Genomic DNA, 104,877 nt, shown 5'->3' on the forward strand with positions numbered 1-104,877 from the left:
TCACAGATGAGGAAACTAAAGCTGGGTCCAAATGACCTGCCCAACGTCGTCATAGTGAGCAAATAGGTGTAGGCGGGATTGGAACTCAGGACTTGAACTCTAGTGCCCACATCCTGGAACCCCCTGAGGATGTTCCTCATTTTATCCCTAGCATGGGGGAAAGAACGAATGAATGAACGTCTCAGGCAAAGCTCCCAGCAAACGGAGGAGCTCGGACAAGCCCACTGCGCCACGCGGGGGTGCGCTCCCGTCCCGCGCATGCGCGGCCCCTACGCACGGCCAGGCTCACTGCGTCTACCCACACATGGTACGGCCTCCCTCCGTGTGGTACGGCCCGCTTTCCCCCACGCCCGGGCCGGGATGGTACGCGCTGCCTCCGCTCGCCGCCCCTCCCCATCGGTTTCCGCGCGAAAAGCCAGGGCTGCCTGTGCTGCCGCCGCCTCTGCTGCACCTTCCAAGATGCCTGCCCGTACCGCCCCAGCCCGGGTGCCCGCGCTGGCCTCCCGGGCCTTCTCACTGCCCGACGATGTCCGCAGGCGGTAGGTGCTGTGGGGGACTGCGAACCTGGGGTGGGTTGCACGGCGTTGGGGGTGGGGGTGGGGGTCGTTTCCCCTCCGGGTAGCCCGTGGCCGCCGCTGACAGGCGGGCGCGCATGCGTGGGATGGCGCGGCGCGCGGCGGCAGTTGGCGCGGGCAGGGTGGCACTTCCGGTCGCGCGCGCCCCTGGCCGTTTGGCGCCAAAATGGACCGAGGCCCTCTCACAGCTCCCTGGTGACTGGAAACTTGGGGGTCTCTTCTGACCTCAAAGTAGAGCAAGCCTTGGGTTCGCCTTGGGGATCCCCTTCCTGGAGCAGCCTCAGGCCCAGCCCCTGCCGCCAGCCTGGTCGCGCAGGAAGTGGGCAGCCCGCGGCCTCAGAATACCCCTCGGCCCGGGCACTAAGGCCTCCACTTCCGGTGCCCGGTCCTCTCGAGGGGGTCGGGCCGGCCTGGTCCCCGGGGGTATTTTGGGGGTCCCCTCGGTGCCCCCACGCTACGCATCCCGATGGCAGCCTCCAGAGACAGATGTCGCCGGTCGGGGGACGGGCGCGGCCGGCTCAGGTTTGCGAGCCCCGTCTTCCTCTGGGGGCTCCCTCCATCACTTCATACGGCTAGGGTAGGCGCATTCTGTAAGGAACTCTTCACATACCGTGAGGGCTACGGCTCGGACGCCGTGAAAGCTGAGTGGTTTCTTCCAGTAAGTCGGTGCCTGTGAGCCGTGGGCATCAAGGAAGCCTTGCTAGGGAGAACTGGCTGCAGTTTCCTCCGTCTGTGTGTGTGTGTGTAGAGGGAGTGAGGGGGCAGCAGCTAATATGGGAGACTTAGCCAGTCTTAGCTAATCTGTGCACAGGGCTCGGCGGCAAGACCGTTGGGCCCAGGCTTGTTCCTGAAGGGCATCAGTTTCACTCCTGGAAACTTGCAGACCTCACTTGGAGCACTAGGCACGGGAGCCTCGACCAGCCCTGAACGCTTGCGGCCAGATTTGTGAACCTGATTTTGCCATTTCCCTATTTCCCTGTGCTTGGTTCCTAAAGTTGTGCCAAGTCCAGTTCTGATTTGGGCTTTCGGGGGTGGAGAGTAGGTGTTGGAGGTATTTGGGTCTCCCTCCCAGGCGTCAGACCACCTCTTAACCACAGTTAGAGGGTGCCGTGCCTTGGCTGAAGAATCCCTATACGTCCCCCCAAGACATAACATGACTTAAAAATGGAAATGGAATTATGGAAGCATCTGGCTTCACTTTAGACCCAGGACAGGGATGTTTGGGCCCAGCCTTCTTTAACTTGATGGTGAGAACGCTACCTCCAGTGGCTCATCTAACCTTGGGCAAGTTTCATAAACAAGTTACATCTGTGGACTAGGACAGTTAACGTGGGCTTTAAACTGGTATTGGATTAAATGAGAATATGCCTGGCACATAAAGGCCCCCCCCCCCCCCATGTTAGCCTTATTGACTAATCTAGCTTGCTTTTTTTCCATTCTGCTAATTGTATAAGACACTTTACGTTGTCTCATGTAATCCTCAAGTGTTCTCAAGAGTGGTTGCCACAGGAGTTAACAGCAGGGAAGCAAAGATTCCTGCGGAAGTCTGCTTCTTGCCAAAACCTTTCCCTTCAGCTAGGGCTTTTATTGGGCCAGAGCAAGTGTTTTGTTTGGCTGAATTTGAATGTTCTTAGGTGAGTGTTACAATCCACCATTCACCCTAGGTTCCATATTACGTTGAACGAGAATTGCTTACTGTGGGTATAGTCTTGGGTTTCTGCCTCAGACCATTGACGTTGTCAGCTTATGTGACCCTCTCAACAGCTTTTCTTAAATTTTGAATTTCAGCGTGTAAAATACACACATAAACATGGCATTCAATACATCTTTTAAAATACTCCCTTATACCTCCTTGTAAACGGAGGTATAACTTTTTGATTCATGAAAATTAGGTACCTCGTATTATGGCTTATACTACTAAGTTCAGTAGAATGCTCTAGGAGCAAAATTTAGGCCTAGTCTTCACTCAGGCATTTCTGTCACTTATCCTAACTTGTGTTTACATGGCAGCTTCTTTTAAAACTCATACAGTTACATCAGCTATGTAACGATACTAGAAAGTATTCTTAACTTTTGGGTTTTTAAGTTTAACTTTTTTTGAAGTATTTTATGTCCTAAGTCTTCTAAAAATAATGCCTTTCAGGACAAGCCACATTTTTCCACTTGAATTTTCTTACTCTGTCCAAGCCACCATCTTTTGTATAGAAAAAGCAATAGTCTTCCTACTCGTCTTTCTGTTGCCACTCAGGTCTGCTTTCTGTAAGTGGAAACTGTGATCCTTTTTCAATATAAGTTGGAAACAGAGGTTTTCCTGCCCCTTACACTGCCTGATGCACTTGGCCTCAAGTCCGGGATCCCCGTCCATCTGCCTGACTCATCTTGTGCTCTTTTCCTCACAAACCACACAGGCTTCCTTTTAGGTTCTCAGGGCCTGAGACCATGCACAGCAACCAGTGTGAGGCTGGGTTCCACCTACCCCTTCACCATGCTGGCTATTGTCTGTTCATCCGTAAGACTGCCCAGAAAGACAGTCCCCTTTCCCTGTGATGAGGTGTTGAATTCTGTCAGCGCATCCCACATGCTGCCTTTGCAGCTTGGGAGTTGATGATGACTTGTTGTCTGAGCATGTTTGCCTCATTCATTGTACATGCAGCTCGGGTGTCCACTAGACTTGAATGCTTACATGCCAGACTTTCCCCTTCACCGAGGCCTGGATTTACATATTGATTCTAGCAACCTCCTTGCATAACTCATTTAGCCTTTGTAATTATGACAGCTTTCTTATCTGCTAGCCACTCTGATTAGATTAGTTGGGTCATGAAGTTCTTAACTAGTTCCATGGCTCCTGAGTGGGTATGGAGGGCAAAACTGAGTTACCTTTTCTAGTTCTCCCCTGCACTAGGATTCTAGAGGTGCAGACTACTGGAGTTCAGATTCCACCCCACCACTTGTCAGCTGTATGACCACGTCGTCTAATCTCCTGGTGCTTTATCTGTAAAATGGGATGGAGGTGCCTGCTCCACTGGGGCATCGTGAAGGCTGAGCTGATAGGTGTAAACGTGGTAGAACAGCACCTGCACAGAAACCTCCTTCACTGCTTATCACGTGGCAGCTGTATGTTTCACTTCTATTATTGGGGTGGGGGTGGTGCATAACTTAAAGTACCAACATGCAGGCCTGATACTAAGGCAGATACTAATATAGCAGTGTATGTCTGCTTATCATTCCAACCTTCCTGTTTGCCTGGTTTCTTGTATTATCTTCTGGACTTGCTCTTTTTAATTTTATTTATTTATTTTTGGCCGTGTCGGGTCTTTGTTGCTGCGTTAGGGCTTTTTCTAGTTGCAGCGCGCGGGGGCTACTGTTCGTGGCAGTGCGCGGACTTCTCATTGTGGTGGTGGAGCACGGGCTCTAGGCGTGCGGGCTTCAGTAGTGTGGCTCTCGGCTCTCGAGCGCAGGCTCAGTAGTCGTGGCGCATGGGCTTAGTTGCTCCGCGGCATGTGGGATCTTCCCGGACCAGGGCTCGAACCCGTGTCCCCTGCATTGGCAGGCGGATTCTTAACCACTGCGCCACCAGGGAAGTCCCTGGTCTTTCTCTTTTTGCTGCCACCTTAGCTTAGCTTTTGTGCCAGATGTCCAGGTGTTCTTCATTTAAGGTGGTTTTCTATCCTTAATTCTTTGTATCCTTGGCTTTTGTGATGCTGTTTGCTACCAGGGGACCTCTTCCCTGATTTCTGCCATATTTCTTTTCAATTCCTGGACCCTTATTAAGATTTCCGCTTTCAGCAGTTAGGGGTGCCAGCTGGAGAGGCCTCTTTGGAGAGCCCGTTCTAATTTCTAGCTGCCAAATGGCCATCTAGATAGCTATTCATTGAAATGTCACTCCTAAAATTCATGGTCTGCTTACTTTCTCCCACCGAAAAGTTCAGAATTTCTGGTACTGTATTAGTTTTCAATTGCTGCTGTAACAAACTGCTTCAGTCTTAGTAGCTTAAATAAAACAAATTTGCTATCTTTTTTTTTTCGGTACGCGGGCCTCTCACTGTTGTGGCCTCCCCCGTTGCAGAGCACAGGCTCCGGAAGCACAGGCTCAGCGGCCATGGCTCATGGGCCCAGCCGCTCCGCGGCACGTGGGATCTTCCCGGACCGGGGCACGAACCTGTGTCCCCTGCATTGGCAGGCGGACTCTCAACCACTGCGCCACCAGGGAAGCCCTTGCTATCTTCTGATTCTGTAGGTCAGAAATGTGGTGTGGGTCTCACTGGATTAAAATTAAAGTGTCAGCAGGCTACATTCCTTTCTGGAGGCTCTAGGGGAGGACCTGTTTCTTACTCTTTCAGGTTGTTGGCAGAATTCGGTCCCTTGTGGTTATAAGACTGAGGTCCCCCTTCTCTTGCTGGCTGTAAGGCGAGAGCCATTCCCAGCTACTGGAGGTGATGACATCTGTTGGCTTGTGGTCCCCTTCCTCCATCTTTAAAGCCAGCAAAGCCAGTTCTCACATCACATCTTTTTGACCCTTCTGTAGTCACATCACTTGAAATGCAACTGGGAAGTTTCTCTGCTCCTAGAATTTAAGTGACTCGATTGGGCCCACCTGGATAATCCAAGAAAACCTCCCCATCTCAAGGACTGTAACCTTAATCACATCTGCAAAGTCCCTTTTGCCATGTAAGGTAATATAGTCACAGGTTCTGGGGAATTAGGGCATGGACATCTTTGCGGGGGGTGGTCCGTTATCTTTCCTACCACGAATATTATCTCTGGTAGCCCTATACCAACCGCCATGCAGTCAATTACAAAAGGCAGAGTAAACGGAGCTTTGTAACTTCTCTAGTATGTTCTCAGCTCCTGCTGCTAAACCATATTACAGACCAGCATTTCTAGCTTAGGATGTTAGAGTGATTTAACATCTTATCTCTTCCTGTCTAATATATTGTTTATTTCTGCCAGATTGACTTTATTTTTTCCTACTTAAAGATGACTGATACCTTGGGTTCTACCACCCCCATGACTCTTCAGTGGTTTGTTAACTATGGAGCAAAGTCAATGGTTTTTAGCCTGACATTGCTGACCTCCCTCAGACTGGCACTCACCTCCTCTCTCTGGACTTGCCTTTCTTCCCTTGTGTCAGCCCGACTTGTGTGGGTTTCTTGGATGAGCTCTGAGCCAGCGCCCCTGCTGTGCTGCCCCTGTTTCGGATAGCGCCCTCTGCCCAGTGCCCACTGAGCTCTCAGTGTCTCTGGATCCCTCCTTCCTGATGCTGTTTATACCCTTTTTCTACAGAAGCCTCAGATTTGAACTCTGTCCGCACAGTGGTTTATGTATATCTTTTTCTCCTTTAAAGAACTGCTCTGAGGGAAGCAACTGGGAATGAATTGTGGGATCTTAGACTGGAAGAGAGCTCCGTTTTTCTTTTATAAGGTGGTTGCTGTTCTCTGTGACTCCTCTACCTGGTCCTTCATGTCTGCTTCTAATCCTCCTGGCTATGAACGTAAAGCAGATGTGAGGTAGTGTCACCAGTTTTACTGGGAAGGGGATGGACTCTCCAGTGAAAGCCTGGGTGTCAGGAGCGGTGCACTGGCCAGCCTTCTTCCTGCCACACCTCTGGCTCCTTGGTGCCTGCCCTGGGCTCCAGCCTTCCACTCTGGGGCCAAGCAGGTCAAATCCAATCTTCACAGGGCAAGACACTTCAGATATTCTGAAGGTTTGTTTCTCCCTGCCAGCCTAAATATCCCACTTCATAGGAAAGCTTCAAAGAATTCAGACCCACAGATCTGTCTCCTGGCCAGATGTAGGAGTTGTCAGCATTGTGGAAAGGGCCTTTTGATGGGCTTCAGTCTAAGTGTTACCCTTGACACCTGAGGTAACCTGGTCGAGGTAGGAGCTGTGTCTTGCCAGGGTTTTGTGAGGAGAATGACTGAAGACAGGTAGGTGTGATGCTCCTGCAGCAGCATGTGAGTACAGAGTTATGCAGTTGTCCTCATCTAAGGCTCTCCCAGGACCTGAGTTGCTTTGAGGGTAGAATGACTTTTGCCTGGAAGGGGCTTCACATGCTTCTGGAAAGTTTGACTCTGAATCTTGAGTCCAAGTTACACAACATATGTGACATACAGTATATTACCACTGTATCTGGAGGCTGCTAAGTCTTCTTTTGTTTTTTTTGGCCGTACCGTGTGGCATATGGGATCTTCGTTCCCCAACCAGGGATTGAACCGGCGCCCCCTGCCTTGGAAGCATGGAGTCTTAACCACTGGACGGACAGGGAAGTCCCTGCTAAGTCTTTTCTATAGAAAGGCCTTTCCTGACCGTCCAGCAAGTCATGAGGTCCCTGCCTGGTAGTGCTTACATCCCATCACTCAGCTTGTTGCCTGGAACAGGGCCTGGTGTAGAGTAGGCACCCACAGATGGGAGTGGTGGTTGAAGCTAGAAGCAGGATCCACGTGCACTCGGAGTAGCCACTGTATGTCATTAGTCCAGCAAAGCCTGTGGCTCAATTCCTGGCTGTGCTGCTTACACTTGCCCTCTGGGAAGGCCAGTCTGGCAGAGCTCTGTTCCTGCCCTTTGGGCTGCTGGTAACCGAGTACCTAGCCTGGGTACTGGAGGGGAGGATCCATAGATGGTGGAGGCCCAGTCCCTGCCCAGCGTGCTCCCCGTCTGCTGACGGACGCTTGCCCAGCTGGTTAGACCTGTTCTCACCCGACTGCCCACAGTCAGCACCCAGGCTAGGAACAGCAGCCTCCCCATTTCCTCGGTGTCTTCTAGTTTTGTTCCTTTATTCTTTTTGCTTCCTTCCTCCCCGAAGAGGCAAGATACTAATCTTCAATAATCAAATCAGACCATGATTTTCCAGCTAAACTCATGACAGTTCTGCACTTCTGAATGACTAGGTACAAACATTTGCAAGGATGAGCTCTTGGGTGAGGCGCCAGCCAACTTTTCTAGCTTCATCTGTCTTCCTTGTGTGTGGGCAACCCCCTGCTGCCTCAGATGCCTTGACTCCTCCATTTTCCTATATTCCTCATCAGAATGCTGCCACCACCCCATACTGGCCTTTGGGAATGTTAGCTGGCTGTTCCCCACAGCATCCTGTCACCCTGGTCCACTCTTTCTAACCTGTATATGCCCTTCTATGAAATCTTGTCAGGTCCAACTGGAGGAAGACCACCTATAGGTCAGTTAACTTGGGAAGGACCCCAGCTGTGTGACCTGCTTCCCCTTTCCCAGTGTCTTTAAAATAACGTTAAAAAAAAAAAAAAAGAAAGAATGTTGTTCTAGAGCTCCTATATCATCTCTTACCACCATCAGAAAACCACCCCCCAAAAGGGGGACCTCATTCATATTGAAAATAACTTTTTTTTAAAAAAGTAATTAATTAATTTTATTTTTGGCCGTGTTGGGTCTTCGTTTCTGTATGAGGGCCTTCTCTAGTTGCAGCGAGCGGGGGCCACTCTTCATCGCGGTGCGCGGGCCTCTCGCTATCGCGGCCTCTCTTGTTGTGGAGCACAGACTCCAGACGTGCAGGCTCAGTAGTTGTGGCTCACGGGCTCAGTTGCTCCGCGGCATGTGGGATCTTCCCACACCAGGGCTCGAACCCGTGTCCCCTGCATCGGCAGGCAGATTCTCAACCACTGCGCCACCAGGGGAGCCCCAAAATAACTTCTTAACGTGTAGGCATTACAGTAGGGCATTCTAGACACTGGGGGAGGGAAAAACCATTGTATTTTTTTCTAACATTCATATTAAACTTATTTCCAAAGTTCTTTAAACTGTGGTATTCTTACAGGTAGAAAATGTTGCTTAACAAGTGTTTGTTTCTTCCCTTTTTCTTCCCCCAGGCTCAAAGATTTGGAAAGAGATAGTTTAACAGAAAAGGTAAGGTAATCTCCACCTTAACAAAATTTATGTTCAAATGTGACCATTTGACAGATACTGTGTAGTTCATAAAAACAAATTTAAGTGGGATTGGCTCTCTTTTCCCTAAAGTTTAGGATACCTTGGATGTTTTTGTCTAATGTGCTATACTAATAGGCTATTATTGGTTGGCTTTTGGTAACTCATTGAGTTTCCCAGTCTGGATTCTGTAGGCTCAAGTCTGGATTATAACTTGTCCTGGTCACACTGTTTTTCAAAATCAGTTTTGTTCTAGTACACTATTATGTGTCTGTTTCACCTCTAATCTTTCCATTTTTCACCACTCTGGAGATGATGTGATATGATCTTAGTGGAAACATCACAAACATGTCGTGTGAATATTTAGTTTTCTTTTTAGCTGACTCAGCATTGCTTGCCATTCAGTCATTGTTATGTGGCCAGGCAGTGTAACTATTTGTGTATTAGTCCATTAATTCATAGCTTGGGAGTGCGGAGACTTCTAAACCTATATCCTTTCCTTAGGAATGCGTGAAGGAGAAATTGAATCTCTTGCATGAATTTCTGCAGACAGAAATAAAGAATCAGTTATGTGACTTGGAAACCAAATTACATAAAGAAGAATTATCAGAGGTAAGTCCTCAACATCCCGGTGGCTAGAAAACGTTTCCTCCCATGTAACTTGTCTGTGACCAGGGAGGCAGAATAATCCCATCTCTCCCTGTTACCTGATAGTTACAAAGGAAGCGCATGTGTTTCCTTATTCTCTCATTGCCACTTGTTTACATTCACTGCTACTTAAATTATCCTTTCCTGCTGTAGGAGGGCTACCTGGCTAAAGTCAAATCCCTTTTAAATAAAGATTTGTCCTTGGAGAACGGAGCTCATGCTTTCAGTCGGGAAGTGAATGGCTGTCTAGAAAACGGGAGCCAGACAAGTGGTGAGGAGCGCAGAGTGGAAATAGCAGAGAAAAAGAAGTCCCCCAAACCTGTTTCCAAACTTTGCATGCCCAGGAGAAGCAAGTCCGATGCAGAAACAAAATGTAAGAGCACTTGACTCGTTTGACCTCGTTGGAGTCTGGTACCACCTAAGGGGAGGACAGACTTGGTGCCATAGGGTCTGTCTGTTCCCCCCCCACACAACCCCTCCACCGGCAGTACTTGTTTTTTGTGTATCTTTTGTTTTTGTTTCTTTTTTGGGGGGTGGGGGTGGCTGTGTTGCTCGGCTTGTACAATCTTAGTTCTCCAACCAGGGATCGAACCCGGGCTCTCAGCAGTGAGAGTGCCGAGTCTTAAGCACTGGACCGCCATGGAATTCCCTCTTGTGTATACTTCTAACTAGCTTAGATATATACTTGCAATTTTTGTCTTCAACCAAGTTATAGAGCATTAGATCCCCAAATGTGGTTGAATTTATGAGGTATAAGATAACAGGAGCTACTGATGTTTATTACGTCTAAGTTACATGCCTGTTTAAGCTAAACATTTATTCTTAGACTCCTTTCCCGCTTGTAGTCAGAGTAACTCTTCTGGAATTTTAAAAAATAAGAGCATGGGACTTGAGCTCAGGTCAGGTGCTTGGCCACTTCATCTTCTGATGAAATAAGCGGAGGTTCTGTTTCCTTGTCTGTCTCAGGGTTGGGCCCCTCATACAAGAGCTTGTGTTAAAATGGCCCAGCAAACTGGCAGGTGCTAATTTGATGACTTTATCAAGATGGTGGTTGCTTAGAATAAGAAGAGAAGGATACGTAATCCTCAGAACCTGGTCTCTGCCCAGCTTGGTAATGCTGAAGAACTGTGCCTTCGCTGTGAACTCTTTATTCATAGTGGCTTTTTTGTTTCTTTTTCTTTAAGCAGCTGAAGTCTCATCTAGCCCCAGGATTACAAGGCAAACTACCAGGCAGACCACCATCACATCTCATTTCACAAGGGGGTCAGTATATAATGAATGGACAGCCCCCATTTTAGGGGCCAACTGTTTTTGGTAAAACACGTGTAGAATTAGTAGGATGTAACTTAGTAATTCTGACTTCCACATTGCTTAGGTTTTCCTTTTGATATTCTGTAATTAGACATTCATGAACAGCATTTCTGAAGACCTCATCCATTTTTACTCTTAACATAGGAAACTTCAAATGTACATACACAAAATTACCAAGGATAGTAAAATGAACCCCTGTGTACCTATCACCCAGTGTCAACAACAGTTAACAGCTCCTGGCTGTTGTTTCATCTATACCCCCATATGCTCCAAGTGATTTATTCCAAATGGATTACAACTGCATATACACCCATGTCTCCCCAGTTGGATTACTTAGGAACAAATCGGACATGTCATCTTATCCACAAATACGATATTTCTAGATGACAATGTCTCTTTCTCTGACAAGTTTTTTATTCATATTTTGCTATAATTGCTAACATCTAGCAAACAGTCTTTTGAAGAAGACAAAACATGCCTTATGAAGTATAACAGTTCCTTACTAACAAATATATAGCAGTGTTCATACTTCCCCTTGTGTAGCAGAGTTTGGTTGATTTGCTCCTTAAGCCTTTCAAGTTATAGATTCCTTAATTTCTTGCCATTTATTTAAAGAAAATAGGTCTTTTGTCTAATAGCGTCTAGGTCTGGCTGACTGCATCGTTTTGGTGGTTAATGTGCTCCATTGTCTCCAGTTTTCTGTAAACCGGTAGTTAGGTCTAGAGTCTTGATCAGATTCCAGCTTTATTTTGTGAGACTTCATTGACGGCATGGGGCTGTCCATCAGAGGCATGTAATGTCTCTTCAGTGATTCTAGCAGCCGTTGATCAAAGTCTAGATCCATTATTTCTTAAGGTTTGCAAAATGGTGGTATTCTAAACCTGTCATCCAAAGAAACATTAAGCTCGAAACTTCTTTTAATGTCCTGGCAGATAGGGCTTCTCCTTGGAGGGAAGAGAGTGTCCATGCCCTGAATCTTTCCAAACAGAGGGTACTCTTGGTAGGGAGGAATATAAGTTGTTTCGTGCCCACTGGAGGACTAGGGTCTGGCTGAGCTAACAGTTGGCTTTACTGTGTGTGACAGCCCTGCCAAACGGAAACCTGAGGAAGACGCTGAAAAAGCAAAATCAGATGATTCTGTCGATGAAGAAGAAAAAGACCAGGTAGGGCTCGTGTTTAAGCTTTTTTTTTTTTTAATTTTATTTATTTATTTTTGGCTGCATTGGGTCTTTGTCGCTGCGCTCTGGCTTTCTCTGGTTGCAGCGAGTGGGGGCTACTCTTCATTGTGGTGTGTGGGCTTCTCATGGCGGTGGCTTCTCTTGTTGTGGAGCACAGGCTCTAGGCACACAGGCTTCAGTAGTTGTGGCACGCAGGCTCTAGAGCGCAGGCTCAGTAGTTGTGGCACACGGGCTTAGTTGCTCTGCGGCATGGCTCTAGAGCGCAGGCTCAGTAGTTGCGGCACACGGGCTTAGTTGCTCCGCGGCATGTGGGATCTTCCCGGACCAGGGCTTGAACCCGTGTCCCCTGCATTGGCAGGCGGATTCTTAACCACTGCACCACCAGGGAAGCCCGTGTTTAAATTTCTTAACTCTGCCTTATTTTGGTACACTTGCTGGTAACTGTGAATTTATACTTGGTCTGTCTATGGACCGGAAGTGACTGAGAGGGTGTTAGAACATATCCCTGGACCAGGGCAGTATGAAGTGTGTTATGGTTAGACCTGAGGACTCAGCAGGCCCGTAACTTTGGTCTGTTCTCTCCTGTCTACCTTCCTACCTCTCTAGCTGTCAAGATTTGACAGTCAAACCAGCAGATGTGATGCATTTAAAGCATTTGCTTCTGATGTCAGATAAGCTCCTTTCCCACATCTAATTTCTCTATAAAAGCAAAATTGTCATATTATTATGTGTATTGTAATAATGCTGCTTAGACTTTTTAGGTTAGAAAACTGGCGGCTTGCCAAAGGCCTCCAATGTAGAAAATGTCAGTCTCTAGCACTGTCCCATGTGACTTGAGGGGCAAACCTAGATAATACCAGATGGTCACATGCTATCTATTTCAGTCCTGCCACAGGATTAGCTGTGTAAGTCGGGAAGTCTGTAGGTTTACAGGTGGGTAGTAAATGCCCTGTTACCTGCTAAAGATGAGTATCCGTAGTTTGCTCTAAGGCAGGGTTTCTCAACCAAGGCATTGACTTTTGGGGCCAGATAAACCTTTGCTGTGGGGGTGAGTCCTGTGCATCGTAGAGTGTTTAGCAAGGTCCCGACCTCTACTCCCTAGATGCCCGTAACATTCCCTCTCTCTCCTCCCAGTTGTGACAACCAAAATCACCTTCAGACTTTCCCAGATGTCCCCTGAGGGGCACAATTGCACTGAGCAAGAAGCACTGGACTCAAGGCTACAAATATCATTGAGGTGGACTTGATGTCCTGTTGTAAAAGACATACTCATTCTCCTGTTTTTATTGTTGGAAATTAGATGCCACTGTTCATGATCCTTATTCAGATGTCTGTAACTAAGTTTAGTCAGACTACCCACTCAAAGATGGGAAACTGAGACAGAGGGAAACAGCTTGTCCTAGTCACATGGTCACATCCCTTGCCTCCTAAGAAAACGTGTCAAGTGAGCAAGGTGAAAGCAAGCTGGCTCTTGTAATATTGGCAATCTTTTTTTTTTTTTTAACAAGTGTGCCAGTTTTAGAGTTGTTCCTTGCCCTCTAACCTTTTGGAGGGCTTACACAGCCTTCTAGCTTCTAAAGAAATGAACTGGGGCACTCTATCCCAAGCAGGAAGAAGTTTCACTGGCAGTGTGTGTGAGACCTTGGAGACTTGGAGGATGAACACTTGTCGAAACAGGGTTTATCCCGATATGCTAGAGTAAGGCTCAGTGCACCACACCAGTGTTCAGGTGGTGGTGGTCAAATAAGTAGTACTACAGAGAGAATCTTACTTTAGTCAATTTAAAGTTTTGAGATCTCACTATGTTTTTTAAAACAGGTATTAAATACATGAATTTGGTAAAACAGTACAAAAGGTTGTTTGGTACATAGGGGTGGTACTCCCCCCTCTCCGTCCTGTCCTTCCTTTGAGAGGCGGGCGTTCATCATTTTCTTCTATATTGTTGCAGATTATATGTATGTATATATTACTGTAGTATGTTAGTATAAAATCTATCTTAGGGTTCTTCAGAGAAACAGACCCAGTGATGTCTGTATATATGAGATTAATTTAAGCAACTGAGCCACACGATTTCAGGCTGGCAAGTCTGAAATGTGCAGGACAGGCCAACAAGCTGCAGATCCAGGGAAGAGTTGATGTTGTAGCTCAAGTCTAAAGGCAGTCTGGAGGCAGAATTTTATATATACACATACAGATTAATTCCGTATAATATAGTACAGGGCTTCTGTGTAGTTTACCCAACTTTCTCCAATGGTGACGTCTCACATAACTAATAGCAAAACCAGAACGTGGACATTGGCGTAATCTAGACTATTCACTATGCATGTATACTCACGTGTACACATGCATGCATTCTTGTAACCTCCACCTCAAACAAGACATAGATTGGTTTCATCACCACAATATTTTTATCCCTCTTAAATACATAAATACAGGTATCCTGGAGATGGCAAGCGCTGTGAACGTAGGGGAGTAGTGTGTCCTAAGGTATCATCAGAGAAGAGCTGGCGTCCAGTTTAGGTTGTCATCATCACTTCCTGATGTGAATCCCAAATTACTACTTCGGTTTTTTTCTAGTATTAGCAAATTCCTGACATGAGGTGGATCTTTGACTTTACGTAGCGTCACTAGATGACCTCTAGTGCCCAGATGTGTGCCGGGCCAGCTCCTGGGCCTCTCTTTGTTTTGAGGGTGGTGGGACATCAACACCAGGCTGAAGGTTACCCAGATCTCCCCCAAACCGAGATTACCCCCCAACCCCTGTTTTTAACCACATCAAATGTATTTATTTAATATTTTGACTCATGCTTTTGGTTTTGATATTCTTTTGAAATATTGTTTTTCTCTTTTTCCCTTCTCTCCACATAGGAGGAAAAGAGACGTAGAGTTACATCCAGAGAACGGTAAGAATAAGAAACCTTTTCTGTGCAATATGTAATCTTGATGACTGAAATTACTTTTCTGAAATCTTCTAAAAAGAAGAACTTTATAGTGAGTTGCCAGGGTGACCATAGATAGCTTAAGGATGCTGAGTTTGCAGTCAGATTATTAACCTTGTGATTCAGGTAGAATTCTCTTGCAAAGAGTGAATTGGGGACAACTGGCTGTTATCAGAACTAGATCTCTAAAGGTTGTATTAAATATTAAATGTTGAGGTAATATGTACCTTTCAGGGCTCCTGAGATGAAGATTGATTTTGGGGGGTGATGGGTAGGAAGGAAGACCTTTTGAAAATCGCTTCCATGGGAGGAGTCTGTGAAAGTCATCTTTAGGGTGTGTGATTTTGCTTGACAGAGTTGCTGGACCGCTACCTGCAGAAGAACCGGGAAGAGTAAGACCAGGAACACACGTGGAAGAAGAAGAAAGAGATGATAAAGTAAAGCCTGGTCACCTCCAGGTTTGTCACCTTCCACCTTAATCTCAGAACCCATTTGGTTCTAGGAAGGGGGGTCAGGGTGTGGGGAACGTGTAGGAACAGAATGACTTTCACTAACGATCAAAATGACCTTGAATTTAGCTAAAATGCTCTTCAAACATTTTTCTGCTGGTTCTCTATGTGGAAGGTGTGTTATGTGGCTCTGGTGATAGTAAATCAGCAGTAGGCCTGGAAGTCAGCTGGACCTCTGCTACTTGATCAGTCAGTCACAGAGCTTCAGTCTGTCCCCTCGCCTGCCTGCCTCTCCTGCCCATGAAGTCCTTGTGAAGGTCTCATTTTCAAACACATGAGGTGCTAAAGTGCTATAGTATCGTCCAGGTATAAAGTTGCATTCTTAACTGAGATCAGACGAGTTCTTTCCCCAGACCTTTGTAAAATCAGAGTTTAAGGTTCTGTGAAATACAGATGTACCCACTGAACCTCATGGGAGGGGGTAGGAGAAGGAACTGGGGGTCTGATACTGGAAGCTTTACCATTAGATAGCACTGCCCCATATGACAAAGGGCTGACATTGGTCAGTCACATGGTAGAACAATATCAGGTCCCTTTTGGTTTTATTAAGACATTGATTAGAAGTTTCTTAGAAATTCAAATGGGTGGTGTGTGCCCTTATTGAGAGCCTGTTAAAGGATGGGTGTCTGTTATTTTGTCCTAATGGGGAATCAACTAAGATGTATAATTCTTGAATCACTTGGTACTTGAAACTAGTCTTTAACTGATCACTTCCCTACCCTGATCCTAGTTAAAGTTAGCAGCAGTTACAGTTGGGACACATGTTGAATTGTTTGAGAAGAAGCGGTTCTAGTGGGCTGGCTTGACCACCGCCCTCCAAAGAAGGATTTTAGAGCAAGATTGAAATCCCTTCATCTGTGACCAGACTCCCAGGATCTCTTCTTCCAGTAGGAAGGTCTAAAATGTGTTTCTTCTGTTAACATCACCAACCTTGTGATCTCCTTACAAAGTGTGTGGGGTTCCTGAGGCTGAATTCTGCTCTTTGGAGAGGAGTGTTTAGCTCTCTAAATTCAGGCTCAAAACAATTTGTTGTCCATGTTTGAGATGGAGCTCTTTTCCAGATTGGGTCATTCTACTTCATTTCTTTATTAGATTCCTAGTTTTGATAAAGTTTTCTATAAGACTGTCAACACTTAATAGTGACAAGTGATAGTATTTTGCCCCCAAATCCCTCTTAAACATCAGGATCTAAGAGTTCTTTAACTTCCTGCCTACCTACCCCACCAAAAAAAGTGCCTTTTTAAAAAAAAAAAAAATATTTTGGCATTCGGGATCTTCAGTTGTGGCATGCAGGCTCTTAGTTGTGGCATGTGGATCCAGTTCCCCGACCGGGGATCGAACCTGGGCCCCTAGCATTGGGAACACGGAGTCTTAGCCACTGCACCACCAGGAAAGTCCCAAAAATGTGCCGTCTTGAAAGAAGAGAATCTTTATTCCAACTAGACTGTAGGATCAGTTTAGGTATTTTATTTCCGTAAAACTCTTTAGTAGAAAGATTCAAATCAAATGGAAGAATTAACTAGTCTTTTATTTATTTATTTTTTTGGTCTCCCCCTCCCCTCCACTTAGGAAGAAAAGAGACTCAGAAGTCAAACCAAAGAACTGTAAGTATAGTTAACATGATCTGTACTTTTTGACGCTTACTTGCTACAATAAGCGTTCTGGTAAAAATAATGGATTGCACAGAGCATTAAGTGCACTGATCATACATGTAATGTGTGGGTGACTTCTGCTCCTGGAAGGTCAGACCACCACAGTGAAGGCTGAGGTCAGCTGAGATTTAGCTGACCTTGACCCCAGGCCTGTTCTTAGTGGTGCTCATACAGCAAGCAGGTAGTCAGGTGGTGGTTAAAGGGCACTGAGCAGCTCTGTCTCTTCCCCACAGCTGTGAAGACGCTGTATGACAAACTGCCCCAAAGCTCAGTGGCTTATGAGAGTAAGCACGTTTTGAGCTTACATGTTTGCGGCTCAGTGGCCGCTCAGCCCCAAGACTTGGCCAGCCTGGGTGTGCTCTCATGGCAGTGGCAGCACCTGAGGGCAGAAGTGGAAAGCAGCCTCTGACAGACAGTGGGCTGAAGCAAATGTTGAGATTGGGCCTGAGTCTGGGGTGGGCAGAACACCTGAACTGAGTGGCCGGGCCCTGGTGGAAGGAGAGGTGAGGACTTTCCGGATGGCACCTCAGGCCAGCTAGCAAACCTGCACCGGCATCCACCACAGGCAGCATTCCCATCGGGTTACCAGAGATCAGTGAAGCCCTGTTGTCTCTTGTTTTTAAACTACTGTGTGTCTCAGCAACACTCACGTGAAGCGTTGATGGCACTTCCGAGATCATACCTTCTGAAGTAATAAACGCCTTTTGGGTTTCTTGCTCTGAAAACTTGCCCTTCAGATAAGAAGTACAATCCATGCTCTAACTTAGGGGAGGAGACCATGTAAACCCCTCACTGGGGCTGCTTGAGAGGGCAGTGGGCACCCTGAGCTGACTGTGTGTTTCGTTCTGCGGCAGAACACCTAAACAGAAATCTAAGGAGGAGCCAGACAGAGATGCGAGGCCCGGAGGAGCTCAGGCTGAAATGAACGAAGGAGAAGACAAAGTAAAGACTGACTCTGTCACTTACCTCTACCTGACCCTTTCGTTCCCAGCTGGTGGGGAGAAATGGTGTGGGGTAGGGCTCTGTGTGCACATCCAGCCCTGCCTGCCCGTGGGGTGGCGCTGGGCAGGTCACTTGCTCTCCTTCCTGGGGGTGGGTGGCTGTCACTTCATGTCAGCGCCTGATACATAGTGAGTGTGCAGGTGTCTGTGTAGCATAACGGTGGGGAGGGCCTCTGTGTGCCTGGACTTAGGCGTGTGTGGAGCCAGCTTCTCTTCAGAGCTTCTGCCCTGAGAAGGCTTGACGTGTCACCCCAGTTACATGGTGTCATCACGCTTGTGCTGCTTTACCAACCAGTCAGTCTCCTGAGTTCTTCTGAGTCTAGCTCCTCCCTTCCCTGCCAGCTTCCCCAGGGCAGCTAAGTGATCACATTTAAACTCTAAAACACTACAGTGATCCAGGGGTGGACCTGTGTAAATGTCGTGGGCAGCAAGGTTATTCACAGGGCTGTGAACTCCAGGGGAGGGGGATATACCTGCTGGGGGTCACAGCACAGGACTCTAAGCTCCTTAGCAGTTTGGTCCCTGTCTAAGAAGCCAAACTAGGGAGGTCCCAGGATTGTCTCTGGTTTTCTGTCTGAGATCTAGAGAGCAGAGCCAAAGGTCGGACTTGCTGGGTCGTGAGCATTCTTGCTTCCCCGGGCACCCCTTCTTGTTCTATGGCAGATGATCCTTCCGGTGTTTCCTCCAGCTTGTTCTATCTAACATCTTATTGTCTCTCATCTTTTCTGTCTGGATATTCATTACCTTACTGCCAGCACTTGCCTGGCATCCCTTCAGATCTAGAGAGATCTTAGCGGTGGTGTCAAACCACCCATTTTCCTCAGACGGCAACTGGCAGGAGCTTTAGACCACACAGCCAGCACTTTTGCCTCACGGCAGAAAAGAACAAAAGGATCAAACATTTGACTTTGTCTAATATTGTTGACTTTTCTTCTGTTTTAATCTATGTGTACATTTCTTGCTTTGTAGAGGTGAGTTGCATATCAGGTATTTTTTGTATGGAGGCTCAGCTTTTTTTAATGAGTTGGTGACCGAGTCAGGAATTCCTACTTCGGCTGCTTTCCCATACGAGATTCCGAAGTTTAGTGTTGTCACCCCCTGCCCCATTCCCACTGTCCCGATGCCTGTCTATATGACATCTTCACCCCTGACCAAACGACAGATGGAGCTATAGGCATTTTGGCCGACATAAGCAAAATGGCTATAATATTCCCTTTTACTTTGAGTTATCCTAGGACAGGGGTTGGTAAACTATGATCCACAGGCCAAATCTGGCCCTCTGCCTGTTTTCATAAAGTTTTATTGGAACACAGTCATACCATTTCACTTATGTATTGTTTCTGGCTGCTTTTGTGCTACAGTGGCAGAGTTGAATAGCTGTGACACAGGTCTGTGGCTTGTAAATCTAAAAATGTCTGTTTTTTTGCCCTTTACAGGAAGTTTGCCAACTACCGGTCAACTCTTGTTTGTAGGCGTTAGGGAACTGAGTGAACATTTTTGAAGCCTCATCTCCACGCTGTAGACCTGCCCAGATTTTCCTGTTCTCTCATCCCACAGTGCTGCAATCGTTAACTGATTCTTTGGGGTTTTGTCTCGCTCTTGCTCAGAAACTAATTTCCCCCCTTTATTTCTCCACCCACACTTTCCCCTCTCAGGATGAAAAGAGGCACAGAAGTCAACCCAAAGATCTGTAAGTGGTTAAAATACTTGTGCTGTGCTTTGTGTAATTTAAATTAGTGAAATAACTGTTGGAGATCTGTGATGTAGAGGTTTACAGGGAATTAATTGCTGGTGCTATTGGAAGATTGGATCAGTTTGGGTGGGGCTGGATAAGAAATCAAACTCTGGGCCCCATCTTACCTGATACCCTCTGCCATGTGGGTAGCGCTCCCGTCACTGCACTGTCACGTGTCTCTTAGTTTCCAGCACCTCTCATCAGGCCTCACGTCTGAGGGTCACATGGGGCCTCTGAAGGCCTTTCAGGATCACGAGTTAGTGACACACCTTTGGGGCTACTGCGACAAGGGGACTTTCTTTTTTGGATGGGAAGAAAGTGTCTGTTCGCCAGATCTATTCGGAATAGTTTGCTTTTCTGTAGGAAGGCATTAGTTTGTCATTTTTTATGTGAATTGGCAATATAGTTTTTTTTTTTTTTTTAAGCTAACATCTGACTTATTTGTTTATCCAATAGAGCTAGCAAACGGAGACCAGAAGAAAAAGAACCTGAAAGAGTAAAACCACAAGTTTCTGATGAGAAAGATGAGGATGAAAAGGTAAGGCCTAGTTTTTTCAATTCTACTGTGTTTCATAATATCCCATTGGCTGGAACATGTTTAAGTGATTTTTAAACAATTTTTCTTATGGAAACATTCAAACATACCCCAAGGTAGGCAGAAAAGGTTAGCAAACCCTCACATTCTCATCAGCCTTCAACAGTTATCACCCCATGGTTAGTCATGTTTTACCCAAGCCTTACTCATTCTCCTTACCCTCCCTCACTCTGAAGATAAACAGATCCCAGATGTGTTGCTGAAATATCTATAGAAGTGCTTCTAAAAGGAGAGGAGTCTCTTCTTAAACATCACCACTGGGCTTCCCTGGTGGCGCAGTGGTTAAGAATCCACCTGCCAATGCAGGGGACACAGGTTCGAGCCCTGGTCCGAGAAGAACACACATGCCGCAGAGCAGCTAAGCCTGTGTGTCACAACTACTGAGCCTGCACTCTAGAGCCAGCAAGCCACAACTACTGAGCCTGCGTGCCACAACTAATGAAGCCTGCACGCGTAGAGCCCGTGCTCCGCAACAAGAGAAGCCATCTGCGCACTGCAACGAAGAGCAGCCCCCACTCTGTGCAACTAGAGAAAAGCCCGTGTGCAGTAACAAAGACCCAGCTCAGCCAAAAATTTAAAATATTAAAAAATTTATTTAAAAAAATCACCACTATACCATTATCATAGTACAGTAATATAAAAACCTAATCTCCGTTCAGATTTCCCTGATGGTCTCCATTGTATGTTTTACAGTTGGATTCAGGACCAAAACAAAGCCTATATAATATACTTGGTTCCTGTTTGTCCTCAATGTGTCATCTGCAGTTTCACCCTGTCCTCTTACTTGCACTTGGTGGAACTAGCCAGCTTACCTGTAGCCTCTGTGGGTTCTCAGGCTTGACATATCCCTCCAGTCCTGTCCACCTGCAGACCGGTAGTTAGGTCCAGAGGCTTGACCAGAGGCAGGTCCCTTGTTTCCCAGAGTACTTCTGAGGTGATGCTGTGTACTTCCTGTTACATCATACCATAAGGCATGATTATCTTTTTAAGGTGTTAGGATTGATCATTGAGCTCAGGTGCCATCTGCCTGATCCATCCATTATAAAGCATTATAAAGTTCCCCTCAGCTTTTCACCTAATGTGGTTTTTTTTTTTTTTTTTTGCGGTACACGGGCCTCTCACTGTTGTGGCCTCTCCCGTTGCGGAGCACAGGCTCCAGATGCACAGACTCAGCGGCCATGGCTCACGGGCCCAGCCGCTCCGCGGCATGTGGGATCTTCCCGGACCGGGGCACAAACCTGTGTCCCCTGCATCGGCAGGCGGACTCTCAACTACTACGCCACCAGGGATGCCCTCACCTAATGTTTTTAACAGTCATTGCTTAAATCCATTATTTCACTGGGAGTTACAGATTGTGATAGTTGTGTTCTATCATTCCTTCATTTACCCAAAATAATTCTAGAAATAAATTTTCTCTTATATTAGTCAGCAGGGAGTGCCATAACAAAATATGACAGTGTGGGTGACTTAACCAATAGACATTTATTTTCTTACAGTTTGGAGACAGGAAGTGAAAGTTCAAAGTGCCAGCAGGGTTAATTTCTGGAGAAATCTTTCTTCCTGGCTTGTGGATGGCTGTCTTCTTGCCGGGTCCTTACATGGCCTTTCCCTGTGCAAGCAAGCACATAGGGAGAAAGAGAGCTTTGGTGTCCCTTCCTCTTTATAAGGTCCCCAGTCCTATTGGATTAGGTCCACAACCTTGTGACCTCATTTAACCATAGTCACTTCCTTAAAAGCCTCATCTCCAAATACAGTCACATTTGGTGTTAGGGCTTCAACGTAGGAATTGGGTGGGGGACCAGGGACACAACTCAGTCCATAGTATCCCTCTTCAATTATATACTTACTCTGAGGTACCACTTATACAGTAAAGCTGTTTCTTTTTGTTTGTTTGTTTGTTTAAAGTGGTCTTATGAGTCTTTAAAGGAAGTCTGGTTATAAGAATTTTGTTTAGGGGCTTCCCTGGTGGCGCAGTGGTTAAGAATATGCCTGCAAATGCAGGGGACACAGGTTCGAGCCCTGGTCTGGGAAGATCCCACATGCCACGGAGCAGTTAAGCCTATGTGCCACAACTACTGATCCTGCACTCTAGAGCCTGCAAGCCACAACTACTGAGCCCACATGCCACAACTACTGCCTGCCTAGAGCCTGTGCTCTGCAACGAGAGAAGCCACCGCCATGAGAAGCCCGCGCACCGCAATGAAGAGTAGCCCCCGCTCGCTGCAACTAGAGAAAAACCCGTGCGCGGCAACAAGGACCCAACACAACCAAAAATAAATACAATAAAATAAATAAATTTATTTTTTTAAAAAAGGAATTTTGCTTATAAGACTAGACACTGGAGATGGCTTGGGTCTCACTGGTTCTCTGACTGCCTTCCTGCCTCTGACTTTTGTGATAACCGTGTACATTAAATTCTTACCTGTGAAGCATTATCCAGATGGAAAATACTTTTTTACCCTTCACTCTTTTGTTTTCTCCGTTTAGGAGGAGAAGAGACGCAGAACTACATGCAAAGAACCGTAAGAACTTATTTTTGTCTTTATACAAAGCAGATCATAATATTAAAAGGGTTGTCCTAGAAAGAAAGATAAAGGGGCTTTTAGTGAATTCTGGAGCAGCCTTAGCTTTGTATGTGATGGAGTGTGAGCACAGGACCGAGACGTTCCAATTCTGCCGTGTGAGGCAGATCCCCTCCGCGTGGTAAAGACGCTTATGGCCTCATACCTTGCCCCTTACGCAGCAGCTGCTGCTCATCTGTGTCTGGTGGATCAGGTATAACTTTGATGGCAAATTCTGATATGTTGTGAAATGACTAAAAAAAATTCTTCTGCTTGGTTCCCAGAACTGAGAAGAAAATGGCTCGAACCAAAATGGCAGTAGTGTCCTCCAAGGTAAACATATATCTGGGAGTAAAACTAGTTGTGCACCACTAATGCGATTGTTTGGGGCTGGCTCTCTGAGCGCCGTTTGTGTTCGTGCCTCCACAGACCGATCCTCTGAAGTGCATTGAGTGCGGACAGTACCTGGATGACCCCGAGCTGAGATATGAACAGCATCCCCCTGACGCAGTAAGTTCCAGCTGTGGTTTTAGCCTTATATTGATAGTTTCCCGTCTCTTGTGTCTCTAGTTAATGGTCAGTGTCTCTCAGGTGGAAGAGATACAGTTGTTGACAAATGAGAGACTGTCCATCTTTGATGCCAATGAATCTGGCTTTGAGAGTTACGAGGATTTTCCCCAACACAAACTGACCTGCTTCAGGTAACTGATACGCCTCTACTTTATCGTAATGGGGCATTTTCCTAAAGACACCTAAGTTCTTAATATCCTAGTGAAGTTTTTAACACCTACTAACCTGCAACATTTCTTAAGCTGCTAACACGAGATAAGGGCCAGAAAGCTGGTAGACGTCTGGTAGACGTTTGCTGGTGGTGATGGGGTGGGTGGGCGGGTGGTTACACCTCTCCCTGTTAGCTCTTGAGCAGGTGAGCATCCTGAAGCTCATTCAGGTGAGGGCCAGCTATGTGCCAGGTCCTGCACGAGGTGTTACAGATGCAGCACCTCAGCTCCTGGTCTCATGGACGCAGAACAAAAGTTAGGCCTGTCAGGTAGTAACACTGTGACAGATGTGAAAAGCATGGGGAGCAGAGGGTGGGTGGGGGAAGGTGTTTAGAATGCAGGAAGGCACTGGAGCAAAGACCTCGGTGGCTTAAGAACAAGCTGAGGGGATAGTGAGGGAAAGACATCCAGGAGAAGGGATCAGCAAGTGGAGGCTGGGAGGGGGGCACGTTGGCTGGGAAGACTAGGTGAGAGGCTGTGTGGCTGGAGTAGAGGGACTGGGGGTGAGTGGTAGGGGAACAGGGGCCCGGGGAGGGGCCTGGATCCCTCAGGGCTTTGCAGGCCGTGGCAGTGATGCCAGGGTCTTGGGTGTAGAGGTCCGTGGCATCTGGGCTGTACCTTTGGAAGGGCTCAGACGAGCCTGTGAGTGAGCAGAGTCCCCGTGCTCTCCAGCCCACTTGGTTACGTTTGGTCCCCCTCACTGGAGGTGCGTCACTTTGCTTCTTGTGGGAAATGGCTTGGCTCCAGGACCAGCCCATGTCTCCTTTCAGGCCTTGGCACGAGCTTCTCCGCTCCCTGGACCAGAGAATAGTAGGGGTGGGTGGATTGCCTTTTGTAACCTCAGGTGGAATCATTTCTGGGCAGCCTTTCCGACACTCCTGCCCCACAGTGGGTTGGGGGGCTCTGGGCCCAGGGAAACCCCAGTATGTTTCTCCTGTAGTACTCTGTACACTCTCTGTGGTTGGTGGTGTCTCCCACGCTCCACGATCGGGATCCTGATCTGTAGTGGGATGCTGGCCATCTACCAGCGATCCCCTGGCTCAACCTCTGCCTGACAGCACAGGTGAAACGTGCTGTTGGCATTGCTGATGTTCATGGCCTCATGCTTCCCTGTGGCGTTCCTGGGGCAGACGTTCAGGAGAACCAGGGGCTGGGGCTGCTGTAGTCAGGAATGTCAGGGCTTGGGGTCTCTTGGCCACTCCTCAAGAATAGGAGGTTGGGAAGGTGGTAGTAAGAACACACTTCCTAGGAATGACATGCCTTTGTAGCATCAGGCCATTGGAGCCAGACCACCTGGGTTAATTAGGAACTCTGTTTACCTCTGGTACTTGGGCTGAAAGTGGCAGGTGGAAACAAGCCCTTCCTGTGAACCAGTGGGTCCTGCCCCTGCCTGGGACTTGGCACTTCTCCCTGGTGTCACCTCTACTGAGGGAGCGTGTGGACAGCCCGTCAGGCTGGGCGCTGGATCCTCTTCTGTGCGTCCACGGTGTCCTGCCCTCCCTTGGTCCATCTTTCCCACATCTTCAGGTCCTGATGGCAAGGCTGTGACCCGTGTCTGCCTACCATGCCTGGTAGGGGAACTCCACTCAAAGTGGTCATGTTTTAATTTTTTAAAATTGTGTGAGAGTCCAAGATGTGGATTTTTGGCTTCCAGGGGCCTAGGTGGTGGGAGTGTGGTGGTGCTCTCAGACCTGCACGGATTCCACGTGACCTGCTTGGACTCTGAGGGGTAGCACGGCACCTGTGGCCTCGAGGCCAGCACGAGCAGGTTCATAAACAGAGCCCACCCCAACCCCATGATTTCCTCAAGTTTGGCATCCTGCTTAATGATGCACATTCTCTCAAATGTCAAGGAGCATCTCTAGGCAGTAGATGCCCTTAAACTTGAGGCTGAACCCCCAGAGGGAGGTGGAAGTCCCTCCTTCCAATGTCCTTGATGTACCTCACCTTTTATGCTGTTGTATAATGTGCTTCATTTTAATTTTGTTTAATGAGGTGAAAGTCACATAGCACAAAATTAACCATATATGATATGTTATGAAGCAGTAAATCCACAGGAACAAAGCAGATTAGTAGTTGCCAGGGGTGGGGAGGGGATAGGGAGTGACAGCTCAGTGGGTGTGAGGTTTCATTTTCAGCAACAAGAACATTTTGGAGCTAGAGGGGATGGTTGTATAGCTCTGGGTAGGATGTGTTTGAGAAGCCATTGTTTCTCAACTAGCAACTCACCGAGGGAGGGTGTAGCAGGTGGTGCCCTTGTGAGATTTCCCGCCATCCCACTGTCAGTCTCGCTGACCTCTCCACATTGCCTTTTCAGACACTTATACTCTTGATACCCAGGTAGGCGAATCAGGTAGAAGCTGTTTGGGTGAAAGATCAGTGTCCTGAGCCAGTGTTCTGGCAGCCAAGGAGACAACTGAGTCTAGGGACTGCACGTAGTCTACCTTGTGTCTGAGCTTGACTCTGTACTTCAGCCTGCCTTTGGTCAGCTGGTAAATCCACTCTGTCGCCTGTCTAGCGTGTACTGTAAACGAGGTCACCTGTGCCCGATTGACACCGGCCTCATTGAGAAGGATGTTGAGCTCCTCTTTTCTGGTTCAGCAAAGCCAATATATGAGGATGACCCGTCTCCCGAAGGTAAGTGGCAGGTTCCAGGTTGTTTGGGACAGTTTACAAACAAAACTGAGATGAGAGCAATATTCAACTGGAACTGTTGCCTCTTAAAGTTAGGGCTGGAGACTGGGCTGTGAGCAGCTACGAGCAGACTCTCTCTGATGGCTCCAGTAAGGACTGCCCGGCTTGGCTGATAAGAGGTGTCAGCTCAGGTGGGCACTCAGTGCCACTTAACCCTCCTGAGTTTCTCAATTTTTTTTTTTTTTTTTTTTTTTTTGGCGGTACGCGGACCTCTCACTGCTGTGGCCTCTCCCATTGCGGAGCACAGGCTCTGGACGCGTAGGCTCAGCAGCCATGGCTCACGGGCCTGGCCGCTCCGTGGCATGTGGGATCTTCCCGGACCATGGCACCAACCTGTGTCCCCTGCATCGGCAGGTGGACTCCCAACCACTGTGCCACGGGAAGCCCCCCTCCTGAGTTTTTGAGAGGCATACTCTTAGTCTACTTTACTTTCAGGAAACTTTTTCCCCCCTTTTAGGTGGTGTTAATGGCAAAAATCTTGGTCCAATAAATGAATGGTGGATTGCTGGCTTTGATGGAGGTGAAAAGGCTCTCCTTGGCTTTAGCACCTGTAAGTATGTGACCAATCGTGGACTCTTCTGGGAGCTGAAAGGGGCCTTCGCTCCTGTCTTTCATGGGGCTTGGTTGGGTTCTGGGAAGTATCAGGCTCTGGGAAGTGTCAGGCTTACATGACCATGTGGAAAGCATGTCAGGTTTGAGTGGAATGGTCTCTTTTTTTTTTTTTTTTTTAAGATTTATCATTTACTTATTTTTGGCTGCATTGGGTCTTTGTTGAGGCATGTGGGCTCTTCGTTGTGATGCGTGGGCTTCTATCTAGCTGTGGTGTGCGGGTTTTTTCTTCTTTAGTTGTGGCATGCGGGCTCCAGGGCACGTGGGGTCTGTAGTTGTGGCGTGGGTTCCAGAACGCGTGGGCTCTGTAGTTTGCAGCATGTGGGCTCTAGTTGAGGCGCGTGAGCTCAGTAGTTGTGGCATGTGGGCTTAGTTGCTCCGTGGCATGTGGGATCTTTGTTCCCTGACCAGGGATCAAACCCGCATCCCCTCCATTGTAAGGCGGATTCTTAACCACTGCACCACCAGGGAAGTCCCTGGAATGGCCTCTTATGTTAGCTACAACTGGCCCTGGAACTGACCCTCCGGTATAAAAGCAGGTCATGTTCTTGAAGCTGAAACCCAGACTGAATTCCAAAAACCAGAATCGAGCCAAAGGAAAGCCGCTTGGCCAGTCTCCGTCCTCTAGCTGGCTCAGACAGGCCCCTTCTGAATGAGCTAACTCTGGACTGTACTTCATGGTTTTTGACATTTGGGTACAGAATGACTCTTAGCCTCTTCTGTAAGCCTCGTAGCCTCATCCCTGCCCTTTGGCCACCGTAGCTGCCATCAGGTTCAAACTGCTCTCTTAAACATCTGTTCACTGCAGCATTTGCCGAATACATTTTGATGGATCCCAGCCCAGAGTATGCACCACTGTTCAGCGTGATGCAAGAGAAGATCTACATAAGTAAGATAGTAGTTGAGTTTCTGCAGAACAACCCTGACTCAACATATGAAGACCTGATCAATAAGATTGAGGTAAGAGGTTTAGGTTATTCACAATATGGGATTCACACCTATTTATATGAGATGTGCTAGAAAACATGTTCAGAGTCAGCAGAAATTGTTTGTTTGATTTAGACCAGTTTTGCTTAAGCCTAAGGGAAACTTCTGATTTTTTTTTTTTTTTTTTTTTTTCCTGAAAGACCACTGTTCCTCCTTCTATGCTCAACCTGAATCGATTCACAGAGGATTCTCTCCTTCGACACGCCCAGTTTGTGGTGGAACAAGTAGAGAGTTATGATCGGGCTGGGGACAGTGACGAGCAACCCATCTTTCTGACCCCCTGCATGAGAGACCTGATCAAGTTGGCCGGGGTCACCTTGGGAAAAAGGTAAGGATGCAGCAGGAATGAGACTGAAGACGTGAGACAGAAGGCAGAGCATCCTGTGTGCTCTTCCCAGCCTGCTAACACCATGGAAACTCTCTCCCAGGCGAGCTGAAAGGCGGCAGACCATCCGGCATCCTGCCAAGGAGAAGGACAGAGGCCCCACCAAAGCCACCACTACGAAGCTGGTCTACCAGATCTTTGACACTTTCTTTGCGGAGCAAATTGAAAAGGATGACAAAGAAGACAAGGAGAATGCCTTTAAACGCCGGCGGTGTGGCGTCTGTGAGGTAACCTTGCCTGCTCCCCTTGTAATCTCTGAGGAACTCACTTCTGTCTCTTTCTGGCTTGAGATTCTCACTGCTCAAATGTGACCCCTAAAACAGAAGCTAGAAGAAAGAGTTAGTGATCTGGGGGGACTTGCATGTCTTCTGGGATGGCTGTCAAAAGAGGCGTGCTCTGGCACTTTGCCATCAGCACCACTGTTGTTGCAGAGGAACCTGGCCTTCTGGGTGCCTTTGCTCTGGCTGCGATCCACTGTGTCCTCAGGCTCTGGTGTGAGAGCAGAGGGGGTGACTGCCCCACAGACCGAGGAGCCTGCCTTGTTGCGTGGCATCCATTCCCTGGGAAAGTGGGGACTTTGTCCAGCCTAGCTCTGAGGCCTGAGAAGACCTCTCTTACTGAATTTTTTAATATATATTTACTTCACTCTAGAGGAATTAATCCCCCTAAATCTATGACCAAGGGATCGGGTCTGTTGGGTAGGCCATAAAGTTCGTTTGGGTTTTTCCATCCAATCTTACGGAAAAACCCGAACGAACTTTTTGGCCAACCCAGTATCTTGGTATCTGTTTGACTTAATTTGGATGAAAACTTAAACACAAAAATACAGCAGCTGCCTTCAGAACTGCCCTGCATTCACACTGGCCACTGACTTCAGAGTGTCTCCTTTGTCTTCAGTGGCTGCCCTTAAATAGGGATTTGCATGTCCTCGCCATTCGTGTTGTGGTTTTACTTTATTTCATCTAGCACATATGTATCCAAGCTTTAAAAACGTAAACCGGAATCTTTCACAGCTGTTATTATGTGTGTTTGTTTCTTTTTCAAATTGTATTCTTGCACATTTTTAATTGAATTCTCATAATACCCCAGTAGGCGAGTCAGATGTCTCCCAGAGACAATGTTAACATGACATATTAAAAGACATCCAGAAGCCAGGAGTAGAAGTGAGCTGGAACGCTCCTTACTGTGGTGCCCCCAATTCTGTGACTAATCTTTGTCTGCCACATGACCTTCAGTATCTCCGTGGGAGCTGTTTGGAGGTCACACTAGTTAACACTTTATTCCATAATATTTCATTGTGACTCTTCCAGCTTATCCCTCAGTGATGGGCAACTTGATATTCTAACGAGGCTTCCTGTGACTCTTCTTTCCTTAGAAGCAGAATTGCTGGGGTGTAGGTCATGTACTTAACTTTGATCTAGAACAGTGTTCTCCAGAGTGGGGTCACCAAATTATCCTTTGAGCAGTGCGAGTTCTCGTTTCCCCACACCTGTCCCAGCACCATGTGTCAGGCTTAACCTATGCAAACCTCGTATCTTGTTCCTAACTCTTACTTCCCTTACTTCTAATGAGGTTGAATTTACAGTTTTTAAATTCACCAAAAACTGGTTACCAGCTGTTACTAATGACTGTTTGATTACTTTTTAAATGTGTTTTAGATTTGTCAACAGCCTGAGTGTGGAAAGTGTAAAGCCTGTAAGGATATGGTTAAATTTGGTGGTAGCGGAAGGAGCAAACAGGCTTGCCAAAAGAGGAGGTAGGTTTGGCCAACGCTTGTTCTTGAAATGGAGGAAAATGCCAGCTGATGGCAAATAGGCTTTGTGTGGGACAGCTGGGTTGACAGGTACAGAGCAGGCAGGGTCCCTTTGTCTAGCACTGTCACCAGGCCTGTCCCTGTTTTCTAAGTAAAACACCTTCAGTTGGTTTTACCTTTTTTTTTTTTTTTTTCTGCCTGGGCCGAGAGGGTTGTGGGATCTTAGTTCCCCGACCAGGGATTGAACCCGGGCCCCAGCAGTGAGAGCACAGAGTCCTAACCAGTGGACCGCCAGGGAATTCCCAATTGGTTTTACTTTTAAAGAGGACCTTGCTTATAATAACTGACTTTGTAGGTGTCCCAACATGGCCATGAAGGAGGCAGATGATGATGAAGAAGTGGATGACAATATTCCAGAGATGCCATCACCCAAAAAGATGCATCAGGGGAAGAAAAAGAAGCAGAACAAGGATCGGATCTTTTGGGTTGGAGAAGCTGTCAAGGTAATCCAGGAGCAGGCTCTCAGTCGTTTTAGCGCTGCCCTTCTGAGAAGCCAGTTGTCTCGTGGTATCTCGCTGCCAGAGGTCTTAAGCAGCCTGAGCCCTGCAGCTGAGAAACCTGCCCATTTGTCCCGTGAGCGGAGCAGAGCTGGCTGAGAGGCCGAGGCCTGTGGTCAAGCACCTGAGATGCATTTTTTTGCTTGTACACCCAAGGACTCAGTTTTCCTCACACTCCAAAATGGGCTTTTAAAAATAGATATATCTATTTGTTTTATTTATTTATTTTTGGCTGCGTTGGGTCTTCATTTCTTTGCACGGGCTTTCTCTAGTTGTGGCAAGTGGGGGCTACTCTTCGTTGTGGTGCACAGGCTTCTCATTGTGGTGGCTTCTCTTTGTTGGGGAGCACGGGCTCTAGGCACACAGGCTTCAGTAGTTGTGGCACGCAGGCTCAGTAGTTGTGGTGCACGGGCTTAGTTGCTCCATGGCATGTGGGATATTCCCGGACCAGGGCTCGAACCCGTGTCCCCTGCTTTGGTAGGCAGATTCTCAACCAGCACGCCACCAGGGAAGTCCTCAAAATGGGCATTTGATACAGTTCTTGGGGTGTCAGGCTGGTTCCCCTTCCAAGCTTGTTTTGAAGAGAGCCTTCACAGTCCTCTCTGGCCTAGGAGTAGGTGTTTGGAGGCACTAGCAGACGGCCTCCCGGGGGTTCTGTGGTTACCTGCCTGTCTAAGGGTCAAATCTTCTACCAGAGCTGGAGAGTGAATGTCATCTCAGTGTTGTTCCCTCGATGTCCATAAGCCAAAGATGGTCAGTTCCCTCAACAAGTGTGAGGCCTACCCTGCTGGATGCTGCTCTAGGCCTAGGCATAACTAAGCCCCTGCCTGTGACACATGTACTGTCAGGAGGGCGGGGGGCAGGAAGGGTGCTGGGGCCACAGAGGCTTCTTGGTGGGGCAACATCTGAGCTGAGACCCAAAGGTTGAAGAGTAGCCAGTGCATGGAGGTCTGGGGAGGAACCAGAGCACAGGCGCTGAGGTGGGACCAGCTTTCCTTGTGGGGGAGAAGGAAGGAGGTCCGTGTGGCTAGAGGTGTGGGGAGTGGGGTATGGTGCTCTTACAGTTGAATGCTAGGATCCCATTTGCTGGTGACACAAGAGGGCAGAGGTGGTGATAGAGGGATGTGAGTGGCCTTTGCTGCAGGCTTCCAGCCAAAGAAGTTGGATGTTCTCTATAGTAGCCAGGGGGGTAGAGCTCACGGCTTCTTGGAGAAATTGTTATGAGTGATACTTTCCTATAAAGTAACAGGAACACGCAGGTCAAGCCTAGCACGGACCTTCAAATCCATCCTCACCTGAAATTAAGCTCTTGTTTTCAGACTGATGGGAAGAAGAGTTACTATAAGAAGGTATGCATCGACTCGGAAACCCTGGAAGTGGGGGACTGTGTTTCTGTTATTCCAGATGATTCTTCAAAACCACTGTATTTAGCCAGGTTTGTGTTCTTCCCTCTGCTTGACTTCAGCCCACACTTTCTGTTGAGTAAGTAGGAGGTGCCTATTTTGTAAGAATAGCAGCAGCTCTTAACCCTATACTAAAACCGAAAAATACATGTCCCCCAAGGAGACTCGGTCCAGATCTGCCGGTCAAGTTAGAACTTTCTTCCCGCCCCCTCTTCTGGCTCCAGGGTCACGGCACTGTGGGAGGACAGCAGCAACGGGCAGATGTTTCATGCCCACTGGTTCTGTGCTGGGACGGACACGGTCCTCGGGGCCACATCGGACCCCCTGGAGCTGTTCCTGGTAGACGAATGTGAGGACATGCAGCTTTCATACATTCACAGCAAAGTGCAGGTCGTCTATAAAGCCCCGTCGGAAAACTGGGCCTTGGAGGTGAGTGTCTGGTGCCCCTTGTGTGCCCCTCCTCAATGCGTGGGGTCATCATGGCTGACGGCAGCCTCGTTCGTCCCTAGGGAGGCGTGGACCCTGAGGCCCTGATATCGGAGGATGACGGAAAGACCTACTTCTACCAGCTTTGGTATGACCAAGACTACGCAAGATTTGAGTCCCCTCCAAAAATTCAGCCCATGGAGGACAACAAGTACAAGTGAGTGCTGCGACTGGGCTCCTCGGGCCACTCCGTTGGTGCTCGAGGACGCCATGCGTCTGCACGAACCCCTCGAGCTTTTCCTGTGCTTCTCTCTGCTGGGCTTGCTTTCCCCACGTCTTCTGACCGTCTTCCTCACCAACCAAAGACCAGCCTGACTTGGTTGCAGTGGCTGTGAGTGTGCGGACAGCCTGGTGGGGAGTGACCCTCATGAGAAGCTGTCCCATCCAGGGACAGGATGTGTCTTTCTGGGTTCCTCATTGTCTGTACCATGGATCTTGTGTCTTTTCTCATAAGTGAGATCTTTGATTCCATTTTATTCGAACTGGTGGGTGAGTGCTTTTAGGGAGGCTTGCTTCTTAAAAAATGTTTAGTGCTCCATGTCTTCCTTTCTAACCTTGGTACGTCACTTGTTTTAACTAAAAGTGGCAGCCGGCACCTCCAGAGCGAGCAGTGTGTGACAGTAAGGCTGACAGGGCCGAGGCTAGGAGGGCTCGCTGCGATGCCTCTGGTGTTTCTCCAGTCAACCTGGGGCTGCCTTTTGGCTTGATCTGTTTTTAAGGCAATCTGTAACTCTCCTTTGAAGGGTTTATTCATCAGAAATAATGTTGAATTTTACCAAATACCTCTTCAGCCTTTAGAGATAAGAGCGTGAGCCTCCTCTGACGTTTTGAGTTCCTGTCTTTACCACTGTCTGCGTTATCGCTCGTGGTGGATTCTTGACCGTATTCTAGATGGTTTGTTAATGTCTTAGGATCGACAACTTAAAGTGGGGTTGGCTTGTCATTTTCCTATTTTGTGTATCTCTGGGCTTTGGTCCCAAATAAGTGCTTTTAAAGTGTGAGCATAAAAGTGCAGGAAAGCCAGTTCCCCCTAACATATGTAAATCCTTCCTCTTGGTCACCAGAGTCTGGATTAAGCCAGTGGCAGCTGCTTGTAGTCACTACCAGCCACTTAAGGGCCTTTGGTTTCTGTCCATCACTCCTTCAGGTTCTGTGCAAGCTGCGCACGTCTGGCTGAAATGAGGCAGAAAGAAATTCCCAGGGTCATGGAGCAGCTTGAGGACCTGGATGGCCGGGTCCTCTACAGCTTAGCCACCAAGAACGGCATCCAGTATCGATTGGGCGATGGCGTGTACCTCACCCCCGAGGCCTTCACCTTCAAGTGAGTGCCCCTTGCTGCAGTCAGGGCCAGGAGCTCTGGGCCAGTACAGAGCTGGCTCCACAATGTCCCCCACCCCGCAGCCCAGTACCTGCTGCTGCCAAGCTGTCACAGTGTCATCTGTGGTGAGCAGACATTATCCAGCCTTCCAGTGCAGAGCGTCTGTGATTCTGTGGCAGTGAAGCTGTCTGTGAAAGAAGTCAGACAGAGAGCCTGCTGGCTAAGGAAGAGAGCACTAGGGTCAGTGGTGGGTTCCTGCCCAGCTGGTCATGGCAGAGACCCCCTCCCAGTTCCCATCTATCAAGTGGGGAGAGGAGTACCTTGCCTGCCAGGCCCCTAAGGAATAAGTGAGTTAAAAGAAAGTGGCTTATTACTTCTTGGTAAATGGGAATTGCATCAAAAGACTTCTGAGACTTCCCTGGTGGCACAGTGGTTAAGAATCCACCTGCCAGGGCTTCCCTGGTGGCGCAGTGGTTGAGAATCCGCCTGCGGATGCAGGGGACACAGGTTCGTGCCCCGGTCTGGGAGGATCCCACATGCCGCGGAGCGGCTGGGCCTGTGCGTCCGGAGCCTGTGCTCTGCAACAGGAGAGGCCACAGCAGTGAGAGGCCCGCATACCACCAAAAAAAAAAAAAAAAAAAGAATCCACCTGCCAATGCAGGGGACACGGGTTCGATCCCTGGTCCGGGAAGATCCCACATGCTGCAGAGCAACCAAGCCCACACGCCACAACTACTGAGCCTGCGCTCTAGAGCCTGTGCTCCGCAGCAAGAGAAGCCACCACAATGAGAAGCCCGCACACTGCAACGAAGAGTAGTCCCCGCTCGCCACAACTAGAGAAAGCCCACACAGCAACAAAGACCCAACGCAGCCAAAAATAAATAAAATTTAAAAAAGACTTCCACATCAGAGGATCGATGCTCTTCAGGGAAAAATCAAAGCCACAGATATTGTCCACACTTGATCCATTCCTTGTTCTTTCTAAGAACTAGTGCGTGGTTGGATTTACAGCCAACATTTTCTGAGCTTAGTCAGCTCAGTTTCCCGACTTGCAATTCCATTTTCCTCGAGTCCTAATTGGAGTCCAGTCCCCAGCCTCCATTCAGTCACCGTAAATTACAAAACATCGGTCCTTCCAGACCTGCACAGTGAGTGTGCATCACGCCCTTTAGCTCCAGCGTTTGGCCTCGAAGGGGAGGACTCCCTGTAATGCTGTCTACCAGGTGCTCCTGGCGCAGCTGAAGTGAGAGCACAGGGGTTCAGAGACACCTTTGGAGCCTGTCAGACTTCAGGGGGTCTGACGGGAAAGCACAGCAGCTGCCTTCCTGAACTGCAGTCTTCAAAGTATGCAGCCCTGCGGTCTTGGCAGCTTGGCATCTGATTTGATGGCCTGAGTTAGCCGGTACGTGGTCAGGCCAAATTCGGCTTGCCTAGACCACGCGTCTTCTCCCCACGCCTCTCCCGATTGCCTCTGGGTCGATGTCTCAGTCAGAGTGTAGGATATGCCATGGTAACAACCCTAAAATCACAGAAGTTTACTTCTTGCCTGTACTGTGTGTCCATTGTGGTTCAGGGGGCTCGGACTGTTGTGTCGCTCAGGGACCTGGGCTGACAGAGCCTCTGCCTTCTCAGGAGTTGCCAGTCTGAGGCAAGGGGAAGCGCGCGGAGGCTGTCTTGGCAGTTCAGTGCTCCTGCTCCAAGTACTTGTGCGCCACTGCTGCCCGTACTTGTGGAGCTGAACGAATCACGTGCCAGGAAGTACGGTCCTGCCCTGAGCCTGGGAGCGGGGAATACCTGAACAGCCTTAGCAACTATACCCAGAGCACAGATGGAGAATACCCATTTTAAAGTGTGGGTGAGATTTAATCTCTAAATCTGTTCTAAGGGTACTTAGCTGCATTAGTTTAAGGTGTTTGAAGTTAAGTGGTTGTTGTCACTGCTCAGTCATGCTGAGGCTACTTTTTAAGGCTTCATGTTCAGTCACTCATAACGGTTGCTTCTCTGCAGCATTAAGCTGTCTAGTCCTGTGAAACGCCCACGGAAGGAGCCTGTGGATGAAGCTCTGTATCCAGAGCACTACCGGAAGTACTCTGACTACATCAAAGGCAGCAACCTAGATGCCCCTGAGCCGTACCGTATCGGCCGCATAAAAGAGGTCTTCTGCATCAAGAAGAGCAACGGCAGGCCCAACGAGACCGATATCAAGATCAGAGTCAACAAGTTTTACAGGTCGGTGAAGCCTCTGCCCTTCAGGGGGCTCTGCCTGAGGCGGGGTGGTGACAGCACACACACAGTGGCGGTCTAAGAGTTGGGTGGAGGTATCTGTTCTTCCAAGTGTTTCTGATTACCTGGAGGGTACTGAGGATGACTACAGCTACATCTCACAGCCCTCGCTTTCTCTCTTAAAGCTGCAGAGCTTTGTCCAAAAGAAATCTGTGAGCAGAAGTCCAGAGTGTGACAAAGACAGGCATGGGATGTCCTGGGCTCTGCCTGAGGCGCCCTCAGAACCCTGAGTTCTGTCCGTGTGTTCTGTCTCAGAACACTGTCCGTGTTCCGCCCCCGCCCCATTCCCCATCCCTCTGTCCTTAGGCCCTCTTCCCTGTTCTGGGGTTTCTCTCTGTCCAAGGTCTTGGCTCCACTCAGTCTTTTTCTGGGATCCTAATAATGGTTAGGAGATAACTTGAAACTAATCCATACAGATAGGTCTAAAGTTGCTCCATGTCTCAGGTAATGTACGTGGAAGATTTTTTGAAGTCTTTGCAATAATCAGTTGAGTAATGAGAAAGAACAAGGAATCTGGCTGTTATAGGCGAATGAAGGCAGCTCTAGACATGCTTTTTAACAGACCAGCAGCTGGTCTTAACACAGGACAAGTTGTCTTTTGGGGCTACACTGGGGGCGTGAAGAGCAAGCAAACCATTAGTTGAGTTCATGGCAACGAATCCCACTTAGTCTGCGGTTAGTGCCAACTAAGGGGGTTAGTAATCAAGGTGACTTGCCGGGGTGGGGAATGGTCTTTACCCACCGATCATCTGAGCACTTTCAGGAACGTGCCATTTACTTGCCTGTCAGCTCGAGGCAAAAGAGCTAACAAAGACCCTTGCCCTCACAGGCCGGAGAACACGCACAAGTCCACCCCGGCGAGTTACCACGCAGACATCAACCTGCTTTATTGGAGTGACGAGGAGGCTGTGGTGGACTTCAAGGCCGTGCAGGGCCGCTGCACCGTGGAGTATGGGGAGGACCTGCCCGAGTGCCTCCAGGACTTCTCCGCCGGCGGCCCCGACCGCTTCTACTTCCTTGAGGTGGGGCCCTGGGCTCACTGGAGGGAGCACCTTGGGGTCAGACACAGCCCCCGAGAAAGCGGTTTATCCAGAGTACGAATCTGTGACATTCAGGTTGTTCTGGAATTTAACACTTTGGGCTTAAAACAAAACAATGTCACATTTGCGTGTCCTAAGGCAACAGCAGTTTTTGAAGACTGTTAAGTGGCCTCTGCTGGCCTGGCCAGTGCCCTTGAGTTAGGGAAAGGTTCCTCTAGCCCTGGGAGATGCAGCCCTGCCCCCAGTGCCTTCAGCCAGGGATCCGTATCCAGGCCGGGGCCATACAGCTGAGCCTGTGGCCTGGTTTTTGGGAGTAGAGCCAGCAGTTTGTTGATTAAGCTAATCACTCTTAAATTGTTTGAGCATGGCTTTTCTGTGATAGGCATGTGTCGTTTTAAGATGACCCATGTTTCCCCCAGGTTCCAGTATGTACAGTCTAATTGTAACATTTGCCTATTTTTAGAATGAGTAGTACAGGTACTTCAAATAGCAGGAATTTCATTGTTGGCCACATAAAATGTGTGTATTAGTAGAATTTTCCCCTCATCTCTAATGTAATAAAAATCAAAGCACTTTTTGCTTATGGCCATATTTAGGGAGAAATTAAGTAGATCTTATCAAATTAACTTCAACCGTATTTGTTAGAGAGGGGACTGGTGTTTAACTTCCAGACTGTTGTGGTTCTTTCCTTCCCAGGCCTATAATGCCAAGAGCAAAAGCTTTGAAGATCCTCCAAACCATGCCCGTAGCCCTGGAAATAAAGGGAAAGGGAAGGGAAAAGGTATGTCGTTACTCCACGGGCTTCTTTTCAAGTCCGTCTCCTATAACTCGATTCTCGTGAATCAGTCAGTATAAAAGAGCAGCCTCTGACCTTACCTCACTGTGCTGCCGCCAACTCAAAACGAGGCCATCTCTGAATCACCAGGGTGTATGAAGAGAGCACGTTAGGGCCCTGATCTGACTTGAGGCCTGTCTCCCGCAGGGAAAAGCAGGACAAAGTCGCAAAGCTGTGAGCCGAGTGAACTGGAGACGGAAATCAAGCTGCCAAAGCTGCGGACCCTAGATGTGTTTTCTGGCTGTGGGGGTTTGTCGGAAGGGTTCCACCAAGCAGGTAGGCTCCGGGTTTCTCTCCGCACAGCTGCTAAAACCGGACCGGGCATGTTCTGCCTGGAAGACCTTTCTGGCTCTGGTCACAGTTCTGACTAAAGAGTCTCATGCTACAGGGGGTTCACAGCTCATCTTTGTCCTTGTGTCCCCCAGGCATCTCGGAAACGCTGTGGGCCATCGAGATGTGGGACCCCGCGGCCCAGGCGTTCCGGCTGAACAATCCCGGGTCCACAGTGTTCACGGAGGACTGCAACGTCCTGCTGAAGCTGGTCATGGCCGGGGAGGTGACCAACTCCCGCGGCCAGAAGCTGCCGCAGAAGGGAGACGTGGAGATGCTGTGCGGCGGGCCGCCTTGCCAAGGCTTTAGCGGCATGAACCGCTTCAACTCTCGAACCTACTCGAAGTTCAAGAACTCCCTGGTGGTCTCCTTCCTCAGGTAAACAGGCTAGAATTCCCTCTGCGTTCGCTGCTGCCCCAGGGCGACTAGATGGCCGGTCCTGGGGCTGCGCCACAGGCGTGCCAGGGCCGAGCAGTAACTGCTTTAGCCTTCGCACCTGCCGAAGGCGGTGTGCTGAGTGAGACGCCGGTCTTTGCCTTCAGGAAGTTCACGGCTGCCCCTCCGCTAGGGAGAGACCTTGCGAGTTGGCAGGTGCGTCTTGACAAACGTCAAGCATTTGAGAGTGGCTTCTGGCAGAGTAGGTCTCCTCCTCTCTCGTCTCTCCCGCCTCCACAGCTACTGCGACTACTACCGGCCCAGGTACTTCCTCCTGGAGAACGTCAGGAACTTCGTCTCCTTCAAGCGCTCCATGGTCCTGAAGCTCACGCTCCGCTGCCTGGTCCGCATGGGCTACCAGTGCACCTTCGGCGTGTTGCAGGTGGGCCCCCCGGGCAGGGGCAGAGTGGGCAGACGCGTGTGGCCGGAGAAGGGGCCGAGCAGTCCCTGGACAGCAGCAAGCTGTCTCAAACGGAAAATAGAGCTCAAAGGGACAGGCCACAGTGTGGTAACCTGCAGTGCGGGTGAGGGTTGGGGAGACAGCTGCCGGGCCCCCCCTCCCATTCAGCTTCCATAGCGTCTCGGCCTCACTGATCAACCTTGTTGGCAGCCGTGTTCTTTCCCTTGGGACGTGGGCTGCCAGGCAGGTGGCACGGCTCCTGGTGTCTCCTCTGGCCGCTCTTCTCCCCAAGTGCTCCTTCATGTGCTGTTTAAAGAGCTGGCTGGGATCGCCAGCAGCGTTCACTCCCATCTTCTCCGGGGGCTATCGGCCACCTCCTGGGATCTTTCGTGCTCTTCTCCGGTCCCACCTCCCGTTAGGCATGAGCCCGTGGGTTAACTAGGGGCTCTCCGGGTGAGTTCCACACCAGCCAGACGCCCCAGAAAGTCAGGTGCTGCGGACCCCGGCCATCGGCCCAGCTGATTGGAGGCGCCCACTGAGCGTGTGTGTGTCTGGCCCTCCCCTGCGCAGGCTGGTCAGTACGGCGTGGCCCAGACGCGGAGGCGGGCCATCATCCTGGCCGCGGCCCCCGGAGAGCAGCTCCCTCTGTTCCCAGAGCCGCTGCACGTGTTCGCGCCCCGGGCCTGCCAGCTGAGCGTCGTAGTCGACGACAAGAAGTTTGTCAGCAACATCACCAGGTAGGAGCACCCCCGGCCAGCCTGCTGTCCTGGTGCTTGTGAGCCTTCCCCAGCGAGGCCTGGTGCGGGTGGACCTCTGTGAAGAGGCCCGATCCGAGGAGAAAGTGTTAGCGAGGAGCAGACAGTGCTGCGTCTGGCCTGCCCTGCGAATGCTCTGCCACCTCTGGTCTCGTCCTGACCCCGAGTGCCCCGTGTCCAGGGCAGTGGCCAGAAGCCTGGCCGCAGTCAGGGGCAGAGCCCACACTATAGCCTGTCCCCTTTTCAGACGGGGTCTGAGAAGAATGCTGCCCCTGTGACCTCGGGCGGCCCTTTGACCCCGAGCCGGGTTGCCTTCTCTGGCGAAGACGGTGCCAGCAGTCGGGGGACAGCAATTGTGACTCACACACACGGTAGCTGTGTGCGTCCCCAGAGGTGCCACCATCTGTGCTCTGTTGCAGGTTGAGCTCGGGTCCGTTCCGAACCATCACCGTGCGGGACACGATGTCCGACCTTCCCGAGATCCGGAACGGAGCTTCGGCGCAGGAGATCTCGTACAACGGGGAGCCTCAGTCCTGGTTCCAGAGGCAGCTCCGGGGCTCGCAGTACCAGCCCATCCTCAGGGACCACATCTGTAAGGTAACGTCACCTCCATAAAGCGGGGCCTCCTCCCAGCGGCCTCCCAGGAGCAGCTCTGTGGTTGGAGCCCAGCCAGGGCTTGCGGGGGAAGTGGGATCTGATCTCGGCCCCCTTCTAGCTCCTCCTGCTCTTGGCCCCTCACCCAAACTCCACTACCTCTGCCGGCCCAGCCTCACACCTCACCGCCTCCTGCTTCTCCTCCTGCACCCCACCCCCGCCCCACTACATGGTCCTGGAAAGTGTCGATCAGAGCTTATACTCTGCCTAGAATCGGGCTAGAGTGGTGTGTCCGGCCATCGTCTCCTATGACTGGTCTTGTCTCTCAGCACTGCTGTTCTCTGGGTATCTCCCAAACGCACCAAACCCCAGCTCTCCCCGCCGCCGGCTCCTCCTGTCCCGCAGGGCTCAGCTGCGACGTCACCTCCTCAGAAGCCCCGTGCTTGCCCGAAGCTGTCCCTTCACCCGTTCCCCCGTCGTTCCACATCCCTGCTCTGGTGTCTTCATGGCACGTGTGTAACCCCCAGGTTGTCGATTGGGGTCACTGCTTGTCTCCCACGGTGGGATACAAGCCCCTTGGGGGTCCTGGTCACCGTGGTCTGCCCAGTGCCCAGTACTATGGCGCCCAGCCCACTGCGCGTGGTCAGGTGCTCCCCGAGCTCAGCGACAGCTGGGCCTGCTGTGCTCTTCCAGGACATGAGTGCCTTGGTGGCCGCTCGCATGCGACACATCCCTCTGGCCCCGGGCTCAGACTGGCGTGACCTGCCAAACATCGAGGTGCGGCTCTCTGACGGCACCTTGGCCAGGAAGCTGCGGTACAACTACCACGACAAGAAGAACGGCTGCAGCAGCGCCGGGGCTCTCCGCGGGGTCTGCTCCTGTGTGGAAGGTGGGACCCCTGCTTGTGCCCTGGCCTCAGTGTGGCTTCCTCAAGTTTGGTGTGAGAGCCCCCTTAGGCTCTGCAGCGGGGCGGTGGGCTCAGGGCAAGGAGCACGGTCTCCGGGGTTTCTCAGCAGGAGATGCTGGGGCTGCCACACAGGAACCCAGCGGCCCTGGGTGTCCCTGCTGCACACGGCTGCTGAGAACAGGGTCCGTGATAAAGCTCTGCCTGGCAAACGGGGACTGTCAGTGGCTCCATCCTCCCCTTCTGTCGGCACAGCCCCATCGCAGCCCTGTCTTCCAACAGGCAAAGCCTGTGACCCTGCGGCCAGACAGTTCAACACCCTCATTCCCTGGTGCTTGCCCCACACCGGGAACAGGCACAACCACTGGGCCGGCCTCTACGGACGGCTCGAGTGGGACGGCTTCTTCAGCACAACCGTCACCAACCCCGAGCCCATGGGCAAGCAGGTAGGTCTGAGGGCCACTCGGGCCTGGGCAGGGACGGAGGCACGGGCTTTGTGGGTGGGCCGGCCCTCCTTGCCGCCTCCTGCCTCTGTGCCCCGGCCCGGGGTGGGCTTCCCGTTGCCCCGTCTCACTCCCACCCCCGTCGCGCCTCTTGCCCCCAGGGCCGCGTGCTCCACCCAGAGCAGCACCGCGTCGTGAGTGTGCGGGAGTGCGCCCGCTCTCAGGGCTTCCCCGACACCTACCGGCTGTTCGGCAACATCCTGGACAAGCACCGGCAGGTCAGTGGAGCGCAGTCGGCCCGGGTCTCCTCCCCGCTGAGGAGGGGCCCACCGGCACCGTGCACGAAGCGGCCCTGGCGGGAGGGAGACCAGGAGGGAGTTAGTTGGTCGGTGGGGAGCTTGACTCGCAGTCACTTCCGAGCGGACGCGGAGCCCCCAGGGCTGGGGGCTGACCGGCCTCAGCCCTCCCACGAGGGGGTGCTCAGGAAGGAGGGACCCTGTCCCTGGGGCCCAGGGCGCTCCCAGGTCAGGCGGAGTCACCACGTGTGTCGGTCGGGTGCCGTGGACAGCTGAGGCACGTTTAGCCCAAAGGAAAGTTCCAGTGCATCGCAGAGAGCAGATGAAATACACTGTGGTGAAAAGTCCCTGTTGCTAAGGGTTGAAACGAACCAATAATTCCTCCCGTTTCTCAGGGTGTTCCATTTGGCTGTGAATGAAATATATTTCCAAGGAATGCAGGCATGTGGCTGAAAAGGCCAGCGGTGCCTGGGGGTCACAGCGAGACCCTCCCATCTCACCCCCCTCAGCCATCCTGTGCTCTGGGAGCAACAGCTCTCAGCCAGAAGTGAAACACAGTAGCTTCCATATCCGGATTCTAAGATTTTCTAAAGCCCTTTAAAGGCCCCCTTCTCTGAGTGGTGCTTGACCTGCTGGTGTTTGGGGCGGGAGGGTGGGCTGGGTGGAGGGTCTGAGCGCCATCCTGAGGGAAGGGCTTTGGAGGCCTGTGTGAGGCTGAGACCGGGGGCCCAGTGCCCGTATCTTGAGTGGAGGCTAGCGCTGACTCCAGCCGTGCCAAGCCAGACGTTGCCCTCCTTCCTTCCTGCAGGTGGGTAACGCTGTGCCACCACCACTGGCCAAAGCCATCGGCTTGGAGATCAAGCGCTGTATGTTGGCCAGAGCGCGAGAGAGCACCTCAGGTATGGTAGGGAGCGGTGGGGACAGCAGGGGTATGGCTTTAGGCTCTGAGACTGGGGCGAGTCACCCACCCTCCCTGGTGGCCTCACGTCTCTCAGGGTTGCTCTGAGATGAGTGAGCGTGTGGGTAAGCGCAGAGCGCTGGGGCCCAGCACGCAGTGGACAAGTGGTCAGATCTCGGGGCGCTTGCCTCTGTCCTGCTAAGTGAGTCTGGGTCGGCTGTGCCCGCCTCAGACGCTAGCCCATAACCCAGGTGGTCTGGAAACCTTTAGTGAGCACCTGAGCAGTGTTCAGTCTCTGAATGCTGATGCAGAGCTGCTGCAGGTTCTTACGAGGTGGTCCTTTAACGTCAACGCCTGGGCATTAATGTAGCTCCTGGTTCATGTACCTGATGTGCTTGCCTGTTGCTTCGTGTCACATTACATACGTTCCCTGCAATGACTCTCCCTTTTATTTCTCTTCAGTTAAAATCAAGGAGGAGACTGCTAAGGACTAGTTCTGCCCTCCAGTTGCCCTTGTTTCTGGCACCAGAGATCCCCAACGTGCACTGATATTGTTGTATTTTTAACATGTCAATCTGTCAGTTCAGATGTGTTGTACACGGTGTTTGTGGCCTTGGCTGACATGAAGCTCTTCTGTGAGATTTGCTTATCAACTAATTTGACTTAGTGATGAAACTGTGCAGTACTTTGTCCGTTCTGGATTTTAAAAGTTTTTTATTATGCATTATATCAAATTTACCACTGTATGAGTGGAAATTAAGACTTTATGTAGTTTTTATATGTTGTAATATTTCTTCAAATAAATCTCTCCTATAAATCACCCTGGGTGATGACTCCTGATTTACCAGGGATGTCTGGCCGCCTCTCAGCTGAGGCTGGATGAGAGCGGGCTCCTCAGTGTTGCAGGTGACCCTGCGGAGGCCTCATCTGAAGTTAGACGGTCCATGCCTGTTTGGGGTGGGGGTGGGAGTGGAACTTGCTGATGCGGTTTCCTGGAACGCCCTTTAAAGGAAGAGTCTTGGACTTCCCGTGGCCTTGTAGCCCTTTGGTCTGGAGCGGGCTGTGATTCCTGGCAAGGCAGCAACTGTCCTGTGACCATGAGGCCAGAGCCCCATGCAATGGATGGTGGAGCAAAAAGAGTCACTCGTAGCCCTGGCCTGCCAGCCCCACGCAGAGCCCTTATTTGCCTAAGCATCTGGGAGGTGGGACTTTCCATACTTTCACCCTGACTCAGTCCTACTGAATTCTGAGATGAACAACCCTTTTCTCCGGTTTGTCTTTGGGAAAAGACCTGCTATAAAATGACGACAAAGCAGAAGCAGACAAAGACATGTGAGTCACCAGCACACACAACCCAAAGGGCCACTGTTAGGATGTCAAGTAACACCTGCCCCACCACCTCTACGTGTGCTTTTAGGAAAGCACTTGGAGGCACCTCAACTGTATCTGTCCATGTAAGTCACGGGTGCTTTAATCATAAAGGACTAGGATTTCCCTGGTGGCGCAGTGGTTAAGAATCCACCTGCCAGTGCAGGGGACACGGGTTTGATCCCTGGTCCGGGAAGATCTCACATGCCTCAGAGCAACTAAGCCCGTGCGCCACAACTACTGAGCCTGCGCTCTAGAGCCCGAAAGCCACAACCACTGAGCCCTCGAGCCGCAACTACTGAAGCCCGCGAATCTAGAGCCTGTGCTCCGTAACAACAGAAGCCACTGCGATGAGAAACCCATGCAAGCCACGTGCAGCAACAAAGACCCAACGCAGCCAAATCAATCAATCTTAAAAAAAGATGAAGGGACTAGAGATAATTCAAATGTAAAATTTAAGCTCCTTCATGGTAATTAAGCTGTTCCCTCTTGTCTTGTAAACGACACTGCACTGAACATCCTTGTATGGAATCTTCCATTGTATCCTTCAGGGAGATATGTAGAGAGCTTCCTGGATCACTGAGTATAAATGTTTTCATATTTCTCTTTCAGGTCATGTGGCTGACCTACCCCCCTGGAGAGGTTTTAATGCTTCTCCCACCAACAGTGCCACCTGGACTTTACCCTACCCTGGCTTCTGCCTCTTCAATTCTGTCAATGGAATAGTGAGTCTTGTTAGCATTTTTTTTTTTTTTTTTTTTTTTTTTGGCCACGTGCATGGCTTGCAGAATTAATTCCCCGATCAGGGATTGAACCCTGGCCCTCTGCTTGAACCCTGGCCCTCACCAGTGAAAGCGCGTGGGGTCCTAACCACTGGAACACCAGGGAATTCCCTTGTTAGCATTTTTTAGGAGTGATTCAACGCTCCCAAGTGTCTGGTGGCCACTGTAATTTGTTCCTTATCTCTGTGGTGACATATGCTGTCGCCTTTGTCCTTTCTGGGGGCTGTCCCCTTCTTGTGTTACTTTCATTTTGAGTCATCCTATCTTTGCTGTAAAGATTTTTTAGATTTATATTTGTCTGCTCTTCTATTTTTTTAGAGCCTATTTAGAAAGGCCTTCCCTACCCCTAAATCAAACTAGTGTTTTCTTCCATATTTCTATGACATCTTAACATGTGAATCATTTTTATGTGGCAAGAAATTGACATCTCAACTTATTTTTTTCAACAGGTAACAAACGCACATGGTAAACACAACAGCTCGACAAGGTAAAGTTCCCCCGTCAGATTTTGTATTTTAGCTATACGTTCCGCTGGGTTTTTTTTAAAGCTAAAAACGCATTAAAAAGTATATCGTGGGGCTTCCCTGGTGGCGCAGTGGTTGAGAATCTGCCTGCCGATGCAGGGGACGCGGGTTCGTGCCCCGGTCCGGGAAGATCCCACGTGCCGTGGAGCGGCTGGGCCCGTGAGCCATGGCCGCTGAGCCTGCGCGTCCGGAGCCTGTGCTCCGCAACGGGAGAGGCCACAACAGTGAGAGGCCCGCATACCGCAAAAAAAAAAAAAAAAAAAGTATATCGTGAGTACAGTGAAAAGTATGCTAAGTCTTCATTCTCAGGACCCCTGACCAAGACATCAAATCCTTGTCTTTCCAAAGTCCTTCTGTGCCCGAGTGCAGGTGTGTGTGTCTCTCTTTGCTACAAATAAATGGTGGCATCGATTATAAGCGCTTCGCACTTTGTAGGTTGTTCTACCTAGGAGCGTCTCACTGGATTCCCATTGTAAACTGAGGTCTAATATGAAAGGCTCAAGTCCTGGGTGTGCAGCAGTTTATTCCGGTAAATGAATCAGCCTGAGGACCGACATCCTTATCAAACTATAGAATGTTTCCATCACCCCAGAAGTCCCCTGTGTCCCTTCCCAGTTCAGTATCCCCCCCTTGCCACCACCAACAGGCAACCTCTGGTCCACGTCCATCTTCATGGATGACTTTCATCTGTTGGTGCAGTGTGGACTTCTCTGTCTGGCTGCTTTCACTCAGCCTAATGGTTTTGAGATTCACCCATGTTGCCAATGTATAATCGGTAGTTGGTCCCTCTTTCTCACTATGCAGAAGGAATGTTCTTATTTTAAACCTCATCATTCTGTGTTTTAAAGTTTTCATATAGACATTACAAGTTTCTTAACTCGATTTCTAGGTATTTAATCCTTTTATTACTAATGTATGCAGGACGTTATTTTCCGAACAGTGGTCCTTTGCCTACAGAAAGATTATTGACTTTGTATTTTGTATTTATATATATATATATTTTTTAACTTAGCCAACTTACTGAATTCCATCATTTTTATGATACTTTTCCAGTTGAGGTCTTCGTTTCAGGTATTCAATGTGCTACCAGGAAAAATCTGAGGATCACGTTAGCATAAGGAGTGGAAACAGCGTTCTGTGGCTCAGCCCTTGGGTCTCAGCTGGGTGGTGGGCTTTCCCTCAGGGGTGCAGTTCCAGGGCTGGCCCAGGGTATACCTGCCTGTGACGTATACCCACCTCCATGCACACCGAGCTCTCTGGCCTGAGCCAGGCTTGTGGACCTAGGGGGTGCTGCTGTGCTTGGGCGGGCCAGAGTGAGGGGACACTGCTGCCAGAAGCTAGCTCCTGCCACCCTGGCCGACTGGCAGGGAAATTGTTCCTTCCATCAGGGTGGAAGTTAAGCCTTTTCTGGGGAGAAGAGTGATTGTAGTAGATTGGCATACATGTACTCTATTTTTTTTTTTTTTTTTTTTTTTTTTTTTGCGGTACGCGGGCCTCTCACTGTTGGGGCCTCTCCCGTTGCGGAGCACAGGCTCCAGACGCGAAGGCCCAGCGGCCACGGCTCACGGGCCCAGCCGCTCCGCGCGGCATGTGGGATCTTCCCGGACCGGGGCACGAACCCGTGTCCCCTGCATCGGCAGGCGGATTCTCAACCAGTGCGCCACCAGGGAAGCCCCATGTACTCTATTTTTGTAAATTGAAGTATAGCTGATTTACAATGTTGTGTTAATTACTGCTGTACAGCAAAGTGACTCAGTTATACGTTTATATACGTTCTTTTTTATATATATTCTTTTTCCTTATGGTTTATCAAAGGATATTGAATATAGTTCTCTGTGCCATACAGTAGGACCTTGTTGTTCACCCAATCTATATACAAAAGCTTCCATCTGCTAACCCCAGCTTCCCACTCCATCCCTCCCCCAAGCCCCTCCTCTTGGAGACCACAAGTCTGTTCTCTATGTCTGTGAGTCTGTTTCTGTTTCATAGATAGCTTCATTTGTGTCATATTTTAGATTCCACATGTAAGTGATATCATATGGTATTTGTCTTTCTCTTTCTGATTTATTTCACTTAGTATGGTAATCTCTAGTTGCATCCATGTTGCTGCAGATGGCATTATTTTGTTCTTACTCATAGCTGAGTAGTATTCCATTGTATATATGTACCACATCTTCTTTATCCATTCATCTGTCGATGGACATTTAGGTTGTTTCCATGTCTTGGCTATTGTGAATAGTGCTGCTATGAACATAGGGGTGGATGTATCTTTTTGAATTAGAGTTTTGTCCAGATATATACCCAGGATTGCTGGGATATAGGATAATTTTTTAAAAGATTTTTTTGATGTGGACCATTTTAAAAGTCTTTACTGAATTTGTTACAATACTGTTTTTGTTTTATGTTTTGTTTTTTTGGCCACAGAGCATGTGGGATCTTAGTTCCCTGACCAGGGAACGAACCCACACCCCCTGCATTGGAAGGTGAAGTCTTAACTACTGGACCTCCAGGGAAGTCCCAAATTGTAAGTAACCCCCTAGATAATTCTATGTTTAGTTTTCTGAGGAACCTCCATACTGTTTTCCACAGTGGCTGCAGATTGGCATACATTTAATCAATGGAGATCCACTGGTGCTCAAAACCTCATTACCGGACTTCCCTGGTGGTACAGTTGTTAAGAATCCGCCTGCCGGTGCAGGGCACACGTGTTTGACCCTGGTCTGGGAAGATCGCACATGCTGCAGAGCAACTAAGCCCGTGCACCACAACTACTGAGCCTGCACTCTAGAGCCCACAAGCCACAACTAGTGAGCCCACGTGCCACAACTACTGAAGCCCGTGCACCTAGAGCCTGTGCTCTGCAACAAGAGAAGCCACGCAATGAGAAGCACGTGCACCTCAACGAAGAGTAGCCCCCGCTCGCCGCAACTAGAGAAAGCCCGTGCGCAGCAATGAAGACCCAGTGCAGCCAAAAATAAATAAATAAAATTAACAAACACACACACAAAAAACCTCATTACCATTTGAGGTGACTATTCACAAATGCCCCCTTTTTTTTTTCGACCGCACAGCACGGCTTGTGGGATCTTAGTTCCCTGACCAGGGATCAGACCCGGGCCCCGGCAGTGAAAGCGCTGAGTCCTAATCACTGGACCACCAGGGAATTCCTACAAATGCCACATTTTAAAATCATTGAAGCCTTTTCTCTCTTTCCAGCAGTGACTGTGTGTCATGATAACCAGATCGTGCCTGCTGATCCGAAGAAAGCTCTATTTCCAATAGAATGGCAATTAATAAATGTAGGTGAAAGAATAGACCGAGGTAATCATTTTGTAACCCTGAATGACCTAATTTATTCAGTCAAAAATAATACAAAAATAATAATACAAAAATACAATTTTATTAACTATAATCACTATGCTGTACTTTATCTTTTTTTTATTTTTATTTTTTTTGCGGTACGCGGGCCTCTCACTGTTGTGGCCTCTCCCGTTGCGGAGCACAGGCTCCGGACGCGCAGGCTCAGCGGCCACGGCTCACGGGCCCAGCCGCTCCGCGGCACGCGGGATCCTCCTGGACCGGGGCACTAACCCGCGTCCCCTGCATCGGCAGGCGGACTCTCAACCACTGCGCCACCAGGGAAGCCCTGAAATAGTTTTAAAAATTATTTTTAAAATAAATTTGTTTATTTTTGGCTGCGTTGGGTCTTCATTGCTGTGCGTGGGCTTCCTCTAGTTGCGGTGAGCCGGGGCTGCTCTTCATTGCGGTGCGCGGGCTTCTCACTGCGGTGGCTTCTCTTGTTGCGGAGCACAGGCTCTAGGCGCACGGGCTTCAGTAGTTGTGGCTGTGGGTTCTAGAGCGCAGGCTCAGCAGTTGTGGTGCCTGGGCTTAGTTGCTCTGTGGCATGTGGAATCTTCCCGGACCAGAGCCTGAACCTGTGTCCCCTGAACTGGCAGCCGGATTCTTAATCACTGCATCACCAGGGAAGTCCCTCGTTTTTAAAACTGAATAGTATTCCATTGTATGGATGGACCACCTTTTGTTCATTCATCCATTGATGGACTCTGTGGTTGCTTCCACCTTTCGGCTAGTGTGAATGATGCTGCTATGAATGTGGATGTACAAATATCTGTTTGAGACACCCCCCCCCCTTTTTAAAAAAATCTTTTGGCCATGCCGCATGGCACGTGGGATCTTAGTTCCCCGACCAGGGATCGAACCCGTGCCACCTGCAATGGAAGCGTGGAGTCTTAACCACTGGACTGCCAGGGAAGTCCCGAGACCACACTTTCAATTCCCAGTAGAATTGTTGGGTCATATTTCTATTCTACAGTAATTCTATTTTTAATTTTTTGTGGACCTGTCCTACTGCTTTCCACACCAGAAGGGGGGTTTTTTTGGTCTTTTTAAAAATGAAATAAATATCGAAGGCACAGCGGAAGCCCATTTGTGTGCCTCTTGGATCCCCATCTGCTACTTCCCCAGACAAAACCACTATGAAAGCGTTGGTCTGTCTCCTTCCTGTCCAGGTTTTCCCACAGTTAGCACATGTCCCTAAACTCAGTTATTCTCTGTGTGTTTAGAAACGTTAGGTTAATCTATTCTACGACACATATCTATCTGCAACCTGCTTTTCTCCCTCAAGCGTGTTTGCAGTTTGTAAAAAGCAAGCTATAGAACAAAAGACACTGAATGCCACGACGGCCAAAACGAATGGTCAGCACTTGTTTCCTCTTTCTGTGTCATGAGGAAGCCATTCTAACACCTCATCATCATCACGGTGACCGTGATCACGCACATGTGTAATGTGCCCGTCAGCTTTGGCCACACTGACACGCAATCGTTTGCAACTGCTAATCAAAGACTCACGCAGACATCGTCACACAACCACCGATCCACCGCTGACTGTTCCAGTCCTGGTTCCGGGGCTGGGCATGCACGTAGCAATAAGACAGACCACTGCCCCCCCCTGCCTGTCTCAAGAACAAGACAGGCAGGCAAACTCCACAAAGAACAAGGGGATTTGAAAGAGCGAGAACCGCTACAATCAAGATAAAGCAGAGAATTGGGATGGAGTGATTCTGACCTTTGCTTTGTTCCTGTCCAGATTTTATTATTAAAATGCACTGATCTTACATGTGCAGCTGGAGTTTTTTAAAGGAGCTGACCCTTTTTTTTTTTAAGGGTAGCCGGTTTTTTTATGTGTGTGTTTGTGTCATCAACCGCCCAGATCAAGATGCAGAAAATTCCCATCACCTGCCTGGCACCCCTCGCAAGTGGGCCCCATCCCCATTAAGAGATGGTCACAGTTCTGATTTCTGTTACTATGCATTAGTTTCGCCTGTTTGAGAATTTCACACCAATGGAATCATATGGTATCTATTCTTTTGTGTCTGTGACATGCATCCATGTCACCGTACATCAGTGTCATTTGCCCCTTTATTGCTAGTGGTACTCCATTGTAGAGATGGAACACAGTTTCTTGTCCATCCGTGTTATGACCTGAACTGTGTCCCCCTGAAATTCATATGCTGAAGCCCTAAACCCCCAGTACCTCCGAATGTGAGTGTATTTGGAGACAGAGTCTTTAAAGAAGTGATTGAATTAAAATGAGGTCATTAGGATTTGCAGCTGCATGGCTGGACCTAGAGATTATCATACTAAGTGAAGAAAGAGAAAGAGAAATACCATAAGATATCACTTACATGTGGAATCCAAACTGTGATACAAATGAACTTACGAAACAAAAACAGATTCACAGATATAGAACACAAATTTATGGTTACCAAAGGGGAAAAGGGGGTGGGGGGGGATAAATTAGGAGTTTGGGATTAGCAGATACAAAGTACTATATATAAAATAGATACAACAGGGTCCTATTGTATAGCACAGGGAACTATATTCAATATCCTATAATAAACAATATTATAGGATATAATAAAACCTCCCTCCCTCCCTCCCTCCCTCTCCCTCTCTCCCTCCCTGTCTCTCCCTCTCTGGGAGGGAGGGAGGGAGGGAGAGGGGGAGAGACAGGGAGGGAGAGGGAGGAGAGGAAGCAGGGAGAAATCAGAGAAAGAGCACACTATCTACACTTCTGTAAAATGACACCGGGGATCCTGACACAACCGGGAGAAAATAACACAGAGAGGCTCTTGCTCAGCCGGAACCGGAACTGCAGACGGGGCCAAACACCACCAGGCGGGCCACACATGTCCAGCCGCTGCCCCAGCCCCGTGAGACCGGTCACCGGTCACCGGGGCTGGAGTTCACCCTGTCGCCCGGGAGGCCAGATGAAGACAGCAGGGCCCCGGGCTGGACACACAGGGGGAAAAGCAGCCCCACAGGACAGCTTGTGCGAGCAGATTCAGCTGCCAGGTTGCAGAGGCCCGGGATCAACCTGTGGTCCGTGAACCCCAGGAGCCACGTGGGGTCTTGCTGCCCGGGACAGGGGCTTGGGGAGCAGAAGTTAGGGCAGCAGAGGTTGGCGTGATGGACCTGAAGCATCTTCCTGGGTCAGCGTGCATCCGTGGCTGTCCCCGAAATCTAGCCATCCAGAGGCAAACGAGGTGTCACTCCTTACGCAGCAGCCTGTTACACAGAACCGGTGAGGACGCTCGGCCCCGTCTGAACCCCGGGCAGAGCTCACAGGCCGCTGCCCACCTGGCCTGCAGTTTGCAAAACCGTCCACAGGGGCAAGACGGAAGCAAGGTTGTAAAAGGCTGAGGAAGCGATCAACTGGGAAGGAGCCTGGAGAGACAGGAACCAAACGCGACGCCTGAGGCCTGGCTCGAGCCAGATGGGGCCAGAAATGTAAAGGCTGCCATGGCGAGGTGGAGGGGGGACTTCCCTGGTGGCGCAGGGGTTAAGAATCCGCCTGCCAGGCCATCTCGTGGACGACGGGTGTGAGAGAGCATCTGCGCGTGCCAGGCAGGAGGGAACCAGGAAGACCCAGCCAAGGGTGTGTGGGTTTGAGCCTCCGCATTTCTAACCCGAGATCTCGAAATGCATCGTGATTCCTGTCCATTGGAGTGTAAAGTTTATGTAGGGAATCTTGGAAACGATGGTAACAAGACTGAATTGGAACGAGCTTTTGGCTATTATGGACCACTCGGAAGTGTGTGGGTTGCTAGAAACCCTACCAACTTCGCCTTAGTTGAATTTGAAGATCGCCCAGATGCAGCCGATGGTGTCCGAGAACTAGATGGGAGAACATTATGTAGCTGCCTATTAAGAGTGGACCTGTCGAATGGGGAAAAGAGAAGTCGAAATCGTGGCCGCCTCCTTCTTGCGGTGGTCGCCCTCGACCTCGCCGCAGATCTCCAAGACGGAGAAGCTTCTCCCGCAGCCAGAGCAGGTCCCTTTCTAGAGATAGGAGAAGAGAGAGATCACTGTCTCGGGAGAGAAATCACCAGCCGTTCCGATCTTTTTCTAGGTCTCGTAGCTGATCCAGGTCAAATGAAAGGAAATAGAAGACCACCACTTTGCAGGAAATAACTTCATTTGACAGGAGTATGTACAGAAAATGCAGGTTTTGTTTGAGACTTCCGAAGCTTGGTGCATTTTTAAAATGTTTTAGCTGTTCACGTTTGTTTGTCTCTTGCAACAGTGACACATAAAGGTGTCATTCTCTACTGTTTGAAATGGATCATATGAGGCCTGTAATATGAAGAATTGTTACTTTACAATGTTCCCTTAAGCAAAATTGAATTTGCTTTGAATTTTTAGTCCTGCCTAGACTGATAATAAAACTCTAACTCCTGCCTAGCTAAAGTGTGATGTTTAATATGATGGAAACAAAACTGGCAACTGTTGAAAAGACTTTCTGTAGCTGGGATATGGTATGCAGCTGTAGTTAAGCAAGCAGTCTTTAAAAGCTGCTGTGAACCCAAGCCAGCAGGTAAAAATGAAAGCTGCATCTTTACCCTAGATTAGAGGTTTAAAAATTCCACTGGTCTTCACACCGGACAAGAGGTTGTCCAGCGGGTTGGGAATCTAAGAATTTTCAAGAAAGTTAGTTTACCTTTGCTTTAGGTCAGAAGTTCCTTCTGTGATTGCTGTATATGAATACATAACTCTTTGTAATATTATTTGGAAATTTGAGACTATTCAAGAGACCAATGTCCTGCCCGTTTAAGGGTCCATTGTAGAGCTGAACTTTGAGTTACTGTGCAAGATGTTTTTTTCATGCTGTCATTTGTAATATGTTGTATGAGAATCCTTGGGATTAATGTTTTGGTTACAAAAAACAAACAAACAAAAGAATCCTCCTGCCAATGCAGGGGACAGGGGTTCAAGCCCTGGTCTGGGAAGATCCCACGTGCTGCAGAGCAACTAAGCCCATGAGCCACAACTACTGAACCTGTGGTCTAGATCCTGGAAGTCACAACTACTGAGCCCACGTGCCACAACTACTGAAGCCCGGAGGCCTAGAGCCCGTGCTCCGAAACAAAAGAAGCCACCGCAATGAGAAGCATGTGCCCGCAATGAAGAGGAGCCCCCGCTCGCTGCAACTAGAGAAAGCCCGCGTGCAGCAATGAAGACCCAACGCAGCCCAAAATAAATAAATAAATTAATTAATTTAAAAGACCGCCATCTGGACCTCTGGGGGACAGCTCCACACTCTGCTTCCCAAGGGGGGCCTGCACCCGGGGACTCAGGAGGCGCCCTTGCTCCTGGCGATGTGTCCAGAGGCCCTGGCGCGGGCACAGCACACATGGCATCCACGCAGGGAGGCCGGGCCCGGGGAGCACACGGGGTCTCCCTGGTCCTATTCTTGCCACTTCCCTACCGGTGTGCAGTTTTCAAAATAAAGCATTCAGGGAAGAGGGCAGAAGCTGAAAAAGCCACCCAGGCCCCAGCCCTTCAAGACCCCACGCTGGGTCAGGTGGGGGAGGACCCTGTGAGATTAAAGAAACATCCCAGAGAGCAGGGAGGCGGGGTCTCGAGGAACAACTCCCTTCCGGGCAGAATCTCGGTAGACAGACCGCCACCTTCCACTAGGAAGGATCCAGAACCTTGGGACCCAAACACTCCGAGCGCCTCAGGAGAGGAAGGTCCTCCCGGGGGTCAGGGAAACACGGACGCCTCTCCACCACCCCGCGGGGCCCGCAGGCGCCCAGCTCCTCGCGCGTGGATGGCAGGAAGGTCGTGTCCTCGTTCAGGTTCTTGTTGAAGTCGATGCACAGGAGACTCAGCCTCTTTTTGATGCTCTTGATTTTCTGAAGGACGAAGACGGCTGTGAAATCGGGGGGCGGGGCCCCGGAGGGGAGTTCAGGGAGAAGAGGCGGGTGAGAGGAGGAAGATGGGAGAGAAAGGGCCTCGGAGTTACCCCAAGGTGACAGCCTAAGCTTCAGCCATTTCAACGGAGCTAAGTTCCTGTCCCTTCAGGATCTATCTGGTTTGTAGAAATGGACCAGCCTGGGGGAGGGAGCGACGTGGGGCGCAGAGGAAGGCACCGGTTCGCCGGGGCCCCTGCCGGGCCAGCAGCAGGCGGGGCGCCTCGAGGACCTGCCCAGGCTGCGCCCCCGGCCCAGCCCAGGACTCAGCGCGCCCGGCCCCGCCCCCCGGGCTGAGCAGAAGTGCCTGTCGGAGGACAGGAGGGGCGCTGGGGGATGGCGCCCGCTGGCTCTGCCAGGGGGAGGGGCTCGTCGGGCACGCCTGGCTCAGAAGCAGCCCGAGGGACGCCGGGCCTCTGCGGGCAGCAGGCGCCGTGCCGGGCACTGGCCTCTCTGCAGCCTCACGGCTCCAGCGGCCACGACTGGGCAGGAGCACAGGGCGCGCTGGGAGGGCGGGGCGGCACTCAGGACCCTGGCCCGCGCCAGCAGGCCGCCTCTCCCGGGCGCCCCCCTCCCCGGGCGTCCCCGTGGTCCCTCGGGCCAGTGCTTCTCAGGCGTCAAGGCAGTCTGCGCAGCCCCACGGTGCGCACCCTCACCTCCCCCCGCCTCGAAGCTCCACGTGGCTGCCGCCCCGGAGGACTTCGGGGTCCCCGCGCCCGGGCCCCACACTGGATGCCAGAGTCCCACAGTCCTCCGAGTCCCATTTCCTCCACCACAAGGCACAGCACCGGCCGAGGCGGGACAGCGTTTGTGTTGAGTAACAAGAACTATCGCCGAGCCCTGGGTGGGGCCTGGTACCCGCGTTAAGCGCGTCTGTCACTTTCTGACGCAAACCAGCCAGCGCAGGGCTGCGCCCCAGCCCCTTCTGTACGGGGCTCCCACACTCGGGGCCACCGTCCCCCTGCCCTCATCACCCCGGAGAAGCCCGGAGCCCCGTTCATTCTAGCCGATCCTGAGCCTGCTCCCTCCCGGGGACCCACACTTTAGGCTCCAGTCCCCAGCCACCCCTCCCCCCCTTCCTCCCCAACCCTCGCGCTCCCGGGAGGCCGTAGGTGACGAGGCGGGCCCCTGCACAGCAGCATGAGTGACAAGCTCTTTCCTCATCAGCTGGCCTCACTGTTCTCTGTCCTCCACACAAACTGACTCGGTCAGGCCTCCCGACCACCTGTGAGGGGGTCCTCGGGTCACGCACGTTGCAGAGGGTGAACAGCGACAATGGGGTCCAGTGACCGGCCTCCGGGCACCCAGCCAGTTGGTGGCAGAGCTGGGTCTGATCCTGGCCATCAGGATACGTGTAGCTGCGGCGCCCACGCCCCCCACCGGGGTGACGCGCTCGACCATGGGTGGCTCGCCGTGCCCGCCCCCCTCCCCACCCCACGAGGCTGCCTCCGGGGAGGGGCCGGGCTGCCCATCTCCCGCCAGGGCACCACAGCGACCCCATCCGGCTGGACCAGGACTGGGAAGAGCTGAGGGCTCTGGGGTCCACGATGGGGGCAGAGGGGTGTCAGGCGGCTGGGAGGACCTGAAAGGACGGGCCCCGGGGGGCTGGGCCCACTGGGAACCCGCGGGGCCGCAGGGCTCAGCCCAGAGAGGAGGGAGGTGGTGAAGGCGGACGCCACGCTCGCTCATCAGCCTCCGTGCAGGAGGAAGGAGACGGGCCGGGCGCTGGCTCTGTGTCCAGGCCTCGCTTTCCAGCCAGGTGGTCCGGGAGCCCCCTTCCCTTCCCTCGGCCCGGCCGCACCTGGGTTGGCCTGCCGGGACTTGATGAGCTTGTCCAGCAGCTCCTGGGGGACGGTGCTGCCCGTGCGGTAGTGCTGGGACATCCTGAGCAGCGGCTCCACCTCGCACACCCAGTTCTCCAGCATCTGCGAAGGTGCCTCCACGAAGTCCCGCTCCACGTGTGTCCCGCTGAACGTGGCGAACTCGGCCTGCAAGGCGGGCTGTGGAGCTGCAGGAGGTCCCCACCCTGGACCCCAGATCTGCCCGGACACAGTGAGGCAGAGAGACAGCCATCCTGTGGGTCACCTCGCCCCCTCCTCACCCACGGAGCCAACACTCTCCAGCCAAAGCCCCTCGCCCAGGAGGCAAAGGCGCGGACACGGCGCATCCAGATGGCGGCCGTTGGCAGGCACTCTTTGCTCCTCTTTCGTGCCTGAAATTCTTCCTGAATACACGCGCCTGACGCAGTGCGGTTGGAACCCAGGCCCGGCAGGTGTGGGTCCACACGAGCCCAGTGACCCCGGCATGTCCTTCCCAGGCCCCAGGGAGCAGGGCAGACTCCGCCTCCTCACTCCTGGGTCACTCGACCCCAACTTCCGGTTCCAGCCCCAACTGCAAACAAGCATCCTTCTCACGGTCTGCTGAATGCCCCGATGTGTGCATTTTTGTGTTTTCCGGGTGATTTCTCTGCTCAACACGGCTCCGAGCATAGAGCTGAAGTGTTGGCCGGTGACCCAAGTGCAGGAGGGCGGTGACGTGCTCACGGGGACAGTGTGTGTGTTAGATGAGCTTCCTTTAGGCGAGGGTTACAGCCCCGCAGTGAGTGAATCAACAACTGCTATCAGACCAGGTGCCTCTAAGCAGAAACTCACATCACATGTGGCCACGTGGGGATCGGCGGCGACAACGTGGTGACAGAGGGTGACCCCCAGCCTCACACCACAGAAAACACTCCACCACAGTGGACAACAACAAAATGGACAGCTTGACTACAAAACTTCCAGGCAGAAAATTTAGAAGAAACTCTTAGTGCCTTGGGTTAGAGAAGGATTTCTTCCATAGGACACAAAAGGTGCAAGAAAACAGTTAATAGACTGAACTTCAAAGTCAAAACCTTCTGTTCATAAACACACTAGTAATAAGAGGTCCCTCCACACACGGGGACGTCCCTCAGCCACACAGAGGGGTGAAGCCCTGACACTCGCTACCACGTGGACGGGCCCTGAGAACACGATGCTCAGCGAGAGAAGCCAGACACAGAAGGACCCACAGGGTGTGACTCCACTGATGGGAAACGTCCGGAACAGGTAGATCCACAGAGTCAGAGAGTGGGTTCCTGGTTGTCAGGGGCTGGCGAGGGGACGGCGTGATAGCTAAGGGCGCGAGGGACATTTTTGGGGTGATGGAAATGTTCCAAATCATGGCAGTAGTGACGGCTGCCCAGCTCAGTAAACTGTCCCCACGCGCTCCGGTGCAGCCTGTGAGAGCATCGCTCTCGGGACGAAGGGCTGACGGCAGGAAGACTGAAAGAGCAGTGGGTCCTGGGCCCAGGCGCTCAGCTGGGGCCCCCCCACCTGTGGGGAAGTCACTGGGACTTGCTGAGCCTCCACCGAGACTGGGAGCAGCCCCAGGGCCTCCTCACAGGGCGCGGCGTTCCCTCTGGTTCTCATCAAAGGCTGTCAGCAGACTTGCAGGCCACTTCCTTTCTTTTGTCTTTTTTAAAGGCAACTCTTGAGTACATGTATTTAACTGTGTAGGGAACCAGCCCTGACACCTTGATCTGGGTCTTCCAGCCTCCAGAGCCTCGAGGACATCCATTTCCATTGTTTAAGCACGGAGTGTGTGGAGTTTGATGATGGAAGCTGACCCTGAGGGCGTTGCCACCTGCGGGGTGACATCAGCAGAAGAATCCCATGGCGAGGGCCTGCCTGAGGACCACGCACGCCCGCCCCCGCCCCCTGCCTGCAGCCCCCGGGCCCGCACCCACCTGGGAGCAGAGCTGGTGCATCACGTGCCGGAACTCGTGGAAGTAGGTCTCCAGCTCATCGTGCTGCAGCAGGAAGGACGGGTCGGGCACGGGCTTGGTGAAGTTGGCCACCGTGGCCGCGATGGCGATCTGGGGGCTCCCATCCTGGTGCAGGCAGCCCGGCTGCAGGCTGAAGCAGGCCGTCTGCTGAGACACAAGAGGAGTTTGTGGATGATTTTCGAGTTGGGGAGCGAGTTTGGGTGAATGGGAATAAGCCTGGATTTATCCACTTCCTGGGAGAAACCCAGTTTGCACCAGGCCAACGGGCCGGGATCGTTTTAGATGAACCCATAGGCAAGGACGATGGTTCAGTGGCAGGAATTTGGTATTTCCAGTGTGAGCCTTTAAACGGCACATTCACCCGACCTTCAAAGTTGATGAGGAAGATACAGGCAGAAGACGAAGCCGACGGCCTGCAGACAACTCATGCTTCCAGAGCGACTTCGCCTCCGTCCACTTCGACAGCCAGCATGGTATCCTCTTCCCCAGCACCCCCCCCCTCGAATATTCCCCATAAATCACCCCAGCCAACCGCGAAAGAACCTTCAGCTACGCCTCAGATCAGCAACCTTACAGAAACCACCGGTGAATCTATTTCCAGCCTTTCGGAGGCTGGCTCAATCAAGAAAGGAGAAAGAGAGCTCAACATTGGAGACCGAGTATTGGAGACGCGGGTTTGATCCCTGGTCCGGGAACTGAGATCCCGCATGCCGAGGGGCGACCAAGTCCGTGCGCTCTGGAGCCTGCGCGCCACAACTAGAGAGAAGACTGCGCGCCGCAACTAAGACCCGATGCAGCCAAATAAATAAATATTAAACGAAAAATACAAACAATACAAACTCGGACTCCCCTTCCCTGGGGAGGGATGCGGGGTGAGGCCCCGCTTCCCCAGAGGAGCCCCGGCCCACGGCCGACAGGTTCCCCCACGCACGCACCAGAGGTAGAGGTCCAGGTAGAACTTGCCGATGGAGGACCTTGCCCGAGGCTCCGTCCCGGACCATGTCGAGCGTCACATCTTCGTGACACACGTTGGTGCCCTCCTGCAGGTCGAAGGTCAGCCCCAGCAGCTCCTGGGAGATGCCCAGCAGCCCGCGCGTGACCACCTACCTGCGTGGGGAAGGACTCCTTGGGTAGGTACTGGTCCACGCGGTAGCGCGTCTCCTCCTCCTGGTTCAGGTAGCAGCGCAGGTCCCAGGCGTTGATGGGGCCGGCAAAGTGCAGGCCCCGCCTCTGGCACTCGGCCTTCTTTAGCTCCAGGATCACGGCCGCCCCTGCTCCCCGAAGGGCTTCAGCTTCTGGGCCAGCTCATCCGCGGGCGGAGGGGAGAGGCTCAGCTATGTCCCTGGGGCGGCCCCCCAGCCGCCCCCCCACCCCGCGTCCCTCGAGGCAGAATGAAGGGTGGGACTCAGGGGGAGGCGGGGTTACCTAGGAAAGCGGGCGCCACGTGGCTGGTCTCGGCCTTGTTCGTCTCCAGAACGGAGTCGGCACGCGTGCTGAACCCCAGCAGGAGGGACTGCTGGGCCTGCAGCCTCACCAGCTCCCCGCGGATCGCGCAGTTCTCCTGGAACCCAGAGACGGAAGGCGCTGGGGACCGTGGGGCACGCCCTCCCCGTGGGGCCCCGGGCCAGGTCTCGGCGGGCGGGCAGGGCTCTCAGGCCGCTGGCGGGCACAGCCAATCCCCATCTCTCCTCCTCCTGGCCCGGATTTCTAGACACTTTGGTGCTGTCCTAACACGTGGTCTTTATAAACACAGGTCCTTTTGGAACCAGAAACGGCATGAACCGTGATGGGCTCTAAGGCCAAAGGCAGGAAGCAATGCGGCAGGCTCTCGGGGGTGTGTGTGTGGGGGGGTGGAGTCACCAAGGGGCCTCCCCGGGCTCAACAATACAAACTCGCTGCCGTGCAGACAGCAGCTCATCCCCACGGCGCCCGAACACACCCAGCTCCTGGAAGGTGAGACACCTGTTGCTGCAGGTGGCCCGTGGCTCGCTGGTGAGGCCCGGCCCCAGGTGTACGCCACCTTCTCTGGGGCCACCTCTCCGGTCCTGCGGAGGGGTTCTCCTGGGAGCCCCCAGTCACCACAGGACCAGCATGGCCTGCGTGCAGCCCAAGAAGGTGGGGACCCAGGACTGTCCCCCGTGCCCCGCGCACCCCCCGCGAGGCCCGGCAAGCACCAGCGGTGTCTGCGGGGGAGATGAAGGGCTCATGCACAGCCCCCATCTACTGAAGATGGGAAATAGGAGAAGCACAGACTGCAGCCACACGCGGTATGGACCAAACACAAGTGTCCATGCAGGACCCGATGTCTGAATGTCAAGGCCGTGCCCGGGCCACAGTGAGAAGACCCAGACCCCACGCAAAGCACAGAGAGGGGATGGGGGGGCATCTGCCCATCTGACCTCATCGGGCATCACCCCAGTGCGGCCAAGGCTGAAAACCACTGCATTCTGGGAGATGGGTCCTCGTGGAAAAGTTAAATAGTAGTTCATGGCATTATCGACACATATTAAAAAGGCTCAAATTCTTGGGGAGTCAGGGAGGGGAGCTGGCGGCTGCCTCATAAAGGAGGAGAGATTGGGCGTCAGAGGAGGTGCAGCCCAACGCCCAGGGCCCCGCAGACGTCATCTCTCAGCGGTGGTCCCGGGCTGGAAGTCAGCGGGGACGTCAGGCCGTCCAGGCATCCACGTTGACTTCAGGGCTGATCTAAAAGGCGCCTGGTGGTTGTTGAAGCAGAAAGAAGAGAAAGCAGTGGGGAGGGGATGGGAGGGGGAGGGAGCCCCCCTCCTCTGTCCCTCTCCCTCCCTCCCTCCCTCCCTCCCTCCCTCTCTCTTTGCTGTACACCTGAAATTAGCACAATACTGTAAATCAACTATACTTAACTATATTTTTAAAAATAGATAAGTAAAATGAGCTCATTAGGGTGGGCCCACACCAATATCACCGGTGTCCTTACAAGGATGATGTGAAGACACAGGGAGTAAATAGCCATCCACAAGCCAGGGAGAGAGGCCTCCGAACGACATTTTGATCTCAGACCCCCAGCCTCCAGAACTGTGAGAAAAGAAAATTCTGTTGTTTATCAGCCATTCAGTCTGTGGTATTTTGTTACGGCAGAAACTAATTCAAATTGTTCCCAGTTTTGGCCATTGTGAATAAATCTGCTATGTACATACTCTAATGCGTGGCCTCTTGTGGACGTGTATCTGTGGCTCTTATGAAGAATACCGAGAAGTGGAATTCCACGTGTGACATCCAGTGAATCCCCGATGCTGCTGCTGAATTTCCAAGGGATAGCACACCCTGCACGTCCACACTCTCCTCCTTATGCCTTTTGCAGGGGTTGCTTCTGCCCTTGTCTTGGCTGCTGTCCTGTGGAGATTCTGGATGTGGAAAGAACGTTCGTGCCATGAAAAGGACCAAAAGAAGGGCTCGGGGACATTTTTCCATTCAGCCTTGGACTCAGGCTTCTCCCCACTGCCCTATGCTTCCCTGGGCCCCCTTTTATTATTCCTTGGAAAATTCCTGATTTTTAGAAAAAAAATAATACACACTTGATGTTTAAGAAAAAGTGTTCCAGGGACTTCCCTGGTGGTCCAGTGGTTAAGACTCCACGCTTCCACTGTAGGGGGCACGGGCTCGATCCTTGGTCGGGGAACTAAGATCCCACATGCCGCGTGGTGCAGCCAAAAAGAAAAAAAAAAGAAAGAGAAAAGAAAAAGTATTCCATACAGAAAGAATACTGAAAAAGAAGTACATGCATACCTCAGAGATATTGCACATTTGGTTGTGAACCACTTCAGTAAAGCAAATATCAAAATCAATCAGTGGATCAATAAATAAAGAGAATATCATGAGTCGCCAATTTGTCTCTGGTTTTCCAGTACATATAAAAGTCACAGTTACACTGTACTGTAGTTTATTAAGTGCACGATAGCATTATGTCTAAAAAGAAAATAAATCTTAGGGACTTCCCTGGTGGTCTAGTGGTTAGGAATCTGCCTTCCCATACAAGGGATGCAGGTTCGATCCCTGGTTGGGGAACTAATATCCCATATGCTATGGGACAGTTAAGCCCTGGCACCACAACTACTGAGCCCATGTGCTCTAGAGCCCTTGTGCCACAACTAGAGAGAAGCCCGCGCACCTCAGCGAGGAAGATCCCGCGTGCTGCAGCGAGGAAGATCCCGCTTGACCACCAGGGAAGTCCCTCAGATATATTTTTTAACATGACCACAAAGGGATCTCCTTCCTTAAAGACTGCATAGCATTTAATAGATTACAGCATAGCATGTCTTAATCTATTTAACCAGTCCCATGAACGGACAGATAGGCATTGCTAGTTTTTGTCATCATAAACAATACTGCCCAGATAGCTTATTCTCACATCTTTGCATACATTTACAAGTTTTTCTCACTGGTTGAATTATTAGCTAGTTCAAAGGAAAATACATATGTGCATTTAAGTTTTAGCAGATGTTGTCAATATTCCATCCAAAGAGTTTGCATAATTTCATGTAATAACAAAGTGTGGGAGTGTCTTTTTCTCTACATCTTTGCTACCATTGGGTAAGATAAATTTTTTACAGTTTTGCCCATCTGCTACATCGTTTGGATTTTGCATTCCTTGGAGTAAACTTGAGTGAGTTTGCACAAATATTTATAGGCTCTCTGTACCAACTTTATAATAGTTTCTTCTCTGTGGACACTCTCTTTCTGTCTGTCTGTTTTTGTTTTTTTTTTTTTGGTGGCGCTGCATGGCTTGCGGGATCTTAGTTCTCCAACTAGGGATCGAACCTGTGACCTCTTCAATGGAAGCTTGAAGTCCTAACCACTGCATGCCAGGGAATTCCCAACCATCCTCTTTATTTACTTACTTTCCCAGCCTCCTTCCTGGACTCCTGCTAATTTATTCCTTTCCACTCTATCCTCTACAGGCTTCCAGAATAACCTTTCTCACAAGAAAATCTGGTCACATTGGGTCACCACTCAAAACATGTCAGTGACCTCACCTACACCCCGCAGCCTGCAGGATAAAGAGCCTATGCTCTTTAGTCTAGTTTAAAAAGTCCTTTATAATATGGTTCCTAGCCCATCCCAAATGCCCTTTAATTGAGCACTAAGTTCAGACCCCCTCTGGGTGCTGGGGACCCAGAGATGAATGAAGCAGGCAAATGTCTGCTTTCTACGGCAGTTTTTACTATTTTTTTCATGATTGCCTCTCTATAGGAGAAAAATGGAATTATCTTTAATTTAAATCAGTTTTAATCTAATTACATTTAATTTCTCCCTAACAACAGAAATTAAATGTTTAGGAATAAGATTTTGTCAGGGAAACGTTGGCTTTGGAGGGCCACAAGCCATTGTCATGTCTAAGGTTTTTTTGTTTTGTTTTGTTTTGTTTTTGCCACCCAAGAATTAGTTTTGGCCCCCTTGGGAACCATATCACTCCCATTGAGAATGCATGCTCTAGAGGGAGAGCTGGACAGTAAACAAGTAAGTGGAAAAGATCATTTCAGGGAGCCAAGAATGTTACTGTGAATTCCTTGGTGGTCCAGTGGTTAGGACTCTGCGCTTCCACTTCAGGGGACCCGGGTTTGATCCTTCGTTGGGGAACTAAGATCCTGTAAGCTCCGCGGCGCGGCTAAAAAAAAAAAAGTTACCAAAGGAGGAAGAATGGTTGAGGGGGCCACTTGACATCTTGATCATTTGAATCAGGAAAGCTCTTTCCAGACAAGGAAGACCAGCCTTGGTTTCTTCAGCTGCAAAATGGAAATAATAATTTCTCTCCACAGTTCCTGCAAACAGTGAAAGCTCAATAATTGATCTTTGTTTAAAAAACGTAAATGAGATGCGCTTCTATTTAGCTACCTAGCAGGGTACCAGCGCCCAGCCTCTCACACAGCCGGCGCCTCTACCTCCGTCCGTAGGGAGGCGCTGTGGGGCACGGCGGTCGGGAGGCTCTAGGCAGCGGAATCGGAAGTCTCGTTCTCCTCTTACTTCCGGTCTTTGGCCCAGGCTTGGGCTGCGTGGAGAAGGCGTCCCAATGCCGACCGGAGACTTTGAGTGAGTCTGGGGTCATGGAGGGAGGCTTGGGAGGCGGACTGGGCGTTCTAGGGGGGTATTATGAAGCCTGGGTGCGCTGAGGCCGCGGGAGCCGGGCCTTGCCTCACTCAGCCCTCCTCCTGGCAAACTTCTCCCCGCAGTTCGAAGCCCAGTTGGGCCGACCAGGTGGAAGAGGAGGGAGAGGACGGTGAGTCTGCCCTGTCGCCCCGGATCACCACAGCCAGCCCTCCAGGCCGTCACTGCTGCCTGTTCCAATCCCCCAGCCTGGCACCGCCGTCTGACCCTGCATCTCACGGCCAGCCCCTGCCCCGCGCCATCCTTACCCGGGCCCGCCTATCTTCAATTCCAGATGTTCACCAGCCAGTTCCTCTTCCTCCCATGCCACCGCCCAAATCCTTGGTATCAGCACAGCTGCTCCTCTTCTCCGGGGAGGAAGTTGTAACAGCCTCCCTCCTGCCTTGGTACTAGCGCCCGGGTGCCAGGGATCCCCTATGCTTGCCCTTGCTGGAAGTTACTACAGCCAGCTTCGTGTCCCCGGACGGCTATCCCAAGACACTTCCTGGCCAGTCGTCTGCCCTTGGTCCCGCCTTTCTCAACTCTTGGTGCGGACATCATCCCAAAGTTCCCTCCATTTCGGTGTGGGAGCTCCTGCCCCTCCATCCGTTCCCTGCACTCCCTTTCACAGACAAATGTGTCACCAGCGAGCTCCTCAAGGGGATCCCTCTGGCCACCGGGGATACCAGCCCAGAGCCTGAACTATTGCCGGGAGGTGAGTGACAGACTCCTCTCCATCCCTGGGCTGCCTCTTCTCCCCAGCCGCCTTCCTGCCGAGTCCCCATTCCCCAGGGCTCAGTTCCTCTTGTGTCTTCCCCTCTCGCAGCTCCATTGCCGCCTCCCAAGGAGGTCATCAATGGAAACATCAAGACACTGACTGAGTACAAGATAGATGAGGATGGCAAGAAGTTCAAGGTGAGGCTGGGGAAGAGGTGGGTGCCCTTTGCTTGGGGGCACTTGGACAAGGAGAGAACGATGTGTGTTGGGTGCATTGATAAGGAAGATCCCCTGGCCCCAGGAACCTTGAGAGGCAGGAAGCCCAAACGTCTCCCCTTCTGTCTACAGATTGTTCGCACCTTCAGAATTGAGACCCGGAAGGCCTCAAAGGCTGTGGCGAGGAGGAAGGTAAGGACTTCCCTGGTGGTCCGGTGGTTAGGGATCTGCGCCTCCACTGCAGGAGGCACGGGTTCGATTCCCGATCGGGGAACTAAGATCCCGCATGCCGCGTAGTGCGGCCAAAAAAAGAAAAGAATTTTATAAAAAAAAAAAAAAAGGAGGAAGGTAAGACCCTTCTCCCCGTCTTGGGGGCGCTTCCAGGACTGACTCAGAGAAAAATAGGAATCCTTTTCCCCAGTGCCTTTATTTTTAGAAGTGGGGTTTAACTGTTTGTACTTGTTTTACTGCAGCAGAACTGAGGCCTGTTTGCAGTCTATGGGGACCCTGAAAAGTCCAGCAGGTGCAGCAGTGGGTGGGGTTGATTCTTACTCCTCTTAGGTTGTCTACCAGGAGGAACAGAGCCAAGCCTTCCCCTCAGGTGGCTGTCACGGCAGAAGAAGTGATAGCAATAAATACATTTGGTACAATTATCTGTGTACTTTCTCTGTGTTAGACCCAGGTGCTTTGCAGGTGGTATTTTCTCATTCAGTCCCCGTAGCGTTCTGGGGAGGTGTGGGGAGCACTGTGGTCCCTTTTTTATAGGGGAGGAAGTTGAGGTTCAGATTGTTTAATTAGGTCAAGGCCCTGGAAGTCTGGGTGACCCTGCATACCCCTGAGCATCACTCCATGGTGGGAGCTGGTCCGCCACCCGCATGGCCCCTACCAGGAGCTGCTGGCTGTGGAGCTCTTTCCCCCCTGAGCCTCAGTTCTCTCATCTGGAACATGGGGCTGAGAGCTGCCCTTGCCTCCTGGAGCTGGCATGAAGCTAGGGCCTGGCAGGCACTCAGGGAACAGGAACTGTTATCACCACTGCTTTGAGGAGAATTTGGGGAGGGTGGTGAGTGGGGTTCAAGGCCCAGACACCCTGGAGGTGGTGGTGCTTGTAAGTCTAGGGTGCCAGTGCCTTGCCCTGACCTGTCCCCTATCCTGCCCTGAGCTCAGAACTGGAAGAAGTTTGGGAACTCAGAGTTTGACCCACCAGGGCCCAATGTGGCCACCACCACCGTCAGTGATGATGTATCCATGACATTCATCACCAGCAAAGAGGTAAGTGGGCCAAGAGGCCGGGGGCCAGTGGCCAGGGTGGTGGTGGTGTTGGGGCTGTGCCAGCCCAGTCTGAGTTGCTCCGACCTGCTCCGCCAGGATCTGAACTGCCAGGAAGAGGAGGACCCGATGAACAAGCTCAAGGGCCAGAAGATCGTGTCCTGCCGAATCTGCAAGGGTGACCACTGGACCACCCGCTGCCCCTACAAGGACACGCTGGGGCCCATGCAGAAGGAGCTGGCCGAGCAGCTGGGCCTGTCCACTGGCGAGAAGGAGAAGCTGCCCGGAGGTGCCAGGGCCCGGGGATGCGGCTGGCAGGCTGTGGGGTGGAGGACGGGGATTGTGTGCGCCTCTGGGAGAGTCGTGGGTCGTCACCTGGCATCTGAACAGGACCGCCACTGCTGGCGGCTGTCGTCTCCCACACAATAGCGTCCGCACTGCAAGGCTGTGACCACAGGCCACGTTCGTTTGTGTGAGAGAGACTGGCAGGTGGGTGCTCTGACTGCGGTGATGTCACCTGTCTCTCCTCACTGGGGGCTGTGAGAGCCGCTCGTGGGTACGGCCGCGTGTGTGACTACGTACACCGTGAGTGGCGGGGAGACGGTTGTTCCCCGGATGTGTCTGAGTTTCCTGACTCGAGTGCGCCGTGTTTGCACGCCCACACCGAGGAGCAGACTCACCCAGCTGAGCAGCCACTTGTCACCTGCCCGGGGGCAGGTACCTGGGGGCTGTCCTTAACCCTGTGTACCTGTCTTCCCATGTGTTGTGAGGCTGGACGTTGTCGTCAACCCCTGTGGCTTCTCTTGCTCTTCCTGTGCCACCGGCAGGGTGTCAAGGTGGTGTCAGCTTCCTGCATGTGACCTTTAAGTCGTTGTGACCACAAGGCCTTGAAGGAATCAACAGATCACCTGTGGTTTGACAGATGGTGCTCGGGCGGGGCCGTGGCTGGAGCCGCCAGCATCCTGGGGCAGGTCTGTGCCTGGGGAGGCCTGACTGGGCCTTGCTTTTGGTCTCCAGAGCTGGAGCCTGTGCAGGCCACTCAGAACAAGACCGGGAAGTATGTGCCTCCGAGCCTGCGGGATGGAGCCAGCCGCCGCGGGGAATCCATGCAGCCCAACCGCAGAGGTGAGGTGGCGAGGGCACCCTGGCACCGGGCCGGTGGGCGGGCACCTCCCTGCACCCTGTGATTATCCAGCAGGCGGGGCCGGCCTCTTAACAGATGCCTCTCGTTGCCTGCCCAGCCGACGACAACGCCACCATCCGCGTCACCAACCTGTCCGAGGACACTCGTGAGACCGACCTGCAGGAGCTCTTCCGGCCCTTTGGCTCCATCTCCCGCATCTACCTGGCAAAGGACAAGACCACCGGCCAGTCCAAGGTGGGCTGGCGGCCGGGGGGCGGGGAGGGGTCCTCCATCGGTCCCAGTTGTGCCTTGAGCGTCCCTGACCCCACCCCCTCCCCCAGGGCTTTGCCTTCATCAGCTTCCACCGCCGCGAGGACGCCGCTCGCGCCATTGCCGGGGTGTCCGGCTTCGGCTACGACCACCTCATCCTCAACGTCGAGTGGGCCAAGTGAGACCCCTGCCTTCCCCTGCCCCCCATGGCGTCGCGGCCCACAGACGCTCGGGCTGACTGCAGGCCCCAGGCCAGGTTAACAGCCACAAAGGCTGTTCTGGGGCGCAGGTCATTTACTGTCCTCCTCTCATGGAGGGGCGCACAGCCCATGTGCGGCGGGGCCAGCTGCTTCCCACCGGTCTGGCTCGTCGTGTGCTCTGCGCCGCCACCCGGTCTCGTCCTGCCCCGTCCCCCTCATCCCCGTTGAGTTCCCTGTGGTGTGGGTGTAGGGGGTGCTCTTGGGATTCCCTCAGGGGTCTGAAGCCCCCACACTTCCCATCCTCAGCCACCTTGTGTTTCCCTCTCTAGGCCGTCAACCAACTAAGCCGGCTGCTGCTGCTGGGCCCCCAGCCCCGGGATCCTTCAGCGACCGAGGGCAGCCTCCGGAAGCAGGGGGCTCCGAGGGCAATAAAAGGTCTCCATCACCCTGTGCTGTTCCATTTATTCGCAGATGGCGCTCACACTGTGGTGGGCGGGGCCAGGCCCCCTCCCCGCTTCCCCCGTTGTGGGTTAGCTCCCTGGCCCTGCCCGGGGTTACTGCTGCGGGTGGCAATTCCTGCTGCTCTGGCTTGGGTGCTCCCTGGTCCCTATACAGGCCTTTCTTTGGGGAGGAAGTTTTGGCTCAGGGCCTCTTGGGGGATCAGAGCCAGGGGCCTGCTGTGCTCTCAGCCTCCATTCTGCTGCTGGGTCCCGGTGTCTCGTGATGAGGAGGGGGCTGAAGATGGGCTAGGTCATGGGCTCAACTCGGGACTGGGGCCCCGAGGTTTTGGGGGTGGCTGTGACATTGAGGGGCAGGGCTTGGCCGGAGCACTCCGTGTTCTCTGGGGCCTGCCCCTGCCCGCAGCCAGGGCAGCGTCGGTGGCAGCAGTCCAAGCTGGGCACCACAGCCATGTAGAGCAGCGGGTGTATGCAGATGGCCAGGGGAACCAGGCCCCGTGCTACCTGGTGGGCCACGTACGTCCTCCAGCCCAACGCTGCCTTAGCCTGGGCCACGCTTGCAAAGCCTGGGCAGAGGGCTCTCCAGCGCTGCCGGGCATACACGTTGAGCACCCCCGTGACATAGTAGGGCACGTAGGAACTAGCGTAGAGGGCAATGCCGCTGGCCACCAGCACCATCACGCGCAGCTTGTTGGCCACCGTCATGCTGTGGCTCTGCTGCACGGCCTGCCCGAGGGCGCCATAGGCCACCAGGCTGAGCAGCAGCGGCAGGCCGCAACCCAGCACCACAAGCGCCAGGTTGTAGACCCTGTAGGCCTCAAGCTGGTTGTCACCCGCTGTCCCCAGGCACTTGATGCAGGAATCAGGCCTGTCCACAGTGCACTTGCCTTCCTGCTGTGGCCCACTCAGGTGGGAGAAGCTGAGCATGGGTGCGGCCAGCAGGGCCGCCAGTGCCCAGCCAGCAGCGCTGATAGCCCAGGCGTGCTTGGGCCGCAGTTGGCTGTGGGTGAAGAAGGGGTGGACAATGCCCAGGTAGCGGTTGAGGCTGATGCAGGTGATGAAGATGACGCTGCCCAGCAGGTTGCAGGTGAAGAGGAAGCGCTCCAGGCGGCAGGCAGCCTCCCCGTAGCTCCAGTGTTTGGGTGGGTAGTAGTAGGCAGCCAGCGGGGGCAGCGTCAGGGCGTAGAGCAGGTCGCTGACTGCCAGCTGGGCTGAGAAGATCACGGCTGGGTGCCAAGGGCGACACTCCTGGGTGCAGAAGCGGTACAGGGCCAGGCTGTTGCCAGCCAAGGCCACCAGAAACACAGCCACCAGCATGGGCCACACAAAGTCTTCCTGGAAGCCGCCGAGGACGTGGTCAGCAGCCGCTGAGAAGTTGGCTGGGCAGTGTGTGGGACCTGGGGCAGAGAGCATTGCTGCATCAGCCCCCCTGTCCCTGACCGTGGCTCCCGCCACCTTCAGAGTCGGAAACACTGTGGCAGCCACACCGGCTGTGCGCCAGGACCCCTTTGCGGGGCATACTTCCACGGAGTACTTTCCCACACCCAGGAGCGGGGGGCCAACCACAGCTCCTTCGTACAGAGGAAATCTGTACGAAGAGGCCCAGAGGCCCAGAGAGGTTAGAAGCACAGAGTCCTTCATTCAGGCTCTCTCTGTGTCCCGCACCATCAAGAACCAGCTGGAGCAAGAACCAGGGATGCAGGCTTCCCTGGTGGAGCAGTGGTTAAGAATCCACCTGCCGATGCAGGGGACACGGGTTCGAGCCCTGGTCCAGGGAGATCCCACATGCCGCGGAGCAACTAAGCCTGTGCACCACAACTACTGAGCCTGCGCTCTAGAGCCCACAAGCCACAGCTACTGAAACCTGCACACTTAACAGCCCGCGCTCTGCAACAAGAGAAGCCACCGCAATGAGAAGCCCGCGCACCGCAACGAAGAGTGGCCCCCACAACTAGAGAAACCCCCCGTGCACAGCAACGAAGACCCAACGCAGCCAAATAAAGAAAAAGAACCAGGGATGCGTGTAACCTGGCAGTGACCACCCAGAGCCATCGGGGCCTGGGGTGGAGGAGAGGGAGTCCAGGGGGAGTGTCCCACCCCACTACACAACTCCAAGTCCCATCTGTCGGAGTCTGTCACCGCCTTAGTGTCACCCAAGTCCAGCCCCTACCACCTACCTGCTGGCTCCACTTGGGTCTCCCTGCTCTGGCCCTCACCCATCTGTTCTCTCACAGCCTCCAAAGGGCACCTGAGACAGGTCACATCCCTATCCTCCCAGCCCTCCCCGGCTTCCGGCTTCCTCCTCACATGGAGGAAAAGCCAGCACTCACCTTTTCGCAAAGGGCCCTGCAGGAGCTATCCCTCCCACCCCACTGGCTCTCTCATTTCCCACTCCCAGCTCCCTGTGACCATAATGTCCTGGCTGTTCCTTAAGGCACAGCCTGCCTCAGGGCCTTTGCACTGGCTGAGTCACGGGCAACAGGCATCCTTAAGGCTGTCCTACTCACCTCCTCCTGGTTTGGTCCTGAGAGAGGACCTGAGACCACCCTAACATTGTGACTGCACCCTTGGTCCCCTACCCTGCTTATTTTTTTTTTTGCTACAGCTTGTATCTCCATCTGATCACTGTAAGAAAAATCCCCAGAATGTTCCCTCCTGAGGGTGGAGCAGTACCCTGCTACTGTCTTCCCAGTGCTCAGAACAGCACCTGGGACTGAGCAGTGTGGGGGAAAGCTGAGCTCTGCAGTCGATCCTTCACACACCCCACCTTTCCAACCTGAGAATTGGCCTGTTCCCAGTTGGTCCAGCAGGCTGGCCAGCTCTGTGTGAGGTGCATGTACCCCTTCCCTGACCCTGTCAGCTACCCCACTCTCACTTCTGCCTTCCGATCCCATTCCTCCGCCCTGGGAGGAAGTCAGTCCAGACGTGATTCTTAACCCTTCTCCCCTCTGCCTTCCAGGGGCCGGCCGCCTCCATCCCCATGGCCCTGGATGTGTGCCCGGCTCAACCCACCCAAGCAGTGCTGGCTCCTCACCTGAGGTGGTGGTGGTGGCCGTGGCCCGCATGGCCTGCCTCTACGTCTGCAGCCCGTGTGCTGTGCTGCACACGATCCTTTGCTGAGCTAGCAGCAGCGCTGCTGGCCCCTCCCCTTCCCAGCACCACCTCCTTCAGCCTGCAGAGTGGGTCTGGGCACACGCCTCACTTCCACCCCCGGTTTCCTTCCTCATGACACCCAATCCTCCAGAGCTGGCCCATCTGCTTGTGGGGGCCCTTGGTAGGCTGGGGGAGGGGCCCAGGACCCCAAGGCACCAAAGCAGGGTCAAATCTGCCCGTCACCCTTGCCTGTGAAACAAGGCCCTGCACCTCCACTGCCCAGGGTCGGGGAAATGGGGCCAGGTTTTGGGCAGAAACCAGGCCCCCCATTTCAAGCGCAGACTAAGACTCATGAGAAATCAGTTTATTAGAGAGGGAGGTTAGGAAAACAGTTCTCCTTTATGAAAGGAAACCAAGGGCTGCACGCGGAGGCCCAGGAGGTGGGGAGCCCAGGGCAGCATTTCTCAGGCCCCCATCTGGGGCATTCCACCCGCCACCCAGGCTTGGTCTCAAGCTACTCTCCTAGGTGGCCACAGTCGGCCTCACCTGTGGTCCCGGGAAGCCCCTCTGGGTCCCACCTTGGCCTGGGCCCCCGGGTGTCTGCCCTTGGCCTTTGGAGGCCTCCGGTCACTGCCTCGGTCCGGCTTCCGTTCCTTTACCCGTCGCTTCTTGCCCGGGGGCCCGGCAGGCCGCCTCCACTTGGCTGCCTTTGGGAACATGTCTGTGGGAAGAGACTGTGTCAGGACCCCCGGGGCGCAGGGAAAGGCAAGCCCGTGGGGCCCAGCTACACTGACCCCAGCCTGCCACACACCCTCATCAGGCTCCTCGCCCACAGCCTGGCGGAAATACTCGGCCTCGTCCTCCTCTTCCTCTTGCTGGCTGACCCCCTCTGCCTCTGGAGGGGCCCCGGGATCCTCTGCATCGCTGTCCCCATCAGCCTCTGCCTGTGCCCGCTTCATGCCCGCCAGGCTCTTCTTCCTAGAAGAGGAACATCGGTCAACGTGGCGGCCTGTGCCCAGGACCCCGCCTCATCCGCCTGGTGGCCACACACTTGTGGGCCTCTCGCTGCTCTCGCTTGCGTTGAACGTTCTGGGCCTGCTGGTCCTGCCTCTGGGCCTTGAGCTGCAGCTTCTCCTCCTTGGCTGCCAGGATGGCCTGCAGTTCCTCCTCTGTTTTGTGCACTAAATGGGAAGAGACAGCCACTGAGGCCTTCACCAAGATCCAGGTGAGCCCGCCAGCGCCTTGAGACCCACCTCCGCTCAGGCCTCAGACCCCGCTGCCCCTCCAGCCCCATCCTCACCGAAACTGTGGAACAGCACGTTCCCTGCTCCTACACCCTCCTGGATCTTGATGAGCTGCAGTGTCATCCGAGGCCCGATCTGGAGGAACGGGGGAGGGGGTTGGGGGAGGGTGTGTCAGTCCTCCCTCGAGACTGGCAGAAGCCACAGGGCCCGCCCTGGGCTGGGCCTCACGTCACCTCGGTGAGGCGCACGGCGCTCTGCTGGGCCCGCATGTTGCCGCGGCCCGCCACGGCCTGGGGCAGCTCCGTGATATTGTGCTCACCGTCTGGCTCCGCTTCACTCTCCGACAGCCCTGCGCCCCTGTGCGGGGCACACACGGGGCTCAGCAGGGGATCCCAGGCTCCTGGGACAGCTCTGGGGCCCGCTGGCGTGCGGTGGCCCCCCGCCCCCACCCTGAGCCCTCCTCACGTGGCCAACAGCTCACTGACATCCTGCAAGCGACTCATGTTGGGGAACTTCTCTTGAAGAAGTTTCTTCATCCCACGACTCGCACCCACAGGGACAACTCTGATGCTACTGCAGGGCTCAGAGCGAGGGAGAACGGGGTCAGGAGCCATGGGGACGCAGGTCAGCTCCCCCCGCCACCAACCCTTCCCCGGTCGTGTCAGAGCGTGTACTTTGAGGCTAAGCAATCACAGAGGCTCAGCAGCAGTGCTGACATCAGCCGCAGAGCGGGGCCACACCCGCCACCCCACCCCCGACTCACTAATGGCGGAAATCCAGCTCCTGGGACTCAGGGTTGTAGTTGATGAGAAGACAGCGCTTGATGGTGTTCAGGTTCACCTGGAAGGGAGAGAAGAGAAGGCACGGCACCACGTGAGCTGCACCCAGGCCCCACTGTATGCTGGAGCCCATGCCAAGCCTCGGCCATGACTGCACTCCTGAAACCTCACAGTAATAGGGCACGGAGTGCTGACAGCACTGCAGGGATGGATGGGGCTGCAATTGGTGTCCATGGGCTACCTGGACGTTGGCTGGTTCCGAGGCCCACTGAGGCCGTCGACACCGGACTTCCTGGTGACTGGCATCTAACAAGGCTGATTTGAGATCCACTGGTGCCAGGGATTAGAAGCAGGGGCTCTGCAGCCAGACAGATTTTAAAAACCTGGTCCTGCCTTCTTGTCCCTTGTATCTGATCTGAGAATAGAGACTTCACCTCTGTCAGCCTCAGTTTCCCCCTCTGTAAAATGGAGCCACAACACACGCTACTCTACTTGGACCAGCACTCAACATGCATTTAGGAAATAAAGCACTATGGGCATCGTTTTCCACCTGCCAGATGGGATGGCAGCTCGCGGGGGAAGCCTCTTGCCCACTGTCACAGAGCGTTATGAGTGGGATTCGACCTCAGAACCTGGAGCTCTCAGCCTCAATGCTCGGAGCAATCAACCCAAGGGCCTGTGCGTGGTAACTGTGGCCTGCCCCACGCCTGCTACCACGGCTGGCCCAGCCCACCTTGTGCACATTGATGGAGGGGAACAGGTTCTGGAACATGGTGGCCATGAGCTTCACGTGCATGCCGTGGGGGCCAAAGCTGTTGAGCACCAGGAGAGGAGGGTGGGCAAACTGCTGCTCGTGCATGCGGTGACGTCGCAGCGAAGAAACCACATCACGCACCAAGGTGTACTGCAGGACAGGGTGACAAGTGGGTGACCGCCAGGCACACGTGGCTGGGGCAATCCCCAAACCCAGCTCCTACCCCTCGGAGGCCTCATACCACCTCTAGTCCTTACCTTGTTGATCCGGAAGGTTAAGGTAGGGCCTCCCGGGAGGCGCATCAGCTTCTACAGAAAAACAAGGATCAGTGAGGGTCGAGGTGTCCAACTAGGGAGCAGGGGGAATGGGAACCTCTGCCCATCTCTTCAGAGCGTTTACTTTGAAGCCAGAATCACGGCAGCTCAGAGGCACAAGGGGTCATCATGAGAGCTGGGGGAGGAGGAGGGGGTGGGGGAGTGACCGGTGAGAGCATCCACTCACAAAGTAGACACTGGTCTCCGTTTTGCTCAAGATCAGGAAGTGTGTGACCCCAAGGGGCCCAGCCACTGCCACACAATCTTTCAGAGAGTTTTTCTTTCGAATCTGGAAACGGCAAAAAGAAAAAGCGATGATCACTGATATCCCCTTATTGAACAAAGCCTGTACGCCTAAGCTGTCACGCCCTTTCTTGCATTTAACCCTCGGAAGAAGGGGGGAGAAGAGAGTGGAATGCTCTTGGTCTCTAGAGCCAGTGAGACTTGAATCTTGAGCACCGCCTCTGTCCCTTGACAACCAACTGAGGCTCAGATAGGTGAAGTAACTTGATGGAGGCCTTTGAGAGAAGCCAGCTTTGCTGTTTCCACAGTCCCCTCTTAACCACCAGCCCTAGGCGCCCAGCCAAGCTGGGTGCGGTTCATCTGCTCGCCCTCGCTGCTGCCACTCAAAGCCCTGAGAGGCAGCCACGATGGTCCCCATAAGGGTTCCTTTCTCCAGCCAGGGAGACTGAGGCCTCGCGCGGTTTCGAGAATGGAGCCACCCCCGCAGAAGACGGGGCCCACGGCGGGTGGAGGTGGGATGGTAGATGCAGACCTGCAGGCGGGTGGCGGTGAGCGGCTCCATGACCCGCCGCAAGTCCAGGCTGAGCTGTCGGACGCTGCGACCCGCGCGGCCCCGAGAGAACACGAAAGAGTGCGGCTGTGCGGCATAGGCCTCGAGGTTGCGGAGGTGCGCCTGGGCGCGCGCCCGCTTCTGGTGCCGGGACTGCGGGGCCGAGAGGCGAGAGGTGAGCACTGCGGCCACCGCCGGGACCCCGCCCGCGCTGCCCGCTTTCCTGGCCGCCGCGCCTCACCCGCCCCGACTGCCCCATGCCACCGTCTCGTCCTCGAGGCCTCTTCTGCTGGCTGCTTCCGGCGCCGCACTGCTCACTTCCGGCGCCGGCGAGGCGACTACGTGAGGCGCCGCTGCGTGATGACGTCACCACACGGGCATACGCACCAGGTCGCGGAAAACCTCCTCGGAGGGGTTGCTATGGAGACACCTAGTGCCTGTTTCTGTGGAAACCGGGGGTGGGCACGGTTCGATAGGAGCCATGGGTTCGAATCCCGCCTCGGACATTTCCACCAGCTGTGCGATTTTGAGGCACACGTTCTCCACTCCAAGGCTCCTAGAGTATCCCAAAGTGAGGATGATCATCATTTCCTCTCTGACCCGCGAAGTAAGAGAGAGGATGTATGCACAGTACTTGGCACACTAGCGCCAGGCACTTGGGGGCCTGAAAAGGGGATAGCACCTTGGCAGTTACTCATTTGGGCCCCAGCTCCTGAGGACCGGCTGTCCCCCGCGGGGGCCCTGTCTGCGGACGGGCTGAGGGATGGAAATTCCACATCACCTTCGGGAAATTCAGAGCAAGGCGGGAGCTTCGTGAATAATTCACCCCCTCCCAGTTTCCGCTCAAAGCCCCAGCCTTGGCCTCAGCCCTCTGGCTTCTTCCCCAGAACCTTCGGGTGGGGGGAAGAGATCCCCCAACATCTCTCTCCCTGTTACATCTGTTTCCTTCCCCCATCTGTCTCCCCTCCCCCATTTGTCTCCCCACCCTTTGCCTCCTCTCTCCTATCTGTCTCCCCACTCCAATTTTTTCTCCTCTGCCCCCTTCTGTCTCCCCGTCCCCATCCCTGTCTTCTCCCTGTCTCTGTCTCCCTCTCCCCAGCTTTGAACTTGTCAAAAATTGTCTCCTTCATCATCCGTAAGTTTCCATCTTTCTCCTCTCTCTCTCTCTGTCCCTATCCCCATTTCTCTCTTCTCATCTCTATCCCCATCTCCCATCTCTCTCCTGATCTCCCAGACGTTTCTCCTTCTCTGTCTCTTTGACTCTTTCTCCCTCCTGTCATCCCCTCTCCTTGACTTATGAGGTTTCTTCTCTCTCTGCTGCCAGTGGGGGAAGCTGGAGGGGGCCCAGCGTGGGGGGGGGGCGCCAGCCCAGGCCGGGAGCCCAGCCTGGCAGCCTCTCTCAGATCTGGGACGACCATTTCCTCCTTCAGCCCGGGAGGCCACTCCGGTTACGAGTTCAGGACTGTAGGAACTGGGAGGAGACTGCTAGTCCGGGAGGCCTTCTTACAAGTCGGAGACTCTAGCCTGGTGGGGGCTCTACGTGAGTCACTTTGTTCCTCAGAGACATGATTGTGTGGGTTACTTCTGTCTGTTTTCGGCCCTGAAGGACCTGACCTGTGTGAGGATGTGACAGTGTGTGTGGGAGATAAATGGAAACTTGCGCTGGGCTGTGGGCGGGTATCAGGGGCTCGCCGTGTGCCTGGTTTGTGTCTCTGCGCTTGCCAGTGTGTGACCACGTGTACCTGGGTGTGTACGTGCCTGATGCAGATTTACAGACACGCTCAGCCCACGCGGTATTTTCCTTTAAGTCGTGGTGTGTGACCGCATTTAGTTTTTAGTTTTTGTTGTTGTTGTTGTTTTAATTAATTAATTTATTTTTGGCTGCGTTGCGTCTTCGTTGCTGCGTGTGGTCTTTCTCTAGTTGCGGCGAGCGGGGGCCACTCTTTGTTGGGTTTCGCGGGCTTCTCATGGTGGTGGCTTCTCTTTGTTGTGGAGCACGGGCTCTAGGTGCACAGACTTTAGTAGTTGTGGCGCACGGGCTTAGTAGATCCACGGCATGTGGGATCTTCCTGGAGCAGGGATTGAACCTGTGTCCCCTGCACTGGCAGGTGGATTATTATTATTATTTTAATTAATTAATTAATTAATTTTTGGCTGCGTTGGGTCTTCGTTGCTGCATGCAGGCTTTCTCTAGTTGCAGCGAGTGGGAGCTACTCTTTGCTGCGGTGTGCGGGCTTCTCATTGCGGTGGCTTCTCTTTCTGTGGAGTGTGGGCTCTAGGCTCACGGGCTTCAGTAGTTGTGGCACGTGGGATCAGTAGCTGTGGCTCGAGGGCTCTAGAGCGCAGGCTCACTAGTTGTGGTGCACGGGCTTAGTTGCTCTGCGGTATGTGGGATCTTCCCGGACCAGGGCTCGAACCCATGTCTCCTGCATTGGCAGGTGGATTCTTAACCACTGCACCAGCAGGGAAGTCCTGTGACCACATTTTGAACACACAGTTGCTTCCCAAATCTGTGCTATTTCCAGTTGTGTGTCTCTCTCTCTTTTTTTTTGATTGCACCGTGCGGCTTGTGGGATCTTAGTCCCCAGACTAGGGATTGAAACTGGGCCCCAGCAGTGAAAGTGCTGAGTCCTAACCACTGGACTCCCCAGGGAATTCCCTCCAGTTATGTTGTTGTAACTGTCTGTGCCGGGAAAATCCACGGACACACACACATACACATACACACACAGATTCCATCTGTCTATCTTTGCTGCTTTGTATGTCTCATTGGGTATCCGTGTGTGTCTTTGTGTTCTACTGTTATGTGCACACACAGAGGTGTGTGTGTGACTGTTGTGATATATGTGTGTGAGTCCTGGAGCCATGTTACCTGTGCCGAATCTCATTGCCGATCCTTTCTTTGGCTGTGTGACCACAGGCAAGTTGCTCACCCTCTCTGAGGCTCCATTCTCTGCTGTAAAATGTGGCTACATACAGAAACCAGCTCTGGTTGCTAGGATTAAATGAGATACAAAATGTAGAGTTTAAAAAAAATGTAGAGTTTAGAGTCATGCCTGACAGGCAGCAGGTACTGCTGATATTCGCTACTGTTGCTCTCTGTGGTGTGTGTGTGTGTGTGTGTGTGTGCGCGCGCATGCGCGCGCGTCTGTGTGTCTGTGTCTGTCTGTCTATGTCTGAGGCTGGGATCCACCCAGCCTCCCTGGGCCTGCAGCCTCCCACGCTCTGTGCTCTGCTGTGGGGGGAACGTCCAGGGCACTGAACTGTGTTATCAGGCTCTGGTGGCCTGGGCAGGAGGGTCTGGCAATTCTGCCTCAGTTCTCACACAGGGAATGCTAAATATTTACAGTTGGAGCTCCTGGGCTCAGCATCACCACTTTAGTCCCAGGCTCTGGGTGGTTACCAAGCCTCCTCCCTCCTGCTCTCCCACCAGCCTCTCCCCTTCTCCAGTTCAGAGGCCCTGCTGGACCCTCAGCTCCTCCTCGGACTTCTTGTGTCTGCCGCGGGCCTTGCTGAACTCAGGGTCTCGGTCGTGAGAGGTGAGAGCACAGGAGGGTGGGAGGGCAGGTGAAGGCTGAATCTGTCTGTTGGGAAACCCGGGCCTTGGCTTGGCTGGGGGACTCCCCAGACCTCCTCTTTACCCCAGGCTGAGATCCTGGAAGGCAGTGGATGTCACACACACTGTAGTTCCAACGGGTTTGGTCCATCCCTGCTGTGGAGGGCCTGATGTCTTCGGGTGGGGGGCAGCAATGAGAGGACCCTGCTCTGCCCTTGGTAGCTAGTGCTTGGGGTGTGAGTACAGTAGTGAATATGCCTTTCTCCAGCACAGAACCCTCCATGGTTCCCACATGACTCAGAGTAAAACCCCCAATCCTCCTCAAGGCTCACAAGGCCCTGCACACTTTTCCCCCATCACCTCCTTGTCCTCACTTCCTCCTGCTCTCCCCCTCACGCATTCTGTTGCAGCCTTACAGGCTTCCTGCTATTCCTTGGGCATATCAAATAAGGTTCCACCTCAGGGCCTTTGCACTTGCTGTTCCCTCTGCTTGAATGCTCTTCCCTTTCTCTCTCTTCCTTCAGGTCTTCACTCAAGTGTCATCTTCTCAGTAAGGTCTGACTCCTCTATTTAAAATGCCCCCCCCCCAGCCCAGGTCTCCCACCACCTTCCCTGTTTTTCTACTTCTGGCCTACCCACCATCTGTTTTCCCAACCTGCTCCACGAGGGCAGGGGTTTTGTCTGTGTTGGTCACAGCTGTGTCCCCATCTCCTGGAACAGCTCTTGACACACAACAGGTGCTCAAGGAATGTTTGTAGAGTGTGTGAACAAGGCAATGTGTGTGACAGTGAAGCCTGCAGGACATGCTCCTGTGTGGCCACCAGGATGTGTGGGTTTGGATATGGTGGATCTTGGCGTGGACAGGGCCAGCATGTGGACATGTGGAACATTTTCTTAATGTTGGCATGTGCACGTGGGAGGGATGTGTTTCCCCATCAGACAGCCTGCTAGTGTGTGAACCCCAGGAATGAAGACAATGGAGGCCCGCGTGTGGATCCTGCAGGGCCGTGGGTTGGTGGCCACAAGTATACACTGTTGAGCGAGAACACCTGTATAAGCTCACCTGTGGGAGCCAGGGAACACCTGGTGGGGGCGGGGCATGTGGGCAGACCTGGGGCATGTGGGTGTTGCGGGGTGTGTGTGACACCTGGCACTGTTTTAGGCGCTGCAGACAGAGCAGTGAACAAAACCCAGGCTCAGCCTCTGGGAGCTGATGTTTTGGTGGAGGAATTCAGATCATAAACAATGGCAAACAAACAAGGCAATTGCAGAGTGATAAATGCTAAAAGGAAATAGACGGACTGTGCTAGGGCGTGCCCAAGCAGGGGCAACTCTAAATGGGGTAGCCAAAGAGGGCTTTTTAAAAAAAATTATTTTTGGCTGTGTTGGGTCGTCTTTGCACGCGGGCTTTATCTAGTTGCGGTGAGCAGGGGCTACTCTTCGTTTCTGTGCGCGGGCTTCTCATTGCAGTGGCTTCTTCTGTTGCAGAGCACGGGCTCCAGGCGCATGGCCTTCAGTAGTGTGGCACGCAGGCTCAGTAGTTGTGGCTCGCGGGCTCTAGAGCGCAGGCTCAGTAGCTGTGGCACACGGGCGCTTCGTTGCTCTGAGGCATGTGGGATCTTCCCGGACCAGAGGTCGAACCCGTGTCCGCTGCATTGGCAGGCGGATTCTTAACCACTGTGCCACCAGGGAAGTCCCTCAAAAGAGGGCTTCTGAGGAGACAGCTGAGCTGAGACCCAAATAAGGAGAGACAGGGAGCTGTGATAAATTCAGGGAAGAATATTCCAGGCTGTGGAAACAGCAAGTGCAAAGGCTCTGAGGCTGGAGGGTCCCTTGTGTGTTTGAGGAACAGCCAGGCCAGGGTGCCTGAGCGGAGTGAGTGCGGTGGGTGGGAGGGTGAATGGGAGGAGGGGAGGGCAGGGAGGGGGCTAGACAGAGCATGCAGGGCCTTGTGGGCTGCAGCGAGGACTTGGGCTTTCCCTCAGAGTAAGGAGGAAGCCACAGAGGTCCTGAGCAGAGGAGGGACGTGACCTGACTTGGGTGTTCACGGGTATCCTCTGGCCACTGTGGGAGAAACAGAGCAGAGGCTGAGGATGGAAGCCTGGAGACTTGGCAGGCAGCTGCTCTAAGGAAATCCAGATGGTGTCTTGAGCTGGGATCATGGGAGGGAGTGAGAATGGGGGGGAATGTGGAGGAATTCAGGGTCTAAACACAAGAGCTGACAGGCCTGGCTGATGGGTTCCATCTGCCATGAAGAGACATGGATGACTCTGGAGTTTTGGTCTGAGGACCTGGGAAATAGGGTGTCCGCTACTAGACTGAGTTAGTGAGACTTTCCCCTCATCTCCCCTCACCCTCGCCACCTGTTTTCCCATGGCTTCTGCTCCAGTCTCCTCCAGGTTCCTTTAATACATCAGGCATGGTCCAAGCTCAGGGCCTTTGTACTTTCTGTTCCCCCCTGCCAGGGACCTCTTTTCTCCCAGATACCCCCATGGTTTCCTCCCTCATCTCTTTCAAGTCTTTGTTCAAAACTGTCACCTCTTCCAGGTCTTCCCTCCTCTCAAATTGCCCCTGCACATATCCCCATATCTCTTTTACTGTTTTGTTTTGTTTTTTGTACTTGTTGTTTGTTTCTTTGGCCGCGCCGTGCAGGTAGAGGGATCTTAGTTCCCAGACTAGGGATCGAACAATGGAAGCTGGGAGTCTTAACCACTGGACACCCAGGGAATTCTCCTCTGTCTTTTACTAAAAGTACCGTTTATCTTTAGTACCTAGGGCTGTCTAATGCACTCTATTAATTCTAAGTTTATTTGGTCCTTGCTCACCAGGGCAGAGATTTTTGTGTTTTGTTCCCAACTGTATTCCCAGCGCGTAGAACTGAGGCCAGCACACACTAAGCACTCAGGGAATGCTTGCTGAATGAATGGACGAGACATACTGACCCGCAGGGCGCCTGGAACTCAGTAGCGAGGCCAGAGCTGGATTCTATTGGAGTATCTCCAGCCTCGGGGCAGGGAAAGGGATGGAGGCGGGCGTGTGTGGACCCTGATCTACGCAGGTGTACACATGTGTATTCCCGCGTGGGACCAGATAGGTTTGGCCCAGCTTGAGAGTCAGGGGTCGAGCCTGGGTTCCGGGGCCCCCTCCTTCCCGTTCATCCTCTGCCTGCAGGTCCGCCATGTCAGCACCCCGGCTGCTCACGATGCAGCTGCTGCTCTTGCTGGACGCTTGGTGGACGCGCGCAGCCGCCCCGCGCTGCACCTACACCTTCGTGCTGCCCCCGCAGAAGTTCACAGGCGCCGTGTGCTGGAGCGGGCCGGCGGCTCCGCGCCCGACTCCGGAGGCCGTGAACGTCAGCGACGTGGCGGCGCTGCGCGTGCGAGTGGGCCGCCACGAGGAGATGCTGCGCGAACTTCAGCGGCTGGCGACGGCCGACGGCGCTGTAGCCGGCGAGGTGCGTGCGCTGCGCAAGGAGAGCCGTGGCCTGAGCGCACGCCTGGGCCAGCTGCGCGCGCAGCTGCAGCACGAGGCGGGCCCGGGGGCGGGGCTAGGCCTGGGGGCGGAGCCTGCCGCCGCGCTGGCGCTGCTTGGGGAGCGCGTGCTGAACGCCTCGGCCGAGGCGCAGCGGGCCGCCGCCCGCTTCCACCAGCTGGACGTAAAGTTCCGCGAGCTGGCACAGCTGGTCAGCCAGCAAAGTGGCCTCATCTCCCGCCTGGAACGCCTGTGTCCGGGGAGTGCGGGAGAGCAGCAGCAGGTAACTCTGAAACTATCCCCCTCCCCAAATAGCAGCCACTTCTTGCGAGCATCTTCAGTAGATGGGCCTCCTGAAACCCCATGCTATTTTTTTTTTTTGGCCGCACTGCGGGGCATGCGGGATCTTCGTTCCCCGACCAGGGATCGAACCAGTGCCCCCTGCAGTGGAAGCACCGAATCTTAACCACTGGACCGCTAGGGAAGTCCCAACCCCATGATTCTCAGTTCCGAAATACAAAAAGCTCCAAAAACGGACCCCTACCTCTTCCCCAGTAACTCATTTGGGTCAAAACGCAACTGGTAGTTACTTAAAGTCTTTACTTATCTACCTAATATGAATACGCATAGGATCCTATAATCAAGCATATTAATATGTGGATAAAGACCAAAGACCTCGTTGGAGGTGTTAGGTAATATAAAGGTAGACCCTGTATTACTGTTTCTAACTCCTTATTATTCTAAATTCTGGATTATGTCTCGCCCTAGGGTTTGAATAAGCAATTGTTGCTTTGTGACAGTACCTAACTTACAGGGTTGTTGGGAGGATTCAGTAAGTTAATACTCAATATTGGATGTACTCATATTATCCCTACTTCACAGAAAAGTTTGGCGGCACATATCGGTTAAGCTATTAACACCAGAGCAGGAGTTCAGGCCCAGCTCTGTCTCTTCTCGACTACTAGAGTTAGGCTTGGGAGGCTCAATACATGCCCCTGCTATCACTTCCCATCTGGGTGCTAGGAGATTTACGAGCCCAGAGCGCCCTGGGCTAAGGGTTAGTGCAATCACATCTAACTCTCTTGGTTACCCCAGGTCCTGCCACCGCCCCTGGTGCCTGTGGTTCCAGTCAGTCTGGTAGGCGGCACCAATGACACCAGCAGGAGGCTAAACTCATCCCCAGAATCCCAGAGAGACCAGACCCTGAGACAGCAGGGGCCCTTGGCCTCTCCTGTGCCCTCAGGGCACCCTGCTGTCTCTACCAAGCCAGCAGGTAAGACAAGGGCAGGGCTGTTGGGGGTGTGAGGAGCCAGGAGATTCCCAGTGCAGCATGAATAGAGGGAAATATGAGTCAGGACTTTAATGCCAGATTCCTCTCATGCTGGGGGGACTGGAGGAAATGATGCTTTTATTCTGATAATGGAACAGGGAGATATGGCTCTTACTTTGATAAAGACCAAAATTCTTACTATGGAGTGAAAATAAGGAGAGGGACTCTTACTTTGACAAGAGGTCAGGGGACTCAGTACTGCTACTTTGGTGAGAATTTGAGCGAATCCAGAGGGCCATGTTCAAGACCTCTATTCTGATGAGGAGACCATAGAAGGAGAATTTAAGAATCCCAGGCTCCACATTTGCTCTAGTGAGAGAAGAATGACTTAGAGTCTTATTTAGGTAAGAAAAGGGGTATTGGGGCTCTTATTCTGGAGAGGGGATAGGAGAGGCAGTTCGACTGTTCTGGTAAGGGGACCAGTGAGAATCAGGACTTTTACTCCAGTAAAGGGTTGACTTGTCCAGGTTGTGCCTGTCCCATATCCCTGTGCCCGTAGGCCCATGGCGGGATTGTGCAGAGGCCCGCCAGGCAGGCCATGGACGGAGCGGAGTGTATGAGCTACGAGTGGGCCGGCATGTGATGTCAGCATGGTGTGAACAACAGCTGGAGGGTGGAGGCTGGACTGTGATCCAGAGGCGGCAAGATGGCTCCGTCAACTTCTTCACTACCTGGCAGCACTACAAGGTGGGCACAGGTGGCTGGGGCAAGGCTGGGCAGGGGAAGGGGACCTGCTTCTGACTCCCTGACTTTCCTGCCCTGCCAGGCGGGCTTTGGGCAACCTGATGGGGAATACTGGCTGGGCCTTGAACCTGTGCATCAGCTGACCAGCCATGGGGACCATGAGCTACTGGTGCTCCTTGAGGACTGGGGAGGCCGTGGGGCACGTGCCCACTATGATGGTTTTTCCCTGGAGCCTGAGAGTGACCACTACCGCCTACGGCTTGGCCATTACCATGGAGATGCTGGAGACTCTCTATCCTGGCACAATGACAAGCCTTTCAGCACTGTGGATAGGGACCAAGACTCCTATTCTGGTAAAGAGCTCTTATTCTGGTGGTGGGGCGGGGGAGGGAGTAGGAGACTGTTAGTGAGGAAATGAAAGGGGGTGGGGTAAGACTTCCCTCTGGTAAGGATCAGGATAAACAAGAGAGTGGAGGACAGGACTCTTATTCTGGTGAGGGGGTGCAGAGTCCAGGTTCATTCTGTGATGAGGCAGTAAGAGGATTCCTGCCTTTGTGAAAGGTAGTAGGGGGATAGGGGGGGAATAGGGGGAGCTATGAGAGCTAGGACTCTTATTCTAGAAAGGAAGTAGAGAAGGTTGTTTTCCCTGATAAAGGAATGAGAGGTAAAGCTCCTAGTTTGCAGAAAGGGTGGAGAAAATGTGACTTGTACTTTGGTAAGGGGATAAGGAAGGAATTAAGGCTATTACTCTGAAGAAAGTATGGGGACAGAGGATGCCTGGCAAAAGCCTTGTACTAGTGAGGTGCTGGTAGAGGCTTTTATTCTGGTGAGAAGACATGGATTCTCTCTTCCCTCAGGTAACTGTGCCCTGTACCAGCGGGGAGGCTGGTGGTACCATGCCTGTGCCCACTCCAACCTCAATGGTGTGTGGCATCGTGGTGGCCACTACCGTAGCCGTTACCAGGACGGCGTTTATTGGGCCGAGTTTCGTGGTGGGGCTTACTCTCTCAAGAAGGCTGCCATGCTGATCAGGCCCCTGAGGCTGTGACCATCTGTTCATCTGTCCCCCAGGTCACAGGGGATGTGTGTCAGCAGGAGCCCAAGTTGTCCTGGCCACACCTCCTTTGTGACTCAGTGTGGGCTGTGTCCCACAGACCTCTTCTCGTTGTGGATCTGCTCCCCAGGACCCTGAAAACAGCACCCAGGAATCCCCCTGCCAATATCTTGGACCCAGACGGCTTCCCAAGGGCATTTAGATCTCCATTTGAGCTCATATTTTATAACAACACAAAATATCCACAGACCGTGTCTGGTTTGCATCTGCACCTGGCAGGGGTCACTCCCCTTGCCTGCCCTCCTCCTCCTCCTCTTCCTCCTCCTTCAGGTCCTCCAGAATGAGGTTGTCGAGGTCTTCCAGGAGGCCCCCCTGGCTCAGGCAGGTGGCCACAGTGGAGCCACTGCTGATGTGGAGGTTGCTGGGGTGCAGGACTTTGGGCAGGTGGTTCTGCATCCGACTCTTGGGGTGTGCGCAGGACGTCCCAGGCACGTGGGGCTCTGGGGAGGGAGAGGTTCTGAGGTCCTGGGGCTTGAGGCCACGGGGAGCTCTGGGGAGGGGAGGGGCTGAGGCCACAGGCTCTGGGGCCAGAGCTACAGGAAATTCAGAGGTGAAAGTCACAGATGTTGAAGCCACAGGAGACCCAGGGAAATGGGCATCACCTGAGACTACAGAGGACAGAACAGGAGTCAAGAACACAGAGACCACAGGGGCAGAGTCCACAGGACACTGGGGTGTGGGCCACCAGAGTGAAACCACAGAACTTTATGCGAGGAAACATGGAAGATGGTTGACGCCATGGGAGGTGGGTGTTAGGAGGGGCAGGGGTCCTGAGTGACCTGGAGGTAAGGAGGCTGGAGGACCGTGGAAGATGTGGAAGGAGGGGCCGTTACAGTGAGAGATGAAAAGGCCTCCGAGACTGAGGCCGTAGGAGGTATGTGGAAGAAGCAGGCAGAGACCTTGGTTCTGAAAGCCTCAGAAGTGTATGTCCCAGGAGTCAGTCAAGGCCAGGTACACTGCCTGGAGTGGGTGGGGTGGGGGGTAGGCCATGGGGACGCACCAGGCCCTCACCTCGCCGATTGTAGCAGTCCTCAGCCGAGCAGGAGTGGGTGTGGGTGCTGCGGCGATCTGTGTCCCGGTCCCAGCGTGGAGGGAGGATCCGTGTCGGATACACGGGGTAGCCGCACCCGTAGCAGGGGGACCGGGACCCCATCTGTGCCCAGCCCCTAGGGGCGAGCAGGGCCGTGAGGGTCCAAGGGCCAGCTGGGCCAGGGTGGGGCCAGGGCAGGGAGGGGCAGGGCTGGGGTGGGGCAGGGCCGAGGATGGGGGGTGGGGGGGTGGGGTCAGCGCCCTCACCAGAAGCCCTCACCGAAAGTTGTGCCGACATTTCGGGCAGTGGAACTCAGCCACGCCCCACATCTTTTCCTGGGGCACTGGCTCGTAGCGCTTCCGGCATTTCCTGCATCTGGACACCTGGGCGGAGAGAGCAGCAGGCTTGCTGTCAGAGGTGAGCAGTGATAGCCTGATGTTAGCCAGAGCGAGAAGATTTACACTATGGAAATTGGCAAACACTGTAAATCTGGGGGTGCCTCCGCCCCACGAGAGCCGGTTATTAGGCATTTACCAGAAGCATACCACTGGTCAGGGGGTTCAGAAGCCAGATTTGGGGTTGTGGTTTGGGGGTCAGGTTTGATTTCTGTGGTAGCTGGCAAACTGTGTAGTCAGAGGTCAGGTTCCGGGATAAGAGTTGAGCTTCTCAAGTTGAATGTCAAGTTGAAAAGTCCAGCTCAGTGCGTTGGGGTTAGGGTCTGAGATTGGGGTTGATCTCTGAGGTTGCAGGTCCGGGGTTGGGCTCTCAGAGGCTGATGTTCTTGGGTCAGAGGTTTGGACACTGAGAGTGGGGCTTTGGAGTGGAGCCAGGACAGAACCAAGGTCAGAGGTTGGGTTATCACCTCCTTCCGCTGGGGCACGCGGCGCCACCAGACATGGTCACAGGAGGAGCAGGCGAACTGCCGGTCCACGGCAGGGATGAGGTCTTCCTGGGCACGTTGGAACATGCGTAGGTTGGCTTCTGTTAGTGGCAGGAGCGAGGTCGCCACGGCCTGCAGAATGGAGGGGGTGGTCAGCCCTCTTCTCCCCTTCCTGCCCCTACAATGTCCCTCCTCCTCACCTATGAACACCATGAATGTCCTCCCTGCTTACCTCCCTGTCCCACATCCTGGACTCACCTGGATGTCCCGGTCCTGCTTCATGTCCTCTGGGGGGTCCTGGGTAGAAACACCAGGGGCAGAAACTGGAGATGTGGTTCACGCCTCTTTTCTGGGGGCCAGGCTTCTGCACGGGGAGGCAGGGTTCTGGCCCCACGTAAGAGTGGAGTGTCCCTAACTCAGGAGGAGTTGATTGAGCAGCATACACTTCCCCAGGGCAGGATGTGTGACCTCAGTTGTCCTTAGAGCAACCCTGGGAGGTGGGCACACCTGTCATCCCCATTGCTCAGATGGGGAAACTGAGGCCCAGAGCCGGGAGAGGGCTTGCCTGAGTGAGCATGGCGGAACAGGCTGGACCCCACGCTCCCTTCCTGCCGATGAATGCCACACACTTGCTGGCATTGTGACAGACAGGTCACCTCTTTGAGGCCATGCTGCTTTAGGTTAAGTGCTTGAGCTCTGGATTCAGATAGATGCAGGTTGAAACCCTGGCTTCATCACTTCCAGCTGTGGGGGTGTGGCCAAGCCACTCCTCCTAATGAGGGACATCTAAGAGCCCAGATTCTGACTCTTGGTGGCCTGGGTTCAAATCCCAGCTGCCACCTGCATTCAGCATGAACCTGGTGAGTGACTTCATCACCCTGTGTCTCAATTTTCGCATCTGTAAAATGAACATGATAAGTAATAGGACCTGTCTCACAGGACCTGTGGCAATGAAATAAGTCAACAGGTAAAATTCCTGCCGCAGGGAAAGTGCTCAATCAATGAAACTCTGCTATTTTTATCATACTCATTATATGTATAACTGTAAATATATAAATGTTAAGGGTATAATACATACTTTATTATGCTCTTTAACAACTCTGTGCTGGGTCTTTCAGGCAGGCCAACCAGTACACCAGCCACCAAAGCCATCTAAGGGACAAAGTGGCCATGCAAAGCCTTTCATTCATTCATTCATTCATTCATTCATTCACATGGGCTCCCCTGCCCTTCTCTCCTCTCTGATCTCCTGCTCAACCCAGCCTGTCTGTGTGTTCCTTGTGTTATGCCACCCCCTCTTCCAGGAAGACCCTCTCCAACCCCTCCCCTTCCCAGAGATCACTCCTCCTTAGTCTTGAAGAACTTGGTACCACCTCCTCCAGGAAGCTTTCCCTGATCTCTCTGGCTCCTCTATAATGACAATCGTGATTCGTTTCACTGCTTAGTTTCTTGTCTCTCTCTTCCATTTAATATAGTCAGCATGTAATGAGCATCTACTGTTTGCAGGCTCCCTGGCCAGATACACGACTGAGAGGTGCATAAGTGAATGAGGCTAGACCATGAGTTGTGGACTGACAAGGCACAGAGGGGGCTCGCCATGGATGAGCCTGACCCTTCTGTTCTCCCTCCCCTTACCACGTCCTTTGAGGGGAGGGCGCAGTTTACCTGGGCATCCAGGTCATTACTCAGTTCCTGTCCATCTTTCTGCTTTACCCCTGGTGGGGAGAGAGTGTAAGTGAAAGGCCTTTGAAAGATCTTGTGGGAGTTTCAGGGCCCGAACCCGATACAGACCACCCCCCAGAGATGATCTCATCGCCTCTTCCTACCCTCAGCGGAGACCACACCCCCTCCCCCGCTCCCCAGCGGAACCCCCTGCAGTGAGGACCCCCTGCCAGCTCACCGTACACGATGGAGCGCCCCACTCCGGTATGGTCGCTGCCAAATTTCCTCATCAGAGTCCCCGCCTTCCTGGGGGATACCTTCCCATGAAACTTCTCCCGGAGGCGCCGGACGCTCTTCTCCAGCTGGGGTGGGGAGTGAGGGGCTCCGATGGAAGAAGGAGAGGCGCGATTGCCCCTCCCCCAGCCCTAGGCATCCTTTTTCACGGCCTGAACTTGACCCTTGGTTTTAGCCTCCGCACCGTACCCCCCCCCCATCCCTCTACTGCATTTCCTGGAAAAAGCCAAAGTCCCCAGGGCACTGGGGGAGGGAGCGGACTAAGGCGAACATCCCAGGCTAAGGGAGGAGGCCGGCCAGGTAACCCCTGGCCTCTGACCCTTGACCCAGCAGCCCCCGCTTTTCCTCGAGGAGGACGCATTTCGCTCTGGGGCATGTGGCGGTCACTCTCCTTTCTGAGGGAGACGAGTGCCAGCCCGGGGAAAGGTCTAGGTTTCGGATGGAGTCCCCAGGAACTGCGAAGCCCTCTCCGCGCCCCCGGCTCCTCCCCAGCATCTCTCGCGGGCCCCCGGCCCAGTTGTAGCCTTCTCCTACCTCCACACCTTCCTGAGACATGGTGGCGGCGCAGGTCCCCGCGAGGGTCCGCACTGGGCGCCCAGCGCCCCCCTACCTGGGCGCGCCCGTCTATCCAGCTTCCTCTTAGGGCAGGGGGCGGGGCCTCCAGGCCGGTTCCGCCCTTCCTTTCCAGCCCTCCGTTTCGCTTTCGATTGGAAACGCGGGGGACGGGGCGCGCTGGCTCCGCCCTGGCTCCACCTCTGCTCTTGCGCCCCAAACCCAGGCGGGCGCCCCCGATCTGCACCCTGCGGCGGAGCGCGCAGACCTCGGGCGGGGGGGGGCGGCGCGGCCTCTGCAGTCGGTCACATGTCCCCACGCTGCGCGGGGTCCGCGTCTTCACGTCCCTCGTGGGGGCGGGGCCGCATCTGAAGGCCGCGGTGTGTCTCCCGGCCCCCGCTAGCTCGCGCTCCCCCAGTCCATCGCTCTGTCCCCTCCCCTCCCCAAGGAATCAGGCGCTAATTAGGACCTGGACCCCTTTCTCGCTTTGAGCCTCTTACCTCGCCACGTCCCCTCTCTGAACCTCAGTTTACTCCTCTGTAAGATGGGGATGATGATAGTGGCTACATCTTGGGGTGTGTGTCTATGTGTGTGTGTGTGCCCGCGCGCGTGTGCCAGGATTCGAGTCCCCGGGTAGAGCACTTAGTAGCTCCCGGCATGCTGTAGACATTCAACTAGTCCCTGGGCCACCTACTATGTGCAAAATATGAAGGGGCAGGCAGTTGGCGGGAAGGAGGAGATGCTTGCTACACATACTGATTCCTGGTCCCTAGCCGTCCTGCAGAATCGGGATGTCTAGGGGTTCCAGGGGATTTGCACTGTAAAAGGGAAGGTTGAGAACCCGGGGGTGGGGGCAGGACAGTTTTAACCCAGCAAGGGGGGAGGGGCTCTGGCCCAGCCTGGCCGCATCAGAAATGTCTTCTTGGAGGAGTCCTGGAAGTGTGAAGTCTCAGCAGGTGAAGAACGGAGTGGGGGAAGGAAGCAGCTGGCCGTGCAAAACCCCCAGAATCAAGAGAGTCTAGCGCTTTAGATCAGGGCTTCTGAACCTCAGCAATGTTGGCATGTTGGACTGGATGGTTCTTTGTGGTGGGGACCTGCCGTGTGCATCGTAGGATGTGTAGCAGCATCCCTGGCCTCAGCCCACTAGATGCCAGTGGCCCCTCTGCCCCAGTTGTGACAACTGAAAATGTCTCCAGACGTTGCCAAATGTCCTCTGGGGGTGGCAAGATTGCATTAGGATAAATGACTCCTAAAAATTTTTCAACATGCATCTCTATCAGTAAAAATGTGGAAGCTCAACCTCCAGAGGGATATTTGTTTATAAATTATATACAAATACAGTTATACTAAGAGATTCTGTAGATCACTTTATAATAATGCATTTATTACATAATGATATTCCTTAGCAAACTTAAAAAAAGATTAAAAAATGTTCTAATGTTTTCTACTTGAACCCCAAAGTTGTGTTTGTGGGGTCTATGCACCCCTCCCTGGGGTACATGTAAACAGTTCATGGTTCTTTGTGCTGAGTGGTGGGATTTCAGGCAGGGAAGGGGGGGGGAATAGGCAGCACAGAGGACCTGGGATTTTATCCTGAGGGAAGTGGGGAGGCGTGGAGGGGCTCTCCCAGTATAGTTGCCAATTACTACTTACCCAGTGGAGGGAGAGGTCACAGCTACGTCCCACCCCTTGATCAGGGGGTGCACAGAACAGGCAGGAAACAGGTGGGAGTCTGATCCAGCCCCCACACAACTCAGGTCTGCTCCCACCACAGTGAGAGCTTACTCTGTGCCAGGCACTGTTCCACTGTGGATGCAGCATCAAAGAAAACAAAGATCCCTGCCCACATAAAACTAGCATTCTAGTGGGGGAGACAGACAAGAAACAAATATGTAATAGGTAGGAGAGAATACATGCCGCGATGAAAAAATGAACTGGGGCAGTGGGACGGGTAAAGGGAGTTTAGGGAAGCCTGCAGGAAGTAACATCTGAGTGGAGACCTGAAGGATGTGGGAGAAGAGAGTTCCAGGTACAGGTGGGAGCCTGAGACTCTTGTTACCAGGTGTTGTAGTTCTCTATTGCTGCATAACAAATTCTCCCCAAATGTAATGGCTTAAAACAATAAACACTTATCAGTTCATATAGTTTTTGTTGGTCAGGAATCCAGGAATGGCTTTACTGAGCTTTCTGGCTCAGGGTTTCCATAAAGTCGTAGTCAAGATGTTGACTGGGGCTGCAGCCATTTGAAAGTTTGACTGGGGCTGGAGGATCTTGCTTCTGTGGTGGCTCACATGACTGGCAGGTGGGTGCTGATTGTTGGCGGGCTGCCTCAATTCCTCCCTACTTGGGCTGCTTGAGCTTGATACTCCCGACCTGGCAGCTGGCCTCCACAGAGCAAGCAACCCAAGAGAAGGAAAGCCAGGTGGAAGTTGTTGTATATTTTCAAGACCTCACCTTGAAAGTCACGTAGCATCAATTCTGTCGCCAACTGAGTTACTAGATCCAGACCGTGTTTAGGGAGAGGGGAATAAAGACCCTGCCCTCTCTCCCCTCCTCCCCTCCCATCTCCTGCTGGAGCCTCTCACTGGCTGCACCAGCAGGCAAGGAAGGTACGGAAGCCAGTCATGCAGTTAGCCTATCAGGGCACAGAGCAGGGGGAGAAGGGTGAGGGTCAATTCAGAAGGACAAATAAAGATACAACCTGAGTATTCCATTTTGGCATTTGTAGATGATCAGAAAAACAGATTCCCAGTGAACACATGGGGGCGCTACCTACCCACCAACAGGTCTGTTTGAGCTTTTTGGCCATCTTGGTCTGTCTGGGCAGATGTAGCTTGGTTGTACATTTCTGCATTTTATCCTTTGTCTTTATAAAAAGGTGTGGAAAGGGAGAAAATTGATGTGCTGATAACAGTGATAAGAAGTGTAGCCTCTGACACTTTAGTATAATTGAGTCAAAGATGGAGCCCATTTGATCCATCCATTCATTAATTTGACAGACATGCATCAGGTGCCTCCTATCCGACAGGCGTGGTGTCTGGCACCATTTCTGCCCTTCCGGAGTCATGGTCTTAATGGGAAAGAGAAACATGAAGCAGATGATGTCACAAGTAGTTATTTAATTATATTTATGATATGTACCAAAAAAGAGAAATTGAGAGATCCATGAGAAACGATAACACATGGGACCCTGAACTGGGTAGGGTGGTCAGGGAGGGCTTCATGGAGGAGGTGCCTCTTGAACTGAATTTTTTTTTTTTGACCGCTCCACGTGGCTTGCAGGGTCTTAGTTCCCTGACTAGGGATAGAACCCGTGCCACCTACAGTGGAAGCGAGGAGTCTTAACCACTGGACCGCAAGGGAAGTCCCCCCTCAGTTTAACCAAATGAAGAAATTTGGGGATGCCCAGAATTGGAGATGTTGGGAAATGGGAAATATCCAAACCGTTGGTTAGGGCATTCCTTGGTAGTAGAACCTTTGGAGAGGGCAACTCGGCAACACCTACTAAAGCATTGTGTGCTATTTTTTTAAAATAACAAAAAAATTTTTATTAATTAGCTATCAGACATGCCTCTCCAAACTTTTTTCCCACATTTTATGGCTATGTACTCTTTTTAAAAATACATTTATTTATTTCTATTTTTTTATTTTTGGCTGCGTTGGGTCTTTGCTGCTGCGCGTGGGATTTCTTTAGTTGTGGTGAGTGGGGGCTACTCTTTGTTGCGGTGCGCGGGCTTCTCATGGCGGTGGCTTCTCTCGTTGCGGAGCACGGGCTCTAGGCACGCGGGCTTCAGTAGTTGTGGCACGTGGGCTCTAGAGCGCAGGCTTCTGTAGTTGTGGCACATGGGCTTAGTTGCTCCGCGGCATGTGGGATCTTCCTGGACCAGAGCTTGAACCCGCGTCCCCTACATTGGCAGGCGGATTCTTAACCACTGCGCCACCAGGGAAGTCCTATGGCTATGTACTCTTTAATTGACTCTTCATATGACAATGATTTGTAATATTTTCTATAGAGAGAATACAAAGATAATTTATCTTTTCTCTAGCATGGTTGATCAGTATTTGTTTTTTATTATTAATAACAGAAAAATTTTTTTCATCCTCTTAGTTCATTATTCCTGTGTGTGTGCACACGCCCATGAAATTTCAGAAGATTGTGTGCTATTTTAATTGTCTCTTTCAACTTCTGTATTCTGATGCTTTGACAGCTGGGGCCTCGCTGACCCTCCTTGGGCACACACACAAACCATTTGTGTGCATTTCTGCATGTGGATCTCCACACCACCTTTACTTTCCACATGGCATATTTCTCTAACATCGAATTTTTGGCGTTGTTTTTTGCAACAAGCATCCATAACTTTTGTAATGAGAACCAAGAAAATACACAATAAGACAAATCCAATTACGTTTTAAAATAACATGTAGGAAACCCTGGATATCTGTCTTTGACAATGACACCTAAGAGGTGAGAAGTAATTTGGGATTTCATAATTTGTACAGTCCTTAGTAAATGGAATGTCCTTTACAGCACAGAAATCTATTGTTCAAGTTTTGCGAAGTCACATTCAAACACGTTTCCAAGAATGCATTATGTGCAAAAGTTGGGTAGCTTGTTTGGGACTCTGCTCAAATGAATTTGGTGAGTGGAGAAATCACAGCGGCTAAAAGAGCCTGAGTGTACCCAGGGGCCAGCTGGGCACCAGGCTCTCTGTGGGGTGTCCTCCAGGCTTTAGGCTATCAAGTCATCCCTCAGCCTTCTGGCTAGGTGCCTGTATCCCTTTTTCAGATGAAGAATCTGAATTTCAGAGCACTTAAGCAAATCATGCAGGCACCTGGCTTATAGGTGGCACAGTTAGGACTTGAACTCAGGCCAGCTGACCGCAATGCCCCTTGCAGCTGGAATTGACGATGAGAAGTATAAGGGTCAAGAGGGCACATGTTGGAACCAGACAGTCTGGGTTGGAGTCCATTCCTAGATCTTTGAGCAATTTCTTTGCCTTTCTGGGCCTCAGTTTGCCCATCTCTGAAATGGGAAGAGAGTTATTGTGAAGGTCCCGTAAGTTAATATAGATAAACCATTTAGAACTGGGCTGTCTGAAAGGGTAGCCACTGGTCACCTGTGGCATTTGAGCTCTTGAAACGTGGCAGGTCCTAATCAGACGCGCCATCAGTGTCAAACGCACGCTGGATTTGAAGATTTAGGTGAAATGACACATCATTGACTTTTTGTAGTGATTTCATGTTGAAATGGTATTTTGGATTTATTGAGCTAAATAAAATTCTTATAATGAATTTCACTGGTTTTGTTTTGCCTTTTTAATGTGATGACTAGAAAATTTTAAATTACATATGTGACTTGCATTATATTCTTATGGGATTTAGAGGATGCAAAACATAGTAACCCTCCAAGGAGCATGTAGCTATTTTGATGACCACACCACCTTGGTTACGTTGCTTTTCCTAAGGCATTAACTGTGGGCAGACAGTTCTCTGCTCCAGCCCTGAGCCTGGTGGCCCCGTGGTCTGCTCCTGGCAGCAGAAATACCCACAGGTAATTATTGATCACTCGTTCCTGAAAGTTCACAGGGAAAGTATCGGGAAAGTTCATGAGGTACACTTAGCTCTGGGAGCTGGGGTGGCCAGGTGACTTCATCTCTTTATATTTCACATTTTGAAATTTCAAATTTGTGGATAGCCCCCCTGAAAAAACAGGACACTCTGCCTTTTTTTTTCTGATTGCAAAAATTAAGTGTGCTTGTTCTTAAAAAAAAAAAAAGTTAAACATTAAGAAATATTTGTTTTAGAAAGAGGAGGTTTTTATATACATAGGAAAATAAAACCTTAAGTTATAGTTTTGCCTGTGGCCATAGAGGTGTTCGTAAACTGCAGGAAAGGGGACACAGGGAGTGCAAGCAAACCATGGACAGTTCTGGTTCCTTGCGGGGGACGGGGGGACTTGGATGGGGCGTCACATTTTCTTTCTCATATGCCTGCCTTTTGGGGAATCTTTTTGCTAGGTCTTCATGTATGATTAAAAACAACAACAACCACAAAATAATAAAGCAAGGGATGGTAACTCCTCATTGCCCTGCTTCTAGGATAAGCCTCATTAAATTTGATGTATTGGATTGGCCAAAAAGTTTCTTCAGGTTTTTCCGTAACATCTTACTGGAAAACCCGAATGAACTTTTTGGCTAACCCTATATATTCTTCCAGATCTTTTTCCTTTGAGCTACTTCTTTTTCTATCTGACTTCATGATGGTGATATTTGAAGAAAAACAGTAACTTAAAACATGCAGATTTCTAAACAGAGTTCAGAATCAAAAGAGAAACTTTGTTGCCAGGTACTCAAGGAAGATATGCACCCTTTGGGTGCCTTCCTTTTCTCATTTAGGAAATGGGAAGAAAACAGTCCTCATCTCCTAGAGTTGCTGGGGAAAGAAAGGCATTCATGTGTGTGAAGTGCTTAGATCAGAGCCTGCAGGTAATAGGTGCTCAATAAATGTTTGTTTCGACTCTTGTTACAAGATGCAGGTTCAGACTGATACGGACCAGTGGTCTGGCCTTCCCCGATCAATAGAAATTGACTAGAGGCCAGACAAAAAGTTCAGGCAAGATTTCATTGGGGCCCCTGCTGCAGCAGCGGGGGTGGGGGTGTGGGGGGGGGTGGGGGGGGGAGGGGTGTGGGGGTGTGTGGGGTGTGTGGGGTGGGGTGGTGGGGGTGTGGGGGGTGTGGGGGGCTGGGGGTGTGGGGGCTGGGGGTGGGGTGTGTGTGGGGGTGTGTGGGGGGTGGGGTTGAGCTGGAAGGGTGGCTTAGGTGTTTTGCCCTCCCCTCTGGCGGTGTTGTGTGCAGGGGGCATGCTCAGTACCGTGCTTTTGCTCCCAATGTCCTGTTTTTGGTCCAGGCTCTTCAGAAGTGGCAGTTGAGTTGTTTTAGTCTTTTTTTATCTTTTTGTCCATAATTTTCCCCAACTGCGCATGCACGCAGTTATTTTTCGTCCCATATAGTTTCTTTGTATTTTGTTGCTCGAGGTTTGTCCAGATGTAAGCACTGCAGCAAAGGGTCCCAGTCCCAGTCCCAAGATGCCTCTCTGCCCACAGCTGACCCCACTTAAGCCCTTTTCTTGGCCGTGCCGCATGGCTTGCGGGATTCTAGTTCCCCAACCAGGGATTGAACCCAGGCCCTCAGCGGTGAAAGTGCGGAGTCCCAACCACTGGACCACTCGTTATTATTCTTAAGACATGTCTCATTTTTGTCTCCTACCATATCTAGAGAAGCAAGGTACATGACAACATGACCAAGCACTCAAGATCTGGAGTGAGACAGTCCTGGGATCAAATCCTCCCTTCTTCACCTACCCATTATGGGCCATTGGGTGACCGATATAACTTGGCCGTGCTTGAGCAGGACAGTGAAATCGGGTCTCTGATGAGAGTAAGGAGTGAGATAGGTTCATCGAGAGGTCTTAAACAACCCAGAGATGTTGGACAGGACCCAGGTGGTGGCACACTCTTTTCCAAATGTAGCCACCGTGTTAGCTATCTAGTGCTGCGTAACAAGTTGTCCCCACATTTAGTGGCTGAAACAACAAACCTCCATTATCTTGTGGTTTCCATGGGTTGGGAATCTGGGCATCACTTAACAAAGTGCCTTTGCGTCAAGGTTTCTCACAAGGTGGCAATCATGATGTTTGCTGGGACTGTCATCATCTCAAAGTTTGATTTGGTTGAATTTAGGTCTACCATTTTATCATTATTATTATTATTATTTTGGCTGTGCTGAGCAGCATATAGGATCTTAGTGCCCCGACCTGACATTGAAGGCCTGGCATTGAAGGTGCTGAGTCCTAGCCACTGGAACGCCAGGGAATTCCCTGCCATTTTATTGTTTATTTCTGTTGGTCTCCTTTGTTTCTTTATTCTTCTCTATTTTTTTTTCCTCTCCTGCCTTCTTTTGGATTACAGGCATACCTCAGAGATATTGCAGCTTTGGTTCAGGATCACTGCAATAAAGCAAATATCGCAATAAAGTGAGTCACGTGAATATTTTCATTTCCCAGTGCATATAAAAGCTATGCTTAGGGCTTCCCTGGTGGTGCAGTGGTTAAGAATCCGCCTGCCAATGCAGGCAACACAGATTCGAGCCCTGGTCTGGTAAGATCCCACATGCCACGGAGCAACTTAAGCCCGTGCGCCACAACTACTGAGCCCATGCACCACAACTACTGAAGCCTGTGCTCTGCAACAAGAGGAGCCACCACAGTGAGAAGCCCGCGCACCGCAACGAAGAGTAGCCCCCGCGCGCAGCAACAAAGACCCAACTCAGCCAAAAATAAAAAAATTAATTAAAAATAATCCACCTCCAAAGTGTGGTATCTCCCACACACAGTGGGATATTATTCAACCATAAAAGAAACAAAGAACTGTCACATGCTATTAACTTCGAGGAATCTTGAAAACATTACGCTAACTGAAAGAAGCCAGACATCAAAAGTCACATATTGCATGAATCCTTTTTTATGATGTATCCAGAACAGGCAAATCCATGGAGACAGAAAGCAGGTTTGTGGTTACCAGGGGATGGGAGGGAAGAGAAAGTTGAGAATGATTACGTAATGGGTACAGGGTGTTTTTCTGGGGTGATGAAAAAGTTTCGAAAGTAGAGAGAGGCGGAGACTCCACAATATTGTAAAGATACCAAGTGCCACTGAATTGTATACTTTGAAATGGCTAAATGGTGTGTTCTGTGAATTTCACCTCCATAAAAAATAAAAACTTCAATCTGTGGTGGAGTGGAAATATAAACTGCCCAAACTCTTAGGATCTAATTTAGTAAATGTACATGAAAGTTTAAATGTTATTTACTAGCAGCCAACGGCAAGGAGCTCCCAATGGTCAAACTGGAGAGATTTGCTCATGAAAATCAAGTAGTACTGGATTATAACCCGAAGTATAGAATAAGTATTCATGAATCCATACTGATCAAGATAAAGGATTGAATAAATTAATAAGTGGGGGGAGAAGAGACAAATTTCTCATGGTGAATTCCAAACGCTCAATGGAGATGCTCTGCCCTGGAGGAAGAGGAGTGTAACGCCCCGCCCCTTTTGTATAGACTGTGCACAGAGACTTCCTCTCAAAGAGTACATTATGGAGAAGGGAGCAGGGATAATAATTTTGCAGTTAAGAAACCTGATAGACTGTACTTCAGCAGGTTGGTCAAGGCAACATCAATAGTCATAAACCACATTGATCGTAGATACCCTTGATATGATATGATTAAAACGGCATTTTAGGGGAAGTCCTTGGTGGTCCAGTGGTTAGGACTCAGCGCTTCCACTGCAGGGGGCATGGGGTTTGATCCCTGGTCGGGGAACTAAGATCCCGCAAGCCACGCGGCACAGCCAAAAAATAAAATAAAATAAATAGCATTTTACTTCTGTGATATACCTCCCTCAGCCTGTAACCCGATAAGCCTAATTAATCCTGAGAAAACATCAGGTGGATCCCAATAACGCGTCACCCTACAGTATTCACGGCCAGTCCCCCTCAGAACTAACTGTCAAGGACATCAAAAAGAAGGAGATGTCTGAGAAATTGCCACAGTTAAGTCAAGCCTAAGGAGACATGACATCGAAATATAATATGATGTCCTCCATGAGCTCTTGGAACAGAAAAAGGATATTAGGTGAAAACTAAGGAGATCTAAACTGTGGACTTCATGAAATAATCATGTATCCATATTGGTTTACTAATTATAACAAATATACTGACAATCATGATGATGTTTATAGTAGGGGAAACCGTGCCGGGGTATATGAGAAGCTTCTCATACACGTACTATATTCTCAAGTTTTCTGTAAATCTAACACCGACCTGAAAACAATGAAGTCTGTTTAAGAAATTTACCCACCTTTTGCCATTGAAGGACATGTGTATATGGCGGTGAGGGCACGGACTCTGGATCCGGGTCGTTTGGGTTCAAAGGCCATGCTCTGCCACTTACTCTTTGGGGTTGGCAGCCTGCAAGATGGCCCACGGCGATCTCTGCATGTTAGTTCTCATTCCATGTGTAGCCCTCACCCACGCTGACTCGTGCTACGTCACGTGACTGACAGGAGGTCGCAGAAATGAGGGTGAGTGATTTCTGAGGCTAGAGCACAAAAGGCACGGTGGCTTCCTCTGTGCTTTTTCTCTCGGATCACTCACTCTGGGGAAAGCCAGCTTCCATATTGTGAGGAGACTGTGATGAGAGGTCCACATGGTGAGGAACTGAGTCCTCCCACTAACAACCATCGCCAGCTTGCCCGCCGTATGAGTAAGCTACTTTGGAGACGGCTCCTCCAGCCCCAGTCAAACCTTCAGGTGATGGCAGCCCCAGCTGACATCTTTTTTTTTAAAAAAAATGGGAGTATAGTTGATTAACAGTGTTGTGTCTAGGGACTTCCCTGGTGGTCCAGAGGTTAAGACTCTGTGCTTCCACTGCAGGGGGCATGGGTTCGACCCCTGGTCAGGGAACTAAGATCCCACAAGCCCTGTGCTGTGGCCAAAAAAAAAAAAAAAAAAAAAATGCAATGGTCAGCAATGTTGTGTCCAGCTGACATCTTGATTATAACCTCATGAAAGACTGCTGTACCAACACTATGCAGCTAAGTTGCTCCCTAACAGAAAATGTGAAATGATAAATATTTATTGGTTTAAGCCCCTAAGTTTGGGGGTAATTTATTTCATGGCAATAGATAAACAATGCACTAATTCAGGGGTAGGCACACTTTTCTTTCCCATAAAGAACAAGATAATAAATATTTCAGTCATTGCAGGTCATGTACAGTATCTGTCAAACATCCTTCTTTGTTTTTTAGAAATCCTTCTAAAACGTAAAGAAACATTCTTAGATCAAGGGCTGGGGCTTCCCTGGTGGCGCAGTGGTTGAGAGTCCGCCTGCCGATGCAGGGGACACAGGTTCGTGCCCCAGTCCGGGAGAATCCCACGTGCCGCGGAGCGGCTGGGCCCGTGAGCCATGGCTGCTGAGCCTGCGCGTCCGGAGCCTGTGCTCCGCAACGGGAGAGGCCACAACAGTGAGAGGCCCGCGTACCAGGAAAAAAAAAAAAAGCTGGACAAAAACAAGCCAGAGGGCTTCCCTGGTGGCTCAGTGGTTAAGAATCCACCTGCGAATGCAGGGGACACGGGTTCGAGCCCTGGTCCGGGAAGATCCCACATGCCGCGGAGCAACTAAGCCCTTGCGCCACAACTACTGAGCCTGTGCTCTAGAGCCCGCGAGCCACAACTACTGAGCCCGTGTGCCACAACTACTGAAGCCCGCACTCCTAGAGCCCATGCTCTGCAACAAGAGAAGCCACCGCAATGAGAAGACCACGCACTGCAATGAAGAGTAGCTCTTGCTTGCCGTAACTAGAGAAAGCCCGGGTGCAACAACGAAGACCCAATGCAGCCAAAACAAACAAATAAATAAATAAATAAACTTATTCTTAAAAAAAGAACAACAAGCCAGAGCCTCCCTGACATCTTTCCTTTCATCCTTTCTACTTTCCTTCCTTCCTTCCTCCCTCCCTCCATCACTCTCTTCCTTTTTAAAAAAACATTTATTTATTTATTATTTATTTTTGGCTACGTTGGGTCTTCGTTGCTGTGCGCAGGCTTTCTCTAGTTGCGTCGAGCGGGGGCTCCTCTTTGTTGCAGTGCACGGGATTGTCATTGCAGTGGCTTCTCTTGTTGAGGAGCACGGGCTCTAGGCATGCGGACTTCAGTAGTTGTGGAGCGCAGGCTCAGTAGTTGTGGCACACGGGCTTAGTTGCTCCGCGGCGTGTGGGATCTTCCCGGATCAGGGCTCGAACCCGTGTCCCCTGCATTGGCAGGCGGATTCTTAACCACTGCGCCACCAGGGAAGTCCCTCTTCCTTTCTCTTTATCTCTCTCCCTTTATCCCTCCCTCTTTTCCTTCTCTCTCACTGTCTTTCATTCTTTTATTTATTCAGTCCTTCATTCAGCAAAATGAACACCTACTATGTGCCAGGCCCTCAGTGAACTGCTGCAATTACATCTGTGACCAAGACAGATAGCCTCCCTGCTCTCCTGGGGCTCCCAGTCCAGTAAGGGAGACAGACAGCAAAGATGTAAGTAAAGAATCTAATTTATCATTATGCACTGTGACATTTCCTCGGAAGGAAAAAATCAGGTTGCAGAGAGAGATAACTTCAGGGGAAGGATGCGATTGCATCTAGCGAGGGTGCTTGGAGAAGGCCTCTCTGATGGGAGACTTGAAGGGTGAGGAGAAAGCAGTCATGGGAAAAGTGTTTGGGGCCAGAAGGAACAGCTTATGCAAAGGCCCAGAGGCAAGAAAGAGCTTGGAGTTTCTGGGAACCATGAAAGACGGCCTGTGTGCCAGAGTGGAGCGAGTGGGGAGTTGTGGGACTTGGGGTCAGGGAGGTTGTTGGGGCCACACTGCAGGGCCTTGAGTGCTGCAGTGTCAGAGCAGTGGGAACCTGGGAGGGTTTTGAGCAGGGCTTGCTGTGGTCTGATTTTCTTCTCTGATTGTCGTGTGGATTCCAGCAGCTTTACTCCCTCCCCAAGGCCTCTTGTCTGGCTCATTGATAATTAGGCCAGTGAAGGTTTATTGAATAATTACTATGTGCTGGGTACTCACGAGAACTCTCTGAGGGAAGTAATGTTAGAGGTGAGGAAACCGAAGCACAGGAGGTGAGTAAATGGGCTAACGTCACCCAGCCAGGAAGAGGTGGAGGCAGAGTTAGAATTCAGGCAGCTGCTGCCATGCTATCCTGTGGCCCCAAACCCCACCTCCTCTTCAGATTTCTTGCCATCAGCTCAGTTTCTGCCCGTCAGTCAACTGGGCCTTTCCACTTCAGAGCTGGTCAATTCCTCTCCTGCTCAAACACCTTCCATGGCTCCCCACTGCCCTTGATAATGACCAAGCCCTCTAGCCTGGTGTTCAAAACCCCATCTTTCTTTTTCTCCCTCTCACCTTCAGCCTGTCCTTGACATCCCAAGTTCAAGCCATCCTGGATGCCTTGTAGCCCCTCCAGCACTCCCTCAACCCCCATGGGCTGCTGCCTTGGAGTGGCAGCCCCCCGCTCCCACTCCAGGCCACACTGATGAAACTCATTCATCCTCCCCTGCCCCTTGTCTCCTTTCTCCAGTCGCCTGGGGTTCCCGGTCAAAGCTTACATCAGGACCAACTGCAGAGTGGGTGCTACATTCATTCATTCATTCAACAGGCATTCCTTGAACACCTACTATAGACCAGCCCTTGCTATAGGAACTGGGAGTACCGCAGTGAACAAGACAGACATGGCCCCTGGTCTTTTTTGGTTTTGTTTTGTTTTTGGGTTTTGTTGTTTTTGTTGGTACGCAGGCCTCTCACTGTTGTGGCCTCTCCCGTTGTGGAGCACAGGCTCCGGACGCGCAGGCTCAGCGGCCATGGCTCACGGGCCCAGCCGCTCCGCAGCACGTGGGATCCTCCCGGACCGGGGCACGAACCCGCGTCCCCTGCATCGGCAGGCGGACTCTCAACCACGGCGCCACCAGGGAAGCCTGGCCCCTGGTCTTAAAGAGCTGATATTGTGGGGCGTGAGAAATACCCAATTAACTAACAATCAAACCAATAACTATCACATACAATATATTTTTAAGTGTTACTGAGAGTGATGGGAGGAGGTCTATTTTTAGGTATGTTATAAAGCAAGTATATTAAAAAATTTTTTTTAAATTTTATTTTTGACCTCATCAGGTCTTCGTTGCGGCACGCGGGATCTTTGTTGCGGCATGCGCGCTCTTTGTTGCGGCACGCGGGCTTCTCTTTAGTTGTGGCGTGCGGGTTTTTCTCTCTTTAGTTGTGGCTCGCGGGCTCCAGACAGCGTGGGCTCTGTAGTTTGAGGCTCACGGGCTCTCTAGTTGAGGTGCATGGGCTCACTTGCCCCGCGGCATGTGGGATCTTAGTTCCCCGACCAGGGATTGGACCCACATCCCCTGCATTGGAAGGCAGATTCTTTACCACTGGACCACCAGGGAAGTCCCCAAAGCAAGTATCTTTGAGGAAGTGACATTAAAACAGAGTCCAAATAAGGGAAGTGTTCAATCCATAAAGACATCTGGAGGAAGGTGTACCTGGTGGCAGGGACAGTGTGTGCAAAGGCCCTGAGGTAGGAATCAACTCAGGTGTTGGAAGGACACAAAGAAGGCCAGTGTGATTGGAATTGGAGTAGGAGTGAGAAGGAGGATGCAGGTCCAAGCAATGTCAGGGCAGGTTCTGCAGGGCCCCTGCTGAATGCTGAGGCAGGAACACATGTCTGGAGTTTGAGTATGATATTCCTTGCTCTTTATTTGCGGTTAAGCCCAGGGACCTGGGCATGCTTGGAGACAACCCCCTGAGAGCAGCAGAGGCCTCAGGGTC

General features: G+C 52.1%; 5 protein-coding genes, 1 long non-coding RNA gene, 2 other non-coding genes and 2 pseudogenes across 16 annotated transcripts; 6 read left to right on the forward strand and 4 right to left on the reverse strand.

Moving 5' to 3' along the window:
• The first annotated feature begins 255 nt into the window (after window positions 1-255).
• On the forward strand, window positions 256-43,598 carry DNMT1 (DNA methyltransferase 1). Of its 6 annotated transcripts, none has more exons than XM_059059817.2 (40): window positions 256-539; window positions 8,411-8,447; window positions 8,970-9,077; window positions 9,267-9,486; window positions 10,298-10,376; window positions 11,509-11,587; window positions 14,471-14,505; window positions 14,897-14,999; window positions 16,620-16,654; window positions 17,557-17,644; window positions 19,359-19,393; window positions 19,895-19,976; window positions 22,521-22,555; window positions 22,879-22,927; window positions 23,024-23,104; window positions 23,186-23,295; window positions 25,892-26,010; window positions 26,525-26,617; window positions 27,485-27,636; window positions 27,804-27,991; window positions 28,092-28,275; window positions 29,707-29,804; window positions 30,157-30,304; window positions 31,678-31,793; window positions 31,986-32,190; window positions 32,271-32,404; window positions 33,395-33,568; window positions 35,573-35,794; window positions 36,678-36,870; window positions 37,585-37,669; window positions 37,871-37,999; window positions 38,149-38,431; window positions 38,729-38,870; window positions 39,459-39,625; window positions 40,063-40,240; window positions 40,931-41,126; window positions 41,424-41,587; window positions 41,746-41,862; window positions 42,689-42,779; window positions 43,241-43,598. In XM_059059817.2, exons 1-40 carry the CDS (start codon window positions 259-261, stop codon window positions 43,270-43,272), a joined length of 5,067 nt encoding a protein of 1,688 aa, XP_058915800.2. In that variant the 5' UTR covers window positions 256-258; the 3' UTR covers window positions 43,273-43,598. The 6 variants fall into 6 exon arrangements, with proteins under 6 accessions (XP_058915800.2, XP_058915801.1, XP_058915803.1 ...); XM_059059818.2 differs by having other exon boundaries at window positions 304-539; window positions 10,301-10,376; XM_059059820.2 differs by having other exon boundaries at window positions 304-539; window positions 42,689-42,784; window positions 43,241-43,420.
• A 1,160-nt stretch (window positions 43,599-44,758) lies between these two features.
• Window positions 44,759-48,861, forward strand: LOC136794104 (uncharacterized). Its single transcript, XR_010840448.1, has 4 exons — window positions 44,759-44,871; window positions 45,378-45,415; window positions 47,877-47,976; window positions 48,669-48,861. It is a non-coding gene; the product is annotated as an uncharacterized lncRNA (long non-coding RNA).
• A 3,365-nt stretch (window positions 48,862-52,226) lies between these two features.
• On the forward strand, window positions 52,227-52,921 carry LOC131754341 (serine/arginine-rich splicing factor 3 pseudogene; annotated as a pseudogene).
• Window positions 52,922-58,361: 5,440 nt separating this feature from the next.
• Window positions 58,362-59,212, forward strand: LOC131755838 (CAP-Gly domain-containing linker protein 1 pseudogene; annotated as a pseudogene).
• Window positions 59,213-64,503: 5,291 nt separating this feature from the next.
• On the forward strand, window positions 64,504-68,886 carry EIF3G (eukaryotic translation initiation factor 3 subunit G). The gene is made up of 11 exons (XM_059059831.2): window positions 64,504-64,595; window positions 64,736-64,782; window positions 65,281-65,364; window positions 65,476-65,564; window positions 65,715-65,774; window positions 66,747-66,851; window positions 66,948-67,137; window positions 67,866-67,973; window positions 68,090-68,226; window positions 68,313-68,419; window positions 68,771-68,886. Exons 1-11 carry the CDS (start codon window positions 64,576-64,578, stop codon window positions 68,784-68,786), a joined length of 963 nt encoding a protein of 320 aa, XP_058915814.1. The 5' UTR covers window positions 64,504-64,575; the 3' UTR covers window positions 68,787-68,886.
• On the reverse strand, window positions 68,887-76,210 carry LOC131754331 (suppressor of SWI4 1 homolog). 2 transcript variants are annotated; one of them, XM_059059822.2, is made up of 13 exons: window positions 76,118-76,210; window positions 75,859-76,029; window positions 75,271-75,372; window positions 75,027-75,077; window positions 74,749-74,919; window positions 74,000-74,076; window positions 73,702-73,809; window positions 73,470-73,593; window positions 73,293-73,371; window positions 73,044-73,173; window positions 72,804-72,970; window positions 72,627-72,713; window positions 68,893-70,296 (listed from the first exon to the last, which is right to left on the reverse strand). In XM_059059822.2, the coding sequence occupies exons 1-13, from the start codon at window positions 76,133-76,135 to the stop codon at window positions 69,188-69,190; spliced, it is 2,394 nt and encodes a 797-aa protein (XP_058915805.1). In that variant the 5' UTR covers window positions 76,136-76,210; the 3' UTR covers window positions 68,893-69,187. The 2 variants fall into 2 exon arrangements, with proteins under 2 accessions (XP_058915806.1, XP_058915805.1); XM_059059823.2 differs by lacking the exons at window positions 72,627-72,713; window positions 72,804-72,970; window positions 73,044-73,173; ... (7 more) ...; window positions 75,859-76,029; window positions 76,118-76,210 and adding an exon at window positions 71,934-72,014 and having other exon boundaries at window positions 68,887-70,296.
• Window positions 73,888-73,967, reverse strand: LOC131756513 (small nucleolar RNA U105B). The gene has a single exon (XR_009335686.1). It is a non-coding gene; the product is annotated as a small nucleolar RNA U105B (small nucleolar RNA).
• Window positions 75,141-75,226, reverse strand: LOC131756508 (small nucleolar RNA SNORD105). The gene has a single exon (XR_009335682.1). It is a non-coding gene; the product is annotated as a small nucleolar RNA SNORD105 (small nucleolar RNA).
• A 1,142-nt stretch (window positions 76,211-77,352) lies between the features above and the next one.
• Window positions 77,353-86,267, forward strand: ANGPTL6 (angiopoietin like 6). Of its 2 annotated transcripts, XM_067032838.1 has the most exons (6): window positions 77,353-77,416; window positions 82,604-83,186; window positions 83,999-84,176; window positions 84,733-84,920; window positions 85,000-85,270; window positions 85,775-86,267. In XM_067032838.1, exons 2-6 carry the CDS (start codon window positions 82,611-82,613, stop codon window positions 85,963-85,965), a joined length of 1,404 nt encoding a protein of 467 aa, XP_066888939.1. In that variant the 5' UTR covers window positions 77,353-77,416; window positions 82,604-82,610; the 3' UTR covers window positions 85,966-86,267. The 2 variants fall into 2 exon arrangements, with proteins under 2 accessions (XP_066888939.1, XP_058915823.1); XM_059059840.2 differs by lacking the exon at window positions 77,353-77,416 and having other exon boundaries at window positions 82,562-83,186.
• On the reverse strand, window positions 85,707-90,894 carry SHFL (shiftless antiviral inhibitor of ribosomal frameshifting). Of its 2 annotated transcripts, none has more exons than XM_059059833.2 (8): window positions 90,432-90,894; window positions 89,842-89,965; window positions 89,607-89,656; window positions 88,200-88,238; window positions 87,924-88,073; window positions 87,341-87,444; window positions 87,043-87,197; window positions 85,707-86,471 (listed from the first exon to the last, which is right to left on the reverse strand). In XM_059059833.2, exons 1-8 carry the CDS (start codon window positions 90,450-90,452, stop codon window positions 86,254-86,256), a joined length of 861 nt encoding a protein of 286 aa, XP_058915816.1. In that variant the 5' UTR covers window positions 90,453-90,894; the 3' UTR covers window positions 85,707-86,253. The 2 variants fall into 2 exon arrangements, with proteins under 2 accessions (XP_058915816.1, XP_066888940.1); XM_067032839.1 differs by having other exon boundaries at window positions 89,842-89,985; window positions 90,432-90,857.
• Window positions 90,895-104,877: the final 13,983 nt, after the last annotated feature.

This window comes from Kogia breviceps, chromosome 4, assembly GCF_026419965.1.
Source record: "Kogia breviceps isolate mKogBre1 chromosome 4, mKogBre1 haplotype 1, whole genome shotgun sequence".
Lineage (NCBI taxonomy): Eukaryota > Metazoa > Chordata > Mammalia > Artiodactyla > Physeteridae > Kogia > Kogia breviceps.

What these genes read in the sequence shown, in the direction of transcription:
- LOC131754331 (XM_059059822.2), bottom strand. An exon ending in GAGCTGGATTTCCGCCATTA is followed by an intron (nt 73,810 to 73,999) that starts GTGAGTCGGGGG and finishes TGAGCCCTGCAG; the next exon opens with TAGCATCAGAGTTGTCCCTG. An exon ending in GTCAGTGAGCTGTTGGCCAC is followed by an intron (nt 73,594 to 73,701) that starts GTGAGGAGGGCT and finishes TGCCCCGCACAG; the next exon opens with GGGCGCAGGGCTGTCGGAGA.
- ANGPTL6 (XM_067032838.1), top strand. Translation starts at nt 82,611, where the DNA reads ATGTCAGCACCCCGGCTGCTCACGATGCAGCTGCTGCTCTTGCTGGAC. An exon ending in GTGCGGGAGAGCAGCAGCAG is followed by an intron (nt 83,187 to 83,998) that starts GTAACTCTGAAA and finishes TGGTTACCCCAG; the next exon opens with GTCCTGCCACCGCCCCTGGT. An exon ending in TGTCTCTACCAAGCCAGCAG is followed by an intron (nt 84,177 to 84,732) that starts GTAAGACAAGGG and finishes CTGTGCCCGTAG; the next exon opens with GCCCATGGCGGGATTGTGCA.
- SHFL (XM_059059833.2), bottom strand. Translation starts at nt 90,452, where the DNA reads ATGTCTCAGGAAGGTGTGGAG. An exon ending in GCGTGCCCCAGCGGAAGGAG is followed by an intron (nt 87,445 to 87,923) that starts GTGATAACCCAA and finishes CTCTCCGCCCAG; the next exon opens with GTGTCCAGATGCAGGAAATG. An exon ending in GGACTGCTACAATCGGCGAG is followed by an intron (nt 86,472 to 87,042) that starts GTGAGGGCCTGG and finishes CTCCCTCCCCAG; the next exon opens with AGCCCCACGTGCCTGGGACG.
- EIF3G (XM_059059831.2), top strand. Translation starts at nt 64,576, where the DNA reads ATGCCGACCGGAGACTTTGA. An exon ending in CATTCATCACCAGCAAAGAG is followed by an intron (nt 66,852 to 66,947) that starts GTAAGTGGGCCA and finishes CTGCTCCGCCAG; the next exon opens with GATCTGAACTGCCAGGAAGA. An exon ending in GAAGGAGAAGCTGCCCGGAG is followed by an intron (nt 67,138 to 67,865) that starts GTGCCAGGGCCC and finishes TTTGGTCTCCAG; the next exon opens with AGCTGGAGCCTGTGCAGGCC.
- DNMT1 (XM_059059817.2), top strand. Translation starts at nt 259, where the DNA reads ATGCGCGGCCCCTACGCACGGCCAGGCTCACTGCGTCTACCCACACAT. An exon ending in AACAGCATCCCCCTGACGCA is followed by an intron (nt 23,105 to 23,185) that starts GTAAGTTCCAGC and finishes AGTGTCTCTCAG; the next exon opens with GTGGAAGAGATACAGTTGTT. An exon ending in TCTCCTTGGCTTTAGCACCT is followed by an intron (nt 26,618 to 27,484) that starts GTAAGTATGTGA and finishes TGTTCACTGCAG; the next exon opens with CATTTGCCGAATACATTTTG.